At 41.5% G+C, this 144,179-nt stretch overlaps 1 protein-coding gene and 1 non-coding gene across 2 annotated transcripts; both read left to right on the top strand.

The window, feature by feature from the left end:
• Positions 1 to 41,198: 41,198 nt before the first annotated feature.
• On the top strand, positions 41,199 to 126,563 carry LOC145411021 (nose resistant to fluoxetine protein 6-like). The gene is made up of 17 exons (XM_080281083.1): positions 41,199 to 41,222; positions 47,925 to 48,057; positions 56,940 to 57,087; positions 68,292 to 68,475; positions 70,452 to 70,567; positions 71,515 to 71,606; positions 76,685 to 76,793; positions 77,123 to 77,207; positions 86,133 to 86,240; positions 86,679 to 86,737; positions 90,363 to 90,546; positions 91,857 to 91,950; positions 93,124 to 93,223; positions 94,067 to 94,193; positions 95,061 to 95,256; positions 110,891 to 111,036; positions 126,450 to 126,563. Exons 1-17 carry the CDS (start codon positions 41,199 to 41,201, stop codon positions 126,561 to 126,563), a joined length of 2,019 nt encoding a protein of 672 aa, XP_080137209.1.
• On the top strand, positions 101,976 to 102,094 carry LOC145411067 (5S ribosomal RNA). Its single transcript, XR_013899360.1, has one exon. It is a non-coding gene; the product is annotated as a 5S ribosomal RNA (ribosomal RNA).
• Positions 126,564 to 144,179: the final 17,616 nt, after the last annotated feature.

The raw sequence follows: 144,179 nt of genomic DNA, 5'->3' as shown, positions 1-144,179 counted from the left end.
TTCTTTTTCTTTGTGGGGAGGTGTTACATAGCCTATGATTTCATCATCCTTTGTGTAATTTTAACGCACAGTTGCTGCATGTTTGATCACGAGCGTGTTCTGCCTCAGTCCCCCCCTTCTACCGTTATAGTAGAGTAAGTCGTCCTTTCTGTTATTCAGTGCGGGATTGTCGATCGTTTGTCCCCATCGCTTCATTTGCGCGTCCCTCTTACAAGTTGTATCAGGCTCTGCTGGCTCCTATATAATGAGCTCAGTCTCTGCATCATTGCCACTTAGATCTGCTCCTCATTTTGTTCACATCTCTGTCCTCCCCTGTACAGATATTATTATTGTGAGTGCTCAAGAAGTCTCCAACCATCTAGCAGCTGTGTGCAATTTGAGTATAACTGTTGTTGCATTTTTTCTTGTACTGTATAGCATAAGTTTAATTTGTAGGCCTAGTGAAGTTTTTGTAATTCGTGTGGGGTTCTTTGTCAGTTATTTTTGATAATAGTTTGTATCTGTAATTATTTATCTGGCATTCACTGAGTATTATCTGGTATCTCATTTTATCAGGGCTGACTTAGATAAATTTACTCTTTCTAATTTCGTGTTAATAGAGGCTATTGCAGTTAACCATATATTTAACCTGTTTATTTGCCATTACATTATCCTTATGAGTCCTGAATGTTTTGTTGTTAGTTTGAGCATTAAACTTTAACTTGTAATTTTACCTAACTCTTTTGTTTTGAACCTGGAACTTTACGGGACAGTAGTGATTTTTAGCATTCTCACTTAAAGTGTACATTATCTTTCTCTGTTCCGTAACAATATATATATATATATATATATATATATATATATATATATATATATATATATATATATATATTGTTACGTAACAGAGAGAGATAATGAACACTTCAAGTGAGAATACTAAAATCACTACTGTCCCGCAAAGTTCCAGGTTCAAAACAAAAGAGTTAGGTAAAATTACAAGTTAAAGTTTAATGCTCAAACTAACAACTAAACATTCAGGACTCATAAGGATAATGTAATGGCAAAAAACAGGTTAAATATATGGTTAACTGCAATAACCTCTATTAACACGAAATTAGCAAGAGTAAATTTATCTAAGTCAGCCCTGATAAAATGAGAAAACCGGATAATGCTCAGTTAATGCAAGATATATTATTACAGATACAAAATATTATTACTACTGGCTGACAGTAAAACTTTACACTAATCACAAAAACGTCACCAGGCCCACGAACCAACACCTTATGCTATACAGTACAAGAAAAAAATGTAATAACATTTATACTCAAATTACACAGCTGCTAGATGGTTGGAGACTTCCTGAGCACTCACAAAAATAATAACAACTGTACAGGGGAGGACAGAGATGTGAACAAAATGAGGAGTAGATCTAAGTGGCAATTAATGCAGAGACTGAGCTCATTATATAGGGGCCGGCAGAGCTTGATACAACTTGTATGAAGGATGCGCAAATGAAGCCATAGGGGACAAAGAGTTGACACCCGCTCTGAACAACAGAAAGAACGACTTACTCTACTATAAGGGAGGAGAAGGGGGGAGTGAGGTAGAACACGGAAACTTGGTCACTATGGAAGCCACGAGGCGAATCGTGATCAAACATGCAGCATACTGTATGTTAGAATTATACAAAGGATGATGAAATCATAGGTTATGGAACACCTCCGTACAAAAAAAAAAGAAATTTACAAAGGAAATTTCTTATTACTCTAAAACAATCTGTCTAAAGTCTAGATAAGCAATCTGCAATAACATTTTCTTTCCCCTTGACATGTTGTATGTCTAATGAATACTCCTGAAGAAGTAGACTCCATCTTGTCAATCTCTGATTTTTATCTTTAAACTTACTAAGGAATTTCAGTGGGTTATGATAGGTATAAATGACTATGGGGTCAAAACCAGAACACAAATAAAATGAAAAATGCTGTAAACCCAAAATCAAGGCCAAAAACTCTTTCTCAATAGCTGAGTAGTTCTTTTGAGGTGGAGTGAACTTCTTACTGTAATAAGATACAGGGTGTTCAATACCCTGATCATCCTCTTGCAGCAAAACAGCCCCAGCTCCTGTATCACTTGCATCAACAGCCATCTTAAAAGGCTTAGCAAAATTTGGAGTAGCGAGCTCTGGCTGACTTAATAGGATAGCTTTAAGTTTGCTGAAAGAGGATTCACAGTTATCGGTCCAGACAAATTCAACTCCCTTTTTCAGTAGGTCTGTAAGTGGTGATAGAAGAACTGAAAAGTTAAGAACAAATCTCCTGTAATAACCTACCATTCCCAAAAATCTTTGTTGCTCTTTCCTACTTTTAGGTCTGGGAAGATCACTTATAACTTGAACCTTAGCTCCTGGTGGTGCAACATGTCCATCACCAATAACGTACCCAAGGTACTGAACTTTAGCTTGACCAAACTCACACTTTGATAAATTAGCTACAAGATTAGCCTGAACCAAACGCTCAAGAAATTTACTGACATGGCATAGGTGATCTTTCCAGTTGTCACTGAAGATTAATACATCATCAATATAAACAACACACCCTGCCAAACCCTCTGTTACAACATTCATGAGCTTCTGAAAAGTGGCTGGTGCATTCTTCATACCATATGGCATTACTGAACATGCAAAAGTCTTTCCTAGTGTTACAAAACATGAGATCTCCCTAGCACGTTCAGTCATAGGTACTTGCCAGTATCCCTTTAACAAATCAAACTTACTTATGTACCTAGCCTTTCCGATCTTGTATATACAATCTTCTACGCGAGGGAGAGGGTAAGTGTCTGTTTTGGTTAAATGATTAACACGTCTGTAGTCGATGCAAAGCCGCTGTGACCCACCTGGCTTAGGGACTAGAGTGACAGGAGAACTCCACTCGCTCTGACAGGGCTCAATCATCTTGTGGTCCAACAGGTAGCCAAGCTCCTTCTGGATGAGAGGAACTTTCACTGGGTTCACATGGTAAGGAGGCAGTTTAATTGGCTTTGCGTCTCCAACATCGACATCATGCATCAACACAGTGGTTCTTCCTGGAGTGGCACGGAACACTTGCGGGTACTCCTGCAGTAATCCCGAAAACTCCTGCCTTTCCCCGGGAGCTAGATGAGAAAGCTTAGTCTGGAGATCATTCATGATATCAGGATTCTTCCCCAAACTATCACTCAGGCTCATACTGCATGGGAGAATTTCACTTGCAGATTCGGGTGGAACAGCTACAGTGCAGACTGGGTTATTTTCGTCCCGCCTGTGATATAAATTTAGCATGTTGATGTGACAAAGTTGCTTGTTCTTTCTACGATCTGGTGTGGCGATGACATAGTTGACATCACTGAGTTTCTTCTCCACGAAATAAGGACCACTAAACTTGGCTTGAAGAGGTTGCCCATGCACCGGTAGCAGAATCAAAACCTGATCTCCTGGCTGAAAGTGGCGTAACCTGGACTTCTTATCATACCAAGTCTTCATCTTCTCCTGAGCAGCTCCTAAATTCTCTCTCGCCAGCTGTAAAGCAGTGGACAGCCGTTCTTTGAACTTCATCACATACTCCAGCAGGTTGACGTCATCTTCCTCCGACAGCCAGCATTCCTCGAGTAGCTTAAGGGGTCCTCTTACTTCATGGCCAAACAGTAGTTCAAAGGGTGAGAAGCCCAGTGATTCATTTGGAGATTCTCTTGCGGCAAATACAACGAATGGAAGACCTTTATCCCAGTCTTTCTGATGTTCCAAACAGTATTTCCTGATCGTCGATTTGAGTGTTTGATGATATCTCTCCAACGCTTCTTGGGTCTGGGGATGGTAAGCTGAAGACGTGATCTAGGTGATGCCCAACTCTTTCAGAGACTGCTTGAAAACATTTGACATGAAATTACTTCCCCGGTCTTACTGTACCTCCTTGGGCAGACCAAAGTTTGTGAAGAACTCTAGCATTTCCTTAACCACGTTCTTTGCTGAGATATTTCCAAGTGGAATGGCTTCAGGATAACGAGTAGCCATATCAATCAGGGTCAACACATAAGAAAATCCTGAAGAAGTCTTAGGAAGAGGGCCCACAATATCCACCAACACACGGGTGAATGGCGCCTCAAAAGGAGGAATGGGAACTAGAGGTGCAAACTTTCCGGTCTGATTACACTTCCCCACAACTTGACAGGTGTGACAAGACTTACAATACTAGGAAGCATCTCTGAAGATACCTGGCCGGTAGAAGTGTTTCAAAATGCGTGCCACAATCTTCCTCACTCCAAGGTGTCCTGCCAAACTGGAATCATGAGCCACTCTAATGATATCCTGCCTACAAACACGAGGGATAACAACTTGATGTACAACCTCCCATTCACAGTCGGCTGATGCTGTTGGGGGTCTCCACTTCCTCATAAGTACTTCTGACTTTATATAATAACAAGTAGAAGCACCAGCTGACTCTTCCTCACTGCAAGCAGAGTTAGCTAGACCTTTCAACTCAGGGTCAGCAACCTGCAACTCAACCAACTCTTGACGAGACAAATTATCAACACTACGGGGTACTGCCTCATCTGGTGAGTGGTCCAAATTAGCAAGAAAAGTGTCAGCTAGGATAACATTATCATCATCATTATCCTCTAAATCACCAGTAACTTTAGACTTAGCCCTAGTGACAGCACATGCAGAGAACACATCAGGGACATCACAATCCTGGGTCGCAGTCACTGGTTCACTAGAGAACTGAGGAGCTGGACACACTTGACTTCCACCAATATCATTTCCAAGTAAGAAAGTTACACCTGACATTGGGAGTGTCTCAACCAACCCAACCATAACAGAACCATTAACAAAATCAGACTCTAAATTCACTCTGCACAGAGGGACAGAGAAGTAATTATTCCCTACACCTTGTAAGATTACAGTTTCATCAGAGGAATTAACATTAGAGCCTAGAAAACTGGTCAGCATAAGGGATTGGCAAGCACCTGTATCACGATATATTTTAACTGATTTCCTGTTATTACTGTCCAGAGGACTGACAAAACCATCAGACAGGAAATTAGCACATGAACTCTTGAGAGTGTCACCCACGTTACTGCTCAAAAGAGGAGCTTCATCATGAGGATTTAATTTACCCCTCAAAGCAGGTTCAGTTAACTCGGTTAAACAATTCTGGGAACTCTCAAGGGTGGACACTAGACCAATTGACTGAATATTTAAAGACTCCTTTTTGTTCACATTACGCTGTCTCCTGAAACATTTCTCCGTAGTATGACCAAGCTTACTATAATAAGTACATTTACTTTTCTGAAATCTAGAGGTGGAGCTGGTATTTACTTCCTGAGAAACATCATCTTTATTCTCCTTCCTGTTACCTGTACTCTGAGTAGAGGCAACGTACTTACTCTCAGGTTTCTTTTTTTCTTTAGAATATCTCTTGTGAGTGAGAACATATTCATCAGCTAAAACTGCTGCATCAGACAAATTATCTATTCTTTTCTCATCAAGATATAGGCTTACATCTTTATTAATACACCTTTTGAAGTCCTCCAGCAAAATCATCTGCTTAAATTTACCAAAATCAGAATCCACATTCTTAGAATTTAACCACTGCTCTAACTGATCTTCTTTGATTTTTGCATCCTCAACATGGGATTGCTTATCTTGCTTATAAGTTGTCCTAAATTTTACTCTATAGGCTTCAGGAACAAGCTCATAGGCCTTAAGAATCAAGCTCTTAACTACATTATAATTATCAGATTGATCCTGAAGCAAAGATGCATAAGTTACTTGAGCTTTACCGGTGAGAACAGTTTGAAGGAGTACTGGCCAATGCTTTTTGGGCCAATTAAAACCTGTAGCTACCCTCTCAAACAACTGAAAATACTTTGCCAAATCAGATTCATAAACGGAGGGACAAGTTTAACATTTTTAGCCACATTGAAATCATCAGAGCTAGATGATCCAGTTCCACTTTGTTTCATGCGATACTCATGGTCTGCCTGAATCCTAGCAAGTTCAACTTGTGCCTGAAACTCAGCCTCCTTAGCATTTGCCTGAAACTCAGCCTCCTTAGCACGGGCCTGAAACTCAGCCTCCTTAGCACGAGCCTCCTGCAGGGCTAGCTGTAACTTAGCTATTTCAATCTGCGCTTGCTCATCTGAAGGAGTTCCATTAAACAAGCTTTTATTAATCATGCCAACAATTTGATCTTTAGAATGATGAGAGTGAACAGCAATTCCCAATTGTTGAGCAACAAGCTTAAGTTCATTCTTTGTTCTGTTTTTTACATCACACACTGTTTGCACATTTGACAAAAAATCTTTGGCTTCATCAAGCGTAGTAATAGTAGACATCATGAATAAATCACAGTCACAAAATATCAAGCAATATCCTTATGATAATATCTTGAATATCCTGATAAGAGGTCGCCAAATTTATGTTACGGAACAGAGGGAGATAATGAACACTTCAAGTGAGAATACTAAAATCACTACTGTCCCGCAAAGTTCCAGGTTCAAAACAAAAGAGTTAGGTAAAATTACAAGTTAAAGTTTAATGCTCAAACTAACAACTAAACATTAAGGACTCATAAGGATTATGTAATGGCAAAAAACAGTTTAAATATATGGTTAACTGCAATAGCCTCTATTAACACGAAATTAGCAAGAGTAAATTTATCTAAGTCAGCCCTGATAAAATGAGAAAACCGGATAATGCTCAGTTAATGCAAGATATATTATTACAGATACAAAATATTATTACTACTGGCTGACAGTAAAACTTTACACTAATCACAAAAACCTCACCAGACCCACGAACCAACACCTTATGCTATGCAGTACAAGAAAAAAATGTAATAACACTTATACTCAAATTACACAGCTGCTAGATGGTTGGAGACTTCCTGAGCACTCACAAAAATAATAACAACTGCACAGGGGAGGACAGAGATGTGAACAAAATGAGGAGTAGATCTAAGTGGCAATTAATGCAGAGACTGAGCTCATTATATAGGGGCCGGCAGAGCTTGATACAACCTGTAAGAAGGACGCGCAAATGAAGCCATAGGGGACAAAGAGTTGACACTCCCGCTCTGAACAACAGAAAGAACGACTTACTCTACTATAAGGGGGAGAAGGGGGGAGTGAGGTAGAACACGCAAGCCTGGTCACTATGGAAGCCACGAGGCGAATTGTGATCAAACATGCAGTATACTGTACGTTAGAATTATACAAAGGATAATGAAATCATAGGCTATGTAACAATATATATATATATATATATATATATATAGATAGATAGATAGAGACAGACAGATTATATATATAATCAATCTATATCTATATGTATATATATATATATATATATATATATATATAGATAGATAGATACAGGTATATATATAGATATATATAGATATATATGCATGTATGTATTCACACACACACACATTATATATACATCTGTATCTATGCATCTGTATCTAATCTGTCTGTCTGTCTATTTCTGTACCTATCTATCTCTGTCTCTATCTATCTGTCTATTTTACTATCTATCTATGTATCTATCTATATATATATCTATATGTATGTATCTCTCTCTCTCTTTCTCTCTCTCTCTCTCCTGTATGTATAAAGCGAATGCGAGAACTTGGATGAGCAACATCTTTTAGGTCTTATTTGACTCACGTTTCAATAACACTTTTACTCTCATTCGGGTTTGAAATAAGATCATTTAGTAAGAAGCGGTGCCAAGGCACAGCAAACCCGTCCCCGGCAGTCATTTTAGTGCTGACGTATAAAGACAACAGGATATCGAGCCAAAGATGTCACACATCAAATTTGGAGTAAATCGGGTGAAAATTGACGATTTTATGCCCATTTGAAATTTAGGCTCGACCCATGTGACACTGATCCCCCTACTGCTAACTAAGGGGTGACCCTCTGATTTAATGAGATGTTATAGGATGGAGATTTGAAAGCTGCACCTGTAGGCTTTGGTTTCATGTCGATATGACGAATTTGAAAGGAGTTATGGCGAAAAAACGATTTTTTTTAACAAACATTTCTTGGGTCTACAGCCTGGGCCTTGGCCTAGTTTCGCCCCGAATTTAATCAGGTGATCTGAAGGTCATAGCCCTTCATCCCTGTAATTTTATTCAAAATTACACCAGTAGTTTTTGCGTAAAGTTGTTAACAGGCAGACAGAGACAGGCAAACAAACAAACAGACAAACCGAGTGAAAACAATACCCGTCCCCGAGTCCCTCCGGGGTAGAGACGAATAACAAAACGTATGATATTTATTCCTTTTATTTATTGTTCTTTTTATTTTTTAATATTTTTTAATTTTAATTTTTTAATAACCAGTACCCTCCTGTGGCAGACAGCACCTCAACAAGGTCTGGCAGAGTCCTTCCCACGGCGAAGTGCAGGGAAATATGAGGAGGTCTGTCTCCTGAATGGATGCCGCAGTTGCACCACACAAGTAATAATAATAAATCAAAGACGTCATTGTCCTGAAGTGGCAAATTAACCTCTGTCCCTTCACATATCAATATTAAGGAGGCATTCATTAAGAATCTTAACAAATATTTAAGGTAAATATGTCACCATACCAGTCAATTAATGGCAAGTAAAATTGTGTATAGTCATATTGTACGCTTAAATATTCAGTTTGTGTGTGTGTGTGTGTGTGTGTGTGTGTGTGTGTGTGTGTGTGTGTGTGTGTGTGTGTGTGTGTGTGTGTGTGTGGCCTTTGTATGAGCGAAGCATGAGGTATAAACAAGCAAACATATACACAATTTAAAGCTCAAGAGTTTTTAAGGATCTAGGCTTTGGGTTACACTGAATAGGCCTGTCTTTTTTCTGAGCTGGAAGGTAATAAGTGAATAACAAACAACAAGCAAGAGCACTCACAGAGTGCAACACCCGCGCCTTATAAATGGACTGTAAGGGCAAATTGTTTGACATTGTACTGTAACCTTGCCAGTCCTCTACAGGGCAAAAGCCACTCTCATTTTACTTTACCCTATCTGCAGGTTGGAAAAAGAAGCGGGATGATGATGATGATGATGATGATGATGATGATGATGATGATGATACTACCAGACAAACTGTATCCAGCTTAGGAGTGACTTCGAACTGGAGGGACAAGATATAGACATCGTTTACCTTTCACTACAAGAAGTCTTCCCCAAAGTAAAATAATCCCTGGGAGACAGAAAACTACTTACCTGTAGTTAAATATGTCCCCTGAATGAAGGGGTTAATATAGGCTGCAGTATTATCTGGCTCATCCTGCTCTTGACCTCTCCCCTAAACTTACGGTTATAGTCTGGTGGCGGCAGGATGAAATTTTGATAAGTGCTGTCGTAGTGAAGGTGTTAAGAGAGGTGGTAAAAGTGCCGCTGCCTGCTTTTGTTATGAGGTGTGCTTCTCGAGGGAACTGACAAAGGATGGAACTGGTTGGAAGAATCTTGTACGGAGCAATGTACCGGTATGACAAGCGTGTCGCACCATTCTCCCACTTTTTTTTTTTTTTTTTTCTTGTGTTGACATTCGTTGGACTGACTGTCTGGTAGGTTATTATGAAGCTACGTGTGGACAGCTGTCCGTACCAGGTTGAGCCAAGATTCTGAGGGTGGAGTGGTGAATGAATGGATGTGTGGCTCTTATAACTGAAAATGCTATTGATCAATTATCCCACTGTCGTATTTTCCCCATTTTCTTGATCTGTGTACCCTGCCTCACCTCATCTTTACTCTGTATGTGGGAAACAGAGGTGGGATGATGATGATGATGATGATGGAGGTGATGGTGATGGTAAATGCTGATATTAGCTGATCTACGATGACGCCTTCTTCGCACTCCACACCTGGCTCGAGGAGTGGGCAAGGCACAACGTTTTTCCAGACAAAGGAGAGGGAGGTTCTAGGCTAAAGCTTCGTCATAGCAACTGGGGCGTTTATAATGAAGCCGACTGTATTCAATGTTCCTGCTCAGGTTTCACAGCGTCCACCTGCCGTGAAGTGGGACTGCATGCAGTTGCACTGTGCTTGTTTAATTTTAATCAGATTACTGTGAGATGAGTTTCGTCAAATAGTGAAAAAGTAAGTTAAGTCTATTTCTGACACCTGCAGTATGAATATCTTAATTGAATATAATAGTCTATGAATAGAAAGAAAATCAAACTCCTCGTGGAGGGGTAGGTCCACTGCCTTTCATGTGACAAGTTACTTAAAGCCCGTAAATGAGTCATCAAATGGTTTCCTGCATCCCAAGAACCAATGAATAAATACCTAACCTAAACGTCTAGAGGTAGGACGACTAAACAAAGAAGAAAAACGCCATCGGAGAGGAGGCGTTAAATCCTCATCATTGTCCAAGGCTGCTCTTCTCTACCAGCTGATTTCTGCAAAGAGTGTGCTATTTATCTTTCCTGGTTTATTTGAGCAATCTCTGTAAGAAATTAAGGACATGAATAAGATATAAGACAATTGTATGGCGCAGTTATGCAAAACACACTAGTCTGACAAGGATACAGGCCCTAGTCGCAGAGATCAGTGGTGTCATGGCTAAGGCAGACACACCAAGACAAGCGACACAGGATCGAGACTCTCAGTTGGTGTTCATGTACTGTCCTAGCAGCTTTACCATTAATCTCTCTTTTATTGTACTGTTGAAAAATCGTAGGTGTTACGTTGCTATCAACCCCTTTATTACTGTGACGCACTTTTGTTCATTCTTCTTCCCACGACACGGTGTTATTCAGTTAAGAAGTGCACGCTCGCTGTAAAGGGATTAGTATAGGCTATAGGCAACTACTCCTGTTTGAAAAGTTTCTCTTAATGTGAGTAAATTAGTGGGACAGTAGCAAAAATAAACTAAGAGATATGTTAACCAACTGAAATAGTGAAAAAAAAAGTTGTTTATCGGTTAAATAACTCAACCCCTTCAGCCAGGGAACGTCTGATCTTATTTCACTTTAGTTAACAACAGATCATTTTATTCTGATTTGATACGACGTCCCTGGACTGTAAGGGTTAAAATTATTCTTATCAACAGCATATCAATGTATTTCACCCTAATATTTTATGCAGGTTGTTTATTTTTGTTTAATTATATTTTAAACTCAAAGATATAAATAGTGAATCATACAGATTTTCTGATCGCAATAATTGACTTGAATATGAGTAAAACTCACATGCTGCAGTTTTGAAACAGATTTCAATATCCATCCCCCCCATTTATCGGTACTATGTCAATGTGAATTTTTAATGCAACTGTACACTGAGACTGAAAAAAACATTTTTCTGACGAATTTTGTCAAAGCATGTGGGTCGGGGTAAGGCCTATAAAACCAAGAGGTCAGCGCGTCAGCGTGTTAAATTGGTACGGGTTGGTGCAGGAGGCGGGGCTGAAGTGGCGTGACGTCACAGAAAGGGAAGACTGAGGGTACTGCGAGTCAGCAGAGGTCAGTGTAGGCATGTCAGGTACAGAGTACTCATCAGAGGGAACTCTGTTTTCTGACGCGACATCAGTTAATGCAGAATGCCAAATACTTGTGCTGCCACTCCGTATATGTAAAGGGTGGCAGTATTACTTTTCATACATTTCCCAAAGACGAAGAACATGTATTCGTGCTATCAATTTTAATTTGAGAGAGAGAGAAAAAAATTATGGCCTTGACCATATCGCTATAATAATTTACTATTTTCACATTGATGCCGATGGTGGTTATTAAATTATTATTACTATAGTTATTATTAATGTAGTGTAAACTCATTATAATAATAATAATTATTATTATTATAATAATAATAATAATAATTATTATTATTACTATGTTCTCGTGCTATTCGTTTTATTTTGAGAGAGAGAGAGAGAGAGAGAGAGAGAGAGAGAGAGAGAGAAAGAGAGTAAGTAAAAGTATGGCCTTGACCTTACTCATAATCCTTCCACTGTTTCCATCATAATGTTTCTGCACAAATAATAAATGTAAATTTTGTCATGTTAAAATGAGCTGGCAGATACGCAGTTATCTTCTCATGTTCTCAAGTACTCAACGGGGAGTTAGAAGAACCTGAGCATTTCACAAACACCAAATTCACGAAATAATATACCTAACTGGCAAAGCTGGGAATAGCATCGCTATTAGTAGCGGCGCTACATAGAGCAGCTACTATTTCAATAACGATGATGGTAATGCCATTACTTTTTTTAGCTAGTACCGGAACTGAAAGCGCCGCTACTTTTTGGCCGTACTCACGCGTTACTGCGCTCCTCGCTACTCACGCTACGAATACAGGTCCGGAGTCGATGAGTACATACTGTACAGATATGCCGACGATTTGGTTGTATTTATTAATGACAAATAATAATACTTTCGTCAGTTCTGTCAATTCATGATGTTTGTTCTACATTACATCAGTAATTTATCAATTACTGTTTACTAGTAATGTCACGAATGTCAGCTAGCTGTAGCAACACACACACACACACACACAAACACACACACACACTACAAAAATGATGTAGAAACCACGTATGCTGAAATGGTGAAAGTAAAGAAAGACTTAGAAACAAGGGTGGAGGAAAAAAGCATTAAAAAGGAGGTGGAAAGAATAATCCAAAACAATCCAAAGTTAGTCAGAGATTCAATAGATATAAACAAATCTATAGTAATCACTGGTATAGAAGAGGAAGAAGTAAAAAACAAGATCACAAGAGACAAAAAGGAGATGGCAAATGTAATGAGCTTACTGAAAGAAGTATCAGAGGAAATCTGTAGTAAAGACATAGAGGAACACAAAAGGTTAGGGAAATATGAGAAAAGCAAGACAAGACCTCTAAAGGTGACTTTCCAGAGTGTAAACACTGTGGAAGAGATACTAAAAAATGCAAAGAATCTTATTGAAAAAGAGGAGTTCAAAAATGTATGGATAAAAGGATGCCTAACACAAGAGGAACTGGAATTACTGAAAGAGAAAAGGGAGGAAGCAAAAACAAAAAATGAGGGAAGATCAGAAGAGGAGAAGAAGAAATTTTTTTACAAAGTAATAGGATTGCAGGTACGAAAGTGGTACACAAACAGGATGGAATAAAAAGGAAGAAGGTAGTAGAACCATGTCATGACAAGTATATAAACAAGATGATAAAGTTGATGTACTCAAATGTGGATGGAATGGTACCGGTATCTAAATTACTAGAGATGAATGATTATGTCAGAGAAAATGAACCACAAATAATATGCCTAACTGAAACAAAATTAACACCAAGGATATCCAATGACATACTAAACTTAGAGGAATACAATATATGAAGAGACAGAAATTTAAAAAAAGGAGGAGGAATTACAATATTACCTAAGAAAAATCTAAAAGTCAATGAAATAAAACTAGATATACCATCACAAGTAGAACTGATTGCAGTAGAGATCAACACATCTGAAGGTAAAGTAATTGTAGCCAATTTGTACGTGCCACCCAGATCAAACACATGGGAAAGAGATGAATATGAGGACCTGGCAGAGAGTACAATTCAGAGTTTAAGATCATTACTACATAAAATGGAAGAGAAATCAGAAAGAATTATACTAACTGGGGACTTCAATACAAATATAAATTGGAATACTCTAGATATAATTAGCCATGAAAGCTGTTGGGACCAAAAGCTCCTGGATCTCGTACAAGAGTTCTTCCTAACGCAACATGTGAGGGAAACCACCAGAAAAAGAGGACTTGATGTACCTTCAGTGCTAGATCTAATATTTACTAGGCAAGAAAATGATATTGACAGTTTAATATATCACCCTCCACTCGGCAAAAGCGATCATGCAGTACTAAATTATTACTTCAGGATAGCATATGACATAGTAAACAGCAATGACAGTTACAAAAAGAGCCTAAACTATAAAAAGGGAAATTATCAAGACCTAAAGAAGTATTTCTTAGAAGTTGATTGGGAAAATGAGCTTAGAGGACAAGATTTAAATGCTGTATATAAAAAATTCTGTGAATTTTATGAAATAGGAGTCCAGATGTACATCCCACAGCACAAAGAAGCAGATAAGAAAATACAGAAATGGTTCAATACAGAATGTAAAAAATCAAAAGAAAGAAGAGATTTGTTGTCGAACAGATACAGAAGACATAATAGTGAAAGGGCGTATAATAATTACAAACAGGCAAGAAACGATTATACAAGAATAAGGAGGGAAGCCCAAAAACAGTTTGAGGAGGATATAATAAATAAAAGTAGTGATCAACCAAAGCTGTTTTACAGCTATATCAGAAGCAAAACCAAAGTAAAAGATATAATACAATCAATTATGGACGAGGGAATCACTTATACACAAGAGAAAGATATTTGTGAAGCACTAAATAAGAATTTCCAATTAGTTTTTACAGAAGAAAAAAATTTTGAGAGGGACTATGTGGAACATGCATGTCCACACATAGTACCAGATATACAAATAGCAGAAAAAGTAATACAGGAGGAGTTAAGTAGATTAGACAGAGAAAAAGCAAGTGGTCCTGATGAAATTTCATGTTGGGTACTACGAGAATGTGCAAAGGAGTTAAGTAAACCATTATTTTTAATTTTCAAGAAATCCTTGAGTCAAGGTAAACTACCTGATATTTGGAAAAAAGCAAATATTGTCCCCTTGTTCAAGAAAGGAAATAGACAAAATCCACTCAACTACCGACCAGTATCACTGACCAGTGTTGTAAGCAAGGTATTAGAAAAGCTTATAAGAAAAGCTTGGGTAAATCATCTAGAAGAACACAGTATGATAACAGAAAGATAGTTTGGTTTCAGAAAAGGAAAATCATGTGTTACTAATCTGTTGAGCTACTATGACAGAGTAACAAACACAATACAGGACAGGGAAGGATGGGTGGACAGTATCTATTTAGATTTCAAGAAAAGTTTTGACACAGTACCACAGCAAAGACTTTTATGGAAACTGTACCATCAAGGAGGAATTCGAGGCAAACCGTTTTGTTGGATGCAAGACTTTCTCATAAAAAGAGAAATGAGAACAGTACTAAGAGGAAACTACTCATCATGGAAAGAAGTGACTAGTGGAGTACCACAGGGTTCAGTGCTGGCACCAATCATGTTTTTAGTGTATATAAATGATATAAATAGTAACACTGGAAATGAGAGCTATCTGAATATGTTTGCAGATGATGCAAAAATACAAAGGAGAATTACTAACACAGACTCTTGTAAAGAGCTACAAGAAGAATTAAATAAACTTCATGAATGGAGTAGTACATGGCAAATGGAATTCATTGTGGATAAGTGTCATGTAATCAAGTTTGGTAAAAGTGGAAAAAGACCTGATTGGGATTATAAGTTAGGAAATAAAACCCTATACACATCAGAAAGAGAGAAAGACCTAGGTGTGATTATCAATAACAGACTATCTCCGGCTGACCACATCAGCGAGAAGGTACGGAACATGTATACACTGCTTGCAAATATGAGAATAGCATTCACATACATAAATGAAGACATGCTAAGAAGGATAATAACATCATTCATTAGACCAACCCTGGAATATGCATCAGTAGTCTGGAGTCCTCATCTCAAAAAGCACATAGACAAGATTGAAAAAGTTCAAAGGGCCGCTACAAGATGGATACCAAGCTTAAGGGACCTAAGCTACGAAGAAAGACTAAATAAACTGAATCTACCAACACTACAGGAGAGAAGGAAAAGAGGTGACATGATAATGCTATATAAATGCATATCAGGGAAGGAGAAAATAGACATAAATGATTACTTAACATATGGAGAAGCATCAGCAAGAGGACACTGCAAAAAACTGCATAAGAAGAGAGGTGATAAAGACGTAAGGATATTCAGTTTCCCAAACAGAGCAACTGATCAATGGAATGCACTACCGAATGAAATAGTGTATGCCAAAACAATTCACAAATTTAAGGATATGTACGATAAATATGGTTTAAGACACGGGACAGTACGAGCTTGACTCATTCTTGTAAAGATACAACTAGGTAAGAACAATTAGGTAAGAACACACACACACACACACACACACACACACACACACACACACACCTCTAACTAGGCTGTCGCCGTCTCTAACTCCCGCTTTCTCCCTCACTCACTCTTTCAGACTAATACTTACTCACTGCGTTATTATTTCGTAACAGTGTGTTACTTTCAGTTTAGAGTAATGAGAGAACTGTGATGGAATGCAGACAGCATGTAGATAGCCAGCTGAAGCATATAGTCGACCATGTGAAGATAATTAGTGAGAAAATTGAGGCTGCAGAAAAATATTGCACTGCTGAGCCTCAGGTTAGTGTACAGGGAGCATTTGAAAGGAAAGGACAGTGTACTGTATGGTGAATCTTGACGGGTCCCAAGCATCTAAAGGTAGCATTACAGGGTTTAATAATCAGAATGTAAGAGATTTAAGTCCTGTCCTTAATTATGATGCCCCAGTTTTCAGGCCCCAAACCAGTGAAGTGCATGGCTATAATGGGGGTCCAATTAAAAAGAAACCTTAGGAATTAGATGGTAGAGTATCTTGGGAAGCTTACCATGCACAGTTTGAGTTATGAGTGGATGAGAATGGTTGGGATGACACGCAGAGGGCAGTGCAGCTTGCTCCTAGCCTTGAGGGTGCCGTGATGGAAATTCTGGGCCAGATGTCAGTGATGGAGAGGAACAGTTATCAGTTCCTAATGAAGGCTGGTGTCGAGAGGCAACAACAAGCCAGACTTTCCCAAGAAGCTCCACCACTGAGGAAATGCAGGAGTACCTCGATGAATAGTGTGCAAGAATTCAGAAGGATAACTGGCACGCTGGCTCGGGAAGCTAGTCCAGCACAATTGTGAGGTGCAACACTGTCCTGGACGAGTACATGGCAATGCTGACAGCCTGAGTCGTCGGCCTTGTGATCCAGAGTGCCGGTAGTGTAGTAAAAAGGAAGATCGTTGTAAGAAATGCAGCCGTACTGCAATGACAGGGCCAGCGTCAGATGACCTGAAGAGGATACATTGGAGGATGCAGATTTACAACCAGTGCTAGAGTGGCTGCAGCAGAGTACAATGCGACCATCTTGGGAAGAAGTTTCCAGGTTAAGCCCTGCAACCAAGAGCTACTGGAGTCAGTGGGACCTTCTTCGTTTGAACAATGGACTACTAGAGCGTCAGTGGGAGACACCCAATGGCTTCAGCCATTATTGGCAACTGGTGGTTCTAAAGAAGATGAGGTCCGAGATCTTGGATGAGTCCCATAACCAGATCACTAATGGGCACCTGGGAGTGAAGAGAACTCTAAGCCGGCTGCAACAGAGGTTCTACTGGATTGGCATGCATCAGGATGTTGAAGAGTGGTGTTGTGCCTGTGATGTGCGCTGTGCTAAGAAGGGACCCAAGAAACGTGGTTGCACCCCTCTCCAGCTGTACCAAGTGGATGTACTGATGGAAAGAGTCCTGGTGGACATTGCTGGACCTTTGCCACTCACTGAGAGAGGAAACTGGTATATATGTGTCGCCATGGACTACTTCACAAAGTGGCCAGAAGCCTATGCTATCCCTGGTCAAGAGGCTGCGATTGTTGCTCAGGTGATGGTTGATCAGTTTTTCTGTCATTTTGGGATGCCACAAGAGCTACATTCAGAACAGGGTAGTAACTTCGAGTCTGCTGTTTTTCGTGAATGCTGCAAGTTATTGGGGATCAAGAAGACCAGGACGACCTCACTAAGGCCACAGTCAGATGGGATGGTGGAGAAATTCAACTGGACCCTAGGACAAGAACTGGCCAAGTACTGAAAAGATGGACAAACAGAATGAGATCAGAAATTACCTGCATTGTTGATGGCTTATCAGTTTGCAACCCATTAGTCTACCGGCTACACCCCTGCAAAATTGATGTTGGGCCACGAGTTACGCTTACCTATTGACTTGTTAATAGGAAGACCACCTGGTGAAGAGCTGCCTACTGACACTTTCAGCAATGCAAAGCACCTTCAGGAAAGGCTGGCTGAGGTACATCATCAAATGTAAGGAGCCCTCAAGTTTTCAGGAGAGGTGATGAAGTGCAAGTATTATGCCAAGGCAAGTGAGGTGAGCTTCAAGGATGGTGACCAAGTTTGGTTATACAATCCTCAGTGAAAGAAGGGACAGTCACTGAAGCTGCAAAGCCCATGGGACGGGCCTTACACTGTGATGGATCGCCTATCAGACGCAACATATCGGATTCGGGGAGGTAGGAAGTCTCGGCCAAAGGTAGTACACGTGAACCGTCTGTGGCAGTACAATGGGCCAGAACAGTACAGCTGGGATGTCTCCGAGGAATTGTACTCACCCGCAGCTGAGGATGTTGAGGAGGACCAAGGAGCGGAAGTGCAAGACGATGGTGACAGTTCCCCAAGCGATGAAGCGAATCAAGAAGAGGACCAAACCTTCATGGAGGAGTGGACTGTGTGGAGGAGCATAGAAGAAGACCTGATAGGTTGAAGGATTATTTTGTGTTTAGTTAGGTGTTCCATTAATATTTAGGTTTGTGTTTGCATACAGTACTGTATACCGTGTTGTTTTGTCGAGACGACAAAAAACTAGGAAGGGGGAAGCGTTAAGACGCGAGACTTGCCAGTTAAGTAGCGAAGATTTTTCTTGACGTTTCCTGATGTTTACGGTAGCTAGTTTCGGTACGAGTCAGTTGCCAGTTTGCCTGCTGTTTGCGAGCGTAGTTATTTCGTAAGCTGTACATCAATTTTTGTGCTCTTTTTCTTTATAATGTTTTATTTAAGTGATTGCTTGTTGAATTATGTAATTCAATTTCGTATGGCAAATGATTTAGAGTGTTATGTAATGTAAGACACCTCTGGCATGTTTTGATATCTCCGAGTTGGCAACTGTTGTTCTTATAGAATGTAGAAGTTTCTCGAATAATGCAAGCTTATATAAAGATGGGGTAGATACTATTCCAAGTTCAGTTGGTTTTCAGTTCAGTTTGAGTGCAGTGCAGTGTCTGTGCAGTTTGTGAAGTGTTGTCAAGCATTAAGTGTAATTGCAATTAGTAAAGTGTGTATAGCTCAAGTGCTTGTGAGAATAGTGAAGTGGAGTTGGAAAGCAACCATTTGGAAAATAAAGACAGTGAACTTTAAGAAGCCAGTGTTTATTTACAACGCCTCAGTTGATCTTGTGTACTGTACACCTAAAGGCTGACCATAGGAAGAACAACTCACTGGGCAACGTCCTTCCTATACTGAACTACTGCTGTCGGAGCCTGTGGCAGTGTGGGACGAGGATGTAACAAAAAAAAATACACACACACACACACACACACACACACACACACACACACACACACACACACACACACACACATACACGAGCGACATAATTATTAAGTGAAGTATGAATGCCGACCTCGATAACTAAAAACACTGGTTTGTTATTAAAAACAATTATTACATCACGTCTCCACCCTCACCCATCACCTACTTCAGCAACATGAATATCATTACCATCATTTTCATCATTAAGAAACAGCGTAACAGCAATCATTACTAAAAATAAAACCATAAACTAATGATCATCAAATTCAACAGCATAACACGAACACCAAAAATCAACAAAGAAATAATCGCAATTTTGCCACATACGTCGCGCAGCGAGTAATAACACACACACACACACACACACACACACACACACACACACACACACACACACACACACACACACACACGCACGCACGCACGTACGCGCGCGCTTTAGTGTCCCATTCTGAGAGAGAAACTGATAAGGCAAAGACGGACGGACATCCGGCTAAGGGTTCGACTTCCCCAGTTGTATCTGGAGTTGTGTGTTTTCAAATTTCTCTCTTTTTGCACTAATGTATTGATCTTTCATCATTGTATCTGCATTTTCTTTCTGTAACCTGCTGAGACCACAGCCAGTACCCTCATCAGCAAAAGAGTCTCTCAGACACTGTTTTCTTACAAGTGCATTTATGCATAAAATACGTAATTTTGTTCTAGCAGATATCTGGAAACACCAAGTCAGTATCAACAGCCTGTGATTATTACGAAAGATAATAATTAAACCACAGTATATAGGATAAGTTGCAAAAAGCTGGTTTCGTTTTTTTTTTTTTTTTTTTTTTTAACGGACGCAACTGGACCACCCTCACATCCTGAACAAGAAAGCTCTCAGAGAGAGCAATCCTCCGGCAACGGCAATAAAATTTAAGATTTACTGCTGTAGTTCCTTTTCTCTACCAGACAAATACCTTTACTGTCTCACAAATTAGTTGTTCTACCCTGTTACACGGATCAATGAAAGCATGCCTCCACCGATGACACTGACATTTATATTTTTATTCCTGCATCCAGACCCAGATCCACAATCAGAATCTAATAAACTATTCCTTGACCCACTGCCCACCTATTAAATAGATTTCATTGATATCTGATTAAAACTTTCTGAGTTATCTTGTAAACAAATAGGCAAGCAGACAATGGTGAATACATAACAGCCGTCCAACTTCGATCGCCGGCCGAAATAATAAGTTCTGGTTATTTGAAACTCGATGACCCTTGGTAAAGAGGCATGGTTGACTCTTCTTGGTTACTCGTCAAAACAACATACTAAGTTAACAATACTTGCTCATTAAGTAAGCTCCAAAGGGCTAATGATCATTTGCCATGTTAGAACAAATGCATTGAAAGCCAGGTAAGCCAAACAGAATGCGGGGCTTAGAGTACACATGTCTTCTCAGTCGCCAAGTAACAGGTACAAATAAACCAAGTAATCCAAGCAGAATACGTGACATAGAATACCAAGGCGTAACATGCCCTGTCGCCAAAGAACAGGCGCAAGTAAGCCAGGAAAGCCAGACAGAATACATGGCTTAGAATAATACGCCAAGCTAGAGCAGCACAGGAAGCACTGTGCACACTTAAGCACTTTAACACAATTATAACCTGTATTTTATTCTTACCACCAACACACTCTTATTTCATTTAGCTAATACGAGATTTATCCAATTAGAGGCATAGCCTTCCATGGCCCCTTCGGTACCAGATGCCTCCTCCTAAGCTGAATAAAATCGTGTGGAGACAGCAAGAACAGTATATAAAATAGGTCATAGGACAGAAGGAGCTAAGCACTTGAAGAGGGTGATGGTTTTTATAATATATTCTTGCCACCATCAGATGCTTGTACTCAGCTTAGGACAGACGTTTGGATCGCTGGGGCTTACTTGTTGCTTTTATATAACTCCTTCGCTGCTCTGCATCCCTGATAAAGGGAAGTTAATCGTCCAGCGGTGACACCAGAAAAATATTAAGTAAGTCACCGTATTAAAGGGGTTAAGTGGTGAGCTAATGATTTATCTTCAGTTTACATTCGTTGCGTACTCGTTCCTACATTCTCTGATGTCGTATTAATATCACGTTAATACTTTGCTTGCTTGTTGTGATAAACCGTTAAATGTCCTCAAGTACCTAGCGGGTACTACCTGGGATGCTGACAGAAAATCTATATTAATGGTGTATAAGTCCCTTATTCGATCGAAGCTAGACTATGGCGCACAGGTGTATGGCTCGGCATCCGATGCCATGCTGAAAGGATTGGATATGCTACAGAATAAATGTTCGCGAATGTGTCTTGGAGCCGTCCGGTGTACCCGTGTGGCTCGTATGGAAGTGGAGGCGAATGTGCCTCCCCTCCGTATTCGCCGTGACCACCTGGCCTTGTCCTACAGAGTAAGGACATTTCGGAAAAGTAATATCGGCAATGTGGCCTGTACCCCCCTGCGTCAATACCACCACCTTCTGTGGGGGGTGCATCGGCCACTTGCCGTTCGCCTCCACTTACTGACTCAGGAGCTTGGTGTGGATCCCAGTGACTGTGACAAGTTGGTGTTAAAAAATATAGCGCCTTGGGAGCCACCTGGCTTTACAATTGATGTTACATGGCTCCCAGCACCAAAGGCCAAGGCGCCGGAGGCGGAGGTCCACCACTTGTTTCGTAACATCATCATTCGTCACTTGGGGTCCCACCACTTGTACACCGATGGCTCCAAGTCGAGTGCATGTGTGGGTGCAAGTGTGTGGTCGACTGATTGTGCTCTCAGGTATCGGTTGCCGACTCATACATCTGTGTTTACCTCAGAACTTTTTGCTATTGACAAAGCCATAGACTATGCTCTCAATTCTAGGCATGACTCAGTTGTCATATTTTCAGATCCAAAATCAGCCCTTCAGGCAATTGCATCTTGCACTACGGACTCTCACGAGATCCAGGGCCGCATCGTTAATAAGTTGCATTCATGCAACAAGTCATTCACGCTGATCTGGGTACTTGGTCATTGTCGTATCTACGGCAATGAGCAGGCTGACTTACTTGCAAAGTCGGCTGTAGAGCTCGAGGAGACTTGGGACGTTCCTCGTGATATACGGTCGAGTCTCTCTCTCGGAAAGAAATCAATAAATCTGTGGCAAGGTCAGTGGGCCAGACTTAATATTCCAACCTGTAAGCCGTACCTGGGCGACTGGGACACTGCCAACCGTCCCAGTCGCCTAGAAGAAAAAGTGTTGGCTCGCTTACGGCTTCATGTCACCATATTAACACATTTGAAACCTTATATGGAAAAACGATTCCCGCCGCACTGTGACATCTGTGATGCGGTGTTATCTATCAATCATATCATCCTGCGCTGTCGGCGATTTATTTGTGAACGTGCTTCACTCATAAATTACTGCGGCGCAGTAGACGTCCCCTTCACTCTTTCCACCATCCTGGGTGATGGGGACATTGTTATGACTGATGAATTGATGGCTTTCTTGAGAGAGACCGGACTGATCAGAGTGATGTGACTTTTTTACTGTGTGGTTATGATTTTTATCAACGGTAAATATGTATATATTGTTATATTAATTATGGTTGACAGTTGACATATTTGAAATAGTACCTCCTCCCACTGATCTATTTCTAATATAGATGTCCCCTACATTAAGCCGAGTTCCTCGCCTGATAGTCACCAGCTAATGAATGCAAGTGTGCAATATAGAAAGGTATTGGGCACTTGCAGTCGATGGTGGTCTGCTGGGCGAGGTTCTTCACTTTTTGTACAAATTATGTAAATATACCATCTTGCTTAAGTTATTCTAATTAGGGACAACAGCTGACGTATATGGAAATGTTCCTGACTCGTCTGTTTCCTTTCATATATTGATGTCTCCTATATTAGGTTGTGCCTCGACTGACAGTCACCAGGTGATGAGTGCAGGTATGTAATGTAGAAAGCCATTACATATCTGCAGTCGATGGTGTTCTCTTGGTCGAGGCTTTTTTACCGTTAGTGTAGGTCTAGTTATTTGTCTCTTAGGACTTAGTATAGGTTAGCAATTTGTCTGTTAGGTGGTTAGTTTTAGGGTATTTAGATTAGGCATTTTTGTTTATAAGTAATATAAGGTTAAAAATATAAAAAATTACAAAAAAAATAATTAAAAAAAAAATAGATAAATAAAAAATAAAAATTATTATATATATATATATATATATATATATATATATATATATATATATATATATATATATATTGTTACATAGCCTATGATTTCATCATCCTTTGTGTAATTTTAACGCACAGTATGCTGCATGTTTGATCACGAGCGTGTTCTGCCTCAGTCCCCCCCTTCTACCGTTATAGTAAAGTAAGTCGTTCTCTCTGTTATTCAGAGCGGGATTTTCATCTCTTTGTCCCCATGGCTTCATTTGCGCGTCCTTCTTACAAGTTGTATCAAGCTCTGCTGGCCCCTATATAATGAGCTCAGTCTCTGCATCATTGCCACTTAGATCTGCTCCTCATTTTGTTCACATCTCTGTCCTCCCCTGTACCGTTATTATTGAGTGCTCAGGAAGTCTCCAACCATCCAGCAGCTGTGTAATTTGAGCATAAATGTTGTTGCATTTTTTCTTGTACTGTGTAGCATGAGGTTGATTCTTGGGCCTAGTGAGGTTTTTGTGATTTGTGTAAGGGTTCTTTGTCAGTCATAATTAATAATATTTTGTATCTGTAATAATTTATCTTGCATTAACTGAGCATTACCCGGTGTATTTTTTATTTTATCAGGGCTAACTTAGATAAATTTACTCTTGCTAATTTCGTGTTAATAGAGGCTATTGCAGTTAACCATATATTTAACCTGTTTTTGCCATTACATTATCCTTATGAGTCCTGAATGTTTTGTTGTTAGTTTGTGCATTAAACTTTAACTTGTAATTTTACCTAACTCTTTTGCTTTGAACCTGGAACTTTACGGGACAGTAGTGATTTTTAGTATTCTCACTTAAAGTGTACATTATCTTTCTCTGTTCCGTAACATAAATTTGGCGACCTCTTATCAGGATATTCAGGATATTATCATAAGGATATTGCTCGATATTTTGTGACTGTTACTTATTCATGATGTCTTCTATTACTACACTTGATGAAGCCAAAGATTTCTTGTCAAATGTGCAAACAGTGTGTGATATAGAAAACAGAACAAAGAATGAACTTAAGCTTGTTGCTCAACAATTGGGAATTGCTGTTCGCTCTCATCATTCTAAAGATCAGATTGTTGACATGATTAATGAAAGCTTGTTTAATGTAACTCCTCCAAATGAGCAAACGCAAATTGAATTAGCTAAGTTACAGCTAGCCCTGCAGGAGGCTCGTGTGAAAGAAGCTGAATTTCAAGCACGTGCTAAGGAGGCTGAGTCTCAGGCTAAGGAGGCTTGTGTTAAGGAGGCTGAATTTCAGGCAAATGCTCGTATTCAAGAGGCACAGGTACAGGCTCAGGCACAAATTGAACTTGCCAGGATTCAGGTAGACCATGAGTATCGCATGAAACAAGGTGGAACTGGATCATCTAGCTCTGATGATTTTGATGTGGCTAAAAATGTTAAACTTGTCCCTCCTTTTAATGAATCTGATTTAACAAAGTATTTTCAGTTGTTTGAGAGGGTAGCTACAGGTTTTAATTGGCCAAAAAAGTATTGGCCAGTACTCCTTCAAACTGTTCTCACCGGTAAAGCTCAAGTAACTTATGCATCTTTGCCTCAGGATCAATGTGATAATTATAATGTAGTTAAGAGCTTGATTCTTAAGGCCTATGAGCTTGTTCCTGAAGCCTATAGAGTAAAATTTAGGACAACTTATAAGCAAGATAAGCAATCCCATGTTGAGTATGCAAAAATCAAAGAAGATCTGTTAGAGCAGTGGTTAAATTCTAAGAATGTGGATTCTGATTTTGGTAAATTTAAGCAGATGATTTTGCTGGAGGATTTCAAAAGGTGTATTTATAAAGATGTAAGCCTATATCTTCATGAGAAAAGGATAGATAATTTGTCTGATGCAGCAGTTTTAGCTGATGAATATGTTCTCACTCACAAGAGATATTCTAAAGAAAAAGGGAAAGCTGAGAGTAAGTACGTTACCTCTACTCAGAGTACAGGTAACAGGAAAGAGAATAAAGATGATGTTTCTCAGGAAGTAAATACCAGCTTCACCTCTAGATTTCAGAAAAGTAAATGTACTTATTGTAGTAAGCTTGGTCATACTACGGAGAGATGTTTCAGGAGACAGCGTGATGTGAACAAAAAGGAGTCTTTAAATATTTAGTCAATTGGTCTAGTGTCCACTCTTGAGAGTTCCCAGAATTCTTTAACTGAGTTAACTGAACCTGCTTTGAGGGGTAACTTAAATTCTCATGATGGAGCTCCTCTTTTGAGCAGTAACGTGGGTGACACTCTCAAGAGTTCATGTGCTAATTTCCTGTCTGATGGTTTTGTCAGTCCTCTGGACAGTAATGACAGGAAGTCAGTTCAAATATATCGTGATACAGGTGCTTGCCAATCCCTTATGCTGACCAGTGTTCTAGGCTCTAATGTTAATTCCTCTGATGAAACTGTAATCTTACAAGGTGTAGGGAATAATTATTTCTCTGTCCCTCTGTGCAGAGTGAATTTAGAGTCTGGTTTTGTTAATGGTTCTGTTATGGTTGGGTTGGTTGAGACACTCCCAATGTCAGGTGTAACTTTCTTTCTTGGAAATGATATTGGTGGAAGTCAAGTGTGTCCAGCTCCTCAGTTGTCTGGTGAGCCAGTGGCTGTGTCCCAGGATTGTGATGTCCCTGATGTGTTCCCTGTGTCGTAAAGACTTTGTAGTTACTTGTAGAGAAGTGTATTTTAGACTTGTGGTCGAGCGGCTTTTATATCTTGTAGTAGTTTCCCCACCAGATGTCATGTAGTGACGGGAGAGGTAAAGAATAGTATGGGACTATTTTTATTTGTCTTGGAAATATTAAACAGGTATAATAGTATAAGTCCTGGGTAGCTACCTCCCTGTCTCGCTATCTCTCTCTCTCTCTCTGTTCTAAGGCTAATCTCCGTCTCGACCTCTCTCTAGGGTCGCTTGTCTCCTTCTAAACTCTCTTTCCTAAAATCTGGTGTAGTAAGGATGCGTCACGTATGTTCCTCATGGCAACCAGACCTTTCTCACGAGAGGACTGCTGACAGCTAACTGCATCATCTCCTTACTGGCTGCTGTCGTCAGCTTTCCTCCGTGTAAGCATGTTTAGCGCTGCTCGCTTCTCGCAGACACAACACCTTCTCATCATTTGACTTCCTGCTTCTATCTGTCTCTCTATCTATCTATTTATCTATCTATTATGTAGTCCCATATTTGCTCGGCCGCGCGAAAATGGCGTACCATCGACATTTAATAGTTATAATATATTAATACATACTACATACACATTATAATGAACTTATAAGCTAATTAAGTGAAATACATAATATTGTAAAGTAACATAATTGTATGAATATTGTATACATATATTATTCATAGTAAATAGTGATTATTCAGTAATATTACACATATAATTGTGCAATGGTAATACTGCTAGGTTATGCATTACATAGAGTTATCACTTTAGTAATGTCTAATACTTCACCTAACTTGTATGATGATACTGGTAATACAGAATTGTGCTATAGTTGTATGACTTATAATATTGTACTAACATTGTGGTAATACATAATTGTAATATTTTATGAATTGTTACAAAATATTGTGTTAATGCATAATTGTGTTGGCCTTATAATTGTAGTTACATTTTGTTAATGCAACTGTTATAAGTGTCTTGGCCTTATAATTGTAGTTAAAGTTACATCTTGTTAATGTAACTGTTACATAATGGTACATATTGTTTGTAGTTACATAATTGTAGTTAAAGTTACATAAAAGTTACATCTTGTTAATGCAACTGTTACATAAATTGGTACATATTGTTTGTAGTTACATAATTATAATATGGAGTAACATAATTGTAATAACTGCAGTCCTAACATATGCTGCGGTCGATGATAGTGATGATGTGTCGTGCCACTTGTATGTGGAGACAACAATTTGCTTTTTTGTTTGTAGTTTACGTGGTATTTTGACTTATGTAGTAACATTTACACTTATTTTCATTTGTTTGTTATGTGATCTTACTCTATTTCTCTTTTTTTCTTTCTTACTTTTCTTTCTTTCTTTTTTGTATGTATTGATTTTCTATAGTTTGTTTTTCTTTGCTTGTGTACACTTTTTTCCATGTTGTTCATGGTTACCTAATTGCTGGCTAATTTCCTTGAGATACTTTTTTAAAGTTTAGTTTATATTGCACAGATACTATAAAATGATATTATATAGTCCCATATTTTGTTATTTTATACAAAAAATATATACACTATATACAGTATTAACTATAGACACTGACCAATTGTTCACCTGTACCTATCGTGGGTAATATGTGTGTCAGCACTGTGTGGAAATCATTGTCTTCACGATTGTGTTGAAGATGTTCACTCTTGCTAACGGCATTTGTGTTGGCCATTTTTTTTTTTTTTTTCTAGTTTACCTTGTAACTTAATTTATCTGTTTCCACTAGGTAGCTTTAAGTAAGAAATGTTTAATACAGTTCTTTTAATCGCTCACTGAGTAACTGTGATGGTATATTTTCTTTATTACTTTGTAGATATGTATAGTTGTATGTATGAAACACGTATTTTATGTAGGTATAAATGGTAACACTCGTTGGTAGTAAATAAATGTTATAATAAATGAATGAATATATACAGTGTAGAATATTTATTGTTGGTGCAAGTATTTAATGATTGAATTATGAAGATAATTGAAGTAAGTATGTGTATTTAAGCTGTAACTATACAACACGTTTTATATGTTTGTGTAGAAGCTTATTGTCTATCACTGTGTATTGTATAAATGAAGTAACTATGTAACTCACTAATTTTTTACCGTGGTGTGAGTGGTGGTGCAGGTGGTGTGTTGACTGACGTGGCGTATTTTCAGCAAGCACGCATGATGACCTCAACTTCCCACACTGGTAGCTGTGGTGAGTGAATGAGTAGCGATGAGTAACTTGAGTGAAGACGAGTGAGTAAGATGAGTTGTAAATATGGACTTGGTGTTTTGCTGCGTGCATTGACCTCTTCACACCTGCGTAAGCGGTGGGGGTTTGGTGGATGTAGCAGAGAGAGGAGGGTGAGGTCTGGTGGTTATGAGTTGTGAGTCGTCTCTCAATCTTCGTTTGTTTGTTTGTTTGTTTGTATGTTTTCTTTCTTTCTTGATGTATTCTTGGTCCTTTTTTCTTGTGATTTACTCGTTGTAGGATGAAGACTGCCGCTACTTGTAGGTGCGTGTAGAAGATTATACAGACGACGTAGAGTTGTTAATTGTAGTTGATTGTAGATGGCTGTAGTTCGCTTATTCGTCGTAGACTTGTAGACTATTTGCACTGTAGGCTGTATTTTGTAGGATTCAATGTAGAACTGAAGCTAATCTTGTAGTATCGGTTGCTTTTGTAGAAATTTGCTTTTAATTCGGAGACGATGTCCGCAGATTTGCTGATTTGTCGTTAAGCTACTTCCAAGGCGTCGAGTGATCTCTTGACCTCTGCATCAGCGTAATGATCTGGGAGACGGAGGGGGCAGGAGCTGATATTGTTGGTTGTTGTCAATCTTGATATTTTGTAGGAATTTAATGTTGATTCGTAGACGACGTTCGTATACGTTCGCTGCTACCAAATGTCGTAAAGACTTTGTAGTTACTTGTAGAGAAGTGTATTTTAGACTTGTGGTCGAGCGGCTTTTATATCTTGTAGTAGTTTCCCCACCAGATGTCATGTAGTGACGGGAGAGGTAAAGAATAGTATGGGACTATTTTTATTTGTCTTGGAAATATTAAACAGGTATAATAGTATAAGTCCTGGGTAGCTACCTCCCTGTCTACATAATAGATAGATAAATAGATAGATAGAGAGACAGATAGAAGCAGGAAGTCAAATGATGAGAAGGTGTTGTGTCTGCGAGAAGCGAGCAGCGCTAAACATGCTTACACGGAGGAAAGCTGACGACAGCGGCCAGTAAGGAGATGATGCAGTTAGCTGTCAGCAGTCCTCTCGTGAGAAAGGTCTGGTTGCCATGAGGAACTACGTGACACATCCTTACTACACCAGATTTTAGGAAAGAGAGTTTAGAAGGAGACAAGCGACCCTAGAGAGAGGTCGAGACGGAGATTAGCCTTAGAACAGAGAGAGAGAGAGAGATAGCGAGACAGGGAGGTAGCTACCCGGGAATTATACTCTTATACCTGTTTAATATTTCCAAGACAAATAAAAATAGTCCCATACTATTCTTTACCTCTCCCGTCACTACATGACATCTGGTGGGGAAACTACTACAAGATATAAAAGCCGCTCGACCACAAGTCTAAAATATACTTCTCTACAAGTAACTACAAAGTCTTTACGACACCTGCATGTGCTGTCACTAGGGCTAAGTCTAAAGTTACTGGTGATTTAGAGGATAATGATGATGATGATGTTATCCTAGCTGACACTTTTCTTGCTAATTTGGACCACTCACCATATGAGGCAGTACCCCGTAGTGTTGATAATTTGTCTCGTCAAGAGTTGGTTGAGTTGCAGGTTGCTGACCCTGAGTTGAAAGGTCTAGCTAACTCTGCTTACAGTGAAGAAGAGTCAGCCGGTGCTTCTACTTGTTATTATGTAAAGTCAGGAGTACTTATGAGGAAGTGGAGACCCCCAACAGCATCAGCCGACTGTGAATGGGAGGTCGTACATCAAGTTGTCATCCCTCGTGTTTGTAGGCAGGATATCATTAGAGTGGCTCATGATTCCAGTTTGGCAGGACACCTTGGAGTGAGGAAGACTGTGGCACGCATTTTGAAACACTTCTACTGGCCAGGTATCTTCAGGGATGTTTCCTGGTATTTTAAGTCTTGTCACACCTGTCAAGTTGTGGGGAAGTGTAATCAGACTGAAAAGGTTGCACCTCTAGTTCCCATTCCTCCTTTTGAGGCGCCTTTCACCCGTGTGTTGGTGGATATTGTGGGCCCTCTTCCTAAGACTTCTTCAGGATTTTCTTATGTGTTGACCCTGATTGATATGGCTACTCGTTATCCTGAAGCCATTCCACTTAGAAATATCTCAGCAAAGAACGTGGTTAAGGAAATGCTAGGGTTCTTCACAAAGTTTGGTCTGCCCAAGGAGGTACAGTCAGACCGTGGAAGTAATTTCATGTCAAATGTTTTCAAGCAGTCTCTGAAAGAGTTGGGCATCTCCCAGATCACGTCTTCAGCTTACCATCCCCAGACCCAAGGAGCGTTGGAGAGATATCATCAAACACTCAAATCGATGCTCAAGAAATACTGTTTGGAACATCAGAAAGACTGGGATAAAGGTCTTCCATTCGTTGTGTTTGCTGCAAGAGAATCTCCAAATGAATCACTGGGCTTCTCACCTTTTGAACTACTGTTTGGCCATGAAGTAAGAGGACCCCTTAAGCTACTCAAGGAATGTTGGCTGTCGGAGGAAGATGACGTCAACCTGCTGGAGTATGTGATGAAGTTCAAAGAACGGCTGTCCACTGCTTTACAACTGGCGAGAGAGAATTTAGGAGCTGTTCAGAAGAAGATGAAGACTTGGTATGATAAGAAGTCCAGGTTATGCCACTTTCTGCCAGGAGATCAGGTTTTGATTCTGCTACCAGTTCATGGGCAACCTCTTCAAGCCAAGTTTAGTGGTCCTTATTTCGTGGAGAAGAAACTCAGTGATGTCAACTATGTCATCGCCACACCAGATCGTAGAAAGAGCAAGCAACTATGTCACATCAACATGCTAAAGTTATATCACAGGCGGGACGAAAATAATCCAATCTGCACTGTAGCTGTTCCACCCGAGTCTGCAAGTGAAGCTCTCCCATGCAGTATGAGCCTGAGTGATAGTTTGGGGAAGAATCCTGATATCATGAATGATCTCCAGACTAAGCTTTCTCATCTACCTCCCAAGGAAAGGCAGGAGTTTTCGGCATTACTGCAGGAGTACCCGCAAGTGTTCCGTGCCACTCCAGGAAGAACTACTGTGTTGATGCATGATGTCGATGTTGGAGACGCAAAGCCAATTAAATTGCCTCCTTACCGTGTGAACCCAGTGAAAGTTCCTCTCATCCAGAAGGAGCTTGGCTACCTGTTGGACCACAAGATGATTGAGCCCTGCCAGAGCGAGTGGAGTTCTCCTGTCACTCTAGTCCTTAAGCCAGGTGGGTCACAGCGGCTTTGCATCGACTACAGACGTGTTAATCAGATAACTAAAACGGACACTTACCCTCTCCCTCGTGTGGAAGATTGCATAGACAAGATCGGAAAGGCTAGGTACATAAGTAAGTTTGATTTGTTGGAGGGATGCTGGCAAGTACCTATGACTGAACGTGCTAGGGAGATCTCATGTTCTGTAACATTAGGAAAGACTTTTACATGTTCTGTAATGCCATATACAGATTGTTTTAGAGTAATAAGAAATTTCCTTTGTAAATTTCTTTTTTCTTTGTGGGGAGGTGTTACATAGCCTATGATTTCATCATCCTTTGTGTAATTTTAACGCAAAGTATGCTGCATGTTTGATCACGAGCGTGTTCTGCCTCAGTCCCCCCCTTCTACCGTTATAGTAGAGTAAGTCGTTCTCTCTGTTATTCAGAGCGGGATTTTCATCTCTTTGTCCCCATGGCTTCATTTGCGCGTCCTTCTTACAAGTTGTATCAAGCTCTGCTGGCCCCTATATAATGAGCTCAGTCTCTGCATCATTGCCACTTAGATCTGCTCCTCATTTTGTTCACATCTCTGTCCTCCTCTGTACCGTTATTATTGAGTGCTCAGGAAGTCTCCAACCATAATATTTTGTATCTGTAATAATATATCTTGCATTAACTGAGCATTACCCGGTGTATTTTTTATTTTATCAGTGCTAACTTAGATAAATTTACTCTTGCTAATTTCGTGTTAATAGGGGCTATTGCAGTTAACCATATATTTAACCTGTTTTTGCCATTACATTATCCTTATGAGTCCTGAATGTTTTGTTGTTAGTTTGTGCATTAAACTTTAACTTGTAATTTTACCTAACTCTTTTGCTTTGAACCTGGAACTTTACGGGACAGTAGTGATTTTTAGTATTCTCACTTAAAGTGTACATTATCTTTCTCTGTTCCGTAACAATATATATATATATATATATATATATATATATATATATATATATATATATATGTATATATGTACGTGTGCATGAAAATGTGTATGTTTATATGCATGGATGTGTGTGTGTGTGTGTGTGTGTGTGTGTGTATATATATATATATATATATATATATATATATATATATATATTTTTTTTTTGCCTTAATGACCTGGGGCTCCGGCCTCAATGGTCGATGTGCAAAAAAAAAAAAAAAAAAATATGGGTAGTCAGTAATGTTTCCTGTTATTATTGTTTTATATTGTGGTAGGTGGGGGCACTCACCATCCACTCACTCTATGTAGTGCTGCTTTTGGGTGTCTGCCCTTTCCTCTTCTCTCTCCATTCCTTCCTTCCTCTTCTGTCTTTCTTTACTTCATTCTTTCCTCGTCCTTCTTCCTATGGGTGACTCTACACTGAGTGACAAGCCTAATGGTTTCCTGTACACCAGGAAAGCATTTACTACGCTGGGTGGTAACCATATAACCAAATTATGGCACCTGGTGGTTTAGTGGGTAATTACAGCACTCCAGTCGGATTGAGCCGGTGAAGGTTTATATCCAAGGGTTGGTTGGGGTTTTTGGTCATGTAATGCCACTCAGGGATGAGTGAGGCTGGTCACTCTCATCTTAAATGTCAGGACCAAATTGCCTAGCCCCGGGCTTCTACGCTTCTCATGGGGCAACGTAGAATTGGATGATGGATGGATGGATTATTATTATTATTATTATTATTATTATCCTAGTTATCGATAACCTCTACAGAGCACACCCGTCTCCCCACCTTGATCTGCCAACATTCCTAAGATTCAATAGCCGTTCCGTCACCCAAGGAGTGCTAGGCGTCTTGCTAGCCCTGTGTACTGAAGGCCTGAATGGCGAGTGCGTGAAAGCATGCTGCATTTCACTGGTTGCCCTAATGATAGTTTCAGTGGATTTTGTGTCGTCTTGTTCATGTTTCTGGATCCTTCCTTCATTATTTATAACAATGGAAGACCGAGGATAATAATAGCGTACAGACGATTATGGTCGACAAGAGGTAGGAACAGACTCCATGAGACTCTTTGTTTTGGTGTTTATCTCCGCAATTTAGGTCTCTGAGCCTCTGGTGGCTGATTCACCCACTGTCCTCGGATACAAGGCCATTGCGTCATAGAGATTATCACAGCTACCTCCCTTAGATTTTATCTTTGGTATATTACTTACCAACCCACAAAGTGGGTCGAGTGGCACCAACTGTCACAGAATTTGGACCCTGGTGTTATTGTATCAGCGGCTTTGTAGCTAACAGTGTAACTAATCTGCCATCGTGGACACGTAAAAAGACCGCCGCTAGTACCACCGTGTCATTCCTGAACTAAACAATTAAAAAATATAAATAGTGGTAGCTCGTAACAAAGTGGAGACACGTGAAGGTGTGCAGCCCATCTGGTGCGCTGAGGATGATTGCTGGGCCTCAGGGAACAGACTATCTAATCTATGTCCAAAGTTGGAAAAGAAAATCGCCTGTCACGATGATTTGGCCAAACCACAGAGATAAATTGATCAAAGTGAAGACTGTGAGAGATAATACTGATGACAGGCAGTGGTCCCTGTGCAAGATAGGTAGCACAGTAGGAGAGGCGTGTTGGCTGCGAGAGGTAGGTGAGGGTGGGATTCACAGACCGGTATTCTAGCTGGCATGGGAAGTTTTACAGTACTTTTACTACTACAGTATATTGGTTTGCTTTCCTTAATGTTCTTTTGTATGTTATTTATACCGTTTTAACATCGACATACTTTGCACCAGTGAGATAAAATGTACTGACGTAGCTTCGAGTTGCCATGCCAGGGACCCGCAGACGAAGTCTTGTATAATCCTTGCCGTGTACAGTGGATCCTTTGTTATGCAATCATCTCAGGTTTTACAGCCACTTTATTAAACAATGTGATCCTTGGAGTGAGAATTATTGAGCTGCAAATTATTCCAATAGCACATAAAGAATGAACTTGCACTTCTGGTTGCTTTTCCCAATTTACCTGCCTCCCTACCAACTTAGTTCCCTGCCTGCCTACCGCACCCCTCTGCTTACATCCCTACCTACCTCCCTGGCTAGTTCCCTATCCTTTTCATTGCCTATCTCCTGTGCTTACCTCCCTCCCTACCTATTAACCTACGCACCTGAGCCACTGCCTGCCTACCTACATCACCTACCTCGCTGCCGACCTCCCTACCTACATTATCTCCCTGCCAACCTCCTCTTCTACAACCCTATATAGCCTCTTTCCCTGCTCACCTCCCTCCCTCCCTGCCCGCCTCCCTATCCGCCTACATGTCTGCCTACCTACCATTCTCCCAGCCTCTCACTATCTGCCTCCATCACCTAATGAATTTTCGACACAGTTATTATTTAGATTTTTTTTTTCCCAGTTTCAAGCGGGGTGCATAAAAGTTATGATGATGGCATAAAGTACTGCATTTTGAACACTCTTTCCAATAATACCAACTTTATGCCTACTGTATACTTTTGTAAATACATTTTTGGTCATCGTGACATTAGACTTGCTCTGAGGATATTGGCTACTCCGACAAGGGCACACCGTCAGGTGGAGAAGATTCGTTTGACGCCTCAGTTGTCAAAATCGACCAATAACTGCGGCAGCTAAAGCACGAACAGACGGCCGGATAGACGGTCGGACGATTGGATGGACAGAGTGACAGACAGACAACTGTTATCCCGCCTGAAGCCCACTTTCGTTAATAAGAAATTAAAATGCAATGGGCAAAATATATAGCTGAGGAAGAGGTGCTACGGAATCTACACATCCTCAGAAAAGGATCATGCGGATGAAGAGGAATGGGTTACTCAGTGGTTTGCACATTTTTCTTTTTCTATCAATCCTATTCTGGGCATAGGTTTCAGAGCCCTTTCCCTGAGATCCAACATTCTCTCTACGTGCTAAACACCTCCACATGCCACCACTTCGACGCTAACACCCTCATGCTAGGGCTGTCTCATATTGGACTAATGTAAATGGTATTAGCTAGGGTATTGTTACGACATATTGGTTGGTCTTATGATAGATCAGTAAGGTTTGTTATAACGAAATTCGAATTCTTAAACTGTTCCCTGTCCCAGCCGGGATTCGAAATTGGGTCCACTGGGATTGCAAACCACCCCTCTACTGACTCGGCCACGACGTGGTACTAGTCTCGTGTTTGGAGGATCCTCTGTCGTGAGTTTGACTTTGAAACCCCCTAATTGTAATCGAGTTAGTGGGTTGGAGGCTCACATGCTAGCCTAACACCTGTCCGCAACAATCAGGTTAACCAAACTTAAACCGTACCACTGTCTATCACCACTGCTTCAGCTCCACCGCCTGTATCTTGAATCTGTCCTACGATGCTCCTAACCACTCTCTGTTAACACTGCATTCTGTCCCACCGTCTGTGCCTTGCATCTGTCCTTCCCTTCTCCTAACCACTGTCTATTACCACTACCTTTTGTTTCACCGCCTGTGCCTTGCATCTGTCTTTCCCTTCTAACCACTGTCTGTTACCGCTGCCTTTTGTTTTGCTGTCTGGGCTTTGCATATGTCCTACCCTCCTCCAAACCACTGTCTGCTACCACTATCTTGTGTTTTACCGTCTGAGCCTTGCATCTGTTCTACCCTCCTTCCAGGCCCTTTGTGGCTTTACCCCTTTAAGTGAAGGAAAGGAGGGTAAAATTATGGAACACTGCAACCATACACCATCCGACCCTTTAGTTCCCCATTAGAAGTGTAGGGGACCGGGGCTAGGCAACTCAGTCCAGACATTTAAGGTGAAAGTCACTATACTCTTTTTACTTTAACTTTGCCCAGAATTCCCATCTCTCCATTTTGAAGACTGAGTTAAAAGAATAGACTGACACTGGAATATGATGCTAGTCATGAATAGGTGTTATGCAAATTGTGTAGAGTGGTAGCATTGTCTCTTTCTGCCAGAGTTACGTGAAATAATCCGCAAAGGACAAAAATCTGGGCCAAGTTAAAGTAAAAATAGTATAGTAGCCCTTTTCTGAGCAGCATGATCTGAGCATTAAACTCCAACTACCTTCTGATTTAAATCCTTTTTGGGTCACGTCAGGTTAGAGCAACGATTTTCAGCCAATGTGTCGCGACGTATTAGTGTGCCTCGAAGCATCCGTAGGTGTGCCGCTAGCGTTTAAATAGCATCTGGATAGTATTTTTAAAAAATAGCATTTGGATACGTTTTGATATTACTGGTACTTCTATGGAGGGCGTTAACCCCCTTTTTTTTTAAATGATGCAATAAGTAAATGTGTTATTCATTAAAAGCCCAAATGGCAGTATTAAATTATCTCCTGAATTCCGTAGTATATAACTGCAAATATGCTCAAAACTTTCAAATTCTTTTGAAAACCATAGTCAACATTATACAGTACTTTTGGCAAATATAATTAATAAAGTATTACCTTTTTAAATTTATGATCATATTCCTATCATTCATTTTCTTTCAAATGGTCAAATCTATCCTTAAATACTGATGTTGTGCCTTGGCCATTTTAGTGCCTGGCTCACTGTGCCATGAGATGAAAAAAGTTGAAAATCACTGGGTTAGTGCATCTTATCCACTGGGCTAGACCACCCAGCGTCCGTTTGGCGGCTGTATGGTTACCATCCAAAGTATTAAGTGGTTTCCTGAGTTACTTGCTACTGAATTTGTTATTATTATTATTATTATTAGTAGTAGTAGTAGTAGTAGTAGTATTGTTGTTGTTGTTGTTGTTGTTGTTATTATTATGATTATTATCATCATCATCATCATCATCATCATCATTATCATCAGCAGCATCATTATCATCATCAGCAACAGAAGTATCATCGTCATTATTATTATTATTATTATTATCACTATGTAACAAAAAAAAGTCTATTTCTGTGTAATAAGGGGGCTACTATTTCCTTATTTGTTTTGCTCCAAAACTATAGAGAACATAATATAACATCATCCTGAAACTTCGCTTTTGTACACAGGAGAATGATTTTTTATATATTTACTAATTTTCTGTAGAAAGAACGAATGGGTTTGTCTTTTCCTTCGTGAGGAGTCAGAAGAAAATATATAAATATAAAAAGTAATATGTAACAATATTGAATACATAATGAATGAAATCAAAGAAGTCTAGAATCGAACATTTTTTTCGCGATTTGCGAATGTACAGTATAGTAGATCACTTTCACGGACCAGCCCCCCAATGTATTCCCCCATCATGCTCACGTTATGCTGTCCTTGGCATCTCCTCTCAAAGTCCATTTGATCTTGACAGAAGCGTTCTCCTTGCTATTCAGAATATGCACCCACGTTGTCCTTGAATTCATCAAGATGGGAATGAGGCTTATGAATCTTGACTAACATTTTACAGCCCATGGCGCCGTGGTTCTTTATGAGGTTGTCAATCAGCTCCAAATGGTCCTCATTCTTGTGATTTCCAAGAAAACCGCGAACCATTGCTTTCACGCTGTCCCAAGTCACTTTTCCACTTTCGAAAGCTCGTTAGGAAAATCCTTGCGCTCCAGGATCTTAACCTGTGGACCGACGAAAATATCGGCTTTGATTTTCGCCTCCGACAACGGGGGGAAGTCTCGTAGGTGCTGAAATGCCGCCGACCGCTTGTCCAGCGCCGTGACAAATTGTTTCATGAGGCCCAATTTGATGTGTAAGGGTGGCATCAGTACTTTTCTAGAGTCCACAAGTGGCTCCCATTTCACGTTGTCAAAATATGTCTTATAAGCTTCACACATCTTGACAGATGCTTCAACAGAATATTTCTTCTTTCTCGTTTTAATAAACTGACCACAAATATAGCAAAACGCATCAGCGGAATGCTTACAATCTCTAGATGACATCTCTGAAAAAATTAAATACGTTCATGTTTGCAATGATCGAAAAAACAAAAACAATGGTATAGAATTTAGAGTACAACAAAATTAGCACCGTTACTGTAAAAATCCACAATTCATCCGCAATTCGATAAAGAATTGATATATAATATTAATTCACAAGCCTTTCAACTAAGCTCCGCTCTGACTGACTTCATTTCAACTGACATCGCCCACACCAGGAAAGGTATGGCGCGTCCAGAAACAGTTCGTGTTCGAATAATATGCTTCAGCCAGTCACCGAGCTCAGCAAAATGACGTGCAGTACTGATACCAGCACATGCAGACACATGTAAAATCATTTATGAAGTGAAGCTTTTTGTTCACCCAAGAACTCACCTCACTCTGCCTAGGTAGCCATTTTTCACGTGTTTGAAGGCATAAAAATCACTCTCATAGTCACTCTCTGACGAGAGTAATAGCCATTTTTCATGGTTCTGAGACCGAAACTATCAGAAAATAACACCCACTACCCAGGAACAAAAATCGTGTTACATAGTAACCTGTATTATTATTATTATTATTATATAATATTATTATTATTATTATTATTAGTGTGTGTGTGTGTGTGTGTGTGTGTGTGTGTGTGTGTGTGTGTGAAAGTAAAACATTTTTTGCCTGACTTCGACCATCTTCAGGTGTGCAAGGTAAATGGAAGCTGTTTTATCTTTACAATATACAGGGCTTCATCATGCTCGTAATATTATTCTGTTTGAACAATTATCGTCGCTATGGGTGCTGAGGAGTGGGGGGAGGGGGGCCTTCACGTGGTAGGTGGATCTGTGCCATTATACAAACATCCAACAAGCTCCTCTATCCGACGAAAGGAAGATAGTGAACTGTGAAATAGGAGCAACTTCAGCCTGCAGTCCACCGGGAACATGTTGAGATGAACCTGAGTCTACTACTACGTCACTGTGATATCGTCTCGTATTTTCAACAGCTTAGGACACGTCTAACACAACCTAGTTACCGACTTATGTTACATATTTGGTGGTAGGTGGGGGCGCCCACCATCTATTCACTCGATGTAGTGCTACTTTGGGTGTCTGCCCTTTCCTCTCTTCCTTCCTTTCTCTTCTGTCTTTTCTCCATTATTTCCTCTTGCTTCTGTCCATGGATGACTTTACACTACATCTTCTGTCTTTCTCTCTTTCATTCTTTCCTCCTCCTTCTGCCTATGGGTCTCTACACTGAGTGACAAGCCAAATGGTGTCCTGTCCACCAGGAAAGCATTTACTAAGCTGGGTGGTAAGCATATAACCAAATTACGGCGCCTGGTGGTTTAGTGCGTAATTAAGGTGCTCCAGTCAGACAGCCTTTGTTGGTTTCTATTGCAGGGGTGGTTGGGGTACTCACGTAAGGCCACTCAGGGCCGAGTGAGGCTGGTCACTCTCATCTTAAATGTCAGGACCAACTTGCCTAGCCCAGGGCTCCTACGCTTCTCTTGGGGCAACACAGGATTGGATGATGGATGGATGGATTAAAGTTTGTTATTTTCTTATATGTTGCTTGTATCTAAGGTGAGGGACGCCTTCTTGTGGTAGCACCGGTATAACGAGGCGGCTTCGTTGCTCGGTTATACGGTTAAAGGATGATGGACTGCGGGAAATGTGCAACTGCAGCCTGCACTCACTGGGTTCATATTTCAGATGAACTTGGGACCACAACAGCATCAACAATAACAATTATAACAACAGAAATTACTACTACTACTGCTACTGCTACTGCTACTACTATTACTTCTATTACATTGGCAGACGGGAGTCTCCTTAAGCCACGAGAACACACACACACACACACACACACACACACACACACACACACACACACACACACACACACACACACACACACATTATATCCAGTATCTGACACTTACGTTGGCGAAACAATTTTCAAAATCCTTTCAGCACAAAGACGTCTCCTCTCTCTCTCTCTCTCTCTCTCTCTCTCTCTCTCTCTCTCTCTCTCTGAAGTCTTTCTACTGTTTACCGTCATCAGTCAGCGACATAGTACTGAAGGGGTTAATGAGGGCAATACATAATCCCCTCGGCTCCAAAAATCTCTCATCAGCTGAATAAAATCGTCTGGTGATGGGAAGAAAAAATACAAAATACGTCACCGTAATGAAAGGCTTAACTTCCTTATGCCCTGAATGCTTCCTTATTTATTTATCTATATGATAATCAGTCCTTCGAAGCAGGATGACAACATTTTCGCCAACGCACACTCCCGTTGCGCTAGACTCAGACTGTGTGTGTGTGTGTGTGTGTGTGTGTGTGTGTGTGTGTGTGTGTGTGTGTGTGTGTGTGTGTGTGTGTGTGCTTTAACTCCTCCTAGACTATTTGATAGATTTGAATGAAACTTCCCAGATGGGTTCGTCCGGGTACTGGGAAGGTTTTCCACTCTTCGGTTTTGCAGCCATGATTTATAGGGAGTCAGCTCCCCCTCCAAATTAAAAATGATCAGAAACAGTGAAAGGAGGGCTGATATGGCTTTGACATCTTAGTACATATTGTTCAAGGGACTCTCTCACCCGTATTGCGATATTTGGCGAGCGTAAACCCCCGTAAAGATTCTTGGTGGGTTAGCCCCTTCAGAAAATAAAAACGATCAGAAATATGGGGAAATGAGATCATGGATTTCAACGAAACTTCTCAGGTCAGTTCGTCTGATTCCTCAATAATGTCTTCCATTATGTAAAGGTTTCCACAACTATTTTTAGAAGAGTCGTTCCCCCACTCACCAAATAAAATTTCTCAGAAGTAGGCTAGTGAAATGAGGACAGAGATGGCTTTGACATCTTAGTGCATGTTGTGCAATGGACTTTTATCCGTAATGCGATACTTGGAAAGCGTGATGTCACCTTTGATTCTTGAAGGGGGTCAGCTCCCTCCCTCTCAAAAAAAAAAAAAAAAAAAAAAAAAAAAAAAAAAAAAACAGAAATAGGAGAAAGATTTGAAAAAACGCCCCAGGTGAGTTCGTCTGCTTACTCCGAAGGTCTTCCACAAATTACAATTTTCCAACCAAAATTTTTAGGAGGGCAAGCTCCCCCCCTTACCAAATTTATTTATCTCAGAAATAATCAAAGGAGGACAGATATGGCTTTGATATCTCAGTAGATGTTGTACAATGGACTTTCATTCGTAATGCGATATTTAGGGAGATCATGACCCTACCTCAGTGATTCTTGGGGGGTCAGTCCCCCTCCCAGAAATATAAATTATCAGAAAGAGGGGATTGTGAGCACATGAATTTCAAAGAAATCGGCATACATACTGCAGGACTGGGTGTGTAAGTTCCACTTTTTTTTTTAAATTCCCAAGAAAGGAACTGCACATCTAATATATTTATTTGTTTACTCTTTAATGTATTTATTTGTTCATTTTTGCAGGATATCGGAATGAAAACTGTCCTACTCCTCCCAGCCTTCCCATCCCAAGAATTCTGCCACCCATCTACTCACAAACTTTTCAGTTATCTATTCACAAAGATTTCATCTAATATTATCCTCTCACAAGTATTTAATTAACTACCTACTCACAGGCTTTTCATCAGTTAATGATTCACAAACACTTCGTCTACCATTTATTACAAACTATTCATTTCCTGTCTACTCTGTTACTGGACACTTACTCATCGCATATTTTATTCACGCACTCACTCACCAAACTAACACGCATTTATTCACTCAAAGACGTAATTACCATCCACCTACCCTTTTAACACTCATTCACTCACCTAATCTCTCTCTCTCTCACACACACACACACACACACACACACACACACACACACACACACACACACACACACACACACACACATTCGTTCAGCTAACACCCATTTACTCCCCTAAAATGCCATTACCCACTTCCTCACATCACACCCTCACCCTTATCATCCTCATCTCACTCACGCTTGGTACCCACCCTTCTACCATCAATCAGCATCAAGAACCTCATCTTCAAAACACCACGAGCATTAATGAGTCACCCCAAAGCTTCCTAAAACATCAAGACAACAATGAATATCAAAAACATCACCCTCACAACATAATTCAAATCAAGAAGTCTACCCTGAGCTTCTTAAAGCATCGGGATTTAATTATGAGAGAGAGTAATCGTGATGAAATGAAGAAAGATATGAGTCTGGGTAAAGAAGAGAAAAATGATAATGCAGCAGAGAGGAAAAAGGAGAGTGTGAATTATGGAAAAGTGGAAAATGAATATATTGATGATGGAAGAGAGAAAAGTAATAATACAGCAGAAAGGAAAACTGAAGATGTTGAACAAGGAAAAGTGAAAATTAAAGGAGCAGAGTACAGGGAAATGAAACACGAAGTAGTTAGTGTAAAATTTGAAGAAATGGATGATGAAATGCATGGAAGTTACGAAATGAAGTACGCAAAGATAATAAATAAAGAACTGAAGCATGAGAAAATGAAAAATGACAAAACAGAAAAAAGAAACCTTAAAAACAAAGATGGTTCTGGTTTCCCGCACTTGGAGACCCTGTGGACAGCTTTAGAAGACGTGTCTGGCCTCCACGCGCCAACTTACCATCACCATCTGCATAAAAACACCGCACCTGACTTCAGAACTAACCAGGCAAATTTATTATACTCTTTTCACTTTAACTTGACACAGATTTGGGTCCTTTTGCACCTGATTATCCTTAACTCAGTGGCAGTTTAAGACAGTGTTGTGAATTATATCCTTTCCATAGCACTTCGTGAATGAGATGATAATCTAGTGCCAATCTATTATTGCAGCTCAACATTCACGATGGACAGTCGACAAATTTAGTTCATGTTAAGGTGAAATAGCTATACTCCAGTCCAGATGCTTTGGAAGGTAAGGTGACTTTTGGGATGTATTTTCGTGGGTGCAAGAAGTTTTCTAACACCACTTCCTTTATTACCTCTGCCAACGAAGTTGGAGAAGGTTATGTATTCAATTTGTTTGTCTGTTTGTTTGTTTGTTTGTCCAGACGATATCTCCAAAAGTTCTCAATGAACTTCGATGAAATTTGGTGGAAGGGTGGTCCATGGGCCAAGAAAGAACTGGTTAAATTTGGGGGCGGATCTTGATCCTGATCCGGTACCCACGTATTCCGTCCGCACAGTATCTCAAAAAGTTTCCAATCATTTTCAATAAAATTTGTGGACGAGTGGGCCATGGGTCAAGGAACAATTGATTAAATTTCGGGGTGGATCCGGATCCTATGAATTCCACACAATATCTCCACGGATCCGATTCCGGATCCTTTTTAATGGCATTGGTGGAAGTACTGTATGCGCTCTCCGAGTGTCGTGTAGTTTATTTATTTATTTACTTTTTTACCTCATTTATTCATTTATTTCATTTATATATTTGTTGCATATGGCACATCGATATTTACTTGTACCCATATCCCTTTTACTTTAACTTGGCCTGCAATTGCCATTTCCCCATTTAGAATGCTGATTATGATTACGACCATGAAGAAGTGTTACAGGAAGGATGTAGAACCGTAGCATTTTTATTCTGCCATTGAGGTACGTGGAAGAAGCTGCAAAAGGACTAAAATCTGGGCCAGGTTAAGGTTAAGCAACAATAACATAGTGTGTTCCCAGAAATTAGAAAAAAAGTTAGGAAGTCATTCTAGGTCTAATTTTGAGTGAAAAATGCTGCATCAGTATGGGTCCTGTTCTGCCCCGTTACGCAGCCGTAGTTACTGATGCCTTTATTGCCACAAATGTTCTCCTTGATTATTAGCCCATAAAGATCATCAGTACCTGTAGCTCCGTGAATGCTGGGAATTGGAATCATGTTGATATAGGTTTTACTAATAATTAACCTATAATGGCTTCGTTTTTAATAATAATAATAATAATAATAATAATAATAATAATAATAATAGTAATAATAATCATCATCATCATCATCATCATCATCATCATCATCATCGTCATCATCATCATCATCATCATCATCATCATCATCATCATCATCATCATCATGTGATGATAATAATAATAACAATAATAATGATAATAATAATAATAATAATAATAATAATAATAATAATAATAAGACTAATAATAATAGCAATAACGATGATACGACTACTACTACTACTACTACTAACAATAATGATAATAATAATAATAATAATGATAATAATAGTCTATCTATCTATCTATCTATCTATCTATTGCCAGACGCCTCAATCCCGTTTGGGGTGGCCACAAACAAATCGCCTCCAAGTCGCCCTGTCCCCCGCCATTTCACTGCCCTGCTCCCAACTCACACCCCCCTCTCTCATATACCTCTCCACCCCATCCCTCCATCTCATCCTCCCTCTTCCCCCTTCCACCTCGCTCACATACACTCTCTTCGTCAGTCTTTCACTCTCCATCCTCTCCACATGGCCAAACCACCTCAGTGTGTTCCTCATAACGCTCCCTATCACATCCACATCAACACCACGTTCCTTTATATCCTCATTCGTCAGCCTGTCTCTCCATGTGACTCCACAGGCTCCTCTTAAATAACTCATTTCCACTGCTCTCACTCTTGACTTGTGTCCTTCCAACAACGTCCAAGCTTCACTTCCGTATTAGAGTTGGTATCACAATACTGTCATGTAGTAACTTTTTCACTTCCATGCTCACTTCCCTGTTTCTTATCACTGCTTTCAAAGAACCAGCAACCTTTCTTCCCTGCTGTACCCTTTCAAGCACTTCACCCTCCAAACCTCCATCCTTACTCATCACACTACCCAAGTACTTAAACGTACTCACATTTTCCAATTCCTCACCATCCAACCTCGCTGTACATTCACTGACTTCACCTCTCTCAAAGACCATCACTTTACTCTTCCCTACATTCACCTTCAGATTCCGTTTCTTACACACTCTCCCAAACTCATCCACCAAGCCTTGCAGCTCCCCTTCGTCTTCACTCAACAACACAGTATCATCTGCAAACAACAGTACAGGGAGTTTCCAAACACTATCCTCTCTCACCAGGGTCACTCCAACATCCACTACCCTACCTTGTACTTCTTTTATTACTCCATCCATGTACAGATTGAACAACCATGGAGACATGACACATCCCTGTTTCAACCCAACTTTCAAAGAGAAAAATTCACTTAGTTCGCCATCCACACGCACTGCAGCCTTCGCACCATCGTACATACTCTTCACAGCATTCAACAACTTCCCATCTACTCCATATATTCTTAACACTTTCCACAATCCTTGTCTATCCACCCTGTCATATGCTTTCTCCAAATCCATGAAAGCCGCATACAACTTCTTTCCCTTCTCTAGAAACTTTTCCACTAAAGATCTATGAATGAATATCTGATCTACACAACCTCTTCCCTTCCTAAAGCCTCCCTGTTCTTCTCCAACTAATTTCTCTGTTCTTTCTCTAACTCTGTCAATAAGTATCCTGCCATACACTTTTCCTATTATACTAAGAAGACAAATGCCCCTATGATTACCACACACTTCTTTTTCCCCTTTTCCTTTGTACAAGGGAATAATTATACTTGACTTCCAATCCTCCGGGACTCTACCTTCCTCCCAGGCTAATCTGCACATCTTCCACATCCATTCTACTACTATCTCTCGAGACAGCCTGTGTATTGAGTCAGTGTGCACATTCCCATCAGGTAAATTGTTGCCCGGGGAAGGATAAGGCGAGGATAAAAACTTCCCACAACAAAATCAAATTATTCTGTACCTTTGATTTCCTGTGTCGAGAAATACGTTAATAAATAAAGACAGCTCTGTACCCCATGGCCCTATTTATTTTTATTTATTTAAGGAACAAAAGATATTAACAAACATTATTAATTTTATTTCGTGTCCTAATTGCAGCTTTCATAAATTACGGGTGGGGGGGAATGTCCATGATTCCCAATCTTAAATACGGCCTTGTACATAGACACTGACTCACTTCTTACTCATCCAGCCATTAACCTATCCCTTACAAGCCACTGACTCACTTCCTACTCACCCAGCCACTGACTCACCCCTTACTCACCCAGCCACTGACTCACCCCTTACTGACCCAGCCACTGAATCACCCCTTACTGACCCAGCCACTAACTCACCCTTTACCTAACCAGCCACTGACTTACCCCTTACTCACCCAGCCACTGACTCACCCCTTACTCACCCAGCCACTGACTCACCCCTTACCCAGCCACTGACTCACCCATTACTCACCCAGCCACTGACTCACTCATTACTCACCCAGCCACTGATTTATCCATTACTAACCCAGCCACTGACTCACCCATTACTTACCCAGCCACTGACTCACCCCTTACTCACCCAGCCACTGACTCACCCATTACTCACCCAGCCACTGACAAACCCCTTACTCACCCAGCCACTGACTCACCCATTACTCACCCAGCCACTGACTCACCCATTACTCATCCAGCCACTGACTAACCCATTACTCACCCAGCCACTGACTCACCCCTTACTCACCCAGCCACTGACTCACCCATTACTCACCCAGCCACTGATTTACCCATTACTCACCCAGCCACTGACTCACCCATTACTCACCCAGCCACTGACTCACCCCTTACTCACCCAGCCACTGACTAACCCATTACTCACCCAGCCACTGACTCACCCCTTACTCACCCAGCCACTGACTCACCCATTACTCACCCAGCCACTGATTTACCCATTATTCGCCCAGCCACTGACTCATCCCTTGTTCAATCGCTAGCTCACCCACTCAGTGACTTACCACTAACTCACCCAGCCACTGACTCACCTCATACTAACCCAGCAAGTGACTCACCCACTACTCACCCAGCCACTAACTCATCCATTACCCATCTCTGACTCATCCTTTACCCAGCCAGTGATTCACTCCTTGCTCAGCCACTGACTCATCCATTTCCCACATAGTCATTGACTCACCTCATACTCATCTAGCCACTGACTCACCCCATACCCAGTGTATGTCTCCCCTCACCCAACCACTGATTTTTCCCTTACCCAGTCACTGACTCACTCACCCATCTACTCATATCTCAATCACCCAGTCACCGACTCACCCCTTACAAATTACTCATCCAGCCACTGACTCATCCCTTACTCACCCATTACTCACCCAGCCACTGACTCATCCCTTACTCGTTACTCACCCAGCCACTGACTCATCCTTTACTCACCCATTATTCATCCAGCCACTGACTCATCCCTTACTCACCCATTACTCTTCTAGCCAGTTTCATTCCTTACTCACCCAGCCACTGACTCATCCCTTACCCATGATTCACCCAGCCACTGACTCACCCTTTACCCAGCCAGTGACTCACCCGTGACTCACTCCTTCAGGCTACGAGGGGCGATGTCGGGGCGTGGGTGTGGTACTACCTGCCTGATCCTGCCCTGGTGGGGGGACCCTGTGGGGGGGACGTGATGGCTCTAATGGCAGCCTTTACTCAGCAGGCACCGTGGGCACTGAAGGGTGAGAGAGAGAGAGAGAGAGAGAGAGAGAGAGAGAGAGAGAGAGAGGGGGGGGAATGAAAGTAATATGTGGAAGAGGAGGAAGGAAAAGGAGAGGAGACGGGAGGAAGGAGAAGGAAGGGAGGGAGAATGGGAGGATGGGGTCTGGAAGAGGAGGAATGAGAGAAGGGAGGGAGAGGATGGGAGGATGTAAGAGAGATGGAAGTAGAGTATGGAGCAATAGGGAAAATAAAGAAAAGAAGGGGAAGGAGGGAGAGGGGAATGTAACATGAAAGTCGAGTATGGAGGAAGGGGAGGGAAAATGAGGGGGGTGGGGAAGGAAGTGGAAGGAGGGGAGAGGGAAAGAAAGATGGAGGTGTGCTGGAGGGAGAGGGGAAAAAAAAGGGAAGTGGAAGGGGAAGCAGAGGAGGGGGAAAGGAAGATGGAGGTGCGGTGGTGGGGTAATCAGAGACAGAATCAGAATTTCTTTTCCGTTGTTACAATGGTTAATCTTTACATGAGGATACAATTACTAATACAAGGTAAAATACAGATTACTTAAAACTATACCTCATACCAATTAATTTGGCCAGGCATGTATGGCAACACTGTTCCCACCGAGATTCTGATTGGCTGGAGGTGTTTGTTCGATTTCGTTGTTGCTTAAACCGATACTCTCTTTATTATCAGATATGATACTGAGTTTGTCGACAATACAATCGTCAAAAGCAATAATAAATCCGTTATATACTTAACAACAATGAAATCTGCGTAGGAAGATAGAAATATGAGTCAACAAATTATTATAACAGTCCAAGTCAAGGTCAGCATTCGAACAATTCCTTTAAATCGCCGACACTCGATAAAAGTACAGAAAATTAAGGAAACCTGCTTAATCTAAGCGCTGGTGTAACACATTTAAATTTTAAGTCCAGTCCGTACTATGATAATAGAGGAATTGTAATGAAATAGTTTCCTTTAGCCTACTTTGAGTTTCGCAATTTTTTCAAACCTCCCTGCCCGCACAACTCGTCTTTTCATCAAAATTTTTAATCATTCAGAGTTGTGGCACGATTTAAGGGAGCGGACTGATCTTAAAATTAGAATGTGTGTTACACCAGTGCTTAGATTAAGCAGGTTTCCTTAATTTTCTGTAATTTTATCGAGTGTCGGCGATTTAAAGGAATTGTTCGAATGCTGACCTTGACTTGGACTGTTATAATAATTTGTTGACTCATATTTCTATCTTCCTACTCAGATTTCATTGTTGTTAAGTATATAACGGATTTATTATTGCTTTTGACGATTGTATTGTCGACAAACTCAGTATCATATCTGATAATAAAGAGAGTATAGGTTTAAGCAACAACGAAATCGAACAAACACCTCCAGCCAATCAGAATCTCGGTGGGAACAGTGTTGCCATACATGCCTGGCCAAATTAATTGGTATGAGGTATAGTGTAAATATACGACTTACCTAAAGCAATTGTAAAACACAAAGTTTCTGTTCATGTTTAAGCACAGAGAATACTCTTCTAGTGAACATCTAGCGTAGACAGTACTGACATGCATTGACCATTAAAAAGGTAATGTTTTAGTCTATCTGTCTATCTATTCTCAGACGCCTTAATCCCATAAAGGGTGGCCACAAACAAATCGCCTCCATGTCGCCCTGTCCCCCGCCATTTCAATGCCTTGCTCCCAGCTCACACCCCTCCTCTCTCATATACCTCTTCACTCCATCCCTCCATCTCATCCTTGGCCTCCCCCTCCCTCTCCCCATCTCCACCTCACTCACATACACTCTTCTCGTCAGTCTCTCACTCTCCATCCTTTCCACATGGCCAAACCACCTCAGTGTGTTTCTCCTAACGCTTCTTATCACATCCACATTCAAACCACAATGCTCCTTCACATCCTCATTTGTCAGTCTGCCTCTCCATGTGACTTCACAGGCTCCTCTCAAATAACTCATTTCTACCGCCCTCATTCTTGACATCTGTCCCTCCAACAAGGTCCAAACTTCACTTCCATACGTTAGAGTTGGTATCACAATACTGTCATATAGTAACTTTTCACTTCCATGGTGAACAGTGAGGATATTAAAGATGCGTGGAGAGAGCATTATAGCCGGTTGTTGAATGAGGAGTTTGACTGGGACAGGGAAGGTTTGGAGCCAGCAGATCCAGTGTTTGGCCCATGGCCTTTGATTGATGCTGCTACTGTGAGTGAGGCAATAGGCAGGATGAAGGTGGGGAAGGCTGCAGGTGTGTCTGGGTTGACTGCCGAAATGCTGAAGGCCTCAGAAGTTATAGGGGTGAGGTTAGTCACTGACCTGATAAATATGATTATTTATGAGTGTGTTGTCCCAGATGATTGGCTGAAGAGTGTAATTGTAAACGTGTATAAAGGGAAGGGTGATGGCCTGGAAATTATAGAGGTATAAAACTTTTAGATCAGATAATGAAGGTAATGGAGAGAGTTTTAGAAGGTATGATTAGAGAAAGAGTGAATATTGATGAGATGCAATTTGGGTTTACGCCAGGTAGGGGGACCACTGATGCCATATTCATTGTTCGACAGCTTCAGGAAAAATATATTGGTAAGAAAAGGGATCTGTATTTTGTTTTTGTTGATTTGGAAAAGGCCTTTGACAGAGTCCCTAGAGAGGTGGTGAAGTGGGTAATGAGAAAGCTTGGCTTGAAGGAGTGGCTTGGTAGGGTGGTTATGGCTATCTATGTGGGTGCTCGTACCCAGGTAAGAGTGAATGGAGATTTGAGTGATGAGTTTTCCGTGAACGTTGGTGTGCATCAGGGGTCAGTTTTGAGTCTCATGTTGTTTATCATGGTACTTGAAGCCCTCTCACATGACTTCAGAAACAGACTCCCGTGGGAGATGCTGTATGCTGATGATTTGGTGTTGACTGCAGAGAACGAAAGGGAGGCGGACGAAAGGTTTAGGAAGTGGAGAGATGGTATAGGGCACAAGGGCGTAAGGGTAAATGCAGATAAAACAAAAGTGATGATATCTAGGGTTGGTCAAAGACTAGGGGGAGTGGCCATGTGCAGTTTGCCACAAGGGCATGGGAAGTAATTCTATCTTGTGCGGTGTTTGTGACAAATGAGTGCACAAGAGATGAAGTGGTATCAGAGGTAGACTGCGAGATAATGCTGATTTTATGTGTACGGCGTGTCAGGGAGAGCAGGTGGAGATTGTCAGGCATGAAAGGATTGAACTTGCTGGTGAATCTCTTGAGTGTGTGGAAGAGTTTTGTTACTTGGGAGACATGTGTGCTGGAGTTGGGGCTGGAGGTAGCTCTGTGACAAGGGTGAGAAGTGGTTGGAAGAAGTTCAGGGAGCTGTTGCCTCTCCTAACATTGAGAGAACACTCCCTACGTGCTAAGGAGTCTTTGTATGCAGCATGTGTTAGGAGTGTATGGTAGTGAGACCTGGGCAGTAAAGGAGGAGGATATTCACAGGCTCAGATGTACAAAAATGACAATGATTAGGTGGATGTGTAGTGCGTCCTTGCGTGCAAGGTCTGGGGGGGCTGGGTTTATGATGGAAGAGTTGAGAAGTAGGATGGGACTGGAGTGTATTGGTGTTGTGATGAGGAAAGGTAGATTGAGGTGGTTTGGGCATGTGGAGAGGATGGGGGATGATAATTGGGTGAGGAAGGTGAGAAGTGTTAATATTGGGGGGGGGGGATTATGAGGGGTAGACCGAGAAAGACATGGGACGAGGTCATTAAGTGTGACCTCAGGGTTAAGGGACTGAACAGAGAGGCTGCAGTAGATCGTGCAGCATGGAGAGCCGCAATTAGGTGACCAAGGCCGACGCATGCAAGCATGTTGGAGCCTTTAAAAATGAAACGAAACGCAAACGAAATGCTCACTTCCCTGTTTCTTATCACTGCTCTCAAAGAACCAGCAACCTTTCTTCCTTGTTGCACGCTTTCGAGCACTTCACCCTCTAAACTTCCATCCTTATTCATCACAGTACCCAAGTACTTAACCACACTCACATTTTCCATTTCCTCCTCATCCAACCTCACTGTACATTCACTGACTTCGCTTCCCTCAAAGACCATAACTTTACTCTTACCTACATTCACCTTTAGATTGTGTTTCTTACACACACTCTCAAACTCATCCACCAAGCCATGCAGCTCCCCTTTGTCTTCACTTAACAACACAGAATCATCTGCAAACAACAATACACGAGTTTCCAAACATTGCCCTCTCTCATTAGGACAGCTCCACCATCCACTGCCCTACCTTGTATCTCTTTTATAACCCCATCCATATACAGATTGAACAGCCATGGAGACATGACACTTCCCTGTTTCAATCCAACCTTCAAGTAGAAAAATTCACTCAGTTCACTATCCACGCGCACTGCAGCCTTCGCACCATCGTACATACTCTTCACAGCATTCAGCAACTTCTCATCTACTCCATATATTCATAATACTTTCCACAATCCTTGTCTATCCACCCTATTATATGCTTTCTCCAAATCCATGAAGGCCGCATACAACTTCTTTCCCTTCTCTAGAAACTTTTCCACTAAAGATGTAAGAATGAATATCTGATTTACACAGCTTCTTCCCTTCCTAAAACCTCCCTGTTTTTCTCCAACTAATTCCTCTGTTATTTCCCTAACTCTGGGAATCAGTATCCTACCATATACTTTTCCTATTACACTACGAAGACAAATGCCCCTGTGATTACCACACACTTCTTTTTCCCCTTTCCCTTTGTACAGGGGAATAATTATACCTGACTTCCTATCCTCTAGGACCCTACCTTCCTCCAATGCCAATCCGCACATCTTCCACATTCATTCTATTACTATCTCTCCCCCACTCTTCAGCATTTCACCACACACTCCATCAATTCCTGGGGCTTTCCCTTTTTTGCCTTTCTTCATTGCTTCCACAACTTCTATCTTACTGATTTCTTCCTCTCTTCTCACATCTGTCTTTCTCCCAGCCATTCCCCAGCCACTTATACTCGCACTACTTTCATTCTTTATGTTCCACAATTCCTTAAAGTGTTTTAGGTGCTTGCTAAATGAGGATATGCTATTACAACTTCTTATATAACATTGGAGACTGATTCAGACCATAGATCCAGCCACCTAAAGGGACCTGTCCCCATATAAGTGTTAATTTGGGGAACACTGTTGTTGTTGCTTTGTGTTTACACTGCAGATTTCACTTGCTGCAAGAAGTAAGAATAACCAGTGATGTACTCTGTACGAGATGCTGAAAACTGTTCATCCTAGTCCATACATATACCTTTGATCAATTTTGAATCACTGTAGTTCTCTTAAATATGGTGTAACATGATCATATTTAGTAGCAACTCCTACTGCAACATTTGAGACAACGTTCTACAGTTTCTGCACATGCTGTAGTTGTGTTTTGTTGGCTGCACCCTAAATTTTTAAATCATAATTCATCATGACTAAGATAAGAGACTGAATGACAATGATCCTTGTCTTCTTAGTAAAGTTATCCGATTAATATATTATAAAACCAAAAACCCTTTTACTCATTTCACTGATACGTTTATCAAAGAGCATCTAGTTGTCAATATAAACGTCGAGGTTCTATAGCGACTTGCTCAGAGAGAAAGGCGAAAGGTAGATGGAAACGAGCTGGAGAGGGAGAGAAAAGGAGGGGGAAGGGGTGACAGGAAGGGGAGAAGAAGAGACGTGACAACCCACAAGATAGTACACAGCAAATATCATGGCCAATAAGGGCTGGGTGCGGGTGGGGGTGGGGGCGAGGGGAGGGGAAGGGGGAAGCGTGTGCGATAGGGAGAAGGAGAGGGTGTAGAGGAGTGAGGAGAGAAGGAAGGATTGAGGGAGGGAAAGGAAAGGAGGTCGGGCGAGGGGAAAAGAGAGAGGGAAGAAAGGAATCCAGGAGGGTAGGAAGAAGAAAAATGAAAAGTGGGAGCAGAAGTGTGGAAACAGAGGGGGGTAAGAAGTGGGGAGAGTAAGGGGAGAGGGAAGGCAGAGGGGGATAAAGTAGGAAGAGAAGGGATGTAGAGTAGAAAGGAAGGTTGAGGATGAAAGGAAGGGAGAGAAAGAAAGTTAAGAGGAAGGAGAAAGATAGGGAGAAGACAAAAGGGCAGAGGGAAGGAGCTAAGAAAGAAGGTAAAGGAAGGGGAGGAGAGATAAAAACGGGAGAGAAGGAAAGATTGAGGGGATTGGGAAGAGGCAAGAAGAAGCGAACGAAAGACAGGGAGGAAAGAGAAGCGGAGATGAGGTAAGTGCGAGGAGAGGGGAAGGAATGAAGGGGAGAGAGGAAAGAAAGGTAAGACAAGAGAACGAAGGAAGAGAGGGAAGAGAATCGAAGAAAGGGAGAGAGGAGTAGAAAGGAAGGAGGGATGGAGAGAATGGGGAGTGAAGGAAGGAGAAGAGAAAGGTAAGAAGATAATGGGGAAAGGAGGAAAGGAGAAAGAGACGGAAAGAGGAGGAGGAGGAGGAAAAGGAAAAAGATGTGAAGGGGTAAAAAGACGCAGGGGAGGGAGAGGAGAAGGGGGCTAAGGAAGCGAAAAAATAGAGGAAGGAGAAGGGGAATGAAAAGAGAGGGAGGAAGGGGAAGAAAGTTAACGGGAAGGGAAGGAAGGGGAATTGAGAAGGCGAATAAATAAGAGAGGCAAGATGTGAGTACATGTGGAGAATTGAGGGAAAGAGGACGAGCACTGGTAGTAGTAATAATGATAATAGCAATAGTAGTGGTAGTAATAGTAGTAGTAGCAGTGGTAGCAGTAGCAAGAAAAGCGGCAGCAGCAACAGAAACAGTAGCAGCAGTAGCAGCAGCAGCAACACCTCAGTCACAGCAGCTGCCGTAGTCACAGCAGCAGCAGCAGCAACAGCAGCAGCAGAAGCAATAACAATATCAACAACAACAACAAAACAAGAGCAACAGCAGTAGCAGCAGCAGAAACAACAGCAACAGTAGCAGAAGTAGAAGCTCAGTACCAATAGCAGCAGCAGCAACAACATAACAACATCAGGAATAATAACAACAACAACAGTAGCAACAACAACAATAACAGCAACAGCATAGGCAACATCAGCAATAAATGCAATAGCAGCAGCAGCAGCAGCAGCCGTAGCAGTAATAGTAGTAGTAGTGGTGATGGTGGTGGTGGCAGCAGCAGTAACATTAATAGAACTAAGGGATGTAGATAGATGGATTGGATAATCCTGCAAAGCATTGAAATAGTCAACAGAAATCCACTATCTCACCCCCTTCACTGATTTCAGGTGTCAAAACATCACAGTCTTATCTCCTTGCATGACATGTTAAAACATATCAGTCATCTCCCCCACTAAGGTTATAACTGATAACGCCATAAAACTCCCACTGACGCAACACACTACACTGGACGTTTCCTATACTTCTTTCACTCTAACTTGGTCTTAAATTGCCGTCTGTCTATCTTGAATGCTGGATTATAACAAAAGATGGACACTTAAATATAATGCTGGTCACGAAGAAGCGTTTTATGGAATGATTACAAAGCTGTAGCACTGTCTTTTTCTGCTGCTGTTCTACGTGAAATAAAATGTAAAAGAAGGAAAATATCTGCCAAGTTAAGGTGAAAGAGCTATAGCTGTTCCTGCTGAACGTTTATTGAGCAGAAATTCATACAAAAGTTACATCATAATAATACTGGTACAATAAAAGGGTACATGAGTGTAGGAAACAATAAATTCCGCGCTGAGTGCTGATAACTGAGATGATCATGTGCAGTGGTTCTAACAAATAAAATACAAGTCAGAGGAGTACAAAACACATTCACATTAGCATTTATCTCTTTCACTCAGATGTACTTTGTATTCTAATCTTGCCACCACCAGACGATTCAATTCAACTCTCTCTCTCTCTCTCTCTCTCTCTCTCTCTCTCTCTCTACCAGTATGAAAAGTCTTTTCTGAGCTAAATAAGTTCGTCTGGAGGTAGCTAGAATCACACAATAGATAGGCCATGGGACTGAAGGGGTTAAGGTACAAGAAACAGGTTGATACTAGTGGTGATGAATCAGGTAATCAATATGACAACTAACTGGATGCGTCCTGATGGCCAGTGTGATGTCTTGGGTGTCCTGGGTTGGCTTTGGCTTGGATTGCGCCACTTGATGTGCTCACTGATCACTCTTGTTCTCTGTCCAATTGATGCCTTTTACCAGGGTAATGGGACCAGCGTAGCCTCACCTCATGGCATGCATTAATTACCTCCGCCAAGGAGGTTATGTTTTACCCCGCGTTGGTTTCTTTGTTTGTTTGTCTGTCTGTTACCAGGATCACTTAAAAAGTTATTAACGGATTTAGATCAATTCTGTGGAAGGGTGAGTCATGGGCCAAGGAAGAATTGATTAAATTTTGGAGAGAGTCCGGATACGGATCCGGAATATCTCGCACAATATCTCTAAAAGTTCTCAATGAATTTCAATGAAATTTTGTAGAAAGGTGGGCCATGCACAAAGAGAGAATTTATTAAATTTGGGGGCGGATCGGGATCAGGATCCTATATACACAGCTCCGTATTCCGCTCCTTTTTAATGGCAATGACATTGGCGGAGGTATGAGCTCTCTGGACGCTTTCTAGTCCGTATATCAAATCTTCATTTGACACAACAGAGTTCAGTTTTATTTTATTTATTTTTTTTTTTAAGACGCCAGAGGAGGAAATTATAAGTTAATGACCTCTCAAGACATGGCTCTATTTGTTGCAGTAAATAAATATCGTTTTCCCACCAAATTAGTAGATAGTTAAATATAGAATAAATTTAATTACAAAGAAAAAATAATTAGTCCTTTAAGCAGTAACGCCAGCAACATTTTTTCCATGACGTGATCTTGTGTGACCTTACCTTCCCCAGTGGTGGACTCGTGGGGTAAGGTGCCTGACGGCCTGCTGGCGGGCAACGAGTGGGTGGCGGGCAGCTTCGACCAGTGCCTAGCCATTAGTCACACCAGCACCGCCACCAACACACACATTACAGGACAGTACTGCACTCTCTCTTTCGGGTAAGATACTCTCAGTATTTATAGCATCAAAACACAGCCATCCACAACACAAACTTCGAATTTGTTCAAGCAAGGAAGGTTGTGTTTGTGTTCTGTTTCGGGAATATTTGACTTTTTTTTTTTTTCTTTTTTTTTTTGAAAATGGCTGGTGCCAATGGAAGGTAATTTTCATGGCAGTTTCAAAAAGATACGACATACCATAACTAGCCTAATAGCTGAGCAAAGAATATGGTACAGTACTATGTTTTTGCACAGCGAGTTTTTTTTTTTTTTTCCTTTGTGTGTGTATTTCGGCTAGATCTGGCTCTTTGAGAGAGAGAGAGAGAGAGAGAGAGAGAGAACTCTTGTCCTATTCGTAATTTTCATGACAATTTCAAAATGGGATGACATGCCACGATTGGTTACTTAGCTGAGTAGAAAAAGGGTATTGTGTTTCAGTCAGAGCGATTTTACAAGACCTATAGGGCAAGAATTATACACACCAAATCTCGGGCGAAGTATAGTCTTTTCTCTTACTGCACTTGTTTAAACAATGGACTGCAAGCAAAACACCTCTCATGGCAGAGGGCAGTTCTAGTATTATTTTTCAACTAATGCCACACGATTTAGCTCAGTCATGTGATCCAGAGTTGGTCTTATTATATATATATATTGTTACGGAACAGAGAAAACTGTCCCGCAAAGTTCCTGGTTCAAAACAAAAGCGTTAGGTAAAATTACAAGTTAAAGTTTAATGCTCAAATTAACAACTAAACATTCAGGACTCATAAGGATAATGTAATGGCAAAAAACAGGTTAAATATATGGTTAACTGCAATAGCCTCTATTAACACGAAATTAGCAAGTGTAAATTTATCTAAGTCAGCCCTGATAAAATGAGAAAACCGGATAATACTCAGTGAATGCAAGATATATTATTACCGATACAAAATATTATCAAAAATGACTGACATAAAAACACATGAATCACCAAAACTTCACCAGGCCTACGAATCAACACCTTATGCTACACAGTACAAGGAAAAAATGCAACAACACTTATACTCAAATTACACAGCTGCTAGATGGTTGGAGACTTCCTGAGCACTCACAATAATAACAACTGTACAGGGGAGGACAGAGATGTGAACAAAATGAGGAGTAGATCTAAGTGGCAATTAATGCAGAGACTGAGCTCATTATATAGGGGCCGGCAGAGCTTGATACAACTTGTAAGAAGGACGCGCAAATGAAGCCATATGGGACAAAGAGTTGACAATCCTGCTCTGAACAACAGAAAGAACGACTTACTCTACTATAAGGGAGGAGGGGGGGAGTGAGGTAGAACACGCTCGTGATCAAACATGCAGCATACTGTACGTTAGAATTACACAAAGGATGATGAAATCATAGGCTATGTAACACCTCCCCTTAAAGAAAAGGAAATTTACAAAGGAAATTTCTTATTACTCTAAAACAATCTGTCTAAAGTCTAGATAAGCAATCTGCAATAACATTTTCTTTCCTCTTGATATGTTGTATGTCCAATGAATACTCCTGAAGAAGCAGACTCCATCTTGTCAATCTCTGACTTCTATCTTTAAACTTACTAAGGAATTTCAGTGGGTTATGATCGGTATAAATGACTATGGGGTCAAAACCAGAACACAAATAAAATGAAAAATGCTGTAAACCCAAAATCAAGGCCAAAAGCTCTTTCTCAATAGTTGAGTAGTTCTTTTGAGGTGGAGTGAACTTCTTACTGTAATAAGATACAGGGTGTTCAATACCCTGATCATCCTCTTGCAGCAAAACAGCCCCAGCTCCTGTATCACTTGCGTCAACAGCCATCTTAAAAGGCTTAGCAAAATTTGGAGTAGCGAGCACTGGCTGACTTAATAGGATAGCTTTAAGTTTGGTGAAAGAGGATTCACAGTTATCGGTCCAGACAAATTTAACTCCCTTTTTCAGTAGGTCTGTAAGTGGTGATACAAGAATTGAAAAGTTAAGAACAAATCTCCTGTAATAACCTACCATTCCCAAAAATCTTTGTAGCTCTTTCCTACTTTTAGGTCTGGGAAGATCACTTATAACCTGAACCTTAGCTCCTGGTGGTGCAACATGTCCATCACCAATTACGTACCCAAGGTACTGAACTTTAGCTTGACCAAACTCACACTTTGATAAATTAGCTACAAGATTAGCCTGAACCAAACGCTCAAGAAATTTACTGACATGGCATAGGTGATCTTTCCAGTTGTCACTGAAGATTAATACATCATCAATATAAACAACACACCCTGCCAAACCCTCTGTTACAACATTCATGAGCTTCTGAAAAGTGGCTGCTGCATTCTTCATACCATATGGCATTACAGAACATACAAAAGTCTTTCCTAGTGTTACAAAACATGAGATCTCCCTAGCACGTTCAGTCATAGGTACTTGCCAGCATCCCTTTAACAAATCAAACTTACTTATGTACCTAGCCTTTCCGATCTTGTCTATACAATCTTCCACGCGAGGGAGAGGTAAGTGTCTGTTTTGGTTATCTGATTAACACGTCTGTAGTCGATGCAAAGCCGCTGTGACCCACCTGGCTTAGGGACTAAAGTGACAGGAGAACTCCACACGCTCTGACAGGGCTCAATCATCTTGTGGTCCAACAGGTAGCCAAGCTCCTTCTGGATGAGAGGAACTTTCACTGGGTTCACACGGTAAGGAGGCAGTTTAATTGCCTTTGCGTCTCCAACATCGACATCATGCATCAACACAGTGGTTCTTCCTGGAGTGGCACGGAACACTTGCGGGTACTCCTGCAGTAATGCCGAAAACTCCTGCCTTTCCTCGGGAGCTAGATGAGAAAGCTTAGTCTGGAGATCATTCATGATATCAGGATTCTTCCCCAAACTATCACTCAGGCTCATGCTGCATGGGAGAATTTCACTTGCAGATTCGGGTGGAACAGCTACAGTGCAGACTGGGTTATTTTCGTCCCCCCTGTGATACAACTTTATCATGTTGATGTGACAAAGTTGCTTGTTCTTTCTACGATCTGGTGTGGCGATGACATAGTTGACATCACTGAGTTTCTTCTCCACGAAATAAGGACCATTAAACTTGGCTTGAAGAGGTTGCCCATGCACCGGTAGCAGAATCAAAACCTGATCTCCTGGCTGAAAGTGGCGTAACCTGGACTTCTTATCATACCAAGTCTTCATCTTCTCCTGAGCAGCTCCTAAATTCTCTCTCGCCAGCTGTAAAGCAGTGGACAGCCCTTCTTTGAACTTCATCACATACTCCAGCAGGTTGACGTCATCTTCCTTCGACAGCCAGCATTCCTCGAGTAGCTTAAGGGGTCCTCTTACTTCATGGCCAAACAGTAGTTCAAAGGGTGAGAAGCCCAGTGATTCATTTGGAGATTCTCTTGCGGCAAATACAACGAATGGAAGACCTTTATCCCAGTCTTTCTGATGTTCCAAACAGTATTTCTTGAGCATCGATTTGAGTGTTTGATGATATCTCTCCAACGCTCCTTGGGTCTGGAGATGGTAAGCTGAAGATGTGATCTGGGTGATGCCCAACTCTTTCATAGACTGCTTGAAAACATTTGACATGAAATTACTTCCCTGGTCTGACCGTACCTCCTTGGGCAGACCAAACTTTGTGAAGAACCCTAGCATTTCCTTAACCACGTTCTTTGCTGAGATATTTCTAAGTGGAATGGCTTCAGGATAACGAGTAGCCATATCAATCAGGGTCAACACATAGGAAAATCCTGAAGAAGTCTTAGGAAGAGGGCCCACAATATCCACCAACACACAGGTGAATGGCGCCTCAAAAAGAGGAATGGGAACTAGAGGTGCAACCTTTTCGGTCTGATTACACTTCCCCACAACTTGACAGGTGTGACAAGACTTACAATACCAGGAAACATCCCTGAAGATACCTGGCCAGTAGAAGTGTTTCAAAATGCGTGCCACAGTCTTCCTCACTCCAAGGTGTCCTGCCAAACTGGAATCATGAGCCACTCTAATGATATCCTGCTTACAAACACGAGGGATGACAACTTGATGTACAACCTCCCATTCACAGTCGGCTGATGCTGTTGGGGGTCTCCACTTCCTCATAAGTACTCCTGACTTTATATAATAACAAGTAGAAGCACCAGCTGACTCTTCCTCACTGCAAGCAGAGTTAGCTAGACCTTTCAACTCAGGGTCAGCAACCTGCAACTCAACCAACTCTTGACAAGACAAATTATCAACACTACGGGGTACTGCCTCATCTGGTGAGTGGTCCAAATTAGCAAGAAAAGTGTCAGCTAGGATAACATCATCATCATCATTATCCTCTAAGTCACCAGTAACTTTAGACTTAGCCCTAGTGACAGCACATGCAGAGAACACATCGGGGACATCACAATCCTGGGTCGCAGCCACTGGCTCACTAGACAACTATGGAGCCGGACACACTTGACTTCCACCAATATCATTTCCAAGTAAGAAAGTTACACCTGATATTGGGAGTGTCTCAACCAACCACACCATAACAGAACCATTAACAAAACCAGACTCTAAATTCACTCTGCACAGAGGGACAGAGAAGTAATTATTCCCTACACCTTGTAAGATTACAGTTTCATCAGAGGAATTAACATTAGAGCCTAGAACACTGGTCAGCATAAGGGATTGGCAAGCACCTGTATCACGATATATTTTAACTGATTTCCTGTCATTACTGTCCAGAGGACTGACAAAACCATCAGACAGGATATTAGCACATGAACTCTTGAGAGTGTCACCCACGTTACTGCTCAAAAGAGGAGCTTCATCATGAGGATTTAATTTACCCCTCAAAGCAGGTTCAGTTAACTCAGTTAAAGAATTCTGGGAACTCTCAAGGGTGGACACTAGACCAATTGACTGAATATTTAAAGACTCCTTTTTGTTCACATCACGCTGTCTCCTGAAACATTTCTCCGTAGTATGACCAAGCTTACTACAATAAGTACATTTACTTTTCTGAAATCTAGAGATGGAGCTGGTATTTACTTCCTGAGAAACATCATCCTTATTGTCTTTCCTGTTACCTGTACTCTGAGTAGAGGCAATGTACTTACTCTCAGCTTTCCTTTTTTCTCTAGAATATCTCTTGTGAGTGAGAACATATTCATCAGCTTAAACTGCAGCATCAGACAAATTATCTATTCTTTTCTCATCAAGATATAGGCTTACATCTTTATTAATACACCTTTTGAAGTCCTCCAGCAAAATCATCTGCTTAAATTTACCAAAATCAGAATCCACATTCTTAGAATTTAACCACTGCTTTAACAGATCTTCTTTGATTTTTGCATACTCAGCATGGGATTACTTATCTTGCTTGTAAGTTGTCCTAAATTTTACTCTATAGGCTTCAGGAACAAGCTCATAGGCCTTAAGAATCAAGCTCTTAACTACATCATAATTATCAGATTGATCCTGAGGCAAAGATGCATAAGTTACTTGAGCTTTACCGATGAGAACAGTTTGAAGGAGTACTGGCCAATACTCTTGGGGCCAATTAAAACCTGTAGCTACCCTCTCAAACAACTGAAAATACTTTGCCAAATCAGATTCATTAAAAGGAGGGACAAGTTTAACATTTTTAACCACATCAAAATCATCAGAGCTAGATGATCCAGTTCCACCTTGTTTCATGCGATACTCATGGTCTGCCTGAATCCTAGCTAGTTCAATTTGTGCCTGAGCCTGTATCTGTGCCTCCTGAATACGAGCCTGAGATTCAGCCTCCTTAGCATTTGCCTGAAACTCAGCCTCCTTAACACGAGCCTCTTGCAGAGCTAGCTGTAACTTAACTATTTCAATCTGCGTTTGCTCATTTGGAGGAGTTACATTAAACAAGCTTTCATTAATCATGTCGACAATTTGATCTTTAGAATGATGAGAGCGAACAACAATTCCCAACTGTTGAGCAACAAGCTTAAGTTCATTCTTTGTTCTGTTTTCTACATCACACACTGTTTGCACATTTGACAAAAAATCTTTGGCTTCATCAAGCGTAGTAATATTAGACATCATGAATAAATCACAGTCACAAAATATCAAGCAATATCCTTATGATAATATCCTGAATATCCTGATAAGAGGTCGCCAAATTTATGTTACGGAACAGAGAAAACTGTCCCGCAAAGTTCCAGGTTCAAAACAAAAGAGTTAGGTAAAATTACAAGTTAAAGTTTAATGCTCAAACTAACAACTAAACATTCAGGACTCATAAGGATAATGTAATGGCAAAAAACAGGTTAAATATATGGTTAACTGCAATAGCCTCTATTAACACGAAATTAGGAAGTGTAAATTTATCTAAGTCAGCCCTGATAAAATGAGAAAACCGGATAATACTCAGTGAATGCAAGATATATTATTACCGATACAAAATATTATCAAAAATGACATACATAAAAACACATGAATCACCAAAACTTCACCAGGCCTACAAATCAACACCTTATGCTACACAGTACAAGGAAAAAATGCAGCAACACTTATACTCAAATTACACAGCTGCTAGATGGTTGGAGACTTCCTGAGCACTCACAAAAATAATAACAACTGCACAGGGGAGGATAGGGATGTGAACAAAATGAGGAGTAGATCTAAGTGGCAATTAATGCAGAGACTGAGCTCATTATATAGGGGCCGGCAGAGCTTGATACAACTTGTAAGAAGGACGCGCAAATGAAGCCATAGGGGACAAAGAGTTGACAATCCTGCTCTGAACAACAGAAAGAATGACTTACTCTACTATAAGGGAGGAGGGGGGGAGTGAGGTAGAACACGCTCGTGATCAAACATGCAGCATACTGTACGTTAGAATTACACAAAGGATGATGAAATCATAGGCTATGTAACAATATATATATATATATATATATATAGCCTCTGTGGTACAGTGGTAGAGTGTGCATTTCGTATACGGGTGGGCCAGGGTTCGCGCCCCGCCAGGGTAATAAACTTTGGGAGTGTTCACCCGGCCACGTACTACATTGGCGGACACAAGGGGTGCTGTGGTTGAACCAGTGTCGCTTACTGTAAAGTATGCTTGCACCCAGTCGGCTTGCGCGGGCCGATTACACTTGGTTCAAAGACTACACACACACCCAAAGCCACTTCAACACTACAATTACACTTACAAGCACTTCTCACCCTACATCCAATCTCTAACAGACAGCCTAAGCCACTTGGTAGAGATACATTGGCTGTATCGTCCCGACTTCGGTCGGGATAGGCCGGTCCTGCATTGGATACTCAAACGGCTGATGATGATGATGATGATGATATATATATGATAGATATAGATAGATAGATAGACAGATACAAATATATAGATAGATATAATTATATATTTAATTATCATGGGTATTAATGAGGCGTTCTATAGTCTATACATTCACTCTCAGATGAGGTTGAGGTTGAGAGGCTTGTAATTTATTGAACATGAAGCTGGTATACCGAACATCTGTGCTGTATTACTGGTTCATACATATACTTTATGTTTTTAATGTAGACTGGTTACGTATACTTACAATATACCTGTTATATTTCCATCTTCTCTTAGGGTACCGTGGTTTATTTGCCAGACTGTATGCTCCTGCTCCTTACATGTTGTCTCTCTCTCTCTCTCTCTCATTAGTTGTAATAAAACAACATAAAACCAAGAGATAGAACCAGGTATACTAATCAGGAGTGCCCTCGCGTTGTCCAGACAGACACTGAAATAGAGGATACAAAAATAATCAGTTTAGATACGGAAGTAAGAAGATAGCCTTCTGTGCAGTTCTCTTGTACAGCCGTATCTGGAATATGCTGTGCAGTTTAGGTTGCCGACCGTGACGAAAGAAAATTGCCAGGCTTGAACAAATTTTGGCAAGGGCTGCTGAACTTATCCCATCCAGCAGGCTCATGGGATACTAGAAAAGGCTCCAGACTCATGATTCTCAAAATTTCCTCTGTCATTTACCCTTTTGGCTTGACCTATTTAGTTATTTACCTCCTTACCCCCATACAAATAATGCATAGCCGGTATAAAGAAAAAAAAACACCTTTAATATTAAGGTTTTGCACGAAATAAACTTTAATAAAGGAAGAAACAAACACAAGCAAACAGAAATACCAGAAGCAGTATCCAAAGGAACACTGCTGATTCATTTTCAGATATGAAAAATTTACCCCCTGCCAAGTAATTTTTTTACCCCCAGGGGGTAAACTTACCCATGGTTGAGAATCACTTTGCTAAACGATGGACCTCTTCTCGCTAGAGACTACAGTCGCGGCGGACGACTCTGAGGTTGTCATTATCGTACCCTGGCAACCTACCATTCAAAAGTGCGTCCGATTTCGTATCATATCATACACGAATCATACTATTATGTACGACTATAATATACACGAATATTATTATACACAAACATGTTATACACGAATCACATGCGTCTCAGACAAGAAATCAGACGCACTTTTGAATGGTAGGTCGCCAGGTCACGATAATAACCTCCGAGTCGCGCGCCGCGACCATAGGCCTTTGCGCAGACAGCTGAGAATTTCAAAATCCTTCATGGACTTGAAAACATAAACTATCAGGACATACTTATTTTAAATAATAGCACGATGAGGAACCCCTGGCGGAAACTTGACATGAAGTGTTTCCATCATGATACGTTAGGTATTTTCTTACTTACGACCCTTGCAATACAGTGCTTCGACGGGGTGCAAGCTGGAGTAGTTGATAGTTTCAGTTAAAGACACGGGGAGACAAATTTTGTTAGACCTCCTTAAGTAGCATATGGGATGATTCCTTCTCTCCTTAAAACTTTTGTTTAGATGGGACTTTTCACCTCAAGTTAGGTGCATTTCCTCTTCCGTGTCTATGCTGTGAGTGGGAGAGGTGGGTGGGAAGAGCCTTTACATTTTCTATATTTTTCTCTCAGGATAGCAACGTGTACCCGAAACTTCTTTCATGGTACCTCCACAATATAGGTCGTAAGACCCCTTGAGGAACTACTGTACTAGTCCTCGTAACTCTCTCTCTCTCTCTCTCTCTCTCTCTCTCTCGTATATGAGAGGAACTTGCAGTACAGTATGTTCTTTCTTTTTTTTATATTTTGCTAATAGATTAAAGTTCATAGGATTTCTTTAGGTTTACATGCTGCTCTTGTATAGTGGTTATGTTGTTAGAGTGGTTATGGCTATGTATGTGGCTGCTCACATCCAGGTGAGAATGGATGGAGATTTGAGTGATGAGTTTTCCGTGAACGTTGGTGTGCATCAGGGGTCAGTCTTGAGCCCGTTATTGTTTACCATGGTGCTTGAAGCCCTCTCAGGTGACTTCAGAAATGAACTCCAATGGGAGATGTTGTATACTGAGATGTGGGTGCTGACTGCAGAGAATCAAAGGGAGGCGAAGGATAGATTTAGGAACTGGAGATATGGTATGGGGCACAAGGGCTTGAGAGTAAATGCTGATTAAACTAGAGGCCCCCATGGGGGGAATCACACCAGCCGCGAGCCGATACATATCTAACGCAACTCGGAATATGACTATGACCTTGACCTACTTTCACCAATTTCGAACTCGTAGGAGATTTTCATCGCTACTACACACCTGTAAATTTTTGTGATGATACCTTGAACGGTTGCAAAGTTATCGTGCTACCAGACACACAGACACACTGACAGACAAGACAAACAGAAAGCAATACTCGTAGGAGATTTTCATCCTTACTACACACCTGTAAAATTTTGTGATGGTATCTTCAGCGGTTGCGAAGTTGTCGTGGTAACAGACAGATATACGGTAATCTACTTTCATCAATTTCGAACTCGTGTTCGCTTTTTTTTCGCTACTGGGTACTGGTAAAATTTTGTGATGATATCTTGAACGGTTGCGAAGGTATTGTGCTAGCGCGCGCGCGCACACACACACACACGCACACACACACACACACACACACACACACACACACACACACACACACACACACACACACACACACACACACACACACACAGAAATACTGAAAACAATATGAGCTTCGCTATCGCGGCTGATAACAAAGGTAATGGTATCTTGGTGGCGGTACTGTCAAAGAGGAGGGAGAGTGGCCATGTGCGATTTACCACAAGGTGTGGGAAGTAATTCCTTCTTGTGCAGCGTCTGTAATAAGTGGGTGCATAAGAGATGTAGTGGTATTAGAGGTAGACTGCGTGGTAGTGCTGAAATCATGTGTGCAGTATGTCGGGAGGAGCATGTGGAGACTGTCAGGCTTGAAAGGATTGATCTTGCTGGTGAGTCTCTCGACTGTTTGGAAGAGTTTTGTTACTTGGAAGATATGTTATGTGCTGGAGACGGGGCTGGAGCTACCTCCGTGGCTTGAGTGAGGAGTGGTTAAAAGAAGTCGAGGGAGCTGTTGCCTCTCCTAACACTGAGAGGGCTCTCTCTCTGTGTTAAGGGGTCTTTCTTATGCGGCATGGGTTAGAAGTGTAATGCTGTGTGGCAGTGAGACCTGGGCAGTAAAGAAAGATGTTCGCAGACTCAAACGTACGAAAATGACAATGATTAGGTGCATGTGCAGTGCGACCTTGAACACGAGGCCTCGAGGGGGCTAGGTTTTCGATGGAAGAATTATGAGGAAGGCTGGGATTGAATTGTACTGATGTTGTGATAAGAAGTAGTAAATTAAGATGGTTTGGGCACGTGGAGAGGATAGGGGATGACAACTGGGTGTAGAAAGTGAGAAGTGTTCACGATCGGGGTAGGGCTGCGAGAGGCAGACCGAAAAAGACCTGGGACGACGTCATAGAGAGTCATCTCAGGGATAAGGGACTGAATTGGGAGGATGCCAGAGATCGAGCAGCATGGAGGACCGCCATTAGGTGACCATTGCCGACGTATGCTAGCATGTTGGAGCCTTTATAAACGAAGTGAACGAAACGTATAGGTGAAATTAGGGTGATAATGATGGTCATGATGACGACGACGATGATGATGATGAAAACTCTAAAGATATTTATGACGATTGCCATGATGACGGCGACCGTGACGAGTATGATGATGACGATGATGATATTCATGATGACAATGATGAAGGTGGTAACGATGATAATGATGATAAAAACAATGTTGATGATGATGACGATAGTTATCCGCTCCCATTTCCACAGTTATTTACGAAGGAAAGAGACTGAAAATGACAAAAGGAGTAGCGTATTATGGGAGGAGTGGAGTGACGTGGAGACAGCACGGGTTCCAAGACTTGCTAGTTCCACGGGCTCTCTGGGTGTGGTACTGCCATTGTACTGGTACGGTACCTGCATACCAGCCTCATGCACCACACACAACTTGACGGTGAGTAGGGGAGGTGGGGAAAAGATGGAAGTGGTGGAGAGGAACAGAGGAAGAGGGAAAGTGCAAGACTTTAAGAGAAGAGGTGACAGAAAGGAATGGGGAACTTTAAAGAGAGAGAGAGAGAGAGAGAGAGAGAGAGAGAGAGAGAGAGAGAGAGAGAGAGAGAGAGAGAGAGAGATGGTGGCATTTTGAGAAGTTATTGTACATCCTTACACACGCTTCACCCCTTCAATCCGATGGCGTATTTTATGGTATGTTTCTGTTGCTACCTGATGCTTTTGCTCGGCATAAGGGGCTAATGAGGATTACATCTAACCCCTCCAGTTCGGGAATTCTATCCACATATGAATAAAATCGTCTGCAGGCGCCAAGAATAACACAGGCGTCCCCGGATTGAAGGGACTAACAGGGTAAAGGGCAGTACGTCTTTCTTTCAACTTTATGAGTTCATTTGTCTTCTGCCACAAATAAAAAAATCCACGTTGTATAGTATTTTCACATTAACTTGGCCTGGATTTTCATTTATTTGCAGCTTATTTCACTTGGCTGGAAGGCAGAAAGACAATACTGTACTGCAGCTCTACGTTCTTTCCATACCACTTCGTGATAAGCATCATATTCTGGTGTTAATCTGTTGTTGCTTCTCAGCATTCAATATGGAAAGATGGTAATTTAAGGCCAAGTTAGAGAAAAAAGAGTATAGCCTACTACCTCTGCCCTGTAAAGAGCTGATAAATTTAAATGTACTTTTCAAAATATATATCTAAACGCACTTTTTCTTAATACTCGTATATTCAGGGGTTCTCGGACAGGAGCTTCCTTAACCCTTTCAGTCAGATGATGGTTTCTGTTATAGTGTTTTTATCTAAGCGAAGTGGACCATTCCCAAAAAATGAACATTAAGTTATGGATGCATAAAATTAGCTGAACATTAGTTATGAGGTCAGAGCGAATGTCGTTGGATAATTGGCAAATCACCCTATCAATTTGATTACTGTTAGCCGTCAACTGAGCTGAAATAAGTTCGGATCGAATATTGTCAAGTTAGAGTAAACGCATTATATTTTATTTTTCCTACCCACACAGGATTTAATTAAGCTTAGAAGAAACCTTGAGTACTGAAGGGGTAAACGGAGTTGCATCTTACCCCTGCAACTAGAAACACCTCCCCTAAACTGCGTGCAATTGTCTAAAGACAGCATAATACAAATCGCGTCACGCATTGTTAAGGGTTGAGCTCAAGATGAGAATGATTTAATGTGCCTCCAGATACAGATACAGATAGATAGGCAGACTGACGCCTGGAACAATTTATTTTTCTATATATTTCCTAAGTCTGACGCAACAACTAAATAATTATTCAGGAACAACAATTTCTTTATTCCAGTTTCTTTGTCTGATTTTTTATTCCTCAGTAGGAAGGCCTCCAGCATCGTGTACACCATTTTTCTGGTATAAATGCTTCATCTCTGTTTTCTTTCCATTCACCAACAGATGAGTCTACAACACATTGATTTTTTTTTTTTTTTTTTTTTTTTTTTTTTTGAGCATGACGATTTGATCTTTTCTGATTTTCTCGTTTCAGGAGTAGCCTACATTTCAAGTACAAAAGCATCTCCACTGGATTTTCTGGCATATAAACATCTCCGCCTCATTTTCTGTGGTATATTTTAAACACAAAATCATCTCCACTCCATTTTCTGTGGTATATTTTAAACACAAAAGCATCTCCGTCACAATTTCTGGGGTTGGCACAAAAGTGTCTCCACCCCATTTTCTGTGGTATATTCCAAGCACAAAAGCATCTCCATCACAATTTCTGGGGTTGGCACAAAAGTGTCTCCGCCATATTTTCTAGGGAAGGCACAAAAAAATCTCCGCCAAATTCTCTACTCAAACTAATCTCCACCGCATTTTCTGTGGTATATTTCAAACACAAAGCCTCTTAACCTCTATTTATCTCACTCTCCCAACAGACGAGCCTCAACCAGCATCTCGCCCCCGTTGGCCTGCGTGTGGCGATGGCAGCATGTCAGAGCCAAGAGTCGCCCAATCCTAGTATCGTGTACACCGCTCGGGACATCATACTTATGTTAGTACCACCACAACACTGCACAGTACCCTAGTAATATCACGCTGATGTGAAGAAGGAATTCAGACTCTCTTGCCACTATCCTTACATAATGCAGTCTTAACCCTTTCAGTTTAGTGAAGTAGCTTTCGTTTTAATTTTTTTGCTACCTCCAGACGATTTTTATTCTGCGTAAGATACTTTTTTCAACTGGTGGGATTAGATATAGCATTACAAAAAGAAAGCTTCAATATGAGTGGCCTTTCCTGAACTGAATAAATATAATCTGATAACATCAAGAGTAACTAAAACAGGACGTCACTTGGATTCAGGAGGTTAAACTACTGTCCATGAAGGCAGGTGGAGTCGCAAAATCTCCCATCCTCAGAGCTTATACTTGCTGTCTGTCTCAGTGGCCTTTGTGCAGTCGATAGCCATAAAACTATTCAGACTAATTAACCACTGCCAATGAATCTTGAGTTAAGCTCTGACTGTCACTTGTTCTTTCTCTTGAAATTCGTTAATTACCACCTGCTTTTTCCTCATGTTCCTTCCTGTCTTCTACCGTGGTGGTGACAAGCCCCATCTGTGTGTGTATGTGTGTGTGTGTGTGTGTGTGTGTGTGTGTGTGTGTGTGTGTAGGAAGTTAGATACTAAACGCAGAAATATACTGGTAAGGAAGACTATCCAATGAGCCTGAACCCTCTGAAGCACTTTTATGTTTTATTCATGCTGCCTCTACATGACATTATTCAGCACGGAGGAAAACTTTCGAGTAACATTAGCTTCAGTCAACTCCTTCAGTTACTGAGCTGAAGGAAATCGTTGAATAAATCATCTGGCAGTAGCTAGATTAGAGTTAAAAGTATGTCATACGGCAGGGGTTAAGTTGACGGGAATGCGGTCGTCGGTATCAGGTAGGGTATTCACGGTAGCAGGTAGGGTAATCACTGTGACTTATTCCTCAGAGTGGCCCTCTCACTGCTTGGCCTCACAGCATTGGTGGCGGCTGCGGTGGAGGCATGGATGTACTACACCAACAAGCAGCATCTTAGAGAAGGTTGGACTGTGTTGAGTGTTTGATATGGTTGAGAAGTATGTGTAGGAAGGTTTGGGGTGGAATGAATGACGGAGAGTGTCTGAGAAGGCGGGAAGGGATGGACCAGAGTACTGTTTTGAACCACAAACTAGATAGCGACATATGGTGTACTGTACAGTATAAAAAATATGCGATGAATGTGTTCCCAATACTCTTGCAGGTAATCATTTTAAAATTGGCATGTCTAATACAAACTTAGTATATCTTTTTGTTTAGGCATAACAGAACTCATCCCAAATTTTATGTCCGGTGCGATAAAAATGCTAGTGTCTGATTTTCGTTACACAGATCTTAGTATGATAAAATGAAAAAGCATACTTTAATTATGTGTACACCAGTTTCAGGTAATTGTCTGGCATTTTACACTCACAGTGTACATAACTTTTACATTAATGGGAGACAGTTTTGAATGATACAGCAAAATGGAGTATAAACAGGTATGGGTAAGTCTAATTGAAAGTTAGTATATCTCTTAGTTCAGCCATAATCGAACTGATTCCAAGAGTTCATGCCCGATGTCGTAAAAATGCTAGTTTTATTTTCATCACTGCTTTGTTACCGGGAGAAAGAGGACATTTTTAGTGCCACTTTTTAGGTAGTTACCCGTCATACGATAATCACAACGAATGATAAAAACTTAAAGTTATATGGGAGATTCCAACCTTTTTCTATTAAAATATGTGACAGAACACGGCTGTAAAATAAAAACTTTGTCTAGACAGGCAGACTGAACCACCTTCTTATCTCAGTTGGGGAGCAGATGGTGGAACACTTAGAACATGAAACTCGCAGCTGGGTTCCCTCATAATTAACTCTCGAAAATGACCAACACCTCCCTTCGGAAAGTGCTAACACCAATTTTCGGAAGCGACTGCATCAATAATCAATAATTCTACTTACGACCACGCAAAATTTATCAACCTTGATGTCCCTCGTGTAACCAGAGAGGCTAATCTAAGCCCCCGCCTTCTTTTCTACTTATTCAATAAATCATGCAAGAAACAGAGCCATCAGTTGCAAGGTCACGTAACTAGAAGAACATACTGCTACTAATTTAAGACTACATCTTTTCTACTTACTCTGTAAATCATGCAAGAATCAGAGCAGCCCATTGCTTAAACACATAACTCGAAAGATATAGAGCCACTAATCTAATCCTTCGCATTGTCTTCCACTTGCTCTATATATCATGCATGAAACAGTCATCTATTGTTTGAACACGGAAACAGAGAGACATAAAGCCACTAATTTAAGACTTTTTCTCTTTCTGCTTACTCTGTAAATCATACAAGACAGTACCATCTATTTCATGAACACATAACTAGAAATACATTTAACCACAAATAAAGCTTTCTCCGTCTCAGTTACTTACCTCTTGTGCTTACGAAAATGTGGGCTTATTTTCACTCTTATTTTCGTGCTGTTGTTTTTGTAGAAAATAGGTGACTACTTATTAAATTCGCCAGTAGGATATCATTTTTTTTTTATTCTTACTGGTACCATACGATTTCGCAGGCCCGTAATATTCAACAGAATTTTTGGGGGCCAGAACAAATGTACACAACTCCGTACTACAAACTCAAAATCAAATCGAAAAGCTTAAGTTTACAGACCATCCGATATTTTTCGGTTTGATTCTACCTAAAAGTTGATGTTTAATGAGGCATGTATGTTTAATGATGGAGGTGGGTGTTTAAATAAAAGGCTTCACTTTCTGCCAATCTGAACTTTCAACTCACTGTGACTTAGTTTAATAATTTGACCATTTTACATTTTTGTTGCACTATGCTGCACCTTTACCAAGATTGTTCTTTCACGCCTGCGGTAGGATTCAGGTTGAAATATACCGCCCTGCCCGTATCCTTTTGGAAATGATAAAATAATCACTATCTAAGTATTATTATGATTTAGTTTATGATGAGTTTGGATCAAATATAGGAATATTCGATCGACACACGTAGATTTGTTTGAATTTTCAACAAAACTACTCAAAGTTTTTCTTTCTTTTTGTTTTCAAGTTTAGCCTTACAAGCTCTTAATCTTAGTTAAAGTTCTGACAAATTAATATACAGAAAACACTGGGGGGCTATAGCCCCTCTATCCCCCCCAGAAATTCCGCCCTGTTTCGTACTGGTAAATGAAGAAGTACAGTAAAGAGGGTTACAGTAGGTAAGAGGTTAGAAATAGTCTGTGCTAACCCTTTCATCATTTCTAATTCTTGCTCCTACAAAGCAATTCTCTTCTTCTTGGTAAAATCTATCTATCTATCTGTCTATTGCCAAACCCCTTATTCCCGTAAGGGGTGGCCACAAACAAATCGCCTCCATGTCACCCTGTCCCCCGCCATTTTATTGCCCTGCTCCCAGCTTACTCCCCCCTCTCTCCACTCCTTCCCTCCATCTCATCCTTGGCCTCCCCCTCCCTCTCCTCCCCCTCCACCTCACTCACATATACTCTCCTCGTCAGTCTCTCGCTCTCCATGCTCTCCACATGGCCAAACCACCTTAATGCGTTTCTCCTAACGCTGCCTATCACGTTAGTAAAACCACTGGTAATAAATGGGTTAAAAATGCTGAAGCATGGGGGAGAGATAGTAGTAGAATGGCTGTGGAAGATGTGCAGATTGGCCTGGGAGGAAGGTAGAGTCCCGGAGGATTGGAAGTCAGGTATTATTCCCCTGTATAAAGGAGAAGGGGAAAAAGAAGGGTGTGGTAATCATAGGGGCATTTATCTTCTTAGTGTAATAGGAAAAGTATATGGTAGGATACTATTGAAAGAGTTAGGAAAATAACAAAGATATAAGTTGGAGAAGAACAGGGAGGTTTTAGGGAGGGAAGAGGTTGTGTAGATCAGATATTCATTCTTACATCTTTAGTGGAAAAGTTTCTAAAGAAGGGAAAGAAGTTGTATGCGATCTTCATGGATTTGGAGAAAGCATATGACAGGGTGGATAGACAAGGATTGTGGAAAGTATTAAGAATACATGGAGTAGATTGGAAGTTGTTGAATGCTGTGAAGAGCATGTATGAGGGTGCTAAGGCTGCAGTGCATGTGGATAATGAACTGAGTGAGTTTTTCTATTTGAAGGTTGGGTTGAAACAAGGATGTGTCACATCTCCATGGTTGTTCAATCTGTATATGGATGTGGTTATAAAAGAGATACAAGGTAGGGCAGTGGATGTTGGAGTGGCCCTAGTGAGAGACGTCAGTGTTTGGAAACTCCCAGTACTGTTGTTTGCAGATGATACTGTGTTGTTAAATGAAGACGAAGGAGCTACAGGGTTTGGTGAATGAGTTTGGGAGAGTGTGTAAGAAATGGAGTCTAAAGGTGAATGTAGGGAAGATTAAAGTTATGGTCATCGAGACAAGTGAAGTCAGTGAATGTACAGTTATCTTGGATGGTGAGGAATTGGAAAATGTGAGTGCTTTTAAGAACTTGGGTAGTGTGATGAGGAAGGAAGGAAGTTTAGAGGGTGAAGTGCTTGAAAGGGTACAACAGGGAAGAAAGGTTGCTGGTTCCTTGAAAGCAGTGATAAGAAACAGGAAAGTGTGCATGGAAGTGAAAAAGCTACTACATGACAGTATTGTGATACCAACTCTAATGTATGGAAATGAAGCTTGGACGTTGTTGGAGGGACGGAAGTCAAGAATGAGAGCAGTGGAAATGAGTTATTTGAGAGAAGCATGTGGGGTCACATGGAGAGACAGACTGACAAATAAGGAAGTGAAGGAGCGTTGTGGTGTGGATGTGGATGTGATAGGAAGCGTTAGAAGAAACACACTGAGGTGGTTTGGCCATGTGGAGAGGATGGAGAGTGAGAGACTGACGAGGAGAGTGTATCTGAGTGAGATAGAAGGAGGGAGAGGGAGGGGGAGGCCAAGGATGAGATGGAGGGATGGAGTGAGAGGTATACGAGAGAGGGGGGTGTGAGCTGGGAGCAGGACAATAAAATGGCGGGGGACAGGGCGACATGGAGGCGATTTGTTTGTGGCCACCCCTTACGGGATTAAGGCGTCTGGCAACAGATAGATAGATAAACAGAAAAATAATCTACACTAACCTCTTTAGTACTAGATGTTTTTATTTCATTTGTTCGTTTTTCTTTAATTTTGCTACCACTCAGCAATTACACTGAGCCCCTTTCCTTGTTTTTACTCCAACCATACGATCATATGCAGTTTGTGATATTGTAATTTTTACGTTTCTTTAGCAAGTCTAATTTCATAATTCACATTCCATTAATTCATTTCTTTACTTTACACTTATAGTTCCCAAACTGAAGAAAGTAATGCATGGGTTTTGTTGCTTTCATTATCTAGCCTTTGATGTTACAAACTTTTCGCGTTATAATCCTAATATCAGTCTCTGTCTTTATATTGTGTATCAAATAATGGGTGAGGTGCCTGATACCCTTCTCCCATTACAGTCTTATCTCCCTATACAACGTAGGAATGTCGACTATAGGTAATTTACTTTAACTTGACGGAAATATTCGTCCTTAAACGGCCAGTTCCTATAGGTCGGTGTCGGAAGAAGGCAACTCTACGGCTTTAAATCCTTTCCATTACACTTCATCGTGACTAGAGCATTATTCTAGTGCTGAACTCCTGTCATGCCTCTGTATTCAAGATGGAGGGATGCCAATTTTACGCCTGCTTAAAGTGAACGTAGTATAGTACAAGGAATGTGAAAACAGAAAAGGTAAAAAGATCAGACGAACTTTTGTCTCCAACTGCACCTATTCATTTACCCAGTCTGTTTGTCAGTCTATCTTTGCACACTCCCTGTCTCCTGTCTAATCTCTCCATACCTCCCTGTCTCCTGTCTTCTCTCTGCACACCTCCCTCTCTCCTGTCTTATCTCTCCATACCTCCCTTTCTCCTGTCTTATCTCTCCATACCTCCCTGTCTCCTGTCTTATCTCTCCATACCTCCCTATCTTCAGTCTTATCTCTGCGCACCTCCCTCTTTCCTGTCTTATCTCTCCATACCTCCCTCTCTCCTGTCTCTCCATTCCTCCGTCTCTCCATGCATCGTAGGGTGGGTGAGATACTTGCTGGCCTTCTCCCTCTACACCAACCTGGAGAAGATGTTCGCGATAAGGACGGAGGAGGGCAAGGGCGTGATATCGTGTCTCTACGGTATGAGGTGAGAAATGATAGCAGATGATGATAAGGAAGTTTGATGATCTGTTATCTAGTTAATGATATTCCTACTTATCTATCTCTCTGTCTGCATCTGTGTGTGTGTGTGTGTGTGTGTGTGTGTGTGTGTGTGTGTGTGTGTGTGTGTGTGTGTGTGTGTTCTCTGTACATCTGTACACTCACAGTTTATCTTCCTTTCTTCTCACTCTTCCCTTACATTTCCAAAATACATTCATTCATTTATTCATTCAAACATTCATTCTCTCTCTCTCTCTGGCTCTCAGCTATCCATCTCTGTCTCTCTATCTATCAATCTACCTATCTATCCACCAGAGTGTTGTCCATGACGTGGGTGGTGTGGGGGCATCAGTACCTCATGACCTTCATCACCAGTGCCAACAATATCCTCTTCGTAAAGGTCAGTACACACACACACACACACACACACACACACACACACACACACACACAAAGGTGAAGTGGAAAGTATGTATGGTGAAATGGTAAAGTAAGGTAAGACAAAAAAACAAAAGTCGAAGAAAAAAACATTGGAAAGGAACTGAAAGAAATAATTGAAAATAATCCTAAATTGGTCAAAGATTCAGCAGATATCAACAAATCCATGGTAATCACTGGTATAGAAGAAGAAGAAATAAGAAACAAAATTTCGAGAGATAAAAAGGAGATGGCAAATATAATGAACATACTGAAGGAAGTATCAGAGGAAATCTGTAATAAAGAGATAGAGGAACACAAAAAGCTAGGGAAATATGAGAGAAATAAGTTAAAGTTTCTGAAAGTAACCTCTCAGAGTGTGAACACTGTGGAGGAAATACTAAAATGAAGCAAAGAGACTCATGGAAAAAGAGGAATTTAAAAAAGTATGGATAAAAAGATGCCTAATTCAAGAGGAACTGGGAATACTATAAGGGAAAAGGGAGGAGGCAAAAACAAAGAACGAGGGATGATCAGAGGAAGAGAAGAATACTATATTTTGAAAAAGTAATTGGATTGCATGTATGAAAGTGGTACATAACCAACAGGGAACAAAAAGGAGGACGGTAGGAAACTGAAGTTAAGGCAAGTATGTAAACAAGATGGTTAGGTTGATATACTCAAATGTAGATGGAATGGTGTCTAAGATAGAAGACTACATCAAAGAAAAGGAACCACACATTATTTGCCTAACTGAAACAAAATTAATCCCAAAGATATCAAACAATATCCTAAACTTAGAGGAATACAATATATGGAGAAGAGACAGAAGTTTAAGAACGGGAGGAGGAATCATAATCTTAACAATGAAAAATCTTCAAGTCAAAGAAATAAAACTAGATGTACCCTCACAAGTAGAACTGATTGCATTGGAAATTAACACATCTGAAGGGAAAATAATTGTGACAAAATTATACATGCCACCCAAAACAAACACTTGGGAAAGAGGCGAATATGAAGACCTGGCAGAAAGTACAATTCAAAGTTTAAGAACATTATTACATAGAATGGAAGTGAAATCTGAAAAAATCATATTAAACGGAGACTTCAATTCAAATATAAATTGAAATATTCTAGATGTAAAAAGCCTTGAAAGCTGTTGGGATCAAAAGCTCCTAGATCATGTAAAGGAGTTTTTCCTAACACAACATGTAACGGAAAACACCAGAAAAAGAGGACTTGATTCATCAGTACTAGATCTTATATTTAACAGGGAAGGAAATGAAATTGACAATATAATGTATCATCCCTGATTAGGCAAAAGCGACCATGCTGTATTAAATTGTAATTTCAGGATTACATATGACGTTACCAGCAATGAGAGCTGCAAAAAGAGTCTAAATTACAAAAAAGGCAACTATCATGACCTGAAGAAGTTCTTCTTAGAAGCAGCTTGAGAAAAAGAACTTAGAGGACAAGATTTAAATGTTATACATGGAAAATTCTGTGATCTTTATGAAATAGGAGTCCAAAATTACATCCCACAGGACAGAGCAACAGAAATGAAAATAAAGAAATGGTTTAATACGGAATGTAAAAAATCAAAAGAAAAAAAGACTTGCTGTGGAATACATGGGCATATAACAACTATAAACAGACAAGAAATGATTATACAAAGATAAGAAGGGAGGCTCAGAGACAGTTTGAGGAGGACATGATAAATAAAAGTAGTGCTCACCCTAAGCTTTTTTACAGCTACATCCGAAGCAAAACCAAAGTTAAAGATAAAATACAGTTCATTAAGGGATGAGGGGATAATCTACACACAACAGAAAGATATTTGTGAATCACTAAATAAAAACTTCCAATCAGTTTTTAACAAAAGAAAGAAATTTTGAGAGAGATGATATGGAACATGCATGCCCACACGTATTACTAGATATACAAATATCTGAAAAATAAGTACATGAAGAGTTATGTAAAGCAGACAAAGGAAAAGCAAATGGTCCTGACGGAATTTCAGGTTGGGTGCTACATGAATGTGCAGAAGAGTTAAGCAGACCACTGTATTTACTATTCAAGGAATCCTTAGGTCAAGGTAAACTACCTGATAATTGGAAGAAAGCAAACACTGTTCCCCTATTCAAGAAAGGGAATAGACAAAATCCACTCAGCTACCTACCAATATCACTGACCAGTGTTATAAGATACTTGAAAAGCTGATAAGGAAAGTTTGGGTAAAACATCTAGAAGAACACAGCATGATAACAGAGAGGAAGTTAAGTTTTAGAAAGGAAAAATCATGTGTTACTAATCTATTAAGTTACTATGATAGAGTTACATAAACATTACAGAAAAGAGAAGGATGGACAGTATCTATTTAGATTTTAAGAAAGCATTTGACAGAGTACCGCACCAAAGACTTTTATGGAAACTGTCCTATCAAGGATGTATCCAAGGCAATCTGTACTGTTGGATGCAGGATTTTCTCAGGAAAAGAGAAATGAGAACAATATTAGGGGGAAATTACTGATCATGGAGAGAAGTGACTAGCGGAGTGCCACAGGGCTCAGTGCTGGCACCAATTATGTTTTTAGTATATATATATATATATATATATATATATATATATATGACTAGCGGAGTGCCACAGGGCTCAGTGCTGGCACCAATTATGTTTTTAGTATATATATATATATATATATATATATATATATATATATATATATATATATATATATATATATATGATATAGTAACACTGGAAGTGAACGTTATCTAAATTTTTGCTGATGATGCAGAAATACAATGGAAGATTACTGACACAGAATCTTGCTGAGAGTTACAAGAAGAATTAAATAAGCTTCATGAATGGAGCAATAAATGGCAAATGGAATTTAATGTGGACAAGTGTCATGTAATTAAGTTTGGTAACTGAGAAAAAAAAAAAAGATTTCGGTTAGAAGTTAGGATGTTCAACCCTACACACATCAGAAAGGGAGAAGGACCTAGGAGTGATTATCAGTAACAGACTATCTCCGGCTGACCACATCAGTAAGAAGGTACAGTACGTCACATGTATACACTGCTTGCAAATATGAGAATAGCATTCACAGACATAAATGAAAACATGCTGAGAAAGATAATAACATCATTCATCAGACCAACTCTGGAGTATGCATCAATAGTTTTGAATCCTCATCTCAAAAAACACATAGATAAGATTGAAAAAATACAAAGGGTCACTACAAGATGAGCACCAAGCTTAAGGGATCAGAGTTATGAAGAAAGACTAGAAAAATTGAGTCTACCGTCACTACAGGAAAGAAGGAAAAGAGAAGACATGATTATGCTTTACAAATGCCTCGCAGGGAATAAATGAATATATAACCTGTGGGGAAGCATCAGCAAGAGGACACTGAAAAAAACTACATAAAAAGTGAGGCAATAAAGACATAAGGAAATTCTGTTCCCCAAATAGGGCAACTGCTCAGTGGAATGCACTGCCAATTGAAATAGTGTGTACCAAAACTATTAATAAATTTAAGGATATGTATGATAAAAATGGTTTAATACACGCAACAGTACGAGCTTGACTCATTCCTGTCAAGATACATAAACAATTAGGTATGAACACACACACACACACACACACACACACACACACACACACACACACACACACACACACACACACACACACACACACACACATTTTCCCCCTCATTACCATGTCGTCCTATTTTTTAACCTCTTCCTAAATGATGGTGTCTTCATTGCTGTTATCGTCACTTTTTGTTTGTTTCCTTTTGGCGCAAACACTTTGATCTATCTATCTATATATTGCCAGACGCCTCAATCCCATTTGGGGTGGCCATAAACAACTCGCCTCCACGTCGTCCTGTCCCCCGCCATTTCACTGCCCTGCTCCCAGCTCACACCCCCCTCTCTCATATACCTCTCCACCCCATCCCTCCATCTCATCCTCGGCCTCCCCCTCCCTCTTCCCCCCTCCACCTCACTCACATACACTCTCTTCGTCAGTCTTTTACCCTCCATCCTCTCCACATGGCCAAACCACCTCAGTGTGTTCCTCATAACACTTCCTATCACATCCACATCCACACCACAACGCTCCTTTATATCCTCATTCGTCAGCCTGTCTTTCCATGTGACTCCACAGGTTCCTCTTAAATAACTTATTTCCACTGCTCTCACTCTTGACTTGTGTCCTTCCAACAATGTCCAAGCTTCACTTCCATACGTTAGAGTTGGTATCACAATACTGTCATGTAGTAACTTTTTCACTTCCATGCTCACTTCCCTGTTTCTTATCACTGCTTTCAAAGAACCAGCAACCTTTCTTCCCTGCTGTACCCTTTCAAGCACTTCACCCTCCAAACCTCCATCCTTACTCATCACACTACCCAAGTACTTAAACGTACTCACATTTTCCAATTCCTCACCATCCAACCTCTCTGTACATTCACTGACTTCACCTCTCTCAAAGACCATCACTTTACTCTTCCCTACATTCACCTTTGGATTCCGTTTCTTGCACACACTCCCAAACTCATCCACCAAGCCTTGCAGCTCCCCTTCATCTTCACTCAACAACGCAGTATCATCTGCAAACAACAGTACAGGGAGTTTCCAAACATTATCCTCTCTCACCAGGGCCACTCCAACATCCACTACCCTACCTTGTACCTCTTTTATTACCCCATCCATGAACAGATTGAACAACCATGGAGACATGACACATCCCTGTTTCAACCCAACCTCCAAAGAGAAAAATTCACTTAGTTCACCATCCACACGCACTGCAGCCCTAGCACCATCATACATACTCTTCTCAGCATTCAACAACTTTCCATCTACTCCATATATTCTTAATACTTTCCACAATCATTGTCTATCCACCCTGTCATATGCTTTCTCCAAATCCATGAAAGCCGCATACAACTTCTTTCCCTTCTCTAGAAACTTTTCCACTAAAGATCTAAAAATGAATATCTGATCTACACAACCTCTTCCCTTCCTAAAGCCTCCCTGTTCTTCTCCAACTAATTCCTCTGTTCTTTCTCTAACTCTGTCAATAAGTATCCTACCATACACTTTTCCTATTATACTAAGAAGACAAATGCCCCTATGATTACCACACACTTCTTTTTCCCCTTTTCCTTTGTACAAGGGAATAATTATACCTGACTTCCAATCCTCCGGGACTCTATCTTCCTCCCAGGCCAATCTGTACATCTTCCACATCCATTCTACTACTATGTCTCCCCCATGCTTCAGCATTTCACCACACACTCCATCAATTCCTGGGTCTTTCCCCGATTTAACTTTCTTCATTGCTTCCACAACTTCTGTCCTACTGATTTCTTCCTGTCTTCTCACCTCCCTCCTCCTCCCAGCCATTCCCCAGCCACTTATACTCGCATTACTTCCATCCTCTATGTTCAACAATTCCTTAAAGTGTTCTCTCCCTCTGCTCACTTTTTCTCCCTTCTCCACTAGTAATCTACCATTTTTATCTCTCACTCCCCTGCTAACCTCACTTCCACCCTGTCTTACTCTTTTCACCTCTTTCCAGAACATCTTCTTACAGTCCCTCCACTTTACACTCAAATTCCTTCCAAATTCCTCATCCACTCTCTTCTTACTCTCTCTTATTAATCTTTTCAGCTCACTCTTTCTTTCTACATATAACTCTCTCTTCCGCCTCTCAACTTCTTCCACGCCCCTATTTCTCATCCATTCATTGTATGCTTTCTTCTTTTGTGCCACAGCCTGTCTCACCTCTTCAGTCCACCACGCTGTTCCTTGCACCCCCCTCCGTCTTCTCTTCCTCCCACACACCACATCACATGCTGCACATATTTCTTCCGTAAATATCCTGCACACACCTTCCACGTCCCCCATCTGCTCCAATTCATATTTGCCCAATCGTTCCTCCACTTCTCTCTTATACTCTGCCTTTTTCTCATCGTCTTGTAACCTTTCCCTTCTCCTTGCAACTACTCCTTCCTCTCGTCTTTCTCTTCTTCCATTCCTCCATCTTTCTTGTATCCTAATTCTGGCCACCACCAAGTAGTGGTCAGAAAGTCCACTCCCCCAACCTCTATATGCTCTTGCGTACTTTGAGTTGTACGCATTTGACAACCTTCATTGGTCCCTTCACTAGTAATTGACCCTTATAAATTGAATAAAAACATCTGATAATAATGCTGCTGCTGCTGCTGATAATAATAATAATTAATGATAATAATAATAATAATTAAAATGATGATAATAACAATACCACTACTACTATTACTACTACTACTACCATTACTACTACGACTACTACTACTACTACTACTAATAATAATAATAATAATAATAATAACGGAACTAGTTACCTATTGACTTAATGTGTAGTCATTATGAGGGAGCTTCGCCATAACTACTTATGGTATTGATTGTCTTTGTAGTTACGCAAATGAAATTATGGCATCATAAACTGTGACCTTTAAAAGTAGTTCATGGTCATTCATATTTGGCACATGTACCTGGATTAACCTAAGGTAGCCTCTAGTGTTATATCAAGCTCTGAAGGCAAAGGTGTGGAAGAAATAAATGAAGCATGGGCACATTTTACATTTGTCTCAATAACTGGCTAACTGTATGCTTGGCTGTAACCATATTCTTTTCAGATAATGAGAGGGACCACAGCTATATTTTTGTAAAGCTACAGCGTTACAGCTTTTGTGGTTTTCTCTAAAACGTTACAAAGAAAACACTGAACAGATTTGAATTCGATACATTCCACTAGGCTAAATGACAAAATATCCGGCCAAAATTCTCAGCAGGCTTTTTTATCATAGGATTTTCAACCAAATAGGTATATCTCAATTAGTTTCTGAGATATTTCAGTTTCAAATACGCAATTTTTACACCAAAATGAGTATATGACCTTCAACAATAGGTGGTCAATGCGTTACCCTAGGGTACCTTCCTGTATATCATCAAGATATAAGAAAAAAATGCAAAAAAATAAAAATATGACCAAAACAATTAGCTTCGCCATATAGGCTATATGATGAAGCGTAATAATAATTATAATCATCATCATCATCGTCATCATCATCATCATCATTATTATTATTATTATTATTATTATTATTATTATTATAATCTATCTATCTATCTATATACCTAGGCTGCTTCCCCCAAGGAAAGGGAGGTAGCCGAGACAGGACGACACACTCCCCATTTACTCATCCATTCAAACACATTCATTCGCATCTTAGCCCCAAAGGGGAGAACGGACAGATCCTCACCGCACCACACCGCACAAGGGTCAACTGCGCAATGCAATCAGTGACATCCGCAGCAGGGCCCGACAGCAGAACTGGTTTACCCCTGCCACATCATAACAAACCCATCATACTGAAGGAGTAAGTCTTGTAATCGGCATACCATTGTAGTCAATTTGGGAAAGATATCTCGTAGTGAAGTGGTTAATGAAAGCTGCCCTGCACGAAAAGTCACCCTTAAAAAACAGAAAAAAAAAAAAATCTGCTACAATTAGCAAGAACGAAATATGAAAGAAAACATCTTATTGCAGAGGTTTAGCGTTCAGCACGGAGCCACCTTCCTTATTTCAGTCTTGCCAGAAGCATATCTTTATATTCACCGTAGGAAAGAATTTCAACTGCAAGGGTTATATATGACCTTTATTGTGGACTTGCAACGGTTGATGATGATGATGATGATGATAATAATAATGATGATGATAATAATGATGATGAACCCCTACACTACTCGACAGCCCTCCATCCATCCATCAATCATTCAGTCCTTCTTTGCCCCATCAGGAGCCGTAAGGACCCGGGACTAGGCTACTCAAGTTCCGACATTTAAGGCAAGGTGACCAACCTCACTCATCCCTGAGAGGTATTCTGTGACCAGTAAACTCCAGCCACCCCGCGGATATAAACTGTGACAGGCTTAGTCAGGTTGAAGCGCCTTAACCCATTAAACCATTAGGCATCATTTGGTCACATGGTTACCACCCAGTGCAGTGAATAAAGTCATATGGGAACAAGAAGAAAACAGAGTAGCTTGATGGTAGTGAAAGTCTTCCTCTCAGTCTTCCTGTAGTGGCTATCACCCTGTGAGCCATGGTAAACACTTATGTCACTGATATGGCTGATATAACACGTAGGTTAACAGAGTGTTATTTATGATCAGGAGTTCATAAGTAATGGAGTAAATGATAAGTACAGAAATCCTAGATACTGTAGATGCTGGGCCAAATGGAGATTAGCTGGTTTGGAGCACCATTTGGGGTTTTACTAGGGTGACGCACCTTGCGATGGAAAATCCTTCGGGTGTGACTGACTGATCAGGCCGCTTTTAAAGATACTCCCTCATATAAAGATCAGGGAAATGAGGACAAACGTACAGCTGGCTGACAATATAAAATTACCTCCGCCAATGAAGTTGTTTGTATATATCACAAAAAGATGTTATCGGATTTCACTTACATCTGGTGGATCGGTGGGGACTGGGTCAAAGAAAAGTTGATTAGATTTCGAGTTGGATCTGAATCCGAATGCAGAAATATAAAATCATAAATTTTACAGGCGTTAGTGCAGGTATCCGGTTTTCGAAATTGTATAACAGATGGAATTAACTGGTTATGCAAAACCGTAACAGTATTAGTCCGGTAAGAAGTAGAAATTTACAGCAGTAAATCATAAATTTTATTGTCACTGGCGGAAGCTTGCACTCTTGGAGTGCTTTCTAGTTCTAAGGGTAAAGGATAACGAGTTGAAACTAGAGATTTGTGTGCCTTAATATTCCTCGGAGTTGATGAGTGCAAACGTAAGCATTCTTGATCTCTGCCTTTTTCCAGGAGGGATTCCGTAACGAGTGGCTGAATCAGATCTTATTCAATGCCATGCCTTCAGTGGACACGTTCTTCTTCATGAGTGGCCTTCTGGTGGCGTACGGATTGACCAAGGTGAGAGAGAGAGAGAGAGAGAGAGAGAGAGAGAGAGAGAGAGAGAGAGAGAGAGAGAGAGAGCAAAAATAAGTATGGACACAGATCTACAGTATTATCGCTTCCGCATGACCAGTAAATTAAAAAAAAAAAAATAAATAAATATAAAGCCTGTCGGCCAATAATGTCTTTATTCATTCTTCCGCTAAAACTTCAGATTATCTTCAGTGGGATTCTTTTTTTTTTTTTTTTTTATTTTTTATGTTTGTACTTTCTGTTCCTGGTTGGTTCATTTAACTCTGAGAAGACCCGTCGTTGTGAAGTGGTTAAAAGCTATCTCCATACTGGTATATCCGTTTTTAAAATACAAAAATGTCTTCTGACAGAGTGTTCTTGCTTCGACAGACGGTTTTCATTAACTTACGGAATAGTGTTAATTCAAGAACTGTGTCGTTTCAGGAGTTTGAGAAGACCAAAAAATTCAACGCTGCCTTCTATTACATTCACAGGTTCCTCAGGTAAGTTATACAGTAGGCAATTAAGGGGGTTTGGTGGGCTGGAGAGAGTCTTTTTCTTGGCAATCCTTGTCTTACTTTAGTAGTTTGCTTATTCTTGCCTTATTTTAGTAGCTTAGTCACTCTTATTGGAGCTGCCTAATATGAGACAACTGACCTACTGCAGTTATCCTCTCTGCTTATATTTTTATGTCCCTGCGTTACGTATACTGTTTTGACTCCAAACAGGCCTAATATTGCCACCTCTCCATCTTGAGTGCTAAGATGTAATACTAGATTAATACTAGAATATGATGCTAGTCATGAAGAAGGGCTATGGAGAGACAGCAGAATCAGAGCATTGTCGTTTCTGCCAACGGGCTATGTGAAGTAAACTACAGAAAGACGAAAATCTTGACCAAGTGAAAGACCTATCGGCTGAGATCTTCGTCCTTCTGCAGCTTAGTTCACGTAGCTCACTGGCAGAAGACAATGGTATGGCTCTTCATCCTTTCCTTAGCACTCCTTCGTGACTTACACCAAATTCTAGCATTAATTTTTTCATATAACTCAATATTCACTATAGGGAGATGGAACTTTTAAGCCTAGTTAAAGTGAACAGATTATTGATTAGGAAGCTACACAGGTGATTAGTATCATCTTCCTGTTCTGTACAGCATATTTTTAGTTGATGAATTACTCTATCTGGCAGGTAATATAAAACACATCTGTAAAGAAAAATATCCCCAGATATCTGCAGATGGTTAAGCCTGCGAGGTAAAGCCAGGTTTCAGGGGGCTTCAATGGTGAATGAGTGTCTTGACTTAATACAGTGGACATGGTGTTAGCAATTCGGATAATACAAACTAATACTTATTTCAACATTTTCTCCCTTTTGTCAGTAATAATATTTTGCTGAATTAGAGTGGTTTCTTCTATGGTAATTTTGATGAAAATGCATATTAGCAAATTTAACTGCCTGTAAGAAAATCACCATATTTCTGAATGCTCCGTTCTCCATTAAAGGTTAAGTTTAGGTTAGTATGAAGTTCAGTTTAGGTTCAGGTTAGGTTAGTTTACACATAGGTTTAGGTTAGTTCAGTTTAGGTTCAGATTAGGTTAGTTTAGACATAGGTTTAGGTTAGGTTTAAGTTAAATTCAAACAGTGGGTGAGATACCTTCTAAACTTCTCTCTATATAGGCTTATCGCCCTGCATAACTTAGGAGTGTCAACTATAAGTCATTCACTTTTAAAGCGGAAATTTTCGTCCTTATGAAGCCAGCTTCCTGTTGGGCGGTGTCAGAATGAGACAGTTGTACGTCCTTACATCCTTTCCATAGCACCTCATCGCGACTACCGTAGATATATAGTACAGATGCCGTGCTTCGCGCTTTGCCGCATAGGGCCGATGTACTGTACGTCAGTAGCGCCGCCATACTGGCAAGGTCGTCGGATTGAAAATAAACAATGGCAATCTATGGGCACAAGGTACAGATGCTGAAGTTTTCTGGCCATAACTTTCTTGATATTACACGGATTTCCTTATTTGACGGCTTATTTTAAATCTCATAAGATATTCTAAAGTAATATTAAATGCACCTTTTCTTATTTGGTCCGTGTTTGCCACAAACACATCCCAAAGCAATCCATATTAACAACAACATGCAACATGTTCTTCCGAGCCAACTGCAGTGATTTTATTGCTGAAATCTGATTGGCTGCCATATACTATAATATGACTCATGACAAACCTAACACATGCCATTAAGTTAATTTCTTTTTATCATCGTTTTAAATATATGAATTAACATGATAACTGAAATGGAGTTTGATAAAAAAAATATAAGAACGACTGTGAGCTTTTGTAAATTATATGCCACCCTACTAAAAATATTGGTTATGACTTTTATTGATGTAAAATATCAAGTGTATATGTATAATGAAATAAATACTTAATATAGGCTTAGATTTATATCAATTTTTTTTCTTACCACAGATTTATGGCACTGTGATAGACATATGCATAAAAATACACTGTACTGATCTTACACATTTACTATATATAAAAAGAAGCATTAGGCTGCAACATAATATTTATATTAAATTATACGAATTGCGTCTTGCTGGAATGAAGTTGCTTGTGAGCCACTATTGCCATAAGACAAGGAAGTGGACTCCAACTTTATCATTGTGTCATGCATAGACATATCTACTGTATGGTGTCATGTGTCTACACACACACACACACACACACACACACATATATATATATATATATATATATATATATATATATATATATATATATATATATATATATATATATATATATTGGGAATACTGAACCTCTGAGATTGCTAGCGTCATAGTTGTTTAGGTTGCGTTAGGGTAGTCATTTCACCAGAATATACACTACTGTGACCCTACATTGCTCTTCTGGAGTAGATACATTTCTAACATATTCACACTTTAATTTTGCTTGCATAATGTGCACACAGTGCCATCCCAACAAAAAATGAAGAAAAAACGAAAGTGAGGTGGCAAGGGCTTTCTTGACCTTTACCTAGCAATTATGCATGCCTGTATATACGTGGCTCTGTACATGAAAATCTGGTTACTGTACGCTGATTATAGTGAAACAGAATTTAATGCATTGTTGTACTGTCAAACGATATAAGGTCAGCTGTCATTCACATTGACTAGTTTGTTTTTATTACAACTAAACTCAGTGTGGAAGTACTGCACATCTACATGCATCAGCCTGGGCAGTGCATTGCTATATGACGTTTGTATTGATTTTATAGTACAAACTGTATTTGCTTACCCATGAAAAGTTATTCCCTGTTGTTTGGTGCCAATTGTTCGCTTATTAGTGTAATACTGTGGCAATGCAGAGAAGTTAAAAGCAGTACAATTGTAGAGCAGACCACAGTAGACGACGCGCACTCGACATTTCCAACATGGCGGCCAAGCTGAAGCATTTTTTGCCTCCCCGTGCGTCATCTATGTTATGTATCTGTTGTGACTGCTGCCACATTCTGCTGTAAATCTCCTGTCATCATTTTGTATTCAAGATGGAGAGATGACAATTTATGAACACTTAAAGTGAACTAGTACAACAGAAAAATAATTCAGTGTCGACATCGGCAGTGGTATCTCAAACGGAGGCCGCCATATTACTGCTGCAGCTTAAGTTTATTTTCTTTTGCTTAATTATTCTTTTTTCATTGCGTATTTGCGGGAAAATAACGACAGGAGAACTCCCCTTCATTATTTAACGAAACATAACTATTTAATAAAACAAAGTGAAGAGGAAGGTTGTATATGAAATGTGGCAGAGGCTTAATAATGGATGATTCTCCGTCTATCGCTCATTCTCTTTCCTTGCCCTTCTGGACCCTATCTCGCCCCATTTTTAGATGAGAACAAAAAGGTGTTGATGATGATGATGATGAAGGTGAAGTACATATTGTGCGGAAGATGTTTGCTTAGGAAGTGGGGCAGAAATTTTTTTAAATATGTAATCTTTCATGCTCCCCGTGCCGTCTTCTCTCATCTTAATATTTTCCATTGTAGTGAACGGGTAAAAGCCGTAACACATGTACCTATAATGTGTATATACTAAACTCTCTCTCTCTCTCCACACAGACTCAGCCCTCCCATCCTCCTGCTGAGTGGGATTCTGGCTGTCCTGCCCCCCATGCTACTTCGCGGTCCCCTCGCCCCATTTTCTGACAGCCTTCACTCCCTCACCGATAACTGCAGGAAATTCTGGTGGAGGGACTGTCTCTTTATCTCTAACTACTTCTTCTATGATGGGGATGTGGAGTCGGTGAGTAGGAATAGATATAAAGAGATAGAACGAAAGAATGATTTATAGATAGATTAGAAATACAGTACTATAGGAGGGAGACAATGATAGTAAGATAAATTAGAAGGGCAAGAAAGACTTAACTATTTTATTCTGTGATGAGAGCTGGTGAACAGAAAACAATATAGAAAGCAAAATGACAGGAAGATAAATGAGAGCAAGGGTTTATATATTTAAAAACAAATATTGATGCAAGGACTTCAGCCATTTCTTCTGCGATGAGGATGTTTAATCGGTGGAAAGGAACAGAAATAGAAAAGATGACAGGAAGTATGAAATTAGGGTAAATTTAAGAAAATACCTGTGGAGGAGCTTTCTTTTTTAATTTCCATAACTTTTTCTACAACGTGGATGTGGACTGGGTGAATAAATATAAATATAGGAAAAAAATATATAAATATAGGAAGGAAAAAAAAAAAAAGAAACAGAATGACACAGACGGACAACTTCAGCCTGTTTGCTTCCAAAACTGAAACAGGGACCCAGTCACCCAGACTGAAGAGTGACGGTTGTTGTCTTAGCTTCGGAGAAATAAACGGGTGTTTCCTTAACATTTTCCAGATATACAGGGTGGCCCAAATATAACGCTCCAGTTCTACTCTGCTGGGCGATATCTGGTGCGTTGTGAGGACGGCTTCGTCAGTGTTATCACTATCTATCCCGGCATCATTTAATAAAGTCCTATTTCCACCGCCACAACCACGACTGCACTAACAGACTGAGCGATCCAAGTTGCGCATAAGATACTGGCACGTGAGTTTTTAGTGGGGCGATATTTACATGTCACCCTGTTGAAAGAGATAACGATGCAGAAAATTGTTGATTTTGGAAAGATACGTATGAGGGCGTGCACTCGTAAGATAAGGTACATAATTATAGAGTGAAGTTTCTTGGTTGTCTCTGTTCACTCAGCTGTACAATTGGGGACGTGAATGCATTATTATGTACTGCAGGTCATGATCTAGGGGATGTCTGGGACTTGGCTAAAATTGCTTTAAGAACTCTGGTACAGTGGATCGGCATAATACAGCCCTTCTTGTAGATGAGATGGTGCAGCCGATGAGACACAGAATGTTACTGATGAGGTTGTGTAGCCGGGCATTACATTATGTAGTACATTTCAAATGATCATTCTGTCCTTCATTTCGATCTGTCTATCTGTCTATTTATCTATCTCAATCAATCAGTCAATCAATTCTCTCTCTCTCTCTCTCTCTCTCTCTCTCTCTCTTCCTCCAAATCATAAATTTTTCTTTCGTCATCCTCCTTAGTGCCTTCCTGTATGCTGGTACACCTCTGTGGACTTCCAACTCTTCCTCGTCACACCGCTCATCATCTTGCCAGTGCTCTACAGGCCTAAGTGGGGTGGGTGGCGGCCTGTTGTGGTACACACACACACATCAGCTTCTCTCTGTCTCTGTGTCTCTGTCTCTGTCTCTGTCTGTCTGTCTGTCTGTCTCTCTCTCTCTCTCTCTCTCTCTCTCTCTCTCTCTCTCTCTCACTTCTCCCAAAATACTAATATCTTTAAGAACACTAATATGCCTGATGCGAAACAACTTTTCGAGTTTCATATGAAATTAAAGTTTTATTGTTTTTTTTATTATTTTCCTTAATTCCCTGGCACCTTAACCCACTAGACCACCAGGCGTCGTGTTCTTTAGTAATCTTTGTCTTGTGTTTGGTATTTTGGGTGTAACCGCTGACCGTCTACAAGAACGAAAAGTCAGTCTAGTTTTTATTAATCCTTTGACCAGCAAGCTTTCTTGTAGCTGGATAAGATCGTACAGTAATAGTCTGAGTGAAGCAAATGCATTCACAGCAGCGAAAAAGTTGGTCGTTTGCTATTATTATTATTATAATACTATCCACTCCCTCCATGTAGTGCTGTTCTCGGGTGCCTGCCCTCTCCTCTCTTCCTTCTTCCCTTCCTTCCTCTTGTCCTTCTTTCCTTCATTCTTTCCTCTTCCTTCTGTCTACGGGTGACTCTATATTGAATGACAAGCCAAATGATTCCCTGTTCACCAGGAAACTATTTACTACGCAGGGTGGTAACCATATTACGAAAATGTGGGCGCTTGGTGGTTTAGTGGGTAATTAGGGCGCTCCAATTGCATTGAGCCGGTGCAGGTTTATATCCAAGGAGTGGTTGGGATTTATTGCTCACGTAATGCCGCTCAGGGATGAGTGAGGTTGGTCACTCTCATCTTAAATGTCAGGACCGACTTGCTTAGCCACGGGCTCCTACTCTCGTTATGGGGCAACACTGGATTAGATGATGAATGAATGAATGAATTATTATTATTATTATTATTATTGAAATAGCAGTAGCAGCAGTAGAAGCAGTAGTAGTAGCAGCAGTAGTAGCAGTAGTAGCAACAGTAATAGTAGTAGTAGTAGTAGTACTGTAGTAGTAGTAGTAGTAGCTGCTGTTGCAACTACTACTACTACTACTACTACTATTATTATTATTATTATTATTATTATTATTATTATTATTATTATTATCATCATCATCATCATCATCATCATCACCATCAGGGACGGTGTGGCTGGCTGTGTGTACAGTAGCATCGTGTGTCATCCCCGGCGTCGTCACAGGCGTCAACCACCTGCCACCAACGCAGGTCCAGGACGTGGCGTGAGTAGAACAAGCAGTGAGAGACCGAGAACGAGGATGAGCGAGTCAGGAGTGGGAGACCAAGGACGATTTAGTGGCAGGTGGCAGTAGAGTGGGGAGAGGAAGAGGAATGGAAGAGGTGGGGAGGAATGGTTGGAGGCTGGGAGGAGAATGGGGAAAGAGAGGGAGATAGTGACGATGGAGTGGATGCTGATGGAACTGTGTGTGTGTGTGTGTGTGTGTGTGTGTGTGTGTGTGAAGACATCAAAAACGATAGAGATTAATTTGATGTGTGTGTGTGTGTGTGTGTGTGTGTGTGTGTGTGTGTGTGTGAAGACATCAAAAACGATAGAGATTAATTTGATGTGTGTGTGTGTGTGTGTGTGTGTGTGTGTGTGTGTGTGAAGACATCAAAAACGATAGAGATTAATTTGATGTGTGTGTGTGTGTGTGTGTGTGTGTGTGTGTGTGTGTGTGTGTGTTTTGTTTCTTGTTATGTAGCAAGAGTGGTCAGCCATGTATGAATAATATCGGTGATTCTACATTCTTTGATTCTGAGTACTAATTTGTCATGAGGTACTTTGAGAGAGAGAGAGAGAGAGAGAGAGAGAGAGAGAGAGAGAGAGAGAGACTAAATTTGCTATCGGCCATCCTTTTCTGTGGCCTCTCTCTCTCTCTCTCTCTCTCTCTCTCTCTTTCTCTCTCTCAGTGTATGTATGCATGTATGTATGTATCTTTTTTTAATACCGATCTTTTTAAATATGTATCTATCTACCTACCCAGCAATCCATCCACCTGTCAGCCTATCTGCCTATCCATCTCTCTCTCTCTCTCTCTCCCTGTCTATCCACCTGTCCCCTGCAGCCGGGACGATTATTACCTCCTCAACCAAGTGCTATACACCAAACCGTGGTGCCGCGCCTCGCCCTACCTCGCTGGCATGTGGCTCGCCCTCGTCCTTCACCACTACAGGAAGCCCAAGATGACAAAGGTGAGGACAGGGCAAGCGAGGTTAGTTTGGGTTAGGTTAGGTTTGTTTAGGTTAGGCTGGGTTAGGTTAAATTATATGTGGTTAGGTTGGGCTATGTTAGGTTAGGTTAGGTTGGGTTTGGTTATGGTCAGGAAGGTTGGGTTGGGTTGGGTTAGACTAGGTTAGGCCAAATTACGTGTGGTTAGGTTGGCTTATGTTGTGTTGGTTTGGGTTAACTTAGGTTAGGTTAGGTTGAATTGGGTTGGGTTAGGTTAGGTGAGGTTAGGTTAGTTAGACAAGAGGCGGGGGTTACAAAAGGTTAGGTACTCTAGTTATACCTTATTGGTTAGGTTATATATTGCAGTCATTATCTTCTCCATCACCTTCAATATCATCACCACGACCATCACCATCACTTATCATCATCACCTTAAGCATCCTCTCAGTCTTTCTCCCTGTACCTCTTCCTTCCACTCCATCGCTCCATTTCTCTCTCCTTTACCACCTCATCCCCTCACGCCATCTCTCCCTCTCTTCTCTGTCTCCCACCACCTCATCCCCTCACGCCATCGTCCTTGTTCTCTACCGCCTCATACTCTCACACAATTTCTCTATTTCTCTTCCACCTCATCTTCCTACTCTGTCTCTCTGTCTCCTGTCTATCTCCTTCCACCCTATCATCTGGCACTGTATTTCCATTTCCCTATCTACCACCTCATCCTCTCACTCCATCTCTTCTCTGTCTTCCACTATCTCTTCCCCTCACTCTATATCTATATCTCCTGTCTGTCTCAAAACATCCTTATCTTCTCACACCATCCCTCCATTCCTGTACCACCTCATCCTCTCATTCCATCTCTCACCCTGGTCTCTCCACCCCATCCTCAGGCCATGGTGGTGTGTGGGTGGGTGTGTGCGGCGGTGATGGGTGTAGCGGTGGTGTTTGGAATGAAGGAGTACAACACCCTGTCCGGCCAACACCCCTACGACGCCGCCATCAGTGTCTCCTACGGGGCCCTGCACCGCCTGGCGTGGGGAGCTGCCCTGGCGTGGGTGGTGCTGGCCTGCCACGCTGGGTATGGAGGTGAGTACACACACACACACACACACACACACACACACACACACACACACACAGTCTATCTACATATCTACCTGCACAATCTCTGTCTGTCTGTCTGTCTGTTTGTTTGTCTGCCTGTCTGTTTGTTGTAAATTAATGTACGTAGTTTGCGTATTAAGTTTATTAAATGGTAAACTCATGCTCTTGTTGAAGATTTTGATGTAAGTGGCAATACCGAATCGTGACTAAATACTAAACAATGAGGTTTTAAGATAATATAATTTGCCTCGTTATAGTATCTTCAGTAGTGACAGAAATGGAGGACTACGGGGTGATGTACTGCCATGTACTAAAACGAATACTCTTCCAGTACTAAATTCAAATCCATCCGTCGATAATATGTTGCATCCATTCTTGCTGGAAAGTTCACTACATCATTTCGTAGAGCAAACAACACATGGAGGAAATATCTTGGTTCTCAATGGGCTACATCAGAAAACTTAGTTGACGATGTTGACGTATGTGAATTCAACACCAGTGACCGTCAAATAGTCACATTTACTCCTAATTTCAGGGACCACAGTATAATTTCTGTTTATGAGAAAGTTTGAGACTACAAAAGAGCTTTCAAAAACTGAAGACAATTAGAGTCAGTAATGGCTGAAACCCGATTATATAGACAACGAATGTACAACCGCGAACCAAAGTTTCGGTACCCCCCTCGATGGAAGGAAGTGGAAGTCAGGGTTAGAGAGAGAGCAGGTGAACGGACAACCGTCAGTGGTACTTTGGAACTGAGCTACGAGGCGAATAGTGAGAAACTAAATGACACTGGATTCGAAACATTTCCATGCTATTCACCTGCAAAACATTATGCGTTCGTAACATACATACTGTAACATATAACATAGACTACTGTGTTATCATGGTGTCCTGTGATACTGACCCATCTGTTTCGGATCCTCATCACACAAACAAAGCACCGAGCCAGTTGTATATAAGTTGCAACTTGTCATTATAACTGCAGTCATAATTTTTGTGAATGTTATCCCTGGATTGTCTGTAGCTATAATATAGAATGATTGTGAATTTAATGTTGATTTTCACAGTAGTTGTGCGGATGGTTATATATGTGGCAATTATTTTATGTGGACGACTAAACCACATTGTGATGGACAGCGGAGAGCATTCGCCAATAATTTACTATAACCAGATGAAATTAGATGCAAACAACACAATATATTATGAGACAACGAAGACACAGCTGTGGTATCCTGCTCCGCCTTGTTATCAAGGCCTTAACTGGGGCTTCACCTCATACGTGCATTATTTTCCTTCAGTCTCTGCCTCTTTTATTACTCTTACTTCCCGGTATCCTCTTACTGCGAGTCGTCATATTCCTTGGAGGGTTTCTTGTCGTCCGGTCCTATAACCCGTACTGTATTACATTATTCCTCGCATCATCACTCCCAGACAAACAACGTTAGCACAAGACTGCTGAATCTGTTAATACCATTGTTGCCACTGCCACTACTATTCCCCCTTTCCCCATTGTGTCTACTGCAATTCCCCTCACAGTACTACTACTGCTACTCCTATTACTACTCCACTATAAATCTGTATAATAATACATATGATTGTCCTTATGTCTGTGTATCTGTTAATCATATTGTCCCTGTCCCACCGTCGACAACTCGTCACTGACCCGGCACCGCTACCCCAGTTGCACCCCACCCCCCTCTCTCCCACCCACCATGAGCTCTATTCCTCCCCCACTCCGAACCATTTTACCCCTCACCTCCTTCTTGGGCCACCAGGCCTGTTGTTTACCTTTTACCGGTGAATATACGTGGCATGCATTAATAAGAATAATTATATAATTGACAGCAACAACATACATCTGCAGTATTCCGAACATTACATAATTATAAAAGTCGCAGACCCAAACGTGCCTATATTACGGAGCTCTGATATATTAACCACAGAACCGACCACAGACCGTTCCTATCATTGCCACTGGACCTTACCTGTAGCACTTCACCATAGTAATACAACCCACTGAAGTCCTTTGTGGGATCACTGCACATGTTTGGGAAAAATAACAGCGCACAACATGCCTACAACCCATTAAAATACACCTGTGACGTTTCACTGACATCCAGTAAATTGCCTAGAAGTTAGCGGACAAACAAACACACGGCTGGACATAGACTGAGGCCGAATGTCTCGCATCGGTATATGACAACCTGACAAAACTATTACGATCCTGCTTTGTAGGTGTCATCATAGTTATAATAATAATAATAATAATAATAATCGTAGTAGTAGTGGTAGCAGTAGTAGTAATAGTAGTAGTAGTAGTAGTAGTAGTAGTAGTAATCACATGTTAATATCCATGATACAGAGGAGGACAAACACCATAATCTCCATGATAAAACAAGTGAAAACAGCTGTGACATATAAAACCAAACAGTGCCATAATATGCTGTAATGGTAGGGTTATAGTAATACTAAATTAATGTTTGACCGCAACCCAACCTTCTGTCATGGCAAACAGATTCTGCATTGCGTCGACACATGCTATTCCAGTGTGTGTCCTTCTCAGTATCGTGCCTAATAACATGTGATTAATTATTATTATTATTATTATTATTATTATTATTATTATTACTGTGATGACACCTGCAATGCAGGATCACAAGAGTTTTGTCAGGTCGTTACATACCGGTACCGATGCGAGACATTCTGCTTCTGTCTGTCTGTGTCAAGTCGTTTGTTTGTTTGTCCACTAACTTCTCCTAGGCTATTTGATGGATGTCAGTGAAACATCATATGCTTATTTTAGTGGTTTGTAGGCATGTTGTGCATTGTTATTTTTCCCGAACACGTGTAGCGATCTCACAGAGGACTACAGTGGGTTGTATTACCATGGTGAAGCGCTATAGGGAAGATGCAGTGGTAATGATAAGAACGGTCTGTGATTAATATATCAGTGCTCCGTAATATAAGCACGTTTGGGTCTGCAGTTATTAAGTGTAATGTTAGGAACACTACAGTACACATCTACGATGTTGTCGTTATTATTATATTATTATCGCCTACCTTTAGAAGGCGGAGCGATCATGTTTTTAACTGCATCTGTGTGTGTGTGTGTGTGTGTGTGTGTGTGTGTGTGTGTGTGTGTGTGTGTGTGTGTGTTCCTATTATATCTCATGAACGGCTTGAGCTATCAACATGAAGCCTTCAGCGTATCAAGATATGGCCAAAATCTTAGAGGAGTTCGAAAATGGCAACTCGGGGTCAGAGTCAAGGTCACCAAACTAACAGCTAAAGGTCAACTAGTTTTTATTGCCTGCCTTTAGCACCATTAAATCTCATGAATGGCTTGAGCTATCAACATAAAACCTTCATGGTATCAAAATATGGCCTAAAGTTTGGACTTGGCAAACAGAATATTTTAGAGGGCGATTACCGCTTAGCTTTCAAGTGCCTTCTTTTTTGTTATTAATGCATGCCACGTATATTCACCGGTAAAGGGTGAACAACAGGCCTTCTGGCCCAAGGATGAGGTGAAGCGTAATGTGGTGTCGGAGTGCGGGAGGAGTAGAGTCCATGGTGGGTGGGAAATGGAGTAGCGGTGCCGGGTCAGCGACGAGTTGTCGACGGTGGGACAGGGACAATAATTATGATTAACAGATACACAGACATAAGGACAATCATATTTATTATTATACAGATTTATAGTGGAGTAGTAATAGGAGAAGCAGTAGTAGTACTGTGAGGGAAATTAGACACAATAGGAAAAGGGGGATTACAGTTGTAGTGGCAGTGGCAATAATGGTATTAACAGATTCAGCAGTCTTATGCTAACGTTGTTTGTCTGGGAGTGATGATGCGAGGAATAATGTAATACAGTACGGGTTATAGGACCGGACGACAAGAAACCCTCCAAGGAATATGACGACTCGCAGTAAGAGGATACCGGGAAGTAAGAGTAATAAAAGAGGCAGAGACTGAAGGAAAATAATGCACGTATGAGGTGAAGCCCCAGTTAAGGCCTTGATAACAAGGCGGAGCAGGATACCACAGCTGTGTCTTCGTTGTCTCATAATATATTGTGTTGTTTGCATCTAATTTCATCTGGTTATAGTAAATTATTGGCGAACGCTCTCCGCTGTCCATCACAATGTGGTTTAGTCGTCCACATAAAATAATTGCCACATATATAACCATCCGCACAACTACTGTGAAAATCAACATTAAATTCACAATCATTCTTTATTATAGCTACAGACAATCCAGGGATAACATTCACAAAAATTATGACTGCAGTTATAATGACAAGTTGCAACTTATATACAACTGGCTCGGTGCTCTGTTTGTGTGATGAGGATCCGAAACAGATGGGTCAGTATCACAGGACACCATGATAACACAGTAGTCTATGTTATATGTTACAGTATGTATGTTACGAACGCATAATGTTTTGCAGGTGAATAGCATGGAAATGTTTCGAATTCAGTGTCATTAAGTTTCTCACTATTCGCCTCGTAGCTCAGTTCCAAAGTACCACTGACGGTTGTCCGTTCACCTGCTCTCTCTCTAACCCTGACTTCCACTTCCTTCCATCGAGGGGGGTACCGAAACTTTGGTTCGCGGGTGTACATGGCACATGAAAAATGTTTTCAGAAAGTCTAAATAAACCTGTCAACGTATGTATGTGCCAATGCGCAATAGCCGGCCTGGTAAAAACTCTAAACCAGAATGCTGGAATAGCGACATTAAGAACTGACTTCCGACAAAAAAAAAAAAAAAAAAAAAAAAAAAAAAAAAAAAAAAATTGCAGCCCCAAAGAATGAAGGGGATAAGAATATATATCACAACCTTCGTCGCAATGCTAAAAAGTTAAAAAGGAAATAAGAAAATTCTTGAAGTACATATGCCTAACATCAGTAAATAAAACCTAAAAGTGTTGCATAGCTACATCAGAAATAAGAAGATATTAACATCAACAATTAACCTGCTAATTCTTGCAAATGGAGAACATACAAATGACGAAACAGAAATGACTAAAATTCTTAATGTTTTTTTTTTTTTTTTTTTTTTGCATCGGAATTTACGGTAAAAAAAAGAAAAAAAAAGAAAATGCTGATCTCTTCGTCTTCTGTTATACACGTAGATGAAGTTAGCTTAATTTAGTGACATCACGGTCCCTGACAACGATGTAATACTTGCGGTGAATGAGCTTACGGCCAACAAAACATGGGGGCCAGACAAAATATCTCCGAGAGTTTGAAAGGAACTGTAAAGCGAAATGTCGAAACCTTTAGCCCAAATATTCAGCTTATCATTCAGGAGTGGCACTGTGTGACTAGGAACTAACAAATGTAACCCCAGAGTTTAAAACGAGCAATAAATCCCAACCCGGAAATTACCATCCAATTAGTTTAATACCAGCTGTATGCAAATTGTTGGAAAGAATAAAGAAAATAATTAGTTAAACATTTAGAACAAAATAATCTCATGAAAGTCTCACAGCATGGATTTAGGAACACCTCCCCATCTTACAAATCTGCTCAACTTTTTGAGTGAAATATTGATATGTACGATAACACTGAATCAGTATGTAATCTATCTGAATTTCCAAAAAGCATTCATTAAAGCTCCCCACAAGAGGCTTCTTGACAAAGTTTATGGCATCAGTGGCAGTGTTCTAAGGTGGATTAAAAGCTGACTTACAGACCGTAAAAACAGGGAGTTTTTAGTAACGGGAAGGAATCAGGCGGACAAATGATACAAACGAAGTATCTCAAGTTTCAGTTTTGGGACCTGTGCTGCTTCTAATTTATACTGATGACACTGATAATGATCTGTGTTGCAAAATATCCAGTGCCATTGATGATAAGAAAATTGGAAACAGAGCAGTTACCCCTGAACAAAAGCTGTTAATTTAGAAGGCTCTTGATAAACTGTTCTCTTAGGCTCAAAAATGGCAATTGGAGAAACGCAAAGTCCTCTTTATTGATAGTAAAAGTGAAAACTTTAGCTACTCTGCTCGTATCAATAATATCTCAGCTTGCATGTGTACACTAAGAAAAAGATTTAGGAATAATAATAATAACAAATTATTTAAAACCAAGTTTTAGTGCATCGTAGCGATAAAGAAAGCTAACAAACTAGATAGATTTACATGCAGTGTTTGAGTTCAGATTGAAGAATATCCTTACCTTAATGCATGTGTATCTGAAGTATCATGTTCACTTTTGGTCACCATTTTACAAGAGAGATGTAGCGAAACTTGAGAGAGTGCAGCGAAGTGTAGGCTAACCAAAATGATACCTAGACTGAGAAATAAACCATACAAGGAACGTTTAAACGACTTGAAGTCGTTTGTCTTATCAAAGCGCAGGCTGCGAGAGGATGTTTAAAAAAAAAAAAAAAAAAAAAAAAAATGACAATATGGTAGTCAATAAGTACTTCACAGTAAACCGTACTGATTATTCCAGAGGTGACTGTTATAGAGTCATTCACAAACGTTTCAAGCCTAAACGCAAACGTTGTCTTTTTTTTTTTTTTTTTTTTTTTTTTTAACCGGGTTGTAAACATATGGAACAAGTCAATCAGGAATGTGGCAGGCAGCAGTACAGTAATAACATTTAAAGGTTTCTTAGATAAGTATTTAGCTTTGAATCCCCAGTTTAACACAGTCATGGCTGAATAATAGAATAATACGTACAACTGAAAACGGCCATGCCACGTTGAGTACACCGCTTCCCGTCCGATCAGCGAAGTTAAGCAACGTTGGGTCTGGTTAGTATTTGGATGGGTGACCGCCTGGGAACACCAGATGCTGTTGGCATAACGTTCTCCCTACGTGTCAAGTGGGGTTGGTGGAGGATTAGTGTCCCTCCCTGTAAAACAATTAACTCTGAGCCCTTGGCCACCCCGTTTGGGATATGTGGCGTCTGGCAATGAATGAAAGAAGAATGAATGAACGTACAACTGAAAGTTGTTTTCCTCTCTTTCAGAACATGGTGAAAGCAGTATAAACATTGTAGTTTGAAATTAATCTTCCTTTTCCTTTATACAGTGGAATAAGATAATGTAGAATATAGTTTCGCCTTTTAGTCTTTCCTATTAAATTTCCATGCCAGTTTTCTATGCCTTTTACTTTTTCCCGCCAACTTTGGCTGGAGTGTTTGGTGGGCGGGAGAGAGTGGGGGATGTCTTCTTCCTTTCCTCTCCTTATCTTCTACACATAGAATTAGATATAGTCACAGGAATCCCTTCAACAACCACTGTGACTGTTGCCTTTTGTTTTCCTTTGCACTCAGTATTCTCTCTCTCTCTCTTTCTCTCTCTCTCTCGCTCACTCGCTCGCTCGAGCACGCACGCACGCACGCACGCACGCACGCACACACACACACACACACACACACACACACACACACACACATGCGTAGTGAGTGCATTTTTAAGAGCTAGGCCCGAAGACAAAATATCTCGTTGTCATTTAATCCTTATATCGCGCTAATAGGGTATGGCAGATTCGTCTCTCCTGCCAAGTGTGGCCAAGGGTGAGTCGTGTTGGTGACCTGCAAAGGTTCGAGTGCGACAGAATATAGATAAGATTGTACGCAACTGTGTAGCTATCACACATATACGTAGTACATTCACTTTAACGTGTCCCAGATTTTAGTCCTCTTGCAGCTTTTTTCACGTACAGTGCTGTAGTTCTAAGGCAGAAGACAATATTACGGTTCTGCATCAGTTTCTTAATGCTTCTTCGTGAATAGCATCATATTTTAGTGTTACTCACTTGTTACAACTCAGCATTCAAGTCGGAGAGATGGCAATTTTAGGGGAGATTAAAGCAAAACAGATATAGCCTACTCATAGTGTGTAGGCGCTTATCAAGGGCTGTCAGGGACGGTCTGTTGGCAACCTAAGTTTACAACTGTTCATTACGAGCAATTTTTTTTTTTCTTCTCCGTGGATACGTTTAATAAGTATATCTTCATTTATTTCACTAAACCCTAACTTCTTATATGCAGGATATTTTTACTAAGTTGATAGAAACGTTGAGGGTCATCCAAGGATGAACAGGTTCGATTTTGAGAACAATAAGTCAAAGATCATGGTGACAGGGTGTGGGACTGTGACGAGGGTTAGAATGATGAGGAAGGTTCTTGAAACTCCGAGTAAGACGTGGAAGTATAATTAGCGGAATATTACAGGCTGACAAACTGGACACAACAGGCCGGCATGCGGCCGGGAGGAAGTCCCGTGCTGATCTGATCGGCGGGACAAAGTTGCCAGATGCATGATTAATGGGACTTAACATACTCGGTAGGCATTGTGGGTAATACATGGTAAATACAGACATGTGATATGTAATAAAGTAAATGAGGACCTTGTACAAAGACAGACTATATAATACGTGGTTGCATAGCTTATTCAGTTCATGGAATCACGTATCTCACACCTCCCTCCCCCCTATGCACTCATAATGCAATCTTGAGCGGACTTCCTACTCGTTTCAGCGAGTCGAGGAAAACGGCGAGGGATGGTGGGGGGATCAATTGACGGCCTTCTTTCCTGGCCTGAGCAAGAGAGCACAGGGGACTGGGGTGGAGGGTCGTCACTAGGAGGGGACACTGGGGGGTCGTCACTAGGAGGGGACACTGGGGAGTCGTCACTAGGAGGGGACACTGTGTGGAGATGGCGTCCGTTCCTCCACCACACACGACCGCTGGGGAGGCGTACCTCGTACTGTCAAGACCTGCCACAGCCCATAACGACCCCGACTTTGTCCCAGCGGTGTGATGTCGGGTCTTGGATCCGGACTTGCTGGCCGACAGTCAACCTGTGGAGGGGGCGGGCATGGACGTCGTAACGACTTGTTGCTTGGTCGGTCCAGGCTGCATCACGGTGGTCACACTCTTCTGCCTTGGCCTGCCATTCGTCGGAGAAGGACTGGGGGTGGGCTGGTACACAGGTTCGAAGGGGGCGGCCGTATAAGACTTGTGCAGGAGAGCGTCCGGCAGAGGTAGGAGTGTTGCGGAGTTCTAGGAGGCCTCTGTCAAACTCCTCGCAATCAAGGTTCCCTGTCGGTGCTGTCTTCATGATGAGGTGTTTGACAGCCTTGACAGCTGCCTCGGCATGGCCGTTTGACTGGGGGTAGTGTGGTGAGGTGATGATGTGATGGATGCCCCAGCATTCTGCAAATTGTTTGAAGTCGTTGCTGGAGGATGGGGGCCGCCGTCGGTCCTGAGACGAAGAGGTACTCCGACTTCTCAAAAGTAGCTGCAAAACATCGGAACGACCCTGGTGGAAGTGGTGTCCCGGCCACAGGGGACAACCACAGGCCACCCAGAGAGCCTGTCGGCGATCACCAGGAAGGATTTCCCGGCCACCTGGAAAAAATCAGCAGACACAGACTCAAAGGGCCGCTTCGGATGGTCATCACACATGTATGGTTCCTGCTGTTGGCTGGGTTGGAGATGCTGGCAAGGCTCACAGGCTTCCACCGTGCTTTTGATGTCGGCATCGATGCCAGGCCAGAAGACTGTTTGTCTGGCTCGACGCCTGGTGGCTTCCACACCTCGGTGGCTGTCGTGGAGGCGGGCCAAGGTGTGTCGTCGGAGGGCGGCAGGGACAATGATCCGGGGGCCGTACAACACAAGCTCTCCGTCTGCGTAAGGGCTATCTCTTAGCTTCCAGTAGGGGAGGACGGAGGCGTGAATGTCATAGCAGTTGGTAGGGAACCCTGTGGAGACGTAGGTGAGGAGACGACTGTAGGCTGGGTCTTGAGTGGCAGTGGTGCAGAGCTCCTGGAGGGTCCTGTCGTCGTCGATGAGAGGCGCCACTGTCTGGCCATCTGGGGAAGTGGCGGTGTGTGTGACTAGGGACTGGACGTGTGCAGTTGTTGCTGTACAGTCCTCTTCGTCATCAGGCGTGGGGTGGCTAACTGGGGCTCGGGAGAGGGCATCTGGTATGCACAGTTGCACACGGCCGTAAAAATGTAGGGGGCAATCTTCTCCTTGAGGCGTTGGAGGCGAGGATTCTCGATGGCATCCAGCGTGTAGTGGTTCAGGATCGGCACTAGAGGGCGATGGTCCATCATGAGAGTGAAGTGCTGTAGGCCAGACAAGTAAAGTCGACACGTGGCCATGGCCCAGGCAACTGCCAGCATTTCCAGCTCAACTGTGGCGTAGCGGGTCTTGGTGTCAGTCAAAAATCTTGAGCCACACTGAGCTAGCCGCCGCTGGCCTTGTCCATGATCCTGAAGGAGGGCATATCCAACGCCGTAGAGGTGGGAGGCATCTGTCTGGAGGACCACAGGTAAGGTCGGGTCGAAGGGTGCCAAGACTGGTGGTGAGAGTAGAGCTTTCTTGACATTCCTGAATGCTTGATCGTGGTCCGGTGTCCATGCGAAGGAGTGCTTGGGGCTCATAAGGGGGCGTAGGGGCTGGGCTGTTGTTGCTATGTCGGGGGTGAAATCTGCCAGCTGGTTCACTAGGCCCATAAATGAACGAAGGTCAGTGAGGTTTGTTGGAGTAGGGAAGTCTCTGATGGCTCTGACCTTCTCCTTGTCAGCTGAGATGCCCTCTGCTGAGATGGTGTAACCACAGAAGTTGACTTGAGGGGCGGCGACCACAAATTTCTCTTTGTTCAGGGTTATGCCATGGGCACGACATCTGGTGAGCATCTGGTGGATCCGTTTCAGGTGGGCAGGGAGGTCATCGTCGAAAACCAGGATGCCATCTACAACTTTCACACAGTTGGTGACACCCTGCAGGACCATGTCCCCCTGGAGACAGTATGCGTTCCCAGTTGCTGCGAAGCCCATCGGTCCACGGCAGTGTTGGAAGCGGCCGTAGGGAGTGATAAATGTGGTGAGGTGGCGGTCTTCCTCCGCAAGCTCCATCTGCCAGTATCCATGCAGTGCATCCGCTGTGGTGAAGAATCTTGCAGATGGAGTGACGCTGCGGACTGCTGCAATGGGCGTAGGAGAGGGATGGGTGGGACGGGAGACCTGGGAGTTGAGACGGGTGAGGTCCACTGTGATGTGGACGCCTTTGGGCTTAACTACCAGGACCATCGGGTGACATCACTCAGAGGGCTCATCGCCCGCAGCTGTGATGATCTCCTGCTGCACCAGGGAGTCTAGATACTCCTTCACCTGATCCTGGAAGGCAAAGGGGATGGGCCTGGGTGTGTGGATCGCGAAGGGCGTCGCACCTGGCTTGAAGGTGGATCCTTATTGGGGCGCCTGTCATCTTTTTGAGCGGCATTGTCTGGAGGTCGGCCTTGGAGACGAGGACGTCACTGAACCGTTGAAGAAAATACTCCCTTGCGGCAGCAGGTGAGGTCATGGCTGAGATAGGCAATTCTGTGCACCTGTTGATGTGTGTCACAGCAAGGATGGGCTTAGGGAACTCGGGTGGGACTATGGCCAAGTCCTGATAATGGCCATACGACAAGAGGGGAGTTTGGATGCTCTCGTGGACTTGGACTGTGGCGAGGCAAGACTTGGGACCGAGCTGTAATGTTGCCTGGAAGCATCCCAAAGCTGGAGACATCGAGGAACCATCTGCCGTGAGCACATCTGTCATGGGTGGGGGTGATAGGCTGCTCCTGGGGATGTCGAGTGCACCCAGGTGTTGTGGGCCAATTACTGTAATGTCTGCGCCTGTGTCAGGGATCATCAGGAGGCTGGAGGACGTGTTGCCGTGGGACAGACGAACATTGACGAGCTTGGGGGATCTGTCACTCAAGGCATCATCTACACGTCGACATCTGCTGTTGTTCTTAGGAGAGGGTGGTGGGGAGGTTCTGTTGAGGTAGGAGGAGCCGTTTTGATCCTTAACTTGACTCTTCTTCATGAACCTGCAACACTTGGCAAAATGTCCCTGCTTGTTGCAAGCATTGCACTGGGTATCCTTGGCGGGGCATCGAGGTGCGCAGGTCCAATGGCCTTTAAGCCCGTAGTTGGAACATGTGCTGTCAGCCGCAGGGCACTTTCCAGGGCTGTGCTGGTGCTGACAACATCGGCATGGGTTAGTAGCTGAGGCTTGTGATGTCGGAGGTCGCTGGGAGGATGCAGTCTTCTTTTGACATTAGGTCTTCTTGTATGAGGAGACGGCATAAAGTTGGCCCGGTGCGGCGTGTATTGCTGAAGCTGCCACTCTTGTAGCTTCATACAACCTACAGCAGGTTACAAAATCATTAAGTGAAGAGGTGGCGTCGAGGGCGGGGAGTTTCTGCAGTAGTTCCTCGTCTCGCACACCCATCAGCAAAATCATTTTGAGCTGGATCTCAGCACAAGTAACAGGGTCACCAGGGCAAAGGTCTACCTCAGAAGCTATGTCCTTAAGTCGTGCATAAAAGTCTGCAAATGATTCCCTGGCTGCTTGCTTGCGGGAGAGCAGTTCCCGGCGGCGCAAAGCTTCGTTGCGGAGGCCCCGGAAATGTCCCTGCAAGCCATCTAATACCTCTGTCACGGAGAGGTGGGAATCTGGGGGAATGGTGAGGGTGTGCTCCAAGAGACATTGGACATCTAAAGATATGCACGATCGTAGCTGGATGAGCTGTTTATGATGTGGCATCCGGTGTAGCTCCATCATAACAGCAAAATCCTCAAATCGACGGCGCCATTGTCAGTAAACTTGATACGTGGCGTCAGCTTGGAGAGGTGGGGGGCTGGGGACTGTGGGAGGTGGGGGGCTGGGGACTGTGGGCTTGCTCTTAAGAGAAGGAGTAGTTGTGGTGTCAGACAGTGGAGAGGGTGTGAAGGGGTTGACAAGAGTTGATACTCGGGCAGGTGAAGGGCGAGTAGGCTATGTCTGAGGTTCAGATGGTTGAAGAGGCATGGAGGGGTCGCCAAGAGGTGATGCTTGGACAGGTGAGGGGTTAGCAGGTGTTCTCTGGGGGGGCTGAGGATATGCTGGGGCTGGTGGGCTTGTCCTCATTGCCAACAATGTGAAGAGATCCATAAATTTGCGATTATCCTCTTGTCTTTGCTGTTCTAACTGATGACGGTGGGCTTGCTCTTCTATGTGTCTTGATTCGTCCTCTTGTCGTCTTCTTTGTTCCTCTTGCTGGTGGGAGACTTGTAAATAGTGGATGTGATGAAGTATGTCTTGGCTTCCGTCCCGTGGAGCAGGAGTATCCGGCAGGTGGGGGGTGAGGGGAGGAGGTAGAGGTGGGGAAGTGCTTTCCTCATACTGTTCCTCATTCTCCCTGAGTAAATCCTGTTGGTCAGACATGTTGAGTGTGGTGTCCTTGCAGTCGGGAAGAGACGGAGAGGAGCTGGCAATACTCTAGTCATGTGCAAGTACATGCGGGAATTTACAAAATGCAAGAGAAAACTGGTGAATTTGCGGAAGATCTCTGGGAGTTGTGGCGGCGCAGTGGTGTGTGCGTTTGTGTGTGTACATGCGTGTGTGCGTGTGTGGCAAGATGGCGGGCCAGTTGTGCTGGGAGGGGGGGCCGCGGTCAGTCACCCCAGAGGCATGGACGGGGGGGAATATCTGAGTCGCTCTCCGCTGGGCTGGTTGCAAGGGGGCCTCTGGTTTGCTCTGCCACGCCAGAAACACTAGGAAAACGCACAACACGGCACTAACACTGCACTGAGACACTAGAGAATTGTAAAATCCACTGCACTGAAACCCTAGGGTACTGTAAGATCCACTGTGGTAATCCCTGGGCAGGAAGCCGGTGAACTGTAACCGCCTTGACTGCAAAAGTCTTCCATTGGAGAACGGAGTAACTCACTGCGCCATGTGGGACTGGGACGAGGGATTAGAATGATGAGGAAGGTTCTTGAAACTCCGAGTAAGACGTGGAAGTATAATTAGCGGAATATTACAGGCTGACAAACTGGACACAAAAGGCCGGCATGCGGCTGGGAGGAAGTCCCGTGCTGATCTGATCGGCGGGACAAAGTTGCCAGATGCATGATTAATGGGACTTAACATACTCAGTAGGCACTGTGGGTAATACATGGTAAATACAGACATGTGATATGTAATAAAGTAAATGAGGACCTTGTACATAGACAGACTATATAATACGTGGTTGCATAGCTTATTCAGTTCATGGAATCACTTATCTCACACAGGGCAAGAAGCAACTGACACAGTTGTGATCAGAATTAGAGCAAACTGGTGGAAGGATGAGTTCTTTCACTTTTGAGGATAAACAGTCGAAGATATAGGTCACATGGCATGGTAATATGTACTGCTCTTAAACCAACTGTAGGTCTAGAATGTTGCACACTCTGGGAGCTCTTTCTTATTATACCCGCTCCCTTCGGGAGAATTGGTATTATGTTTTACTCGCCATGAGTCTGTGTGTGTGTGTGTGTGTGTGTGTGTGTGTGTGTGTGTGTGTGTGACCAGAATAACTCAAAATTTTCAATCTAAAATAACCAACCTTGATAGAAAACTTGAGGAAACTTATGGTTTATGAGAACAACTGGTCAAAGGCAAAGATCACAGGGCTAGGTCAAACCTTGATCCAGCAAAATAAACTGAAACAATTTTTATCCAATTACATATAATCTTGGCAGAAGGGCTGAAGGTATACAATGAATGAAGTTATGCAATTTTGAGAACAATCAATAAACGGCCAAGGTCATACGGCAAGGTCATCGTTTGACTCGTATGTATACCGGGTATTAGTTAGCCAAACTTGACGGAAGGGTTGTGAGTCATGCAAGGAGTAACCCTTTTTTTTTTAACAACAGGTCAAAGGCCAAGGTCACAAGGTAAGGTCAGTTTAAAGTTTTTATGTTGCTTTGAGCAATTTTTGAGGAAGATTTAAGTTTAAGAAAAGCATAAAAAGGATTTTTTATTCATCACAATCAGTCAAAGGCCAAGGCAACAGGACAATTTCAACTCAGTTGTCATCTAGTTTGAACAGGAATTGGTGAAAGTTTCAATGGTCAAACGTGAACCAAGGATTTCAAGCCTGAGAACAATCAGTCAAAGGCCAAGGTCACAGGGCAAGGTCAAATTTCGATCTGTGTGCCTGTGTGTGAAGGAAAAAATTAATAAGCTGTCGATCTGTTTTATCGAAACATGGTAAAAGGGTTTGGAGTTAGCCCTGAACGACAGGTCAAAGGTCAAGGTCTCATGGCAAGGTCAACTTAAGACAGTTTTTATCTAATTTGAAGCAAATTTTGTGGAAGAGTTCTGAATAACGCAGTGGCAAATACATACAGTACATTTTGAGAACAAGCAACGGTCAAGATCACAGGGAGTTGTTAAAATCAAGATCACAAACATCGTTGATCCGATATGTTCCAAACTTGGTAAAAGAGTTAAGGGTCAGGCAAGAATGGTAAGTCGATTTTGAGAGCAATCTTTCGCGGATCAAAGTCACAGGGCAAATTCATATGTTCGTCTTGTAAACCAGGTGGTGGGCGAAGGTAATGTACTCACTGTGTGCTACTTCTTGTTATTATTGTTGTTTTTTGTTCCTACTATTTTTGTCATCAACACACACACACACACACACACACACACACACACACACACACTATGGAAGCCTAAGCTAAATACTTTTATTTACAGCTTGGTAATTACAGCTAAGTAAATACATACAATCCCAGGCATGTCGTAACTCCCTCCTTCCTTTTTCTCTCCAGGTCCTGTGCAGGGCTTTTTGGGTCACCCCTGTTGGCAGCCCCTGAGCCGACTGACTTATACGGTGTTCCTGCTGGCCATACCTGTACAGATGATGGTTTATATATACTCATACCAACTCCCTTTGTATTTCAGTCATCTCAACAAGGTGGGTTTTGTGTAGCTATCACTCTGCCCCTCTTATCGGTCTGCCTGTTCATTTGTCTGTTTATATGTCTGTATTAATCTGCATGTTTGCATCACAGCTTCTGTGTGTGTGTGTGTGTGTGTGTGTGTGTGTGTGTGTGTGTGTGTGGTTACTCCTGTACAAATGATGATCTATGTATACTCCAACCAGCTGCCCTTATATTTCAGTAACTTTAGTACGGTGGGCTGTGTATCCATCAACCCGTCTGTCTATCAGTTAATACACTAGTGCCTGCCGTCAAATGAGCGGGGTATTGTGTTGTTTGGTGTGTGTCTGCATCTGCGAGACTTAACAAAATAATTCTGACATCTATGATCTGATCTGAACCAAATTTGTTGAAAGGGTTGGCAGTCCTCCCATTTTTTTATCTAATTATTTTTTAGGACAATAAACCAAAGAAGGTCACACGACAACGCCAGTTTGAACAATTTTGATCTAAATTCAAATAAACCCAGTGGAAGGGCTAAGATTAAGGCAAGGGTGAAGTTATTTGATTTTGAAAATAAGTCAAAATTCAGTGTTATACAGCAAGATCAAATGGTCGATCCTATAACTGAAACATTTCTGGTCCTGTTTTAACCAAAGTTTGTAGAAGGGTTGATGGTTAGGCAAGTAGGAAGTTATTCAGTTTTGAGAACAATCGATCGAACGTCAAGGTCACAGAGTAAAGTCAAATGTTCGATCCTTACACCAACTGTAAAGTGCTGGTGTTGCACATTCTGAATGCACCTTCTTGTCTGTCTGTTTCTATACGATATGTCTGGTTTTAGCCTGTGTGTTTATCTGCCTGTCTGTATCTCCTTATTTCGTGATTTATCCTTGTGTGTGTGTGTGTGTGTGTGTGTGTGTGTCTGTGTGGACTATACAGATACAATTAACAACCAGCACATCATCACTGCCACATTCTTACTTATAGGTCATCTTGCTAAACCTAAGTCATCTCTGTACCTCTGTGTACCCGTTTGTCTCTGTGCATCGGCCTGCTTATCTCTAAAGGACGATTTTATAATGGCGTAAAAGCTTCGTAGCATCTCTTCCTTTGCGATTTATTCCACCCGATACACCTCAGTATCCTTTAGTATGCTATAGATGCAAACTATATCAATAATAAACCGATATAAACAGCATACAGGAAAATATTAAAGTGTAATATGCAAAATAAATGGCTTACGAAGAGGTGCTGTGATATATTGCCTTAAGTTACAAGCCGTGGAGAACATCAACAAGGCTAATATGTCTATGCTGTCATTAACTCAAAACTGAATGCACATCCCTAAACACACACACACACACAAACACACACACAGGGCATCGTCGGAGGTAGACGTCCGTTACCGGCGCTCCATACCAGACCAACACGGCCAGAGGCATTACCTAAATAAGTATCTCTGAATGAGTCAAGCTCTGTACCAGGTTAGACTAAATGATTTGTCATTATTAAAAGGAGAAGAAATAATAAGTTTATATAAGACTGGTTCAAACAGAACAAAGAACCACGATGCGTTGAGTCAGCTGGGTTTGTTTATACTACAGCAACACGGGGAAAGTGTGCATACTCTGTAAGTACATACTCTGTTCATTTAGTATTACAAAATGGATACATATTTCAGTAAAACAAATTTGGAAAAGAAAAGGGATAAAAGTAAAAAGCAAAATGATGATTTCTACCAAGAACTGGTTGAAGTGGAGACTCACAATAGACTGGTTGAACGTGTACACAAACTAGAAATGGCTTTCAAAAATGAAATGGATGAAATAAAGAAGCAAATGCACTTGCAAAAGGAAGAGATAGAAAAACTAGGAAGGGAGGCCAATAAGAAAGACACAACCATCAGTGAACTAACAGTGGAATTGAGTACGCTTAGAAAGAGAGTGAGTGAAATGGGAAGTACAGTAGTCAATCACGAGAGTGTTATGGAAGAGTTAAAAAATGACACAGAGACAATTAGACAAGCAAGCAGTCTTATGGACCAGAGCAGTGATATTGAGGAGAAGATAACACAGGTGAATGAAGCTGTGCAAAGCTACAAAAATGATGTAGAAACCACGTATGCTGAAATGGTGAAAGTAAAGAAAGACTTAGAAACAACGGTGGAGGAAAAAAGCATTAAAAAGGAAGTGAAAAGATTAATCCAAAACAATCCAAAATTAGTCAGAGATTCAGTAGAAATAAATAAATCAATAGTAATCACTGGTATAGAAGAGGAAAAAATTAAAAACAAGATCACTAGAGACAAAAAGGAGATGGCAAATGTAATGAGCTTACTGAAAGAAGTATCAGAGGAAATCTGTAGTAAAGACATAGAGGAACACAAAAGGTTAGGGAAATACTAGAAAAGCAAGACAAGACCTCTAAAGGTGACTTTCCAGAGTGTAAACACTGTGGAAGAGATACTAAAAAATGCAAAGAATCTTATGGAAAAAGAGGAGTTCAAAAATGTATGGATAAAATGACGCCTAACACAAGAGGAACTGGAATTACTGAAAGAGAAAAGGGAGGAAGCAAAAACAAAAAATGAGGGAAGATCAGAAGAGGAGAAGAAGAAATTTTTTTTCAAAGTAATAGGATTGCAGGTACGAAAGTGATACACAAACAGGATGGAAGAAAAAGGAGGAAGTTAGTAGAACCATGTCATGGCAAGTATATAAACAAGATGATAAAGTTGATGTACTCAAATGTGGATGGAATGGTATCTAAATTACTAGAGATGAATGATTATGTCAGAGAAAATGAACCACAAATAATATGCCTAACTGAGACAAAATTAACACCAAGGATATCCAATGACATACTAAACTTAGAGGAATACAATATATGGAGAAGAAACAGAAATTTAAAAAAAGGAGGAGGAATTATAATATTAACTAAGAAAAATCTAAAAGTCAAGGAAATAAACCTAGATATACCATCACAAGTAGAACTGATTGCAGTAAAGATAGACACATCTGAAGGTAAAGTAATTGTAGCCAATTTGTACATGCCACCCAGATCAAACACATGGGAAAGAGATGAATATGAGGACCTGGCAGAGAGTACAATTCAGAGTATAAGATCCTTGCTACATAAAATGGAAGAGAAATCGGAAAGAATTATACTAACTGGGGACTTCAATACAAATATAAATTGGAATACTCTAGATATAAATAGCCAAGAAAGCTGTTGGGACCAAAAGCTCCTGGATCTCATACAAGAGTTTTTCTTAACGCAACATGTGAGGGAAACCACTAGAAAAAGAGGACTTGATGTACCTTCAGTGCTAGATCTAATATTTACTAGGCAAGAAAATGACATTGACAGTTTAATATATCACCCTCCACTCGGCAAAAGTGATCATGCAGTACTAAATTATAACTTCAGGATAGCATATGACATAGTAAACAGCAATGACAGTTACAAAAAGTGCCTAAACTATAAAAATGGAAATTATCAAGACCTAAAGAAGTATTTCTTAGAAGTTGATTGGGAAAATGAGCTTAGAGGACAAGATTTAAATGCTGTATATAGAAAATTTTGTGAATTTTATGAAATAGGAGTCCAGAAGTACATCCCACAGCACAAAGAAGCAGATAAGAAAATACAGAAATGGTTCAATACAGAATGTAAAAAATCAAAAGAAAGAAGAGATTTGTTGTGGAATAGATACAGAAGACACAATAGTGAAAGGGCGTCTAATAATTACAAACAGGCAAGAAACGACTATACAAGAATAAGGAGGGAAGCCCAAAAACAGTTTGAGGAGGATATGATAAATAAAAGTAGTGATCAACCAAAGCTGTTTTACAGCTATATCAGAAGCAAAACCAAAGTAAAAGATATAATACAATCCATTACGGACGAGGGAATCACTTATACACAAGAGAAAGATATTTGTGAAGCACTAAATAAGAATTTCCAATTAGTTTTTACAGAAGAAAAAAATTTTGAGAGGGACTATGTGGAACACGCATTTCCACACATACTACCAGATATACAAATAGCAGAAAAAGTAATACAGGAGTTAAGTAAATTAGACAGAGAAAAAGCAAGTGGTCCTGATGAAATTTCATGTTGGGTGTTACAAGAATGTGCAAAGGAGTTAAGTAAACCATTATTTTTAATTTTCAAGAAATCCTTGAGTCAAGGGAAACTACCTGATATTTGGAAAAAAGCAAATATAGTCCCCTTATTCAAGAAAGGAAATAGACAAAATCCTCTCAACTACCGACCAGTATCACTGACTAGTGTTGTAAGCAAGGTATTAGAAAAACTTATAAGAAAAGCTTGGGTAAATCATCTAGAGGAGCACAGTATGATAACAGAAAGACAGTTTGGTTTCAGAAAAGGAAAATCATGTGTTACTAATCTGTTGAGCTACTATGACAGAGTAACAAACACAATACAGGAAAGGGAAGGATGGGTGGACAGTATCTATTTAGATTTCAAGAAAGATTTTGACACAGTACCACACCAAAAATTTTTATGGAAGCTGTACCATCAAGGAGGAATTCGAGGCAAACTGTTTTGTTGGATGCAAGACTTTCTCATAAAAAGAGAAATGAGGACAGTACTAAGAGGAAACTACTCATCATGGAAAGAAGTGACTAGTGGAGTACCACAGGGTTCGGTGCTGGCACCAATCATGTTTTTAGTGTACATAAATGATATAAACAGTAACACTGGAAATGAGAGCTATCTGAATATGTTGAAGATGATGCAAAAATACAAAGGAGAATTACTAGCACAGACTCTTGTAGGGAGCTACAAGAAGAATTAAATAAACTTCATGAATGGAGTAGTACATGGCAAATGGAATTCAATGTGGACAAGTGTCATGTAATCAAGTTTGGTAAAAGTGGAAAAAGACCTGATTGGGATTATAAGTTAGGAAATAAAACCCTATACACATCAGAAAGAGAGAAAGACCTAGGTGTGATTATCAATAACAGACTATCTCCGGCTAACCACATCAGCGAGAAGGTACGGAACACGTATACACTGCTTGCAAATATGAGAATAGCATTCACATACATAAATGAAGACATGCTAAGAAGGATAATAACATCATTCATTAGACCAACCCTGGAATATGCATCAATAGTCTGGAGTCCTCATCTCAAAAAGCATATAGACAAGATTGAAAAAGTTCAAAGGGCCGCTACAAGATGGATACCAAGCTTAAGGGACCTAAGCTACGAAGAAAGACTAAATAAACTGAATCTACCAACACTACAGGAGAGAAGGAAAAGAGGTGACATGATAATGCTATATAAGTGCATATCAGGAAAGGAGAAAATAGACATAAATGATTACTTAACATATGGAGAAGCATCAGCAAAAGGACACTGCAAAAAAACTGCATAAGAAGAGAGGTGATAAAGACGTAAGGAAATTCAGTTTCCCAAACAGAGCAATTGATCAATGGAATGCACTACCGAATGAAATAGTGTGTGCCAAAACAATTCACAAATTTAAGGATATGTACGATAAATATGGTTTAAGACACGGGACAGTACGAGCTTGACTCATTCCTGTAAAGATACAATTAGGTAAGAACAATTAGGTAAGAACACACACACACACACACACACATACACACACACACACACACACACACAGACAATTATTCTCCTCTTAATGTGACGTGGTTTGAGGTATTATTGCCAGCACTTCTGAGAACAGATAAACATTAAACTACAAGGGGAGTCCTGAAGAAATGCTATAGAAGGAATGTAAAGCTGTAACGTGCTTTTTCTACCACCGAACTACGTGAAATAAGCTACAGAAGAGAGTACAGTAAATAAAGCATGAACTAACTAAATAACTAGATATGACCGGTAGTTAACCTTGACATAACCAAACAACAAGAATGTTATCGGCGCCAAAATGTAGGTTGCGGATGTCCACCGTTTGAGGGAGTGTTTCATGACCGTTTGAGGGAGTGTTTCATGACCGTTTGAGAGAGTGTTCCGTGACCGTTTGAGGGAGTGTTCCGTGACCGTTTGAGGGAGTTTCATGACCGTTTGAGGGAGTGTTTCGTGACCGTTTGAGGGAGTGTTTCGTGACGTGGCCAAGGCGACAGGTAATGGCGACCACGGAACTCCTCTCTTGACCTCGCTCTCCCTGGCTGTTTCCGAATACACATCCTCGTTTTGGATAATATCTCTCCTTGTTTTTATCCCGGCGTTCTTTTTTGTTTTCTCTTGTTTTTGGTTGATATGGATGTGAAGTCAGAAAATACATAATGAAGTTAAACCTCGCTCTCTCTCTCTCTCTCTCTCTCTCTCTCTCTCTCTCTCTCTCTCTCTCTCTCTCTCTCTCTCTCTTATTTTATTTTCACCTTCCCGAATACACATCCTCCGTTTTGGATAATTTCTTTCCTCGTTTTTATCGTACTGTTTCTTATATATATATATATATATATATATATATTATTATTATTATTACCACGAAAGGAAAGTCACTGATCCACCTGGTGAACAAGGCTACACCTTTTCTATCCTTAATGACCTAGAGCAGCTTGTACAGCACCCTACCCGTATCCCTGACCGACTTGGAGAGAGCTCCAACATTCTTGACCTCTTCCCTATAACAAATCCTTCTGCTTACACTGTGAATCTTTTCTCTCCGTTGGGCTCCTCCGATCACAACCTTATCACCTTAACCTGTCCTATCGCTCCGGTACGGCCTGTGGACCCTTCAAAGATTATTGCTTCATGGCCGGGAGCCATCTGGGTGTGCCTTGCGCATTACGGAGATTATTCTCTCGAGCATGGAAGCATACATTCCTTTCTCCTATCCTTTGACTAATGCATGAAAGCCTTGGTTTAATCACGCTTGTTCTAATGCTTTCTGCAACAGGGAGAGGGCCTATAAAAGGTACCGGAGCCAACCCACCCCTGAATCACATCTTTTATACGTTTCTGCCCGGGATCGTGCTAAGTCTGTTCTTCGCTCTGCTAAAAATAATGTCATCTGCCCTGCTTGTCAAGTGGGGTTGGTGGAGGATTAGTGCCCCTCCCTGTAAAACAATTAACTCTAAGCCCTTGGCCACCCCGTTCGGGATACATGGCGTCTGGCAATGAATGAATGAAAACTAAATGCTCTCAACTCTCCAACTCGAATTCTTCCCGCTCCTTCTGGCACTTTGCCAAAAACCTTTCTAACAACTTTACCTCATCATCCTTCCTTCCTCTTTTCTACTCCGATGGCTCTGTAGCTATTTCTTCTACTGATAAAGCAGATCTCTTCGCTCAGACTTTCTCCAATTCCACGTTGGACGATTCCGGTGCTGTTCCTCCATCAATTCCCCCCTCTGAGTTCCTTATTTGCTAACATTAAAATTTCTTCAGCTGATGTGTTTTCTGCCATCACAGGCCTCAATACTAATAACGCATATGGGCCTGTTGGAGTCCCTCCTGTTGTCCTCAAGAACTGTGCTTCTGTGCTTACACCCTGCTTGGGCAAACTCTTTCGCCTTTGTCAACTTTCATCTTTCCTTCTTGCTGGAAGTTTGTTCTCATTCAGCCAGTCCCAAAGAAGGGTGACCATTCCCAACCCTCTAACTATCGTCCAATTGCTTTAACATCCTGTATCTCAAAAGTTTTCGAGTCTATTCTTAATAGAAAAAATTTAAAGCAACTTTCCTATCACAACCTTCTTTCCGATCGCCAGTATGGGTTCCGTCAGGGACACTCCACTGGCATTCTTCTCACCTACCTTTCAGACTCCTGGTCATCCTCCTTTCGGGACTTTAGCGAAAGCTTTGCCATTGCACTTGACATCTCGAAGGCTTTCGATCGAGTATGGCATAAATCTTTAATTTCCAAGCTGCCCTCTTACGGTTTCTATCCTTCTATCTGTGCCTTCATCTCTAGCTTCCTTTCTGGTCGTTCTATAGCCGCTGTTGTAGACGGCCATCGTTCTTCTCCTAGATCTATTAACAGTGGTGTTCCTCAGGGCTCTGTCCTATCACCAACTCTCTTCCTTTTATTCATCAATGACCTTCTAAGCTGTACATCTAACCCTATACACTCATACGCTGATGACTCCACCCTTCACCTTTCCATTCGATTCCCACAATGTCCATCTCAGCAGTTACTTCAGCAAACAAGGGATGAGGCTATGGCACAGCTAATGTCTGACTTGGCTCGTATCTCTGACTGGGGTAAAAATAATCTGGTTGTTTTTAATGCACCAAAGACTCAGTTTTTGCACCTATCAACCCGACAAAATCTTCCACAGGTATTCCCACTAATGTTTAATAATATTCAGCTTAATCTTGCATCATCGTTGAACATGCGTGGGGTTTCATTTACTCGGGACTTATCTTGGAAAGATCATATTACATCTCTTGTAAAATCTGCTTCCAAGAGATTGGGTGTGCTAAGCCGACTCCATTCCTTCTTTACCCCTGCACAATTGTTAACTCTATACAGGGCTTTTATCCGCCCTTCCGTGGAGTACAACTCTCATGTGTGGGGAGGCTGCCCACATACAGATCTTCTCAGTAGGGTGGAGTCAAAGGCTTTTCGTCTCATTAACTCTCCTCCTCATACTGACTTCCTTCAACCTCTGTCTCTTCGCCACACGGTTGCATCTTTATCTCTTTTCTATCGCTACTTCAATGGTCACTGCTCCACTGAACTGTCTGCATGCATTCCTCCACCTCTACGACGGGCTCTTAGCACCCGTCTAGCAGCAAACTCTCACCCCTTTTCTGCCCAACTCTCTAATGCAAGAGTTAACCATTACTCCCAGTCCTTCATTTATGGAACAGGTCAACTCTGGAACTGTCTCCCTCTGTCTGTATTTCCTGCTTCCTATGATCTCCAGTCTTTCAAACGCAGTGTGTCCAGGCATCTCGAAATGAATGGATCTTGAATTTGGCTCTCTCTTGTATTTTGTTTTTCTCTTGGAAGGAACAGTTTTGCTGGCTCGTTGCCTTTGGTTCCTTGTTCCTCACATAAAATATATATATATATATATATATATATATATATATATATATATATATATATATATAATTGTAATAAAGTGACCCTCTCTCTCTCTCTCTCTCTCTCTCGCGTATTTCCTTCCCAAATTCACATCTTCATTTTCGGTAATTTCACTTGGTATATTATCTTTCTCTCTCTCTCTCTCTCTCTCTCTCTCTTTTCCGAGATAACATCAAGGTGGGGATGTAAAACAGGTAATACAATATATAGCGTCTGTTCCGCATTTCTCAGGAAACGAAAGTCACAGGCAAGATAATAAGCAAATGCTGGTATCTGTCATATCAGCCACACAGCATCACAGGAAAACTGATATGATTTGGGGGACGTGTTCTTGTTGTTGATTTAGGAAACCGCAACACCTCTTCCTTATCGATTTTTTATTTGCCTAAACACTATATCTTTTGTTTTTTCGTTGTTTATTGTTGTTTGTCTTACCTCCGCCAAAGAGGGTATGTTTTTGCCGCCTTGGTTTCTTACTCCGCCAAGGAGGTTATGTTTTACAGGGCGTTTTTTTTTTTTTTTTTTTATGTGTCCGACTCTGGGCATAGGCTTCACAGCCTGCTATCAAGGCCCAGTAGTCCTCCTACATACCATACACCTCTACTTGTCACCACTTCGGCGCTAACACCCACCGTCCACATTGAATACATGCTAGGGCTGTCTCATACAGGACTGGTGTATTGGTATTAGCGGGGGTATTTATACGACATGTCGGCGGGTCTTCTGGTAGATCAGTAAAGCCTGATTTAATGAAATTCAAATCCTTAAACTGTTCCCTGCCCCAGCCGGGATTCGAACCTGGGTCTGTTAGGACTGCAGGGCATCTCTCTACCGATTGAGCCACCGCCTCCCCATTGAGCCACCGCCTCCGTTGGTTTGTTTGTCTGTTTGTTTGTGTGTCTGTTAGCAGGATTACTCCAGAAATTAGGAGCAGATTATGATGAAAATTTGTGGAAAAATGGGCCATGGGCCAAGGCAGAGATAACTAAATTTTGGGTCGGATCCGGATCCGGCGTATCCCGCACAATATCTCCAAAAGTTCTCAATTAATTTCAATGAAATTTTGTGGAAAGGTGGGCCATGGACCAAGAAAGAATTTATTACATTTGGGGACGGATCGGGATCCGGATCCTATATCCACGGATCCGGATCCGAATCCTTTTTAATGGCAATGGCATTGGCGGAGGTATGCGCTCTTTGAGTGTGTTCTAGTTGTTATTGTTGTTGCTGATGTTATTGATGTTGTTGTCCCAGTCTTTTCAGGGATATGTAGGGAGCTGAGGGACATTTGTATAACCGAACAATAGAGCTGCCCAGCTATAACAGTGTCACCGCGTGAAGGCGTCCCTCTCCAGCATCAATATCCTCTTATAATTATGTCATTGATGCAAACCACGTCAGTATCAAAAACACACACAGGAAAATAACATAAAATCCAATATTCAGCTGTAATATGCTGGGAAGTCTGCGGCACCGAGAATACGGCTTGATAACATTAACCACTATAATATAAGAAGTATCTTCCCCAAGGTGAGAATAGGACGGTGAAAGCTAGAATATCCTATCTATTGCCAGACTCCTTAATCCCGTAAGGGGTGGCCAAACAAATCGCCTTCATGTCGCCCTGTCCCCCGCCATTTCATTGCCCTGCTCCCAGCTCACACCCTCCTCTCTCATATACCTCTCCACTCCATCCCTCCATCTCATCCTTGGCCTCCCCCTCCCTCTCCCCCCTCCACTTCACTCACATACACTCTCCTCGTTAGTCTCTCACTCTTCATCCTCTCCACATGGCCAAACCACCTCCGTGTGTTTCTCCTATCGCTTCGCATTGCACCCACATCCACACTACGATGCTTCTTCACTTCCTCATTCATGATGAATAAAACCTCAAAAGAATAATACCTCAAAAATGCTATTGAATTGTGTTACAATACAGACATTCATTGCTCTGTCTGTCTGTCTATCTATCCATCTGTCTCTCTGTCTAATGTTAGACACTTTTAATCCCATAAGGGATGACCACAAACAAACCGCCGCCAACTCTCACCTCCCCCTCCCTCTCATACATCTTTCCACTCCATCCCTCACATCATCCTTGGCCTCCCACCTCAGCTCCACTTCACTGACGTACACTCTTCTAGTCAGTCTCTCATTCTCTTCTTAACATCATCAAAATCATCTGGTGGTAGAAAGACCAAAATAAGAAAAAGACGATATCACACCAAAAGGGTCATCATCACCATGATCATCATCACCATCACCATGATCATCATCACCATCATCATCATCATCATCATCATCATCATCATCATCATCTTCAGCATCATCATCATCATGATCACCATCATCATCATCATCATCATCATCATCATTACCATAATCATCATCATCATCATCATCATCATCACCACCATCATCAACATCACCACCATCATCATCATCACCACCATCATCATCACCGTCATCATCACCATCATCATGATCATCATCATCATCATCATCATCATCATCATCATCATCATCTTTCTTCAGCATCATCATCATCATCATCATTATCATCATTATCATCATCATCATCATCACCATCATCACCACCACCACCATCATCATCATCATCATCATCCTTATCACCACCATCATCATCATCACCATCATCATCACCATCATCTTCACCATCACCACCATCACCATCATCGTCACCATCGTCATGATCATCATTACCATCGTCATGATCATCATCACCATCACCATCATCATCATCAATCATCACCATAGTCAAACATCACCATCATTCATCCATCTCTATCCATTATCTATCCGTCATTATCCATCATCCATCGTCAGGAACAAAATAACAGTAGTTTAGTCCCGTCAAACTCAGATCCCATCAGCAGCAGTAAGCGTGGAGATTTATAATTATTTCACGTCATATACACAAAACATATGTTACAAGGGTGTTAGTCATACAATAACACATACCAGTTGTGATTTGCACTATACTGTACTCCAATTCAACCCTCATGCAGTAACACGTACCAGTAATGATATGTATTATACTCCACTCCACCCATCTTGCAATAACACGTGGCTGTCATGATACATACTATACTCCACGCCAACCAACCTGTCTGTAGAGCCACGCCCTCGCAGTCACCATCCGAGACTCCTGGAAGGTCAATGTAAAGCTTTAGAATAACATGGGTGGATCCAGTGTTGTATGTACGGCCCGGGAGCAGATTTTTCCATTCTGTGTCAGTTTTGCATTTTTATCTCCTCCAGGAAACTCCAAGTTAGGTTAGGTTTGTTATCTTAGTATCAGGTTACGTTAGTTTCTTAGCTATGTTAATCTGTTAGATTAGGATAGGTTAAGTTGGGTTAGAGAGAGAAAAAAAAAGAGAAAAAGAAAAAAATGGAAAAGGAATCATCCTGGAAAATCAGATTTGGCTCGTAGAGTAAAAGTGATAGACAGAAAGAATATCTGGGGCCCGCGTAACACCCCTGCTTTACCACACTGAAGATTAGTATATGGTACTTTGCATACACAGGCTGCATTTTTACACTGGCTATCATGTTTTTCTTTTTTTCTCATATAAACGTCATGCAGATCGTCCGTGCTGGACAAACTTTACTTAACTGAGAGAAAGGGGATACCAAACCCAAGGTCTAGAGAACGGTCAGGGTTCTATAGACCTCGGCCAAACTTTGGAAAGTGATATAGGCCACATTTCATCAATTTTCCTGGATCCGCCTCTGAATAAAAACGAACATACACACAGCTTGACATAGATCCCCATTTACCGACAGGGAAAAAGTTTCCTCAGCCAATTAATGATGGCTGTTAGGAGAAGGTCTGAATCTATGGACAAGTTGGCTGGCGCAGAACATAGTAATGGGACAACAAGACGGTCATGTGTTACTTCATGACTGACACACGGACAGCTTATGAAACATCCCAGTTCCTCTTCCCTAATGTACTCTTTTACCCTAATTTGGCCTAAATTTATCATCTCCAATTTGATTACTGAGTTGTTGCAAGAGATTAACACTAGAATATGATTCTAGTCACGAAGAAGTGCTACAGGATGAAGGTAGAATTAGTCTTATTTTGCCCATGAGCCACTAAAATAAGCTGCAAAAGGACTAAAATCTGGGCCAAGTTAGATTGAAAGAATTACGTTTGGGTATAGTCCTTAAAGATTCATTTTTATGTTATTCATATGGTCAATATTAACCCCTTTCGTAAAATGACGTTTTTTTTTTTTTTTTTTTTTTTTTTCCAAATCCTTGCAACTACGAGGCAGGTATTTCTCCATCTCCTCTTATCCACACCAGGGTAAAGCTTTAAGCGTTGACTGTCAGATTCCATCGATTACAGTTTACCGCGAGTGCTTCACCTTGGAAATCATTGGTAGCAGATAATTTCCACATGCAGGATCTTAACTGCTCCAATTTATTCTTTTACACACACACACACACACACACACACACACACACACACACACACACACACACACACACACGGGGGCGCTCACCATCCACTAACTCGATGTAGTGCTGCTCTCGGGTGTCTGCCCTTTCCTCTCCTCCATCCTTCTTTCCTTCCATCCTCTTCTGTCTTTCTCTCCTTCATTCTTTGCTCGTCCTTCTGCCTACGGGTGACTACACTCTCTCTTCTGTCTTTCTTTCCTTAATTCTTTCCTCTTCCTTATGCCTGTAGGTGACTCTACACTGAGTGACAAGCCAAATGGTTTCCTGTACACCAGGAAACCATTTACTACGTTGGGTGGTGACCAAATAACCAATTTTGGCACCTAGTGGTGTAGTGGGTAATTACGGCGCTCCAATTGGATTGAACCGGTGAAGGTTTATATCCAAGGGATTGTTGGGGTTTACTGCTCACGTAATGCCACTCACGGATGAGTGAGGCTGGTCATTCTCATCTTAATGTCAGGCCCAACTTGCCTAGCCCAGGGCTCCTACGCTACTCATGGGACAATATAGGATTGGATGATGAATGAATGATGAAACACACACACACACACACACACACACACACACACACACACACACACACACACACACACACACACACACTGGATGTTTAAGAATCTGTGGTAATAATTTATTTCTCATCTCCTCCTTGGCTTCTCTCTCTCTTTCACTCCTGCTTCTATAATTCTGATCTGTGTAACTTTTTTTTTAGTCTTTCGGTGCGTATGCTATCCATGGCCATACCACTTCAGCATGGTCTGCTTTGACAATTATTTCCAACAAACCATATCTATAACCAAACCTCTATTTCCACTATGTCAATTATCCCTGTGTCAGACCATCTTATCCCATATGCAGACACTTCATTTGTAATACTTTCACCCTTTTCTGGTCCCTAGGATAATAACCCATAACCATTTTCACCTGAACAGACGTTGATCTTCCTTTTTCCCATTCTCCTCAAAACTAATATTTTTTTTTACTTGTTTTGTAACTCCATGACTTGCTTCAGGTTCCTAAGTTTCATTTGTCGTTATACCCAACCCCAAATACCTGAGAAATTTAACTCTGCTCAGATCTTCTTCATTCGCCCTTATTCTCAGATCCCTGTGCTCTGTTTCTGCAACATAACATTGCCGTTATCTATCCCAGTCTCTTTCAGGTTCTTTCTTGCATCGTCTCTGCCAAGCAACTGCTGAATTAACGTTCCTAGGTTGCAAAGAGTATTGTCTCATTCTCAAATAATAACTGGCTTATATACTTTCCGGTCGTCCTCTCTCCTTCCATCCTGTAAACTTGCCCATGTGTCCAATACCCTTACATCTAACTCCTTCACCATGCCGTCCATGAACAGACCAAATAACCATAGAGACATCATGCGCTCCTAAAACGACTCAAATTTTCCCTGACACCATTCACTCTCCCCCATTCCCACTTGCACGCTATTGTTAATGTATTTGACCTTTGAAGTTAATCCCTTCACAGACCCATCATTCCATCTACAGACAGCTCCTCATGTCACCACTTGGACATTACTACTCACCTGCTACATGACTGGGCTGCATCATGCAGAACTAGAGTGATAGCAATAGTATACGTGGATAATGACATGTCAGTGGTTTTATGGAAAGATAAACTGAGGCTGTTTTAACTATATTTTATCCCCAAATTGGTCCCTGCTTCAGCCTGAGATTGAACTCGCTTACTTTTGGTCAGCAACTTACTCTTACAACATCTGACCGCCACATGCCCTACTCATGTGATAAAGCTCCCCATTGTTGTTATGACCCCTCCTCCCTTCCCGCCTACACGCATGCCATAGTCATTTGATTGAGCTCCTCGCAGCTAACTTTATAACTCTTCCTCTCTTCATTATGACAAAACTCCTCCCTGTGCCCCGTCAGGTGGTCGAGGCAGTGGGTATGGTATTCATTTCTGGCCTGTGTGCTGTTCCCCTCTCTCTACTGACGGAGGCGCCGGTGCTGGGCCTGGAGAAGCTACTGCTGAGGAGGGCCTAGGGCGAGAGACGATGTGGGGGCGGTGATGTTGAGGGGTTACAAGGCCGTATTTCCACTTTCATGGCAGACTACGTAGCGTCTCTTCCTTCGTGTGTTTTCGTTGAACATTAAAGAAGCTGAAGCTAAGAAAAAGGCAGAGGATGAAAATGAATGGATGACGTTTAAGGGAAACTTATTTTTCTTCTCTTTAGATAATTTTGTACTTTTTACCCCTTCATTTCGACGAGTCTCTCATAAAGGAAAAGGGAAAGGTTGGGGCAAACTCCATGAGGCACTTAGCTGCGGGGCTCATCTATGTAACATAGCAGGTAGGTCCTTGAGTTTGGCAGGTTATTCACTCAATACGCTGGGATACAGTCGCTGCATCACCGAAGTTACTAAGTACCTCTCCCTAGGTGTTACCCTAGGTATTCATTTTACCTGTCGACACACATAGGGTGGATGGACACCAGAGTCGAGTGACACCAGCTGCTCGCAAAAGAATTCGAACGCCACCACACAACAGTGTCACAGTCAGCGATGCTAACCACTCGGTTGCTGCGCCGGATAGCCTCTCATAAGCTGATCAAAATGGTCTGGAGGTAGTATATATATATATATATATATATATATATATATATTGTGAAGAAGCGAGATTTGCCAGTTAGGTAGCCGAGATGGTTCTCGACGTTTCCTGTACCGTAGGTTTCGGCACGAGTCAGAGTTGTCAGTTTGCTTCCTGTTAGTGAGCGTAGTTATTTCGTAAGCTGTGCATTAATTTTTGTGCTCTTTTTCTCTATGATGTTTTATTTATGTGACTGTTAAATTATGTAATTTAAGTCAGTATGCTAAATAATTTACAGTGTTATGTAATGTAAGGAAACTCTGGCATGTTTTGATGTCTCCTAGTTGGCAACTGTTAACTGTTGCCCCGTCAAGTTTGTGCTAGACGTTTCTCAAGTAATGTAAGGCTATATAAGGATGGAGAAGAGACTATAGCAAGGGATTAAGATGTTAGCATTGTACAATGAGATTTGGGCGTCTCGAACGTTCCCAAACTCATGGCACTTTGCGCACGTCATACCGATACCCAAAGAGGCTGGTCGTCTTATGAATCCCACTTCATTTCGTCCTATTGTGTTGACTTCTTGTCTATGTAAGGTCATGGAACGTATGGTTAACAAGAGGCTTCTTTTTGTTTTAGAGTCGAAGAACTTGTTAAATGATCAACAATGTGGCTTCCGTAAATACAGAAGTTCACTAGATCATTTAATGAATTTGGAGCATTGTATTGCAGAGGCATTTGCCAATAAAGAATTCATGATAGGGGTGTTCTTGGACATCCATAAAGCCTATGACATGACATGGCGACACGGTATACTAATGAGGCTCTATGCTTATGGTTTAAGAGGAAATTTACCTGTTTTTATTTCAAATTTCTTAAGGGACAGAACTTTCTCTGTCAAATTGCCCCGTAACGTAACATCGGATATATTTATCCAGGAAAACGGGGTGCCGCAGGGAAGTGTGCTTAGTCCTACTTTATTTAGTATTATGATCAATGATATTCTGTCATCAGCTCCCATCCCGAGGAATCTTAAATATTCACTCTACGCTGACGATTGTGCAATATGGCACTCTTCCCGTAATGCACAATTTTCGGCTGGGCGGATTCAAGCAGCCCTTGACTCCGTCCACCAATGGGCCTTGCAGTGGGGATTTAAGTTTTCCGTCCGTAAGTGTGCCGCTATAGTTTTCACTAATCGTAACGTACCTAATTTGTGCTTAACTTTGGATAATCAGGCGGTACCTTTTCAAAATTCTGTAAAATTTTTAGGAATACATTTTGATCGTAGAATGAATTTTAAACTTCACGTTAATACTTTGCTTGCTCGTTGTGATAAACCGTTAAATGTCCTCAAGTACCTAGCGGGTACTACCTGGGGTGCCGACAGAAAATCTTTATTAATGGTGTATAAGTCCCTTATTCGATCGAAGCTAGACTATGGCGCACAGGTGTATGGCTCGGCATCCGATGCCACGCTGAAAGGATTGGATGTGCTACAGAATAAATGTTTGCGAATGTGTCTTGGAGCCGTCCGGTGTACACGTGTGGCTCGTATGGAAGTGGAGGCGAATGTGCCTCCCCTCCGTATTCGCCGTGACCACCTGGCCTTGTCCTATAGTGTAAGGACATTTAGAAAAAGTAATATCGGCAATGTGGCCTGTACCCCCCTGCGTCAATACCACCACCTTCTGCGGGGGGTGCGTCGGCCACTTGCCGTTCGCCTCCACTTACTGACTCAGGAGCTTGGTGTGGACCCCAGTGACTGTGACAAGTTGGTGTTAAAAAATATAGCGCCTTGGGAGCCACCTGCCTTTACTGTTGATGTTACATGGCTCCCAGCACCAAAGGCCAAGGCGCCGGAGGCGGAGGTCCACCACTTGTTTCGTAACATCATTGTTCGTCACTTGGGGTCTCATCAATTGTACACCGACGGCTCCAAGTCGAGTGAATGTGTGGGTGCAAGTGTGTGGTCGACTGAATGTGCCCTCAGGTATCGGTTGCCGACTCATACATCTGTGTTTACTTCAGAACTCTTTGCTATTGACAAAGCCATAGACTATGCTCTCAATTCTAGGCATGACTCATTTGTCATATTTTCAGATTCAAAATCAGCCCTTCAGGCAATTGCATCTTGTACTACGGACTCTCACGAGATCCAGGGCCGCATCGTTAATAAGTTGCATTCATGCAACAAGTCATTCACGCTGATCTGGGTGCCTGGTCATTGTCGTATCTACGGCAATGAGCAGGCTGACTTACTTGCAAAGTCGGCTGTGGAGCTCGAGGAGACTTGGGACGTTCCTCGTGATCTACGGTCGAGTCTATCTCTCGGAAAGAAATCAATAAATCTTCTGTGGCAAGGTCAGTGGACCAGACTAAATATTCCAACTTGTAAGCCGTACCTGGGCGACTGGGACACTGCCAACCGTCCCAGTCGCCTAGAAGAAAAAGTGTTGGCACGGTTACGGCTTAATGCCACCATTGTAACCCACATAAAACCATATATAGAAAGACGCTTCCCACCGCACTGTGACATCTGTAATGCGGTGTTATCTATTAGTCATATCATCCTGCGCTGTCGGCGATTTATTCGTGAACGTGCTTCACTTATAAATTACTGCGGCGCAGTAGACGTCCCCTTCACCCTTTCCACCATCCTGGGTGATGGGGACATTGTTATGACTGATAAATTGATGGCTTTCTTGAGAGAGACCGGACTGATCAGAGTGATGTGACTTTTTTACTGCGTGGTTATGGTTTTTATGAACAGTAAATATGTATATATTGTAATATTAATTAGGGTTGACAGTTGACATATTTTAAATAGTTCCTCCTCCCACCGATCTATTTCTAATATAGATGTCCCCTACATTAAGCCAAGTTCCTCGCCTGACAGTCACCAGCTGATGAGTGCAAGTGTGCAATATAGGAAGGTATTGGGCACTTGTAGTCGATGGTGGTCTGCTGGGCGAGGTTCTTCACTTTTTGTACAAATTATGTAAATACATTATATTATCTTGCTTAAGTTGTTCTAATTAGGGACGACAGCTGACGTATATGGAAATGTTCCTGACTCGTCTGGTTCCCTTTCATATATTGATGTCCCCTATATTAGGTTGTGCCTCGACTGACAGTCACCAGGTGATGAGTGCAGGTATGTCATGTAGAAAGGCATTACATATCTGCAGTCGATGGTGTTCTGTTAGTCGAGGTATTTTTACCATTAGTGTAGGTATAGTTATTTGTCTCTGTAGGATTTAGTATAGGTTAGCGATTTGTCTGTTAGGTGATTAGTTTTAGGGTCTTTAGATTAGTTTTTCTTTATATTATAAGGTATAAAAAATATAAAACCAAGAAAAAATTAAAAAAGTAAAAATACAAAAAAATAAATAAATAAGATTAAAATTATTATATATATATGTACGTTTGCATGAAAATGTGTCTGTATGTATGCATGGAGGTGTGTGTGTGTGTGTGTGTGTGTGTGTGTGTGTGTGTGTGTGTGTGTATATATATATGTTTGTATATATATGTATATATATTTAAATGTATATACATATATATATATCCATGGCCTTAATAACCAGGGGCTTCGGCCCCGATGGTTGATAGGCCGGGAAAAAAAAAAAAAAAAAAAAAAACTATAGCAAGGACTTTCATGCATGGTCGCGGAGCGTTCAGACGTGTTTAGCTGCAGGGTTGCCTCACCGGCGTTAGCTTTGTTTTGTCCGCCACTAGGGCGTTTTCCAATAAAGTTAGGTTAGCTAGACCTCATTTTTCTCCCTGGCCTTAGTAGATATAGTAGGTGTCTATATCTAATTACTGAGATTGCCTTTGCTTACTCACCTCTGGAGTGTACCCCCCACTGATCGCTCTGGGGTGTGAGTAACACACAGGCGCGTCCTCCCGAGAGTGGTTTGAGAGGGTAATCTCAGACTAGGTGTTTTTTCCCCGGGCAAATTCTCCCTTGGTTGTTTTTCTCTTTCTTCCCACTTCCCCCTCACGGGGGAAGTGGTAACTATGGCGGACGCCACAACTGCCTCCCCCCGACTGCTGCACGGACGGACTGCCCCCAGACTGAACGGCCCCAGACACGTACCCGCCTTGACATTCAAGCAAACAATGCCTCATTCGTCCTGATTCATGCGGTTGGTTCTACTCCCCTGTCCAGCCTCAATCCCTTCATCATCAAGAAGGTGATTGATGGGTGTGCAGGTGAGGTGGAACAAGTGAAAAAACTTGCAAGTGGAGACCTTCTCGTAAAAACCATAAATTCTGCCCAGGTCAAGGATTTGCTGAAACTGAGGAAGTTCCACTGTCACGATGTCCAAACAACGATCCCGCACGCCATGAATTCCTGCAAGGGTGTTATCACCTGCAGGGATCTTGTGCTTATGGAGGAGGAAGAAATCGTACAGGAACTTTCTCAGCAAGATGTAATAGAGGCCAGATTCATCACAAGATATTCGGAAGGCATAAGGACGAAGACCGCAACAGTTGTTCTCACTTTTGGCAAAGTATCTCTTCCAGCCAATGTGAAGGTACGAAATTGTAAATGTTAGACCATACATCCCGAACCCACTTCGTTGTTCAAAATGTCAGCTCTATGGACACCATGAAAAGGCTTGTCGGGCTTCCAACATCGTGTGTGGCAAGTGTGCGGCTGTGGGTCACTCTGCTGACAACTGTACATCCGAGACCGAGTGCTGCTTTCACTGCAAGGATGCTCACTCCACTTCCTCGAGGGCTTGTCCCAAGTGGAAGGAGGAGAAGGAGGTCTGCACGGTAAAAGCAACACAGGGCATTTCCTTCTACGATGCTAGGAAGAAGGTGAAGGAGTTGCATGCAACTCCCAAGCCTAATATCTCCTATGCATCGGCGGTTGTGTCCCGTCCCGTGATGTGCACTGTTGAGACACAGACTGACCTAACATTCGCTCCACATGCCCCACGTCCTACATCTCAGTCTAAGCCTCCTGTACGCTCCAACTCTCTGACGGACATCCCTGTTGCAACTTCCTACTCCCAGGCTGCCGCTCCTCCTTCGCAGTCAGTGCGGCCAAAATCGAAGCCAGACAAGTCTGACAAGATTAATTTGACCACCCTAACTAAACAGTCACGTCCTCATGTCCTTCCCGCTCCTGGTCCAGTGAGGGAGAGAAAGAATAGCTCTTCCTCGGTGGAGTCTGGGAGCCTTGTAATTGACGAGAATATGGAGGTCTCCATTTGTAAGAACCGGGAAAGGTCCCCCGGTAGCCACTCGCCTGGTCGCGGGGGGCATAAAAAAACTAAGCACACTGGCCACCCTCGAAAATCTTAAACCGCCGCATTCACTATACTACAGTGGAATTGTAGAGGTATTGGGAATAAGTTACACAATATAGCAATCTTGCTTTCACTACACAGGCCAGACGTTGTTTGTTTACGGGAGACGCGCCTGGAGGATCATCCTGATCCTCCACAGTTCAAACACTATCACTCGTATAGAAGATATGAAGGTCACGGAGTTGCCATTTACACACACAAATCACACCCACAAACGGAAGGTGATTCTAAATTCTACTCTGGAAGCTGTCGCGTGCAGAATAAAATTTAATAACACGTATCTGTCTATTTGCTCTCTGTACTGTCCTCCACATGGCCCCATTGATAGTGATGCTTTAAATTCACTAGTGGAACATCTCCCTGGGAATAAATTAGTGTTGGGCGATTTTAATGCCCATCACTATCAATGGGGTAGCTTGAAGATTGATGGTCGTGGGGAGCAAGTAGCCGACCTAATACTACAGTCCAACCTCTGTCTTCTGAACGATGGTAGAGCGACTCGTGTAGATGATCGTACTGGTAACTTTTCGGCCATTGACTTATCTTTGGCCTCCCCTGGTATACATCAAGATTTTTTATGGAATCCTTACGACGACTCCTTGGGAAGTGATCATTTACCCATCTGTCTTTCTTATACACACGACATCGTTTCGGACCCTCCACCTCCAAAATTTAACTATAAGAAAGCAGATTGGGGATCCTTCTCAAGGATCGCCAATTTAGATATATCTGGGGAGACCATAGATGTTAAGGTCGAAAATATAACTACTTCCATATTACACGCAGCTGAGGCTGCTATTCCCAAGACTTCTACAGTTCATGCAAAGCATAGAGCACATTGGTGAACGCCGGATTGCCGACAAGCATTAAGAAAACGCAATAGGAGATACAGGATTTTTGATAGTCAGCCCACTGAGAAAAACTTTATTGCATACAAACAGGCACGGGCTGAGGCAAGGAGAATAATAAGAAGGGCCAAACGTGACTCCTGGCGGTCCTTTGTGTCCACGGTGACTCGTACAACACCATTACATAAAGTCTGATCCACTATAAGATTATTAAATAATAAACGCCCATACTTCCCTGTCACCACCTTGCAGGTGAATAACACCACCTATGACGAGCCTGTGGACGTTGCTAACATCCTCGCCAGGAGTTTTTCTCATGTAAGTAGCTCAGCCAATTATGACCCGCGTTTCCAACATCATAAACGCATGGCTGAGCTACAGATATTAGACTTTGCCACAGAAGACGTAGACTCCCCGTACAACCAAGAGTTTACGCTAGATGAACTACTCCTTGCCCTTAAATCCTGTAAAGACACCAGCCCTGGACCAGACACCATCACGTACAGTATGATCCAGCATCTTAATCAGGACAACTTGATTAAGATGTTAGCATTGTACAATGAGATTTGGGCGTCTCGAACGTTCCCAAACTCATGGCACTTTGCGCACGTCATACCGATACCCAAAGAGGCTGGTCGTCTTATGAATCCCACTTCATTTCGTCCTATTGTGTTGACTTCTTGTCTATGTAAGGTCATGGAACGTATGGTTAACAATAGGCTTCTTTTTGTTTTAGAGTCGAAGAATTTGTTAAATGATCAACAATGTGGCTTCCGTAAATACAGAAGTTCACTAGATCATTTAATGAATTTGGAGCATTGTATTGCAGAGGCATTTGCCAATAAAGAATTCATGATAGGGGTGTTCTTGGACATCCATAAAGCCTATGACATGACCTGGCGACATGGTATACTAATGAAGCTCTATGCTTATGGTTTAAGAGGAAATTTGCCTGTTTTTATTTCAAATTTCTTAAGGGACAGAACTTTCTCTGTCAAATTGCCCCGTAACGTAACATCGGATATATTTATCCAGGAAAATGGGGTGCCACAGGGAAGTGTGCTTAGTCCTACTTTATTTAGTATTATGATCAATGATATTCTGTCATCAGCTCCCATCCCGAGGAATCTTAAATACTCACTCTACGCTGACGACTGTACAATATGGCACTCTTCCTGTAATGCACAATTTTCGGCTGGGTGGATTCAAGCAGCCCTTGACTCCATCCACCAATGGGCCTTGCAGTGGGGATTTAAGTTTTCCGTACGTAAGTGTGCCGCTATAGTCTTCACTAATCGTAATGTACATAATTTGTGCTTAACTTTGGATAATCAGGCGGTACCTTTTCAAAATTCTGTAAAATTTTTAGGAATACATTTTGATCGAAGAATGAATTTTAAATTTCACGTTAATACTTTGCTTGCTCGTTGTGATAAACCGTTAAATGTCCTCAAGTACCTAGCGGGTAGTACCTGGGGTGCCGACAGAAAATCTTTATTAATAGTGTATAAATCCCTTATTCGATCAAAGCTAGACTATGGCGCACAGGTGTATGGTTCGGCATCCGATGCCACGCTGAAAGGATTGGATGTGCTACAGAATAAATGTTTGCGAATGTGTCTTGGAGCCGTCCGGTGTACCCGTGTGGCTCGTATGGAAGTGGAGGCGAATGTGCCTCCCCTCCGTATTCGCCGTGACCATCTGGCCTTGTCCTATAGTGTAAGGACATTTAGAAAAAGTAATATCGGCAATGTGGCCTGTACCCCCCGCGTCAATACCACCACCTTCTGCGGGGGGTGCGTCGGTCATTTGCCGTTCACCTCCACTTACTGACTCAGGAGCTTGGTGTGGACCCCAGTGACTGTGACAAGTTGGTGTTAAAAAATATAGCGCCTTGGGAGCCACCTGCCTTTACTGTTGATGTTACATGGCTCCCAGCGCCAAAGGCCAAGGCGCCGGAGGCGGAGGTCCACCACTTGTTTCGTAACATCATCATTCGTCACTTGAGGTCCCACCACTTGTACACCGACGGCTCCAAGTCGAGTGAATGTGTGGGTGCAAGTGTGTGGTCGACTGAATGTGCCCTCAGGTATCGGTTGCCGACTCATACATCTGTGTTTACCTCAGAACTTTTTGCTATTGACTAAGCATGACTCATTTGTCATATTTTCAGATTCAAAATCAGCCCTTCAGGCAATTGCATCTTGTACTAAGGACTCTCACGAGATCCAGGGCCGCATCGTTAATAAGTTGCATTCATGCAACAAGTCATTCACGCTGATCTGGGTGCCTGGTCATTGTCGTATCTACGGCAATGAGCAGGCTGACTTACTTGCAAAGTCAGCTGTAGAGCTCGAGGAGACTTGGGACGTTCCTCGTGATCTACGGTCGAGTCTCTCTCTCGGAAAGAAATCAATAAATCTTCTGTGGCAAGGTCAGTGGACCAGACTAAATATTCCAACCTGTAAGCCGTACCTGGGCGACTGGGACACCGCCAACCGCCCCAGTCGCCTGGAAGAAAAAGTGTTGGCACGATTACGGCTTAATGCCACCGTTTTAACACATATGAAACCTTATATGGAATGGCGCTTCCCACCGCACTGTGACATCTGTGTTGCGGTGTTATCTATCAGTCATATCATCCTGCGCTGTCGGCGATTTATTCGTGAACGTGCTTCACTTATAAATTACTGCGGCGCAGCAGACGTCCCCTTCACCCTTTCCACCATCCTGGGTGATGGGGACATTGTTATGACTGATAAATTGATGGCTTTCTTGAGAGAGACCGGACTGATCAGAGTGATGTGACTTTTTTACTGTGTGGTTATGGTTTTTATCAATGGTAAATATGTATATATTGTAATATTAATTATGGTTGACAGTTGACATATTTGAAATAGTTCCTCCTCCCACTGATCTATTTCTAATATAGATGTCCCTTACATTAAACCCCGTTCCTCGACTAACAGTCACCAGCTGATGAGTGCAAGTGTGCAATATAGAAAGGTATTGGGCACTTGCAGTCGATGGTGGTCTGCTGGCCGAGGTTCTTCACTTTTTGTACTAATTATGTAAATACATTATACCATCTTGCTTTAAGTTATTCTAATTAGGGCCGACAGCTGACGTATATGGAAATGTTCCTGACTCGTCTGGTTCCCTTTCATATATTGATGTCTCCTATATTAGGTTGTGCCTCGACTGACAGTCACCAGGTGATGAGTGCAGGTATGTAATGTAGAATGGCATTACATATCTGCAGTCGATGGTGATCTCTTGGTCGAGGCTTTTTTACCATTAATGTAGGTCTAGTTAATTGTCTCTTAGGATTTAGTATAGGTTAGCGATTTGTCTGTTAGGTGATTAGTTTTAGGGTATTTACATTAGGCATTTTAGTTTATAAGTAATATAAGGTTAAAAAAAATAAAAAAATAAAAAAAATAAAAATAAAATTACAAAAAAATAATAAAATAAAAATTATTATATATATATATGTACGTGTGCATGAAAGTGTGTATGTTCATATGCATGGATGTGTGTATGTATGTATGTATGTATATATATATGTTCATATATATATATGTATATATGTGTAAATGTATATACATGTATATATTTTGCCTTAATGACCAGGGGCTCCGGCCTCAATGGTCGATAGGAAAAAAAAAAAAAACTATAGCAAGTTAAGTCGGTTTTCAGTTCAGTTTGGGTGTAGTGCAGTGTTAGTATAGCTTGTATAATTTCAGTACTTGTGAAAACAGTGAAGTGTTGTTGACAAACAGTGGTTATTGAAGTTTGTATATCATCGGTACTTGTGAAAAAAAAAAAAAAAAAAAAAACTTGTCAAGCATTAAGTGTAATAGCAGTTAGTAAAGTTTGTATAACTCCAGTGCTTGTGAAACGTGAAGCTGGAAAGCATTAAGTATAGTTATTTTGGAAAGTAAAGACAGTGAACTTAAGAAGTCAGTGTTTATTTATGACACCTGAGCTGATCCTGTGTACTGTACACCTAAAGGCTGACCATAGGAAGAACAACTCACTGGGCAACGTGCGTCCTATTCTGAACTACTGCTATTGGAGCCTGTGACAGTTTCGGTTGGGGACGTAGCACTAGTGTCAGGAGCGTGGATTAAGTGCTGCAGTGAGTCAAACCTTCGACATGGAAGCAGGAGATATGCAGACAAGATCTCGAGCTGGGCAGGAGGAGGAAGCTTCCTTGGCGACAATTGTGAAGCTATTACAGGCACAGAGGAAAGAACTCAGAGAACAGTTACATAAACACAGTGCCCAATTACAAGCACAAATTGTCCAACTAAAAGCACATAATGAAAAACTACAAACACAGAATGAATGACTACAAGCACAGAATGAAGGACAGGAAGAACTCCAAGAACAATTACAGGCCCAAAGTGACGAACAGAAAGAGCTCAGGAATGAAATCAAAGAACAACTGCAGGCACAGAACGAAGAACAGAAAAAAACAATATGAACAGCTTCAAGAGGCATTACAGGAGCAACAGAGGGAATTACAGCTGAGAATGCAAGGACAGCTACATGCTTTCATGGGAGAAATGAAGGAAGAACAGCAATAGTTTAAGGAGAAAGTAGATGCCAAATTAGAGCAGCAGAAGTATGAGGTAAGCAATAATGTGATGGAGTGTAAACAGCATGCAGACAACCAATTAAAGTCAAGTAGTGAGGAAATAGTGACAGAGTGCAAACAGCATGTAGACGACCAGTTGAAGACAATTAGTGAGGGAACTGTGATGGAATGCAGACAGCATGTAGATAGCCAGCTGAAGCATGTAGTCGACCATGTTAAGATAATTAGTGAGAAAATGGAGGCTGCAGAGAAATATTGCACTGATCAGCCTCAGGTTAGTGCACAGGGAGCATTGAAAGGAATGGACAGCGTATGGTGAATCTTGATGGATCCCAAGCATCTAAAGGTAGCATTACCGGGGTGAATAATCAGCATGTAGGAGATTTAAGTCCTGGACTTAATTATGATGTCCCAGTTTTCAGGCCCCAAACCAGTGCACGGCTATAATGGGGATCCAATTAAAAAGAAACCTAAGGAATTTGATGGTAAAGTATCTTGGGAAGCTTATCGTGCACAGTTTGAGTTACTTGTGCAGCTTGCTACTAGCCTTAAGGGTACTGCAATGGAACTTCTGGGCCAGATGTAAGTGATGGAGAGAAACAGTCATCATTCCCTAGTGGAAGTGCTGGAGCACAGATATGGGTCCATGTACCAGACTGAGGTTTACAGCGCAATATTCCAAAGCCATGGGCTTGAGGAGAATCCCTACAGCAGATAGCTTATGACCTGTAGAGTAGCCTGTAGCATATAAGGCGTACCCTGGAGCTGCACCTAACCTCCTGTCTATTCTTCTGAGGGCCCAGTTCATCGATGCTCTTGACAGTGCAGAGTTGAAAGTGCAAGTGAAGCAGACACAACCCAGAAGCATGCAAGAAGCACTAGCCAGAGCTCTATGGTTTGAGTCCTGTGTCAGGTCCCGTGCCTCCACTTTTCAGACAGGTCGTAGTGCAGGATTCAAGACAAGAAAGATGCAGGTATGGGAAGTGGAAAACTTTGAAGGAAGGTGCTGGTACTGTGAAGAGCCAGGACATTGGAAAGTGGATTGCAAGAAGTGGAGGAGAAAACAGGAGAAGATCAGAGGAGGTTGCTGGTTCTGCAGGAAGCTGGGACACAAGAAGGTGGATTGTTACAAATAGAAGGAGCAAGAACGGAACAGTGCAAGGAAATCTCAGATTGCAACAAACGGGTGTTGGACATGTGGTGAGGTGGGACACTTCAGATATGAGTGTCCAGCTGAGAAGGGTGAAGGTACATTAGTGAAGGCTGGTGATGAGGGGCAACAACCAGCCAGTTTTTCCCAAGAAGGCCCATCACTGAGGATATGCGAGAAGACGGAAGAACAGACGGCAAGGAGTGTCGTAGGAAAGGGAATCTTGGCAAGAAATTCTGCCATATAGTTGTGACAGGGCCAGCATCAGATGCAGAAGACCTGAAGATGATGATGGAGGATGCAGATTTACAACCAGTGCTAGAGTGGCTGCAGTGGAGTATAGTGCGACCATCATGGGAAAGGGTTTCCAGGTTAAGCCCTGTGACCAGGAGCTACTAGAGTCAGTGGGACCTTCTTTGTTTGAACAACGGACTACTGGAGCATCAGTGCGAGACGCCCAATGACCTCAGCTAGTATTGGCAACTGGTCGTTCCGAAGAAGATGAGGTCTGAGATCTTGGATGAGTCCCATAACCAGATCACTAACAGGCACCTGGGAGTGAAGAAAACTCTAAGCTGGCTGCAACAGAAGTTCCACTGGATTGGCATGCATCAGGATGTTGAAGAGTGGTGTCGGGCCTGTGATATGTGTTGTGTCAAGAAGGGACCCAAGAATCGTGGTTGCACCCTTCTTCAGCTGCACCAAGTGGGTGTACTGATGGAAAGAGTTGTGATGGACATTGCTGTACTTCTGTCATTGACTGAAAGAGGAAACCGGTATATATGTGTCGCCATGGACTACCGGTACTTCACAAAGTGGCCAGAAGCCTATGCCATCACCAATCAAGAGGCTGCGACTGTTGCTCAGGTGTTGGTTGATCAGTTTTTCTGTCGCTTTGGGATGCCACAAGAGCTACATTCAGACCAAGTTAAAAACTTCGAGTCTGCTGTGTTCCACGAGTGCTGCAAGTTAGTGGGGATCAAGAAGACCAGGATGACCTCACTAAGGCCACAGTCAAATGGGATCGTGGAGAAATGCAACTGGACTCTGGGACAAGAACTGGCCAAGTACTGCGTAGAGGGACAATCAGAATGGAACCAGAAATTACCTGCATTGCTGATGGCATATCAGTTTGCATCCCATGAGTCTACCGGCTATACTCATGCAAAACTGATGTTGGGCCACGAGTTACACATACCTATTGACTTGTTAATGGGAAGACCACCTGGTGAAGAGCTGCCTACAGACACCACCGGCTATGCAAAGCACCTTCAGGAAAGGCTGGCTGAGGTACATCATCAAATGTGAGGAGCCCTTAAGTTTTCAGGAGAGGTGATGAAGTGCAAGTATGATGCCAAGGCAAGTGAGGTGAGCTTCAAGGATGGTGACCAAGTTTGGTTATACAATCCTCATCGAAAGAAGAGACAGTCACCGAAGCTGGAGAACCCATGGGATGGGCCTTACAGTGTGTTGGACCGCCCATCAGACATAACGTATCGGATTCGGGGAGGCAGGAAGTCTCGCCCAAAGGTGGTACACGTGAATCGTCTGTGGCAGTACCATGGGCCAGGATAGTACACCTGGGACGTCTCCGAGGAATCGTGCTCTCCCACAGCCGAGGACGTTGAGGAGGACCACGGAGCTGAAGTGCAAGAGGACTGTGATAGTTTCTCTAGGGAAAAAGTGAATCAGGAAGAGGACCAAGACCTTCCTGAAGAGGTGGACTGTGTGAAGGAGCAAGAACGTCGTCATAAACAGCATAGGAGAAGACCCGATAAGATAAAGGATTATATATTTTGTGTATAGTTAAATGTTTCATTTGGATTAAGGTTTATTTTTGTAAATACTGTGCAGTTTTGTTGGGATGACAAAGAACTAGGGATGGGGTAGTGTTAAAGAGCGAGATTTGCCAGTTAGGTAGCCGAGATGGTTCTCGACGTTTCCAGTACCGTAGGTTTCGGTACGAGTCAGAGTTGCCAGTTTATTTGTTGTTAGTGAACGTAGTTATTTCGTAAGTTGTGCATTAATTTTTTTGCTTTTTTTCTCTATGATTTTTTTTTTTTATGTGATTGTTCAATTATGTAATTTAATTTAGGTCAATATGCCAATGATTTACAGTGTTATGTAATGTAAGGAAACTCTGGCATGTTTTGATGTCTCCTAGTTGGTAACTGTTAACTGTTGCCCCGTCAAGTTTGTGCTTGAAGTTTCTCAAGTAATCTAAGGCTATATAAGGATGGAGAAGAGACTATAGCAAGTTAAGTCGGTTTTCAGTTCAGTTTGGGTGTAGTGCAGTGTCAGTATAGCTTGTATAATTTCAGTACTTGTGAAAACGGTGAAGTGTTGTTTTGCAAACAGTGGTTATTGAAGTTTGTATAATCATCGGTACTTGTGAAAAAAAAAAAAAAAAACTTGTCAAGCATTAAGTGTAATTGCAGTTAGTAAAGTCTGTATAACTCCAGTGCTTGTGAAAACAGTGAAGTGAAGTTGGAATGCATTAAGTGTAGTTATCTTGGAAAGTAAAGACCGTGAACTTAAGAAGTCAGTGTTTATTTACGACGCCTGAGCTGATCCTGTGTACTGTACACCTAAAGGCTAACCATGGGAAGAACAAATCATGGACAATGTCCTTCCTATACTGAACAACTGCTGTTGGAGCCTGTGGCAGTGTGGGGTGGGGACGTAACAATGTATATATATATATATATATATATATATATATATATATATATATATATATATATATATATATATATATACTGTTACGGAACAGAGAGATATAATGAACACTTTAAGTGAGAATACTAAAATCACTACTGTCCCGCAAAGTTCCAGGTTCAAAACAAAAGACTTAGGTAAAATTACAAGTTAAAGTTTAATGCTCAAACTAACAACTAAACATTCAGGACTCATAAGGATAATGTATTGGCAAAACAGGTTACATATATGGTTAACTGCAATAACCTCTATTAACACGAATTTAGCAAGAGCAAATTTATCTAAGTCAGCCCTGATAAAATGAGAAAACCGGATAATGCTCAGTTAAAGCAAGATATATTATTACAGATACAAAATATTATTAATACTGGCTGACAGCAAAAACTTCACCAGGCCCACGAACCAACGCTCCATGCTACAAGTACAAGAAAAATGGTAATAACACTTATACTCAAATTATACAGCAGCTAGATGACTGGAGACTTCCTGAGCATTCACAAAAATAATAATATAACTGTACAGGGGAGGACAGAGATGTGAACAAAATGAGGAGTAGATCTAAGTGGCAACTAATGCAGAGACTGAGCTCATTATATAGGGGCCGGCAGAGCTTGATCCAACTTGTAAGAAGGACGCGCAAATTAAGGGATAGGGGACCAAGCGTTGACAATCCTGCTCTGAACAAGAGAAAGAACAACGTACTCTACTATAAGGGGGAGAAGGTGGGAGTGAGGTAGAACACGCAAGCCTGGTCACTATGGAAGCCATGAGGCGAATCGTGATCAAACATGCAGCATACTGTACATTAGAATTATACAAAAGATGATGAAATCATAGGCTATGTAACAATATATATATATATATATATATATATATATATATATATATATATATATATATATATATATATATATATATATATATATATATATATGGTTTATGGGAGCGTGTTTCAAAGTCTTTTCGTGCGAGGGACCTTCTTTCAGCAGAAAAATATCACCTGGAGGTGACAAGAACCAAATATATAAAGATATCATTGTACCAACGGAATTAACAGCTTGGAAATTGGGTAATAATGTAAGTATTATATATGCTAAGGAAAACTATGTTTTTTTAATCTCTCCATGACATATTGTGATTATAAGATGTCTTTTCAATGCCTTTCCTGCTTAGTGGTGGATAATGTTCACTGTTGATAAAAAGAATGTTCACTTGTTGATACTGGTCTTTTTTAACCCCTGACCTCGGCTGACGATCTATCCGTCTAACCCCTTCAACTTAATGATATCTTGTAGTGTATGTAGTGTACACCTTGTTACCTCCAGGCTATTTTATTCAGCTTAGGAACAGCTGAAAGAGTTAAAGAAGGCTATATCCACCTCCTGTTCAAAAGTCTTTCCTGAGCTGCAAGTAGCAAAATTAAATTTAAATGAAAGAAAAGCATTTGGGAGCCGAATGCTATTCGACTGCCAGAATATGTTGTTGGCCAAGTTACAAGCAAGGCCTCCCCTCGGGGGGGGGGGGAATGGGACGGTGTCTCCCAGGGGAGGTCGGTGGACAGCGTGCCTCCAGGGAGGGCAGGGGGCTACGCCCCCCAGGGGGGACGGATGGCGGCCTTCTTGGGGGCCCGGGGGCGGCGCCGGGGGACGGTAGCCCCCCAGGGGGACAGGAAGATTTTGACCATATCTTGATACCCTGGAGGTTTCCTGTTGATGGCTCAGCTGTTCATGAAATATGATGCTAAAGGCGGGCGATAAAAACTAGTTAACTTTGGCAGCCATTATAGTGACCTTGACCCCGACTGCCCATTTTCGAACTCGTCCAAGATTTTGGCCATATCTTGATGCCCTGAAGGTTTCCTGGTGATAGCTCAAGCCGTTCATGAGATATAAAGGGAACACACACACACACACACACACACACACACACACACACACACACACACACACACACACACACACACACACACAGAGGCAGGCAAAAACATTATCGTTCCACCTCAGTAAAGGCGGGCGATAATAATACGTCACCAAATTGACAGTGTAATATTGGCTACTAACAATCGATTTTTCTCGTCACTGTGGAGAGGTCCTGACAGTTGATCCCGAACAAAAGTTGATATTTTTCACGACTGAGAAACCCAGTGAGATCTGGAGGTTAATAGTTTACGTTAATATATGTGAATCGGAAATATATCGAGAGCAATGTGAGGGATGATGGTGTGTCTTGAGGGCGTCGTTACTGAAGATAGACAGAAATACTGACACTTTTTTGGGGGGTGGAAGGGGGAGTAACTCTTCAAAGGATGTGATGTTAGGCGACAGATACCTGAATAAAAAGTGTAGATGCCTGGTCATATGTAAAAATTATATAATGTACGAAAATATATACGCGAGTGTCTTTATCAATTATTCCAACTGAGTGGA

The sequence above is a fragment of the Coenobita brevimanus genome, chromosome 87, assembly GCF_032717465.1.
Source record: "Coenobita brevimanus isolate Jiangsu-jjx chromosome 87, ASM3271746v2, whole genome shotgun sequence".
Lineage (NCBI taxonomy): Eukaryota > Metazoa > Arthropoda > Malacostraca > Decapoda > Coenobitidae > Coenobita > Coenobita brevimanus.
The sequence above is the reverse complement of the archived record's forward strand: the minus strand, read 5'-3'. Positions and strand labels throughout refer to the sequence as shown.

Bases quoted from the DNA above. Each gene is read 5' to 3' on its own strand.
- LOC145411021 (XM_080281083.1), top strand. From the start codon at position 41,199: ATGGATTTCAACGAAACTTCTCAG. The intron at 68,476-70,451 runs GTGAGTAGGGGA...CTCTCCCAACAG, and splicing joins GCACCACACACAACTTGACG to ACGAGCCTCAACCAGCATCT. The intron at 77,208-86,132 runs GTCAGTACACAC...GCCTTTTTCCAG, and splicing joins ACAATATCCTCTTCGTAAAG to GAGGGATTCCGTAACGAGTG.